At 41.4% G+C, this 144,179-nt stretch overlaps 1 protein-coding gene across 1 annotated transcript; it reads left to right on the plus strand.

Annotated features, from left to right (window-relative positions):
• The first annotated feature begins 528 nt into the window (after positions 1-528).
• Positions 529-100,527, plus strand: PRDM6 (PR/SET domain 6). Its single transcript, XM_065874390.1, has 8 exons — positions 529-821; positions 1,314-1,917; positions 10,914-11,221; positions 68,769-68,896; positions 72,438-72,562; positions 83,860-84,202; positions 92,704-92,880; positions 99,562-100,527. Exons 2-8 carry the CDS (start codon positions 1,329-1,331, stop codon positions 99,674-99,676), a joined length of 1,785 nt encoding a protein of 594 aa, XP_065730462.1. The 5' UTR covers positions 529-821; positions 1,314-1,328; the 3' UTR covers positions 99,677-100,527.
• The last annotated feature ends 43,652 nt before the right edge of the window (positions 100,528-144,179 follow it).

Consider the following 144,179-nt stretch of genomic DNA (forward strand, 5'->3'; position numbering starts at 1 on the left):
GCCCGCCCGGATGCGGACACCAGAGCGCGTGCCGAGATGCGTTCCGGTTTCCGCGTTTCCACTGCTTTCAGGACCAGGGCGGTGAGCCGGCACCTAGAAAAGACATATCATGGGCAGAAAGAGACAACAGGCGAACGGGAGACGTCACGCCAAAAAAAAAAGTGGGGGGGTGGGAGGGAGGAGGAGGTTTTTGTGCAGGAGAGGCGCACGAGCTGTGTGTGGATACAGCCGAGTTAGAACTTCCTTCTCCCCTCTCCCCTCCCCTCCGTTCTTCTGGCCTGCCTCCCGCCTCCCCCCAACCCCCACCCCCATCGCGCTCTCTCTCTCTCTCTCTCTCTCTCTCTCTCCCTCCCTTCCTCCCTCTCCCTCTCTCTCTCTCTCTCTCCCCCCCCTTTCTCTCTCCCTCTCCCTCTCTCTCTCTCTCTCTCTCTCTCTCTCTCTCTCTCTCACACACACACACACACACACACACACACACACACTTGTATTTTGTGCTGTCGTAAAACCCACGTGTCCAGCGGGGAGGCTGCCAGAGCGTGGAGCGGAGGAGCCGGGACGCGGCAGCGGCCGAGCGCAGCAGCCCGCCGCGGCTTCGGCGCCCGGGTCCGCCCGCACTCCCGCGTTCAGCGTAACTGTTCTCACGCCCTCCGCAGGCCTCTACATCCCTGGCTTGCGGTCCCGGAGGGTCCCGGGCGGGCGGATCTCTAGGGCTCTGCTCCCGCGCTGCCCAGGGGCATGTAACGTAGCCGGGGCGCACACTCTGCCGCACACTCACCAAGACGCACGCACGCACGCACCCGCCGGCGGCTCCGAGTTTTCAGGTAAGCGTGGCTTGTCTAGGGCTGAGGGTCTTGGACCCGGGCAATAGGAGGCTGGAGGTCCTGCGCTGGGGGCGGGGGGCGAGACTGTCCCGCCTCCTGGCGCCGGAGGCCAGCGCGGCTCAGGCGCTGCGCCACTCCAGTTCGGGTCGGCTCCGGGCGGCGGCAGAGGGTGGGGGCTGCGTCCTGCCGCCGAGTTCTGCTGGGAAGCGCCCTCTCTCCGGGCTTCAACAGTGCCGGGTGGGCGCTGGGCGCCTCGGGCTGGGAGGCAAGGCACGGTGCATACAGCTCCCCCCGCGCGGCGCTGCGGCTTCAGAGTAAACTTTGCGCCTCAGCCGAATTGGGAGGAGGGAGCCTCCGAACTGGGTTGCCGCTGGCGGAGCCAGGGACTCAAAACTCTCGTTCCAGTGTTTTGGCGGCGGTCTTCCCCGCCCCTCTCGCACCAGGCCCTGAGTCCGGCTCACGCGCACCCTCTTCTTTGCCCTCTGCCCCCAGTTTGAAGCGTCGGACATGCTGAAGCCCGGAGACCCCGGCGGCTCGGCATTCCTCAAAGTGGACCCAGCTTATCTGCAGCACTGGCAGCAACTCTTCCCGCACAGCGGCGGCGGCCCGCTCAAGGGCGGCGGTGCCGCGGGTCCCCTGGGCGCACCGCAGCCTCTCCAGCCGCCGCCCCCCCCGGAGCGCACTGAGCCCCAGCCGGACAGCCTGCGCCCGCGGCCCGCCTCGCTCTCCTCCGCCTCCTCCACTCCGGCTTCCTCCTCCACCTCGGCCTCCTCTGCCTCCTCCTGCGCCGCGGCGGCCGCCGCCGCCGCCGCCGCCGCGCTGGCCGGTCTCTCGGCCCTGCCCGTGGCGCAGCTGCCAGTGTTCGCGCCTCTGGCCGCCGCCGCCGTCGCCGCGGAGCCGCTGCCCTCCAAGGACCTGTGCCTCGGCACCGTCTCGGGCCCGGGGCCCTCCAAGTGCGGAGGCGGAGGCGGCGTCGGGGATGTCCGGGGCGCCCCGCGCTTCCGCTGCAGCGCAGAGGAGCTGGACTATTACCTGTACGGCCAGCAGCGCATGGAGATCATCCCGCTCAACCAGCACACCAGCGACCCCAACAACCGTACGTAGCAGCAGCCCGCGCGCTCTCTTTCGGGGCGCTGGCTCCGTCGAGCGCGGGCGCCGGTTCGGGAGGCAGGTCGAATGAGGGGGACACCGGCTTGTGGGCTTTCCAGGCCGCGGGCCCGCACCTCTCAGACCACTGTAACCAAAGTTTTATGGGTTAGAGAAGGAAGGAGAACGGTTGGGACGGCCGGGTGACACCTCTGGGTTACCTTTTCCCCCTCCTCCCATTCCCTGCTTCCCAGCTCCGAATCTTTAAGACCCGAGTTGCTCGCGGACCGGAGAGTACAGATCACAGCCCTCCCGCGGCGTACTTCGCCTCGTGCGGGGCGGGTACTAGCGGCGCGCGATGGGAGTGTCCGGGGACCGGCCCGGCCTGGCCTTAGAGGGGACAGGGCAGGGACTGTCAGCGGTCCTGGGGAGCGTGGATTCCAGAGCTAATTTCTCCTTCTCGCTATCTTACCTCTGGGGTTAACTGCGTCAGCTCATTTTCAGACCGCGGGGTTGTCGGGGGACCGGCCGGGAACTGCTTGCTGGCCCGGCCTCGCTGGAGTAGGAGTTTTGGATGACACTGGGTCAGTCTCTCCCTGCAGGCAGGCATTATTCTTAGGTTTACTATTTATTTTAGAGAAGAAGGAAGAGAAAAAGAATGCCAGTTGCTTAGTGAGAAAACATTTCCGACTTCAGGGCAGGGTCGTTCCCTGCGGATCCCGCATTCTCCGTGCACCCTGCACCCTGCAAACGTTTACAGTCCGTAGCCACCACGCTTGTTGACTTAACGTATTTTTTTAAATGAGGGTAACAGTAATTTAGTATAAGAAGCTTGCTCTTCTTTTCCCGAAATAAATGACAAAATGCCTAAATTAACATCAATTTTCTTCTAGCTTCCGTTCCTGTATTCACAGTTTCAAACTCTTGATCCCAAGTGTAGTTCCATTTTCAGGTTTTGAACCAAAACTCTAAATGAAGGTCAAGGATGTGTCATTTATTTTTTATATCCAATTCTGTTCGGTAATTTCAGAAGTTATGTTTACACTTAATGTGTTGAGATAAATGCTAAGTATACTTCCAGAGACCCCAGGAGAGAACATTAAAGCAGGTCAAGAGTTAGGTTGAAAGCAATACGGGATTTGAAACAGCGCTCAGCTTCTTTCTTCGTCTCATTCCTTCATCTAGCTTCTGTATGAGGAAAGTTAATTGTAAATGTATATGATCATTCTATTTTGAACAAGTTCCTTCTTGCAGAATGTCTACTAATCCGTGAGCTTCTTAATTCGTTGTAAAAGCAAAATAACTACAGGTTGTAGTTATTTAAAGGACTCCCAAATGTATTTCTTTGATTAAAAACACTGAGCATGACCCTAGTGATTGAGGTGTATTAATCTTTTCATAATGGTTGGAGATAATCGTTCTAATGGAGATAATTATTATTAGTAAAAAGAGTAGTTGTATTTACTTTTTTCCTTTCTAGAGTCTGAGGGTAAAGTATTTGGTTTAAAATGAGGGTTTCAACTCAGATTTGCTCTGCAGTTAAGAAAATTCCTATATTTCAGAGTTCCAGAAAATTTTATAAAACTATGTTGTCTTAATGGATTTCAAAAAATACTTATCTCCTACTGAATTTCTTGATTGTTTTTTTCAAAGCAGTTCTTTAAAAATGTAAAATAAAAAAGATAAGAAATGCTTTCATAAAAGGTATTTCTTACCCCTAAGTGAAATGTAGTCACTGTGGACTGAGAGTGCTTCATCAAACTTGCAGTCTTTCTTCTGAATTAAATGAGCGCTGGAAAAGACACCAGCAGTGCACCCCAAAGCCCCGGCTGTGCACTGAGCTCCATGTGCTATTTACAGTGCAATCTTGAGGTTCAATACATTTTCACCAGAGAAAAACCTAGACTAATCAGAGAAAGAATTGGGACAGATTCCTAATTAATATGTGCCTATTGAACCAGTTTATTGTCTAGCTACCCTTTTTCGTGGCTGGAGGAAATGAATTATGATTTATTCAAATTATTCCTGTTGTGTTAATCTTCTGCTATCTCCTTTTGAGTCGACTGGACTGCTTCAGTGTGCAAAGTGCAGGGGCAAGGACAGGAGAGAAAGGAAGTCAGATTGTCTCATTCTCTAATGAGACAATTGTCTCATTCTCTAATGAGACATTTCACACTTCACATTGCTGTCTAATTAAAGGGCAACTGAGAAAGAAAATAGAAAGCTGAGGTAGCTCTCCATGTAATGCTGGGAGACTAGGTCTGCCATGCTTCCAGGAACTTCTCTGGGCAAGAGTAGGCATTCATTTGAAACCATGAGATGTGTTTTACAAAGATGAAGTGAGAAGCGATTGAGTTTAATCTAACTAGGGGATCAGAACAACTCAGAAATGCAAGCAGTGCGAAACTGTTTTTTCCCTTGGCAGGGAAAGTTGATATATCGCTTGAAAGATGGTGAATAACAGCTTCTCCCCGCTCCCAGGTTGTATGTGGGTCGGGGGTGGGGTGAGAGGCGGGCAGAAGGGAGGCACCTATTATCAGGCACAGATCATCCTAGTTTTCCTTTTAGTCTGTCGCCCTTTCCCTCTAAAAGAATTCTGTGAAGTGACCACTCAGCATTGCTTCGTTTTATTACTTTGTATTTAAAAACGTATTGAGTCGTATTCTCTTTTTCTTACAAGGCGAAGAAAGGGGCCTCCGTACTTCTCCTTTTAGAAGAGTAACTTTTTGCCTGGGATCAGCAACCCAGTAACACCTGTGACTCAGTATCACCTTCACCTTGAAACTTTATTGCCACCTATGGCAAATGCCATAGTGAAGGGTGTTGTAGCTCTCTGTCACACATAAAAAGATTTAAAACCAGCAGAAACTATACCAGCTGGCCCGGGTGAGCTCTTCCGTGTATGAAGTTATATTCTATGATTGAAGTACCCTTTCCACTGAGGCTCTCAATGCTTGCTTAGTTGCCTCTTTTTTCATCTCTAAAGTCAGGTGGAGCTTGTGTAATGCAAATGGGGGATGGGGACCTTTCTTCCTCCTGTATTACTGCCCTCATTTGCTGCCGGTATGCCTGAAGCCATTGATTCCGTCAGGCTCCGTTGCGGTGGCCTCTTCTCGGGTTCCGGGGGCTGTGCGTTGTTTGAGACCCTGTCACTACGCTTGGAAGGTATTGAGCAGCGGCCAAGGGGAGCGCCGGACGTTTGTGTTTGTTCGGAGACAGCCGGCCGAGCCAGTTAGCTTTTCATCCCCCACCCCCCCCCCTTTTTTTTTTTTTTTTGGTTAAGACATTCCTCCCTCGTATCTGGGAGAGAGCAGGGGACTAATTCCGCCTGGGGTCTCTCTGCGGAGAATTGAGTCGGGGCAGTCCGCAACTTCCCCAGCTGGAGGTCTCTATCTCCTCCGTATTTCGGGGAGCCCTGCTGCGCGGGGAACAGCACCGGCGTGTGCGCAGGTGTTGGAGTTGGGCCCGAGGCCCCCCCTGTTGGTGGTGTCATCCTTTCCAAGGGTTTGAGGAGAGATATTGGGGAGAGAAGGAAATCTGGGGTTTGTTTGGTTGAGAGGTCAGGGGAAGAGAGGAAAGGAGGGCGAGTGTTTACTGACCCTCCCTAATCTCTTCCCACCCAGTTGGAAAACGCAGGTCCTGTTTGGGAAGCTCCCGAGCCCAGTAACCCACCAGTGGGATTCTCCTGACGCCAAGGCACAGTCGCTGCGCTACTCCCCGCTGTCAATGGCCAGCAAGCGACTTAGATTTCAGACCTGGTCTCCGGTGGGAGGGAGGCTCGGCGTCACTGTGTGGGCTTTTGTGTTGTTCTCTTTTTCTTTTTCTCTTTGCTCTCTTTTTGTGCGCACGCCCAGCCCCATCCCGTAACACACATAATTTAGCTATTTTACATCATTCGTTATCTAGCGCCCTGAAACTGAACATAGAGCCATATATTAGATTGAGGTTAGAAGAGGTGGTGACTGTTTATTTAAGGTGATAAAACGGTTCATCAGCAGTAATCTCCATCGATATGTGCCACCAGAAGATGAAGGATGAGGGGACAAGCCACAATTAATTGCCCTATAGTTTTGTAGGAGAGAGTGGAGCCAGCCCAGACCCGCTTCGATCTCCTCTCGCGCCTCCTATTCATCATCTCCGCAATGTATATGGCGGCCTCGCAGGGGCAGGGGCCGGCGAGGTTTATCTCGGCGCAATATTCTCTCACCCTCACACACTGGCGCTGCCATTTAATTTATTAATACAGTCATCAGGAGACAAATAAAACCCACATTTCCTCCCTCTTTCTTTCTCTCCCCCTTTTGTCTCTCCCTCTTGGTCCCAGGGCCAAGCCGGCAGCCAGGCCGAGCAGGGAAAGCCCAGCGCGTAGGGAAGCCTTAAACTCTTCTAGAGAGAGGCTCCCAGAAGGTTCCTGGGAGCTGGGCCGCCCCGCGGGGGCAAGACCACAATCGGTTCCCCTAGCGGGCCTGCCTCGCCTCTAGACCTGCTCCTAGACCCGCTCCTGGGAGCCTAGAAGACCCCTTCCCGCTGGCAGGAAATGGGCAAGGCCTTCAACATACAGCTTAAGTGCTGGGGGGCCTGGCGCCCACCCCGTGCACGGTCCACCGCCATCCCAGCCAGCCAGTGGCTTGGCGCGGGGAGGGCTAAGCAGGGAGTGCGGGCTGGAGGGGGACGTGGAACTCTGGTGCGAGAGACTCCCAGCCACAGCGCTCCGCCTGCCCTCGGCCCCGTCGGCCAGCGCCCTCGGCGACCCCAAGGCCCAGTGCCCCCGCCACGAAGCACGCGGAGCTGCCAGCAGGCGGCACTCCCGGGGCCGCGTCGCCGTCACCGGGCGGCGATCGATGGGCGCCGGCCCCCACCCGGCTCGGCCTGTGGGACAGAGGGCCGCGACCTCGGCGGCGGTCGCAGAGAATTTATAGCCGGGCGGTTACCGCCGCCCAGGCGGGGAGACAGGCTTTTCAGCTGCTCCTCGGTTGCCTTCCCGGAGGATACGTGAGGGCAGGCGAAAGCGGCGGAGAGGCTTTGGGGAGCGAAGGCCCAGCGCGTCAGGCGCGTCCCGAGGGTCCCCGCTCCGCCTGCGCCCACGCGCTCCTGCCCACCTCTCCAGAAGGCAAAAGAGCCCTGAGACGTTTTATATTTCGCCTTTCCTAGAACGAGAAATGAGATACCTGAGAACTCTGGCTTGCTTTGCCCCCTTTACCTTAAAATAGATCCATTTTCAATTACACAAGTCTCACGTGCCCTTGTAAAAACATTCGAACAATACAGAAGGATAAGGCGGGAAGAGTGAGAGTCTGGTCTTCACTCCACTTGGCCTGGCCTTCTGAAGCCAGTGGGTGAACTAGTCAATAACTTAATGATACCTCCTTCTCTTACTCAGAGACCCATAAACAAGAGTATTAGCAGATCTATTCAAGAGAGAGAAGAGACCATGATCTCTTACATTCCCTAATGCTAAAATGGCATTTCGAAGTATCTTGCTTGGGGAATATAATATCTCTCACAGATGTAGACAACATTTTATGAATAATAATTACGAAGTTGTGAAAAAACTTACCCTGATTTTAAGAGAAAATAGGAACATTTATTTGCCTCTTCTTTATGAATACAAATAGATGTACTATGTATTGTTTGGCCTGGAATGCTGTATCATGTATATAATACATACGTATTTTTTATGTGTAGTTTAAGCATCTAGCCCACTTTTTTCCTCAGATCTTTTCATGTAGGTGTTAGTGGCTTGCTGTCTAGAAAACACTCTGCTAGAATGTTTGTCCACTTGGGCCACATTTGTCAACCCCAGCTAATCAGTTACTTGTTTTAGTCGTCCTCAGGCTCCTTTGGGACTCCGAGACATAAGTCAGAAGCCACATGTTTTCAGTGGCAGAAGTTTTGTATTAAGAAACAGTAACGTTAGGATATAACATGTATTTTGACATAGCCTTTCAGGTAGAGTATTTTGAAATAGCATGAAATGGTTTATAAATGAAGAAAACCTATACTGGATGGACTAATGATGGTGGGTTGGCCTTGCCTACCCTGCAGGTGTTCTACATATTGGGAGAGCCTCAGCTTGTCACTCTGCGGAATGCTGCTATTAAATATTTCAATACTTCATGGAGACAAATGAAATTTAATAAGTTGAAGAAGTACTTTAGAGGACTTCTTAGAGAAAGGACTAGCCATACTCTATCGTGTATAACAAATAACAGGAGTGTGCTTGTTGTCTGTGTGGGTGGTGGCCGGAGTTGGCACCTTTCCTCATTTTATTGCTGATGTAGTGGGTGTGACGTTACAGGTTGTGGAGATCTTGTAAGTTGACAGAATCTCTGGTATGGACTGTTAGGGAGGAAATACCAAATGCTCTTTTTTCTCACCCTTTGTTTCACTGAGCCAACCAGAAAGGGAAAGTCTGTTAACTCCCTGGGGTGATTTATTTTTATTTTTATGGGCATATTGCCTTTGCTTATTGTCATTTGTTTTAAGCTAGTTTTGCTAAGGCGCTGAAAGCTCATTTCTGAAGTTAGGCACTGAAATTCAAAATTGTGGACATTATCTACTTACTTTTCAAATCATCCTCTTACATTAACCTCCCCAAACCCAAGAGTGTGGGAAAAAGAGAGAAATCTCTTTAGTTCAATCATGCTACAACAGTTTTGCAGCCCCCAAATCGTGACTTCAGTGAAATATTTCAATTATATTAATTGAGTTATGAGTTTGGATATAAAATTCTCCTAGTTTTCATTAATCTTAGATCTCTAGGTTTGGAGGCTTTGGAGTCAGGCAGACCTGATTGTGAATCCTTCTCAGCCACTTTCTAGTTTCTGATCCTTGGTCAAGTTCCATTGCTCACGAAGCCTCAGTTGCCTCATCTACAAAATGGAAATGGTGATATTTAGATAATACGGTGGTCGTTTGGTTGAAGGTAGGTGTCTGGCACATAGTAGGCACTTGGTAATTGTGAGTTTTTATTGTCTTTCCTTCTATCCCCCCTTTATCTTAAGGTTTTTGTTTTCACAATCAGAAGCTTGAGAGGGTGTGTGAAGTGTCTGCATTCTGGAGGAGTGGACTTACGGTGAGACTGCCTCCTTCCATCTAGCCCTAGGGTCAAAAGCAGAGCCTGGCACAGTTTTGACATTAGTTTGTCTTGCTGAAAGAGGGGTCCTTTGTGTGATGGAGGTCCAGGAGGCATGGCCACTTCACTACCTGCAGAAACAGGTTGCTACTTTTCACTTGAGAGGCCTGGGGACACCCTCAAGAGTGAGGTCAAAGGTCCTCTCATTCCCTGGGCTCTTTTGGGGGAAGTGGAGGAGTAGCTGCCGGAGGGGAAGGCGCCGTGGGCTGGAGCCCTTCTTCACTGCAATAGGATACTCACCTAGTCAACCTTCAGTTTGCGGTGAAGCGAATGGCAAAATGGTATCGTACACCATGCTGGGTTGCGATTAGGTGTTCCTCGAAGGTTCCTCAGTGACTCACTTTTCACAAGTTCTTTGGGCATTTCAATTGTTCAAGCACGGATAGGGCACACCCAGGGCGACCCACCAGGACTAGCTGTGACCAAGGCTGGGCGCAGGAGCCCAGAGGGGGACCCGCCGCCTAGCGCTGGCGCATCCGCTGGTGCCCAGCTCTTGCCATCTCCGCCAGTCGGGGCTCGCCCGATATCAGGCCCAGTGCCACAGGACTCTGTTGCGCAGGGGCGCCGTGGCTCCCCAGGGAAGCTGGGCCAGGGAGGCCGGTTTCGCCGGCGGGCGCCGAGGCCGCCTCCCAGAGGCCGGTCCGACAGACAGGCCAGGGCGCAGACACGGCGGCTCCGCCAGGCCCATTAATAACCCGGAGGGCGCTGCGATCAGACAGCATGGTCGCCGCGGGCCTGCTTCCCGCGGCTGCTTGACCTGTTCCTGACCAGTTTGAGTCGAGGGACACTGGGGGTCCACGGCCGGCCGCCCCAGAGGGTGGGGGTCCCCGGCCGGCCGCCCCAGAGGGTGGGGGTCCCCTCGCGCGCCGGCTGCTCTGAGGAACATAGGAGAGAGTAGGCTTTACTACAGCTCTCAATTTATAACGCAAAATAATTGCATTTAGCCTCGGGCTCAACCGTCTGGTCAGGTTTTGGGGCCCTCTCCATTGAACCTTTATCCTCATCATTAAAGACCCATTATCTTGATCGTTAAATTTGCTGTTGGTTTTTTTGGGGGCGGGCTTCCGGGAAGAGCTTGCACGCAAGCACAGGGCACCCCAAACCCGACAGAACAGCACCCCCTTTCCCTACCCATCCCCACCTGGCCGGAGTGCCCGGAGCGGGCGCTTCCGGGGCGTTCGAGAGACCCTAGCGCCAGTGCGCCCTCTGTGGCCGGGGTCTAGAACTGAGGCTCCGCGGGGCCAAGGCTGGCTCCGCCCACTTGCGTGGACGTTCTCGCGGGAGGGGAGCGTGGGTCGAGGAGTGGGGATGGCGTGCAGCGCCGGACCGGTCGCCCATCTGCTGTGGTGATTTTGAAAGTCTCTTCTATAACTGTAAAGAAAGGAAAACCAGACATACCCTGGCGACCAAGGTAGAATCTCTCCGAGATATCAGGTTGGTCGAGAGACCGCCTTTTCTCTTGGTACAACGATAAATACACTTTGAAACACCACTGAGAGAGAGAACCCGAGGGAACAGGGGAGAGGGTCAGAGGGAGCTAGAGGCAGAAGGGAAGAGGGAGAGAAAGGGGCAGAGGCCGGGGAGAAAAGCCGAGAGCCATCGGTTCCTTGGAGACGACAACGCCGTCCGCACCCAACTCGGGAGGCTTTTGGAGGCGCCCGGGGCCTCGACCCTGTGCCAGATGGATTTGGGTGCGACGAATTCCAAGGGAGCGCGTCGGGTCACCTCTCCCCCTGCTCCCAGTGGCCTCGGCGCCCTCCGGCGTCATTTCCCTCGCAGGTGGCTCACCCGGGCGGGGATGCTGTTGGCACGGGGTTTACCCGGGGTTAACCCTCTCCCTTTCCTCCCTCCCTCTCGCGTGTCTCCGGCAGGTTGCGACATGTGCGCAGACAACCGCAACGGCGAGTGCCCCATGCACGGGCCGCTGCACTCGCTGCGCCGGCTCGTGGGTACCAGCAGCGCCGCGGCCGCCGCGCCCCCTCCGGAGCTGCCCGAGTGGCTTCGGGACTTGCCACGGGAGGTGTGTCTGTGCACCAGCACCGTGCCCGGCCTGGCCTACGGCATCTGCGCGGCGCAGAGGATCCAGCAGGGCACCTGGATTGGGCCCTTCCAGGGCGTGCTCCTGCCGCCGGAGAAGGTGCAGGCCGGCGCCGTGAGGAACACGCAGCATCTCTGGGAGGTAAGTGGGCCGCCACCGAGAACCTTGCCACTCAGCTGGAGCTTTGGCCGGCAAAGAGCCGCCCTTGTTCCCCAGAGGGTAGTGGAGGCTCGATTTCTCTGGTCACGCAGATGCCTGGTATTTGCAGCACCTGCAGTGAAGAGGTGCAGAGCCAGGCCCAGCACTACAGCAACCCAGCCAGGAAGACAGGGCTTACAGGTTTCTGAAGATGGAATCACCATAACAAGCTTCCATTCTAGCTGTGATAGATTTGACTGTTGTCTCCCTTGATCTTGAGAAAAAGAGAAACACCTGAGGAGATAGAACAGAGGAGGCTGGGCATTGGGATGTGAGCTAGGTGAATTTTGTGTCCTATTTTAAGCTCTTCCAACATGTTGTTTTTGTTTTTGCCCACTGGGCAAGAAGGAACATAAGCATAAACAGGAGGAAGGAGAGTCAGGTTCATTTTCTCAGATAAAAACAATTTGGTAAACGCTGAATGTGAGAGACTGTAACATGTTTCACAACTTTCAAAGTGCCCAAAGTAAAGCAAAATCATACTGTGAATCAGATACCACAAATTCTACTTCTCTGACAAAGTACAGTTATTCAGTCTTCAACAAGGTACTGTAGGAAAACTCTGGGCAGTTTGGTATAACCCAATTGATAGTACTTCAATGGTACAATTTTACCTGATGCTATTACTTAAAAGTCAACAACGTATCTGAAAACTATTAACCTGAGATTTGCCTCACATCTTCATGGTTGATTATTGAGGTCCATTCCGGAAGAGACAGACCCTTAATGTAGGTTTCCCCCACAACAATTTTAGATACTCCCACCATGGAGAGTTATTTATGAAAATAAAGTGCCAGAAGTCTTACTCTTAAGCAGTATGTACATCTGACAGGCCAGGCAATATAATGGAGTGGGATTTGCCAAAAGACAAACTTTTTTAAATGCCAGGGGCCAAGTTGGCATGGACCTTAAGGCTCCATTAATGGCTCATTTCTGCAATAGCTTGCCCCCCACTCTTGGCTCAGTAGCCTGCAAGATGATCATTTTTCACTGCAAGTTGCCTTATAGTCACTAACTCATGCGATTCAATAATCCACTCAGGTTTTGCTGAGTACCCACTCTGGCCAGCACTATAACTTGGTCTCCAGAATGCTTGTATGACTGTTGGCAGTGGGTACTAAGGCCTGTGTCTGCAGAGCTGCCTTTGATTAAAGGGGAGGAACTAAATCTATGAGCTCATAGCCAAGCAGCCCACGATGACCACATGGTGGCCACTGGACTGTGTACCCTACAGTTATCCACTGGTGCACTGCACTGTGCCCAGGCTCCCAGGTTCCATTTCACGCCTAAACTATTGTGAAATTATTACTGGAAAACAATTATACATTTTTAATCTTTCAGAATAGAATTCTTGAATGAGGAAAAATGAGGCATATTTATGTTGCCAAATTGTTCCTTTTTTTTTTTTTAAACAAATTTTATATAGGGAAATGGGGCAGGAGAAAATGGTCAATACATTGAGTCAAGTTAGACTTTAGAGCTTTTAGATAGGAAAAACTGACATGTGGGAAATAAAGCATCTGGTTTTGACATATTTTCTAGTTGGTTTTTGTTTTTGACTAATTAGTTGTTACCTCCACTGTGGTTTCAAGTTTATAAAACAATTCCAGTCACTTTTCTTGTTCCAGTGGTATTATTAGGAACTCTATACCATACAGTTAAAGATCTGCCAGTACTTTTCTGAGGAAATCGTAAAGCAATTGCTTAGTGGTACAGATTTGTTCTATCTGAAAATGTTAAAACTGAGCACTATTACATTGCCCTCTGATGCCTTGGGTTTAGTGCCTGTCTATTTTTAGAGTGCCAGGGGACAAAGCCACAAATATGAAAAAAATCCCATAGCTTATTGTGGTTGTTGGGTTTTGTTTTCCTAAAAGGCTTTGAATGATTGGGATGTTGGCAGGAGACCACTACAGATAGAATATGATGATGTATAGCAATACTGAAAACTGTGGAGCCTTTTTTCTGCACCTTTACCTGTACTTGATGAAGTTAAAATTCTGTTGTAGCAAAGAGACTGGGGAATTTAATTAGTTTGTTGTTGTTGATGATACTTCGGTGGATATAAAGTGAGTTTTACCTGCTGTTTAGGGTATGTGAGTTGAGTGTGTTGGGGGGTGGTACATAGACTTGGTTCTGTGTTACAAAAAAAGACTTGCTGAGTTTATGGTTGAATGATCTACTTCTAAAAAGGACATAATCTGTTTATTTTTATCATCTGTAAGAATAGTTACAAATAACGTGCATTTAGGGGATTGAAGGGATATTAAAACTGAGGCCATGTAATATGTATCAGACTCCTGGGAGATCATATAAATGTGACCGACCAGGGTCAGGTAACTTAGTGCCAATGTCCATGTGTAAGATAAAATACTTATTTAATAGGTTTCAGAGTTTTACTGAATATAATTATTTTATATTCATATTATATATAATATTTATAATTATTTTACTGAGTATAATTATTTTTAAGATATGAAGTGTAAGTTTATTTTTAAGCATTATAATTTATTATTTTTATAGTGACCATTTGAATTGTTATATTTATAACAGAAAATTCTAAATGTGGGATTGTTCCTCAGATTTTAGTCTTTCAAATCTAAATTTTATTGTGAAAAATTTTAATTATTATATTTTTTATATTAGAAAGAATCAGTAATTGGAATACACTGTAGGTCTATAGGAAACTTTTGGCAATAATTGTTTAATGACTCATGTAATAATTACCCATTTTGAAAACATACTTTTAAAGATATCTTCCAGACTATCAGATCGACATAAAGCAGATCTTGAAAAAATTAAAAGCAATCGATCATTACTATTTCATTTTAAAAGTCAACTGGAATCGTTTCTCTTTCTCACATGTTTTTTCAAGTCACTTGCAGGTGAAGAAATGTCTTTATATTTAGAGTTCAATACTCAGGTCCTGATGGATCTTACCAAGGTTACTTATCTTTATTTCAGTACAATAAATGGATTGCTAGTCACTGTTTCCAAGTAGATGATGGATTTTTGTTTCAGTTTACAGTTCATTGTTTTTAGTAAGGTTGTACTTTATTATACACATGAAGGCTTATTACAGAAACAATCAGATTCACTTTAGTTACTCCTTTTGTTGAAGCATTAAAGGCTCTTTTTGTTTTTTGTAGAAAAATGACTTTTTAAATATTTAACATATATCATTTACGAAGAGCTTGTTTGATTGGTTTGTAAGTGTGCTATCATCTTTTAGTTATTTTCTTTATGTATAATCCTGGTTCATAAAAATACAATTTAAAGAAAGTTTAATATCATGCTACTACCTTCATTATGTTTTGACTCTTTTGGGTATTTGTAGTTTAAGGAGGTTAACAAGCTAAAAGCCAAATTATTAGTCCTCTTTTGGGCCAATTTCTTTTAGAATCAGAATTTTAATGTGTTTTACAAAAAAATAATAAGTTCAGATACTTTAAAACAGAAATGTTACGGGATGGATTAAACAATCACTTGCCTTGCTTATATACCTGTATTCCAGCAAGACTTGGATGCATGATATATTTCTAGCTATTTGGCCATGACGGGAAAGATCTTTCTGAATGTTTTGCAAAGAAAGCATAGTCTTTCTCAGCAATTAGGTCTTATTGATGAGAGTGAGATAATTTTGTCCTAATGTGTTTTCTAATAAAGAAGTGAAAAGGCACATTTGATTCCAACATTTATGAAAACATTATCTCAATTATTAATGTGCCCCTTTTCCCTTGAGATAAATTAATCTAGTCGTACATGGTTTCCCCTTTCTGCTTAACATCAGAATTTAATACGACTGGACCTGAGGAATGTACATGGTGTATACTTTAAATTCTACTGGAAGAAAATACGGAAATTTAAAATTAGGTTACAGTTTAAGATAGCCTAGAATTACTCAAGCCTTTCAACTCAAAGTCTGATTTGACAAGAAATTTTACCAACATTGACAAAATAAATTGCACTTATTTTCACCCTAGAAAAGTTTTTCTGTTAATTGAAATAATGCAGTAACTTGTTAGGATTACAGTCAAGGTACTAATTTTACAGAATTTCTCTTTGTCTGAGTAAAATTTGAGTGTCTCATTTTCAATTGCACTACGTAGAAAGCTTCATTATTTTTCTTCAGAAAATCAAGGGGTATAACATAATGTGGTCCTTTTTGTGGTTTGATTTTGTGCCATAATATTTTAGATTTAATAAGAGTTTTACTTTGAAGCAAATGGCCTATTTTTCGTCATTACTATTTAGCTTAGGTCAAAAGACATTAATGAAAACCAATTTTAAAAATACATTACATGCTGCTAAATGTTTATATTTCAAAGCCATCACAGGTAATTGGTACTAGAAGGAAATGAATTGATTTCATATTTTAACTGTATTATGTATGTTTCCATAAGCGACCCAAATCCATCTATAGTACTGTACCCATTTGTATATATTTAGATGTTGAAAAAAATCACTTGAAAATAATAATTTTAAATTCAATAAAAATCATTTTTAAATTCAATTAAAATCACTTAAAAATTGTTCCAGTGATCGTGCTGTAACTGTATACTCCATATTTTGCTTTATAGACCTGGGCTCATTTTGGCCTTATTCACCAAAACACCAGGGTACAGAATTATGTGGCTGTCACAGCTATATTGAAGTAAAAATTGTGTTTCTTAGCAATTTATCGTTTAATATAGCAGAGTGCTTGTCATTTTAGTTTTGAATATATCAACTCCATGAAATCAAAGTAATGTCTCCTTCAAAATAAACCACAGTCCAGTTACTATTATGTTTTTAATTATGCAGAGTAACAGCTGGTGCATCTCTTTGGCTTTGCCTCATTTGATTTGAAGATATCTTTTATAGTGGTGCCCATTTGATCGAGTGTGAGCATTTTGTAGTTTTACATAAACTGTAAAACCATCTGCCGCCTCTTGAAATGGTTTCCAGAATTGTGTTAAAAATCAAAACTTAGTACTTAAAGTTGGCTTTGAAAAGGTCCATTTAAAGTCCTGGTCCTCTTGGTTTATGTACCAAATGCCACCCTTGGTTTTCGAAGTCCAAAAATGACTCTGCTTTAAAAAAAATTATAACAGCCATTTGGAAATTCTCATGTTAGTGAAGTTTAATCCAAATATGCATGTGACACTACCGTGTTTTAGTTGCAAGTACTTTATAAAGACTGATGTGTTCTGTATCTGCAGGACTATTTTTCTCATTGGTCAGTGCAGTTTATCTATTGTTTACAGATTGCTTCTTTTGATAGCATTTTTGTCCATGTGAAGAAAGTAATTCACAAGTATTTCCTGGTCCATAACTGCCTATTTTCTTACATTGTATAATTTTTTTCCTTTTTCCACACTGCCTTAAAAATAGGGTATGGAAATTAAAATCAGAATTGCAGAGGTTACTGGACAGATGAAATCTGCTGTCCCCAATCACTGCGTGGCAGCAAGTGATCTGATGAAAATGTGATTTTGGTAACACTGGGTCAGAGAAACCTGCAGGGGAGCCTTTTAATTTCACTGTCAATTAAGGCAGTTTTAATTATTCAAGGAAATCTACTGTTACCCAGAAACCACGTGTAGTTGTTGTATAATATTATGAGTTTTAAACGTTTTTGGTTGAATACGGAAAACTGCCTATTACTCAGCTGAGGAATCACGTCCACAGTATCAAAATCCTCTTTTCTCAGAGGGTGGATGTGATACATTGGTGTGTTTGGCTTTTCTAAAAAGTGCTGTGCATGGGACCACTATGAAACTGCCTTGCTCTCCTTTTTTCTTTTTCTTTTTTAGAATCATATATACTCCACAATTTCATGAGTTCAGACATTCCTTGTGTATTTACACAAGAAATACAGACTCCGGTATAACTACTTAGCATAAAAGCCAGAGCAGCCAGAACAGCGTATACTTTTCCTTGTAAGCATTTGCCACCTCGCTCAGATAAGTTACAGAATTCCATTATCCAAATTGTTACACATGTGTGACAGAGGTTGACCTTTTGTCATGTCAATCCTTTTTGTGTAGGCCCCAGGCTCCAGCCTAATGGCTCAAACCCTGATTTACTCACTGTAATAAGGGCAGGAGGTCGAGCAATTGTCAGGCTGCCTGTTCGTACTCTTCTTGGAGCCTGGTTGAAGGCTGTTAACACAAAGCTTTTCAAAGTGAATTTACAACCAGCACCACTGACAGAGGCCAATCAGTGCACCATAAATGTCAGGTTAGTGAGATTGAGCAGTAAGTAAAGTACTGACAGCACACTATTGGCTGGAATCAATTGGCCAAGTTTTAACTGAGAAGAGCAATCTCTGTGTGGTGGACTTAGGGAAGAGCAAAGTGTGCAGTCTGGGTTTCCAGGTGGAGTCTGTAGATTTACCTGTAAGGGTTGGGATGTCACCCATTTGCTGCGGTGCATCCAGCATCATCGTGTCGATATGCTTCACGATTTGGGAGTTCAGAGCGGCAGAGCCTGCTGATTCTGAGTTGGGTGGTAAAAAATGCCCCTAGCATTAGACAGGAGAGAGAGAAAAAAAAAAACTATTAAAATATGGGGCTGTCCGAACTGGGAGACACATCCAGTGCGTTACAGTTCAGTGAAAGGTAATTTGTTTAAGTTGCAGAACTGTAACAGGGCTTTCTACCAAGGCAGAGAGACAGATAAGCCCGTTCTTTTGCTCTTCCTGGGGCTCAGCAGGGTGAAACTTTCATGGAAGTCACTAATGACTGATTATGGGTTGAGGGTCTGAAGGTTTCCCCACCAGACAAATGTTTTTATCATTTTGTGTAATGACAGCCTGGACAACAATTCATTTAACTCTGAAGGCATCAGCATTAAAATGGAGGAATCCATTAAAATGCTGTATGCAAGGATTTATAAATTAGGCAATTTCCTTGATTATTGCAGTCATTTACAAAATTGATTGTTCCAGTGTGGTATAGACAGATTTCAGCAACGATCATTGACAACAAGCACATTCTGATATCTATAGCTACTGGTCACTAAACCAGGTCAGTATTCCTCACCCCCCTTCTGTTCTTGGTCTCAAGGTCAGGCAGACTGATTTCAAATAAGCTTATAATTATGAAGTTTCATTTGTCTTCAGAGGAGACTAACCTAGACTGTGAGGGTAGGTGTGGGTTGCTCTTAAAGGTTGTAGCATTCTATTTACAATAGCCAGGACATGGAAGCAACCTAAGTGTCCATTGACAGATGAATGGATAAAGAAGATGTGGCACATATATACGAAGGAATATTACTCAGCCATAAAAAGAAACGAAATTGAGTTATTTGTAGTGAGGTGGATGGACCTAGAGTCTGTCATACAGTGTGAAGTAAGTCAGAAAAAGAAAAACAAATACTGTATGCTAACATATATATATGGAATCTAAAAAAAAAAAAAAGATCATGAAGAACCTGGGGGCAAGACGGGAATAAAGACGCAGACCTACTAGAAAACGGACTTGAGGACATGGGGAGGGGGAGGGGGAGGCGGGGACAAAGTGAGAGAGTGGCATGGACATATATACACTACCAAATGTAAAAGAGATAGATAGTGGGAAGCAGCTGCATAGCACAGGGAGATCAGCTTGCTGCTTTGTGACCACCTAGACGGGTGGGATAAGGAGAGTGGGAGGGAGGGAGATGCAAGAGGGAAGAGATACGGGGATATATGTGTATGTATAACTGATTCACTTTATTATAAAGCAGAAACTAACACACCATTGTAAAGCAATTATACTCCAATAAAAATGTTAAGAAAAAAAAGGTTGGCGCATTGTTTTTATATTTTAATCATACTTTGTGGGGAGGGTATTGATGATCCCCATATGCTTCAGATCAGTAGCACAGATTTTGAGATGTTTCCAACTTAAAAGGAAATAATTTTTGCAAATTGCATCTGTAAATATTTGTTTGATTGAAGATCTAAAAGTCAATAATGTGTTTTATTTGTTGGTCCTTAGAGTTCTAATTACCCAATAGATACATCAGAGAGTCACTGGATTTAAGTCAATTAATTCTGGAAAGCCTAATAAAGACATTGTTACAAGTGTGAAATGCTCAAAATGCTGCAGATTTTCCTATATAAGAATGCACACAAGTTCACTTGGTGTTTAATCATTAACCACAAACCACAAGTTGTCTTTATTTCCTGAAATATCAGAGATGGGCATGCCAGATGTGTTTGCAGAGCTCTATCCAATGAAAGCTGGCCGTGCAGTTTATGCTTAGTACAGAATAACTAACTTTAGACATTTGTTTTCAATCATCATTTTGTTTTTAATCATAATTTTCCCCTTTTGGAAATCTAACACAAACTGTGGCTTGTAAAACAATAACACTTTAGAAAATTGTTTAACACTGTTGGGAAGGCAAAAAATGTTCAGTTTGTCCTGATTTGAATATATAATAATTTGATCTCAAGGTAGTTCTTTGTTTTAAATTGAAGATGTATGTTTTGGGAAGTCCTGTGGCTTGGGGGCACTTTGCACTTATCTGGCTGCTGTTACTTAATACTGTAAGTCAGAAGTTCATTTTCATTTTTAATTAGTTGTAAAATTCACTGCTTAAAAATTGAGTAAAAAAGGCAGTGTTTCAATTCAGTGTCTTGATATGATCTCTTCAGTTTTATTTAAATTTTTTTTTACACAGTATTCTGGTTTCTGTTAAGACTTAAAAAGCCGTGTGACTACATCTGTCTCGGGGGAACTCTGAACGAAGCACTCAGTTTTATAGGTGTTTTTGCCGGTCCCCTTGTAAATTTATTTAATAAACCAGCACCTACAGCATGCAATTGTGAAATAATGATATGGGATTAAGCCCATTTTAGTAAAATGAACAGTGTTTTTCACTCTCTGTGATCATTTTAAATTAAGCCTGCCTCAGATAATGAAGTGTCTGTAGAACATTCGGTGTAATCTAATTCAGGAGAAAGTTCTTAAGTGCTTTTTATAATTGGAATTAAATTAAATGTAATCAAGTCATGTTTTCAGTGTCTTGTACAGCTCCAGGGCCTCAAGTGTTGTTCGCACACGTGGGAATATTAATGTTTATCGCAAAAGTAACAGTACTAAATTCCTAGATATCCTTGCAAACTCCCAAATGGTAGATAACCCGTAAATAAATTCTAGGTTAGAATATAATGTTTTTAGAACCTGTTGTGTTTGTCCCACACTAATATTAAAATCTATTTTTGATATACAAAATGCACAAATAGTTCCTGGGAGAGAGAGTCCTGAAAAATATTGGTCTACTGAGGAAAACACTTAATTTCAATTTATTGCAATTAATTGCAATTTAAAATTTGACCTGGATAATCTACAAAGTAGAAAATCTAAGTGCTAAACTTTAAAATGGTAGAAATGAACTTTTCTATTAAAAATAATTCTTGTCATAAGAAATTTAAACTGTATGAAAGTATAAACCAGTGGTAACCATTATTGACAATTTTTCTAATGGTCTTTTGAGAGATGACTATTTAATGTAATATACATCGGTTTGTATTTGCATTGTATATACATTGAATCACAGTTTTGCTGAAAGATACTTGTGCTATCTCCTTGATACTGCAAAACACATTTTAAAAGCAGCAACTAATGACACTGTTTTCATAGGATCTCCTGCAGATGTTTAAATTTGGCTCACCCATGAATAGATTTTGATTTTGTGTCTAGTCCCATCCTCCGCTCTCTGTATCTTCCCTGGTGGGAAATTTCATTTACAGTCTGCAGACTCTACTGATACTATAGCAGCATTTCTACTGATATTTTCATGTTTTATAGCACATCTTTAATAAGACCAGAGCCTTTCTGAGATCTATAGGGAGATTTTAATAGTCCTCAGGGAGAAAGGAAAAAATTTTTGTGTTTCTTTTTATATATCAAGGTATTAACAAAAAAGAATCAAATCTCTTTGAAATGCTTTTCTAAGTAAGAAGACTCCTTGATTTATGTAGCTGTGTGTGAGACTTGAGGGAAACTACTTAATTTCTTTGTACCTCTCATTTCTCCATATGTAAAAGAGAGCCATATTGTACTATTACACAAATTTGAGTGACAATATTTATGATGCTTGTTTAACAAAAGAGATTTTCCCTTTTTCAATTGGGGTTTTAATAATAATTTTTAAGTCTGTAGTGGACTTGCATATAGTAATAAAGAATCTCATTATTTGTCTGTGGAAACAAAAGATTGTACATGGTAGCCCATGATACACAGTTTGGATTTAATTACTTACTATAAAATCAGGCTTAATATTTAAATGCAAATTTATTTAGCACTGCTTACAAGTAAGAAAGGATTATGTATTAAGGGGATACCATACAACATAGATGTACAAAAAATCATTGCTGGCTTTAATTATTATTTTTTTTTTTGCTGGCTTTAATTTTTAAAAGAACATTTCTAATGGAGGGCAACAGGGTAACTACAAATATTAGACACATAAAGAACATTTCCTAGAGGTACATGATTTCAGTAAGTGAAATGGTCACTCATAATCCTCACAACAGAGAACTGACTTGCAATATGAACATGCAAGAGGAAGCACTTAGTAAAATCACCAGGCAGCCCTAAACCTGAAGGTCTTTTGACCATGGGCCTTGAATCAGGAGCAATTCATTAGGTAGGTTTGACCCTGGATATTGAATTCTGAATAGAAAAACATCTCAATGCCCAGCATGTCGTGACTTGTCAATAAATATTAAATGACAACAAATCACCGTAGTGGCACTTTTGCCACTGTCCATAAAAATGTGTGTGCAGCTATGTGTGTACCAGTGAATACCTACATAATAGTACATTATACAACTTATGAATATGTGTCAGTGTTGATTCCAAGTGACAGAAAATTTTAAATGAAAAAATAAACCAATACCAAAACTTGTCATAGAGAACAAAAATTAAACTGAAACTAATATTTTTCTAATATATATTTATTGAATATTAACCATATCTCTTATGTTATCTGGAGTTTTTACTTTGATGATAACCTAATCAGGGGTGATAGTCAAAATATTTGACAACCAATCCAGCTTAGACCCTGCCTCATAAACCTGGATGCCTACAGTTGTATCTGTGCTCCATGGGCTACATATCAGCTCCAAAGCTAGGATAGTTAGCAGAGCTTTAGCAAAGCCATTAAACAAATAGTCTGTAATGGGTATAAGTTTCAGTTTTGCAAGATGAAAATGTTCTGGAGATTGTACAATATTGTGGATATTCTTAACACTACTAAACTATATGGTAACTTTTATGTGTATTTTACCACAATAAGAAAAGAATAATAACTATATTTTCAGTGATTTTTCTTCTAGCTCAGTGATTCTTAAACTCTCACATCCTGGAGACAAGAATCTCCAGGTGCAGGGAGCCCAGCAAAATTCAATCTGAGGACCTGCCCCCAAAAGATTCTGATTCAGTGGTCCTGCATTGGGACCCAGGAATCAATTTTCTGAACCAATGTCCCACGTGGTGCTGGAACTACAGTTTGGGGAACGAAATGCTAAGCTCCCCCTTTGTCGGCCTTACTCCTGAGGTTGTCAGCTTCCCTTCGTGCTTCTTCCCTTGTCTTGGCTGCTCTTGAGCAAACCTGGCATCTCTTCGGTTTCCCTTCTATATCTGGTCTCGTCTGTTCCTATGTTAATTCTAGTCTCACCCCTTGCTTTCATTCCTGCTACACCTTGCTAATCTCTGGGCATTTCCAATCTCCTCCTTTACCACCCACACCCCAAGATAGGTAAATAGACAGATAAAAATAGATATAAATATTAAAGAACTACTAACAGCAAAATGGACTTGCCTGACTTTCATATTTTCTGTCTTTCTGAAGTCCTTCTGGCCAGGTATAAGGAAGCAGCCAAAAAGGCAGAAAGCTTTCCACTGCGTGTCAGCTGCAGTGTGTAATTAGCCCCTTAGCAATCAAGGTGTGCTTCAGGAGGAGGTGGCCCTCTGGAAGGCATTTGGTGGCGTTCACAGGGCCTGAGTTCCAGCCCTCATTGGGTGTGAGCTGTGTGACTGCAAGCAGAAACCTTCACTCCCTCGGCTCTTACCAGCACTACATCTGACGGCACTGTTCTTTCCATGTCTCCTGCCAGCCCCTTCTGTACAGCCCTATATCGTAGAGAGGCCATATACTCCTTGCATGATATTTGTGATTTGCGGTCTGTAAATTTTCCATATGCTAACTTTATCTGCAGATGTGCTGGTTGTTTTCTGTCTTCCTCTTCGGGTTCCCATTTCTGCCCATTGAGGGAGCATGCAGCCTGTATTCTGATCACAGCGTACTGTACCTGCTCTTACTGTTTCTGTTGCTCCCTGTGAGAGGTGGCTGTCAGACTCCGTTTCCCACACTGGGTCTGAGATCCTCTGTCCTCGCTTGTCTGTGGGACATCTCCATTTAGGTATCCTGACATTGTTTCAAATTGAGTTCACTAACAGCGACCACCTCACACCTCCTCAAATAGGAATCCACTTATCCTTAACTTACCGTTCTCTCATTCTGCTTTTTGGCCTATGAGCCTAGCATTTTTGGAGTTACTGTAATGGCTTTTTAAAATATTTGTATTTCTGGCAACTAACAGAGTAGCACACAAAAAGCACTTAATAAACACTGTGGATCTTTTTTTTTTAGAGTTGGAGTTGTTATATGAACAAATTTGAAAAACAATAAATTTGAGGATCACTCAAGTAAAAGTTAATAGTGCATATAAATTATTTTGTAAAAAAAATAAAGTCCAGATATGAATCCTAAATTGCATCCTTGCTTCTGTCCAGAAGTATCCATTACTGAAAGGCAAATATCCTCTGTTGCTAATAAAAAATAAAAGATTTCTTTTTATTCTTGAAATTTGAGAACACATTTGACATTACTAAAGATGTCTAAAGAAATCTTATCTGTGACACTTTTATAAACAAGGTATTAAAAATTGCAGTGGGACATCTTAGACACAAGCCTCAATTGGTGCTAAGATCCACTTTCAGAGCCTACTTCTGTAAAAAGTAAGGAGGTAATAATCTGACACTGGAAACGCTGTTGATCTGACAGCAGTATTAACAACTAATACATTTAAGCTGAGACTTTGTGCCAGGCATTCTGCTGAGAGCTTTATAGGAGTTATCCTAATTCACCCACAGAATAACCCAATAAGGTAAAGACTACCACAGTATTTTTCAGACGAAGCAAGTTTTCGGATGAAGGCAGAGAGAAGTTAAGTAACTTGCCCAAGGTTGTAGGTAGTAAAGGTAGGATTTCCACTGAGTTGTGTGAGCTGCAGAGTTTTTGCTCTGAACCCATCTGTTGCTGTGCTGCCTGCCCTTTGCACTCTCAGACCTGAACTCCCATCATATTACAGGGCTCCAGTCTCTGCCACAGACTTCTCTGTGCATCCAACCTGGTCTCTGGATCTGGCTGGGAACACTCCCTCCTTGGTGGGCACTGCTTTGGTTTCTCAGACACAGCCCAGCCAGCTTCACAAGAGACCCCATAGCTCAGGCCCTTGAGATAGTCCACCTTGTGTTCCAGGATCATGGGCTCCACATTTATCATCCCAGAAAATGTAAACTCCCCAGCATTCAGGGAAGCACATTTATGGAGAAACTACTGTGCATGAGGTGTTGTGCATGTCACAGAGATGGGCAAGACCAGCTCTGCCCTCAAGTACTGTAGAGTAGTAGGATTGCAAGTAATTCCAGTTGAAAACTGTGTCCGGAAAGTGCTTTTTGAGGTACACAGAGGGGAGAAGTTCCTGCTGAGATCAGGGAAGGAGGAGAAATTTGACCTCGGGACATAGTTAATACTCAGAGAGTCAGGGATTGGGAGGAAAGATGCTCCTAGGGGAAGCTCAGCCATCCCCTCCTGGTCCTTAGAAGCCCGTTTTCTCCCTCTGCTCCTTCATTCTAAGTGAACTGCTTCCTGTTCTTTGTCAATGTCTTGCTAATTTCCACTGCTGTGCTTTCTGCCTAAGCTATTACTTCACCTAGAAGGTTTTTGCTTCTTATTCTGGTCAACCTATATTTCTTTTACTTTTTTAGAGTCATATCTTCCAAGAATTCATTGGGGGTTAACCCCAGGTCTCCACCACCCTTTCCACATTCTCTTTCCTTCAACCCTGTCCTTGACAGTTGTTAAAGTTTTACTCTTTCGCCTGATATTGCTTGCAGCCTCGGTTTGGTAAGCTCATTTTGGGGACATACTTTGACTAAAAAATTGCTTGTTGTTTGTCAGTGATTCAGCTTTGACTGAGTGTCCTGTATTTTTATGTGTGAAATGTGCAGTCCTATTAAGGTGACAGTTGAGGAGAGACCTGATGAAAAAAGGAATGAACTGTCAGGGAGGCCAGTGTGCTGGTAGCCCAGTGAGTTCAGAGGAGCTTTGTGGGAGAGAAGGTCTGAGGTATCTAGGATCAGGTAAATTAGACCATGGGAAAGACTGCATTTTATCCTGAGCAAAGTAGATCTTGAGAGAGGAGTAGCACAGGCCAACTTATGTCGTTGTTGTTTTTTAAAAATAAATTTATTTATTTTTGGCTGCGTTGGGTCTTCATTGCTGTGTGCAGGCTTTCTCTAGTTACAGTGAGCGGGGGCTACTGTGTTGTGTGCAGGCTTCTCATTGTGGCGGCTTCTCTTGTTGCAGAGCGTGGCATCTAGGTGTGCGGGCTTCAGTAGTTGCAGCATGTGGGCTCAATAGTTGTGGCTCATGGCTCTAGAGCACAGGCTCAGTAGTTGCAGTGCATGGCCTCAGCTGCTCCGCGGCATGTGGGATCTTCCCGGACCAGGGCTCGAACCCTGGTATTGGCAGGTGGATTCTTAACCACTGCGCCACCAGGGAAGTCCCAACCTCTGTTTTAAAGGGATCACTCTGGGGTACTGTGTGGAGAACAAGTCTGTGGCGGGACAAGGGTGGATGCTGGTAGGAGGAACTCAGAGGACAGGATGTGACTGGAGAAATAAATAGGAGTTGTGAGCATTTGGCTGTTATTTAAATCCATAGGACTACTTGAGGTCAGCTGGGCAGTGTGGGTAGGCAGAGCTTTGACTAGAGGAGAGCTACGATGTCTCTAGTTCTAGAAACCTCTGTGAATTGGATCTGCAGGTTGAATGTGGATGAAGGACCATGTAGTTAGGTATATCTGTGGATGCCTCACCTCATTTCCCTCCTGCGCCAGTAATGGGAACTGTCCTTACTTTTGCCTCGGTGGTTGAACGGCAGTGAGGCAGTAATACAGCGACTTGGAATGATGCTGCCGCTCTGAAATGTGTTGGCATCTGTGAACCATGAAGCCATTATATGTCCTAGATGCGGTCTGTACCAGGATCCTTCCCCAAGGAGAGGATGCTTAATCTGACTCACCTACATGTTCTGTGGAAAATCTCATGTATGTTCTCTATTCGTAGTGAGTCATCCCCGTGTTCTCTTGCATTTTTCATCATGCTTTTTGAGAGGTCTTTATTTTATTTTTTTTTACGATTATAAGTGCTAAACATATTATGAAAGGGAATTTGGAATGCAGAAAAATATTTTTAAAAGAAAAGAAAAATGAGCTGTAATTAATTTGGTGTCATTCTTTCTTATTGCAGTTAGTTTTTTCATTTACAGACGAAAGTATGCTGTTTGCCTTTTATCATAAAATCAGTAAGCATTTTCCCCATTTTGAAAATTCTTTGAGTATATAGCCAGTGATGTTGATTGGCTATATTCTCTTAATATGGTTGAATCCAATTGTTGAGTACTTGTGTTGGCCCTCCCTCACTCTCTCCCTCCTTTCCTCCCTTCCTTCCTTCCACCCTCTCTCCTTACTTTGAAAGTATTACTAATCATTTGATATTCTGAGTGTATTGGATCATGCTTGCCAAAATACCTGCAGGAAAAAACACACACAGAAAAACTCTGTTTATACTAACAAAAATAACATTAAGAACAACAGGAGACATTTGTCCTGCACTTTCTAATTTATTCGAGATTTCACAACCGGCTGACTGATTTTGTTACTGCTGCAGCCTCTCAAATGCAGGGAGTGCTCTGTGCTGCCTGGTATGAGTGAGATGGGGAAGCTGGGTCCTGGGGGCTGCCTGTTCTGCTCTTTGGAAGGCCTGGCGGGTGGAGCTGGCTCTTTTGACCCGACTGCTCCAGGGGAGCTTTCCATCTGTCCAAATGTTAGCCTGGAACTAAACACCTCCATACAGTGATGAAATCCCTAACAAATGTAGTGACAACACTGAACATAAGGGCTTCATTTTTTTCAAATCGCTTGCATTTACCGTTAATTCAATTTGAATTATAAGTCACCTCCACGTGAATGACTCACGCACTCATTATTGTGAGCTTTGTTTTTGAAAATGTACGAAACAGGAGAAATTGGTTTGCAAACTCTGTATTGCCGAGGTAGTACTGAACTGGTTTCCAACTGAGAAAATTGTTTTACGTCTTTGCACATCTTGTGTTCCAGGCCTGGAGTTCTACAAGAAAACAGAAATATCTTTTATTTTTTAATTTAATTTAATTTTTTTTAACATCTTTATTGGAGTATAGTTGCTTTACAATGTTGTGTTAGTTTCTGCTGTATAACAAAGTGAATCAGCTATATGCATACGTATATCCCCATATCCCCTCCAGAAATATCTTTTAAAAGCACACTTGGGGCTTCCCTGGTGGCGCAGTGGTTGAGAATCTGCCTGCTAATGCAGGGGACACGGGTTCGAGCCCTGGTTTGGGAAGATCCCACATGCCGCGGAGCAACTAGGCCCGTGAGCCACAACTACTGAGCCTGCGCGTCTGGAGCCTGTGCTCCGCAACAAGAGAGGCCGAGATAGTGAGAGGCCCGCGCACCGCCGTGAAGAGTGGCCCCCGCTTGCCACAACTAGAGAAAGCCCTCGCACGGAAATGAAGACCCAACACAGCCAAAAATAAATAAATAAGTTAATTACAAAAAAAAAAAAAAAAAGCACACTTGAATCACTGTCCACAGTGGCTCTTGGAGGGGATAAATATGCAAATCAAACTTAACTGTGTAGCAAAATGAAAATTTTTTTTTTCTATTTCAGGACATTTCATTTCAGGCCAGTTGAAACCCTTTTCCAAGTCCGGACCTTCTGGGATCTAGAGGGGTGGATAGATTAGGCCTTATAGGTTGTGACGAAAGTGGGGAAATGGTTTCAAAAGCAAATCACTTTCACACTGTATAAAAGACTGGAGAGAAGCAGTAAGAATATATTCAGAAAACAGCCATATAAATAGGTAATTGCTGAAATATTTGGATAATTTTGAGAATAAATGCAGGCTAACATTTTTGGACAGTGAAATCAGCTTTTCATAATAACTCTGTCTCCCAGCCAGTAATTTCCTTGTTCTCCCTAATTTACTTCACTTTTCTGTAGCTGACAAATTCCTGTACCTCAAGTTCTGTACCTCAAATAAACCGACTTTCCAGCTACCAAGTTCTGTTGTGAGACTCTTGTGTTACCTCCTGCTTTTATGCACAAACTGGTTCCCGCCACCCTGCCAGGGAGCTCTGGAGCCCTGAAAGCTCTGGGCTTTCTGATGACTTTCCCCATGGGGCTTCCAAGGATGCCTGATATCCCAACAGTTCATTTAATTTTGGACCCAGGTCCAGAGTAATTCTAGAGTTATGCAACTTTTAACAATCTTAGGGCTCCTAATGAGGGGTGTGGGTACTGGGAGAGGGCAGTGAACACACCCAGCAGTCTCTGCTTTTATGCACAAACTGGTTCCCGCCACCCTGCCAGGGAGCTCTGGAGCCCTGAAAGCTCTGGGCTTTCTGATGACTTTCCCCATGGGGCTTCCAAGGATGCCTGATATCCCAACAGTTCATTTAATTTTGGACCCAGGTCCAGAGTAATTCTAGAGTTATGCAACTTTTAACAATCTTAGGGCTCCTAATGAGGGGTGTGGGTACTGGGAGAGGGCAGTGAACACACCCAGCAGTCTCTGCTAGGGGGCTTATGGCTAAGTGGTCACAGCCAAAATTGGACTGCCCTAGAAGGCAGTGGGTCATTTGAGGTACCTTGGGTTTTTAGCTTTTTTTTCCTGGCCAAGGAAGAGGAACGGTAGTGACTTCTGAAAACTGTTTAGTAGCCTGGCATGATGGAAATTTTCACACTCTTAACTTTGGATCGCAGCAAGTTTGTGTCTGGAAAGTTTAAAATGCCTGTTTTAGGAACACATTCTAAAGGACTAGGTAACCAGTAGGAAATAAGGTGGGTTTCATTTTGGTGTCTTATCACCTCTCCTGTTTGGCTAGAGTCACCGATGGGTTTTGCTCAGATTTACCCCACTGGCATAAGATGTCTAACGATGGAAGTTCTATTTAAATCTTGCTGAAGTTACCAGAGCAGAGAGCATCACTCGAAGCAACCGTGGAGAGTGTCACATAGGAATGAATGTAAAATCCAAGTAACATTTGCTTTGCGTGCATGATGACTAGCATGCTGAAAACTGGAGCAGAAGCTGTGGAGATGTGTAAAGTGTTAACAGAGGCAGTCCCAGATCTGGAAGAGTTCACACTGTGACCGAGGAGAGCCGCTCAACCGGTCAGTCTATATACTGGGGCTGCCCAAAAATGTTCGTTTTCTTCCGTAAGATGGCTCTAGTAGTGCTTAGTTGTCTTTAACTTCATTTGAAACAATTTTGTTAGGTTGTGTTGTGACAGCTGTCATATCAGCATAGAAGTAAAAAAAAAAAACTTATCAAAATTGGTGCATTTTTGTGTAGCCACTTTAATATTGAAGATGGAAGGAAAAAAGCAGCATTTTCGGCATATTATGCTTTACTATTTCAAGAAAGGTAAAAATGCAACTGAAACGCAAAAAACGATTTGTGCAGTATATGGAGAAAGTGTGACTGATTGAACGTGTCAAAAGTGGTTTGCGAAGTTTTGTGCTGGAGACTTCTTGTTGGGCAATGCTCCGCGGTTGGGTGGACCAGTTGAAGTTGATAGCGACCAAATCGAGACATTAATTGAGAACAATCAGCATTATACCACGCGGGAGATAGCTGACATACTCCAAATATCCAAATCAAGAGTTGAAAATCATTTGCACCAGCTTGGTTATGTTCATCACTCTGATGTTTGGGTTCTACACAAGTTAAGCGGAAAAGAAACCTTCTTGATCATGTTTCTGCATGTGATTCTCTACTTAAACGTAATGAAAATGTTCTGTTTTTAAAACAAATTGTGACGGGTGATGAAAAGCGGATACTGTACAATAATGTGGAACGGAAGAGATTGTGGGGCAAGTGAAATGAACCACCACCAACCACACCAAAGGCTGGTCTTCATCCAGAGAAGGTGATGTTGTGTATATGGTGCAATTGGAAGGGAGTCCTCTATTATGAGCTCCTTCTGGAAAGCCGAATGATTAATTCCAACAAGTACTGTTCCCAGTTAGACCAACTGAAAGCAGCACTCGACGAAAAGCGTCCGGAATTAGTCAACAGAAAACACATAATCTTCCATTAGGATAACGCAAGAGCACATGTTTCTTTGATGACCAGGCAGAAACTGTTATAGCTTGGCTATAACTGTTCCTCTCCACTCCTGCTACAGTGACCAGCAGCTTCTGCCCGTGATGCCTAGCCCTGCCCCCTCTTGGAATTAGAGGAATGCATCTGTTTGTGGGCTGGAGATTAGAGTTTCGGGTGGGGGACTACAAGGAAAGCTGTCTTTTTGGGTGGCCTCACAAGACATGCTTCAGACGCGAAGCTGATACTTCTAAACTTCCTTCTCTGATAATCTATAATTTTCTGTTTTTAGAACTACATTGTCAGCGATGTCAGAGAGACCCTTCTCAGATGATTCATCCATTTAAGACTAGCAGTAATATCTCTTGTTTGGAAATTAAGCAACAGAAAGGACTTCAAGGGGGCAAGCTAAATAAAGACATTTTAAATTAAAATATGTCTCTGCTTATACTACGAAGTTAAGTCAGGTCAGTTTTATTCCAGAGCTTTAAACAAGGTTGAAAAATTATATTTTAATTTATATTTTTAAATTTCTTTAATCTGAACATTTTAAGTTAAAAATTATTTTTACAGGTTTTTCCTTCATCATGTCTTCTACAGTGCCCAGTATACATTAGCTATTTTGTAAAGAGTTATTGCTTAGTTTTTAACATCTTTCATTTTTTCAAGGTGTTTATTTATTCTCATTTTACCTTGTTCCAAAAAGATTTAAAATGGCTCTTAGAGAGTCTGCATTTAGAGACTGATAAATATTTTAGGGATATGAAAATGGAAAATAGCAACAAATGTGCATAGCTTAAAAATATTCTAGGTAGGCTTCCCTGGTGGCGCAGTGGTTGAGAGTCCGCCTGCCGATTCAGGGGACGTGGGTTCGTGCCCCGGTCTGGGAGGATCCCACATGCCGCGGAGCAGCTGGGCCTGTGAGCCATGGCCGCTGGACCTGTGCGTCCGGAGCCTGTGCAAAAAAAAAAAAAAAAAAAAAATTCTAGGTATTGTTTTGGTGCTAGAACATGTTATATCCAAATAGTGTTGTCTTGACATGGTTACCTGATTTACTCCCCCTCCAGGTGTTCTGTTGTTTATTTGCTTGTAGAATGGGTATGATGCTACCATCATCTGGAGACAACAGAGCGACACATGCAGAGTTGGGCAGGCTGAAATCTGTCTGTGGGGTGTAGCTGACTGTAGCTGTGCAATGCTGTGTTTCTTTATTGTTTGTTTTTTTTTTGCTTATGAAACAAGTAATTGATGTTTATTGTAAAAAATTTTAAAAAAACAAAAAAAATTAAATTCTCATAGCCCCACCACCTGGCAACAAACTCTAAATTTTATTTTATTTTATTTTACAAACTCTAAATTTTAAATGTATTTTTAAAGAAAGATATATATATGTGTGTGTGTATTATGTTGAAAAAAATTTTACTTAAAATTATTGCCTAAGCATGTTGGAGTATAATTAATATTCTTGTAATCACTTTATTTAATATATTGTCCAGCAAATGGATGAGTCAGGATTAGCTTAACTGTTTTCTTATTGTTAGATATTTAGCATCTGTGTTGTTTACAGGTTTTCATTATTTTTATGAACATATTTAGACATGCTACTTACCATGCTTTTGACCTCTGTATATTGGGAATTATTTCTCTCTTACAGGGTTATTGATAATAATGAATAAGGTAATATATGACAAATAGTAGGTTCTTATTAAATATGGGCCTCCATTTTCTTTACCTTTGGCCTGAATAGGGCTGTCTTAAGATCTTTGAGTTGATGTTTATAAACATTAACTTACTGATATTTTGAAAATGATAATTACAAAAATGTAAAATTCCTAACTTTATACAAGAGAGCGTTCTGAAAAGTTGCCTTAGGTTCAGTTTTGCAAACTGAATATTTTTAAATCACTAGGGCAGTGGTTCCCAAGCCACTGGGAAGCTTTTTCCCTAACTTTCTGTAGAAATTTAAAATCTACCCAAAGGAAGGGAGAACTAGTACAAGTCCTCCTGTACCCAGCATCTGTTTTGAATAATTTTTCTTTCCATTCTCTTCCTTCTGTTCTATCCTGCCATTTTTTTTGCTTTGTTTTAATTTTGTTTTGTATTTTTTGTTATTGTTCAAATATTTTAAAGTAAATCCCAGGCACCATAGCATCTTACCTACAGATACTTTCTCTAAAAGATACAGATTTTAAAAACCCACAAAACCATAATACCATTATCACACTCAGCTGTATTAACAATAATTTCTTAATATTATCTAATTTCCATATTCCCTCATTTCCTCCCAAGTATCATTTTTACAGTTGGTTTGTTTGAATAATGATCAAAACAAGATCGTCACATTGCACTTTGTTGAAATTTCTCTTAGGTCTCTTTTAATCTATAACTGTTGAATAGTTGTGGAGCTTTTTTTTTTTTTTTCTTTTATGCAACTTCTTGAGTCTTCCCCTCTAACCTACTGAATCAGGATCATCAGGGAGGTAGTCTGACGGTCTGCGTTTTGTAGAAGCTCTAGCAGTGATTCTGATGGAGAAACAGAGAATCTCTGTATCAAGGAGCATACTTAAGACACCTTTGGAGTGAATTTTTTAGTAGAGGAGTAAACTTTTTGAAATACTAAAATAATCACCCCCTAATTCCCTGCTTTATTTATTTTATAAATGTGAACCCTTTATTTATTGGATTTTCCCAAAATGAGAATTACTTCTTGTATGGGTGATGATTGAGGTGATTTATGGTTTCTTTTCACAATAACTTCTTTTTCTCTTGATGATTGTTCCTCCTGATAGGTGTTTTTACTGTTTCCTGTTAAGAAATCAGTACTAAAATTTCTCAGTCTATTTGTATCATATATATAGTTATCTATCTTTGTAAAAAAATTTTAAAATGAGGATATGTAGGGAAATAAGGAGAAAATAAAAATTATCTATACTCTGTTTAGAGGTAATCACTGATAGTATTTTCACTATTTCATTCTAGTCTTTTCCTATGGCAGTCAACTTTTAAAAAAAAAGCAAAGTTTTAAGTTCTATTATGAGTATTTTGGTAACTTTCTAACATGATATATTGTAAATGTTTTTTTCAGCGACTAAACATTCTTTACTATAAATTTAATGGCTGCCTAGTATCCCAGCATATGGGTATGGTCTAATGTTGGGTATTTGTCTTGTTAATTTTTTTCCCTGGTATGGATAATACTCTAATAGAATCAGTATAGATTTTTTTTACGTATGTTTGATTGTTTTCCTGGTTTAACTTTTTATATTTCTAAGCTAAAATGTTTTTACACTTTAAAGGCTTTTAATCTTGCCTAATTTGCCTTCTGAAGGGTTCTATCAGTTTACATTCTTCTGAGTGGATGAGAAACTATTTATTTCCCTGACCCCATATCTACATTGTGCTCTTTTTCTATTATAAACCAGTTATTTGTCATTCCCTCTTTCATATTAGTGTCTTTTTTTTTTTTGTGGTATGCGGGCCTCTCACTGTCATGGCCTGTCCCGTTGCGGAGCACAGGCTCTGGACGCGCAGGCTCAGCGGCCATGGCTCACGGGCCCAGCTGCTCCGCGGCATGTGGGATCCTCCCGGACCGGGGCATGAACCCGTGTCCCCTGCATCGGCAGGCGGACTCTCAACCACTGCGCCACCAGGGAAGCCCCTATATTAGTGGTTTTTAATATAGGACCTCACTTACACTCAGTTACGCTTTCTGAAGCACGTGGTACCTGATGATTCAGTATTTGATCCTTTTGACTCTTGGCGTATTAGGAAACACACTTCGGAGGTCAGGGATTCCACCTGTGGTCAGTTCAAAGCCCTCAGCTCTCATTACAGGGATAAAGGATGGTAGAATCATGTAGCTGCTATTGAGTTTTTTTGTGTAGTTTGATCATTTTAAATATTGCATTGTGGCATAGATAATGAAATGTCCTAGTTCTAGAGGTAGCTGTATTTTGTGGATAAGCAAAATGAATCCAAAATAAATGAACTTTGTCAATTATCTTTAGTAACGTCAGAGACCACATTTGCAGTCAAAATATTTTACAGTTGGTTGTATAGTTTCCATTTTTATTGCCCTTCATTCTTTTCGACATTTATACTGATGCCATAATAGGCATATGTTCTCTCTCTCCTCCCATGCAAACTCTGATACCACTTTGATACAGTTTGAAACTTTAGCCCTGGGTGACATAGACCCTTAATGTACCTGATTTATTATCTAGCTTTTCTGGCTCCCCTTCAGTCCAGTCTCTTGTGTCAGATGGGAGGTCTAGGGGCTGTCATTACAGGGTGACTGAAAAAGGAATACCATGGAAAGACAGCTAAGGTTTGGATGGAGAAAGGGAGACCTGGGGTCTTTGAATATTTTTTAAAAACTGTTGAAAACCATGGTTTGGAGTAGATGACAGTCCTTAAACAAAGCTCATCAGAGTGGAATGAGCAAAGTCAGGGAAGACAGGATCCCTTGTAAGTTTCAGCTTGGCCCAGGGTGGGCCAACCTTGGAGCCTGACCAGACAGGCTGAGCTGCTGTTACTTTTGTGTTGAAGGCAAATTGGTTGTGCATCTCTGTTGTGTGCGGCAACTGTCCCGAGCAACCACACCAAAATACTTTGCATTTGTGACTTTTTATGCAGCACAACAGGAAGAGTCAATCTGGTGATTTTCTGAATAATTATTTCAGTCTAGGTGGCTAGCAGGATAACTTAGACTCCAATGGAAATGATTTTATCTTAAATTGTCCAGTGTGGCTACTCACGTTGGTACAATGAATGTTGCCAAATTTTAGCTTCCTTTTGTGCTGTTTATACACACTTCATATGGTGCTTTGTTTTAAAAGACCTCAAAGTATTTTTATGGAAGTGTTTACAGGAAGTTTGGTTCTCAAGGGCTAAGGCAAAAATATTGTTACTTCATTGGTAAATGTATTTATCCAAATCTGCTTTTTAAGACAATAGCCTAACATAGAGCTGGCATTCAGTGGAATGATTCTGGTCTTTCACAGATACACTGTCTAATTCAGAAACTCTGCTGTTTTTGGCAGTCACACTGCCTTGATTTAGGTGGGACAGGGATCAGGGAATAAAATGACTCCACCCAGGAGCTAAGTGGACAAGTTTGACAGCAGTGAAAACTAAGACATGGCCACATCCGGAATATTTATGGTTACGACCAGGGAAGTCTGGAAAGTTAGACAACTCTGTCATTTATTAATTTATTAGCTTTTGCATCATGCTTTACTTTAGAAGACTGATCTATGGCCTCTGAAAGGATATGTCTTCTACCTCTGTATTTTTTCTCTTCATATAAAATAAAGATACTCTACTTACAGTTTTCTAAAAAAATAAAATAAAGGGAAAAGCCATCCATGCTTTTGCATCCAGATCTGTGAAAAAACTGTTTTCTCTCTAGTCACATATTGTGTACCCCAAAGATTTGATGCTAGAAACTCATCATTACAGATATTTCCCTGGAGACGTAGTGTGGGCAACTTATAAAACATTTTTTTTTTGAAACCTTCTGTTGCGTTTTCCTGAAAACTCTCCCAGTACCCTGCTCAGTGCACATAAACACACATACACACGCACACACCCAGGGACTCTTCAGCTGTGGGTGCCTTTCGTGCTGCTAACCCAGCTAGGCTTGTAGTCCATTTTAAGTCTGGTGACTCACAGTCTATTTGGTTTTATTTTTGCCTCATTTAAATTGCGGTATCATAAATAACTCCATTTTTTAAAAATCATTTGAGTAGCAGACACCCCAAAGCATTAAAATTAAACAATGTTAATGGGGATTTACTTTGGCTGCTATTGTTTTAATATGACAAATGGCCATGCATCAAGCTGCGTAGCACAGTTTATTTATGCAGACATAATTGGGCCTTTGAAATGAAATATGCAGTGAGCCATTTGCCAGAAATTCAAAGTCGACTTGACATGGTCCCTCCTCCAATCTCACTCCTTCTGTGTGCTTGATAAGTTTAAAGCAAAATGTAAGCTAGATGAATACTCTTGGGTGGGGGACATTGTAATTAGGCTTAGGAAAGAAGCTACCTGATACTCAAAATGGAACACTTCCTCCTGCATTTCTTTGGTGTTTTTTGGTGACTTCTAGTGGGAGAGACTTGAAAGTTAGAAAAAAAAATATTTTTGGTTTCAGATGTCTGAAAAAGAGGCTGTTTCCCAAAGTGTTCTCATTGAAGAGTTTCGTGGTCTGAAGGACACTGAGCCCTAACATGCAGGCTTTTGGAGAGAAACCATAGAATGTCCTTTCTCAGAGATCATGGAGAACAGTGTACGCGCTCTCATTTCCAAGTCCTTGTCAAGCCCATATAGGGTCCTGTCCTTCTCTCTCTATGTTCATTCTGTTGTGCTTATGTGAATGGAGGGAGGAATAGAGATATAGTCGTTCATTTATGGCTGGACAGATGTTACTTTAAGGTTGTAATTACTTACTTTTTAACAGTTAGGAAATAGGGACTAAGTTGGCACAGCAGATAAGTTCTGGAAATGAGGAACCAACCTGCCAGGAATTCTCCCCAGTTCATTTCAGTTTCTCACTCTTGTTCATGCCTAACTAGGCCCAATCCCTCATTAATCTGAGAGGGTATTGGGTCGTATCAATAAAGGCAAAGAGAAGGGAACAGGAGTTCATGAGTTATGTCACATTTGTGACAATCACTATATCTCATGCTTGGAATGAAATGTCAAAGAACACCTCCTTTATCCTTAGGTAACTGCTTTGAAGTCTGAAAGAAGGGATTGTTTGTTTTGTTTTTTTAAACATCTTTATTGGAATATAGTTGCTTTACAATTTTGTGTTAGTTTCTGCTGTACAACAACGTGAATCAGTTATACATACACATATATCCCCATATCTCCTCCCTCTTGCGTCTCCCTCCCACCCTCCCTATCCTACCCCTCTAGGTGTTCACAAAGCACCGAGCTGATCTCCCTGTGCTATGCGGCTGCTTCCCACTAGCTATCTATTTTACATTTGGTAGTGTATATATGTCAGTGTTACTCTCTCACTTCGTCCCAGCTTACCTTTCCCCCTCCCTGTGTCCTCAGGTCCATTCTCTACCTCTGCGTCTTTATTCCTGTCCTGCCCCTAGGTTCTTCAGAACCTTTTTTTTTTTTTTTTAGATTCCATATATATGTGTTAGCATACGATATTTGTTTTCTGTTTCTGACTTACTTCACTCTGTATGACAGACTCTAGGTCCAGCAGGGATTGTTGACTGTAATTGATGATGATTTTCGTAGTGAAGTTTTGAATGTAGCTTCTCTGTAGTGGATCTTTGTAGATCTGAGACCCCTAGCAGTGACCAGTGAACTAGTTCTGTTTGGGAAGAGCATTTTCTCTGGGCTTAGCTAATTATTTATGGAAATGGTGTCATACCAGCCACCACTATACCCGGGTTCTGAAACATTCTCAGAACCGGTCCAGTTCTTTTTAAGACATTACCAATTTCTTAGATTCTGTTTTAACCAAGTTTTGTTTGTTTAAGCAAGATATATTTCCTAGACAACAGGTCATATATATTCCTACATTTTCTTAGAATGTAGGAAATAAGATTAACTTTAAGGAGAATATTCCTTGCCAATGACAGGAATATCCGAAGGTTTTACACAAAAGAAATCTTCCAGATACTCACCTGATCCTAGTCTCCAAAGATTTTTTTTTTAACATAATCATAATTATTAATAAGATTTTTTGTCTTATAATGTGATACAACGTGGTTTCTTCTGTTGATGTAAGGAAAGTTGATAAATGTTTATTGTTTTTGTTGTTTTGGTACAAACGACTGAGCAGTAAGTTTAACTGAAAAGCCAGGCTCCCAAAACTTAGACAAAGGCCGCACCCCACTCCCAACACTTACTTCCTTTTACTCCTATTAATCAGAAGCACTGGGAAAATCTGACAGTTGAGGTGGAAGGGAAACAAAATCAAGAGGTTGGAAAAAAGTTCTTATTTCTAATCCTTAGAATTGTAAGTTTGAAGGTAAAATATGTGGTCTCTGTATGCAGCACCATTGAGAGAAGTAAATGGAGAAGTGACTACATATTTGGGGTTGAAAAAAATGAAAACACTGTTAGTAATGAGTCTTAACCCTTTTCAAGGTTTGTTAACTTTTAAATCCATGCCTTGGAAAGATCTGTGGATGAAAATAAAGCAAAGGATTTTGATCCTAAAACAGAACTTTTAGAGGAATTATATTCTAAGGGATTTCTTGATAATATGTTAGTATTTTGAAGTCATTTAAGATTATATGGAATTCAGGACTTAGTATGTGGATTATTATTAACAAACAACATCTCCAAAATCTAAGCATAGTAAGAAACTCCTGAGGGGTTCATTAAGCTTTAGTTCTACCCTGAATATACTAATTCAAAGTGTCTGAAAAACACTTTGCATTGTAAACAAGCACAACACCATTTGAGGACATTAAGTAGAGGTTGTTGTGTGATCTTCCCAAGCATCTTCCTTCCTTCCAGTGCTGTGTGAAGAATGAGCCTTTATGTGAAAGGAGCTACGTGGGGTGATGTAATGAATAAGGCCTTGGTAATCATGCAGGTTGTTCAAACCCTGACTCCACTTCATGTGATTTGGGACAAGTCACTTTTAACTTTTCTTAGCCTCAGGTTTCTCATTTGTCAAATGAGGAATACCAGTCTTATCTAACTTTGATAAGAATTAAATACAACTAAGTTATATAAATGAAGCATGCTGCTTGTTACGTAGTCAGTTCTCAGTAAATGTTTCCTTCCCTTCACTGCTTTTTCAAAAAAATTCTAGAGTATGAAGTTCTGCTCCATTTAACATCTAAGCCAGAGAGAATCAGCAAAGCTACTATGTCAGACCTAAGCAATTCCTGTTTATAAAAATAGCGTCTGAAAGGGCTGGCACCCTTTCTTCCTCCCTCCCTCCCTCCTTCCCTCCCTCCTTCCCTCTTTCCTTTCTCCCTCCCTTTTTCCCTCCCTCCTTCCTTTCTTCCTTTCCTTCCTTCCCTTCTCATCCTTCTCATCCCTTCTCTGTCTTTTTCTCCACAGCAGTTAGCCCTGAAACACATCTTGAAGAATCAGGAAATCTTCAACCATGGGGAACAACTCATTTCTTAATGCATGCAACAATGCACGTATATCTTTGGATTAGAATCAGGCACAGAGGTTCTCTTTTGTAATGACTTTATTTAAATACTCTCATTTATTTAGGGATTTTTTTTTTACATGATAAAGTCCATGTGTTCCATTAAAGTGTTTCCAGTATTAAGAGATTAAAAATTGCATTTGAGCCAAATGATAGTCAATAAGCAGTTATGAATTCTCTCAAGAGATGGTCTGAGAACTTAATACAGCTGCAATTCCACTTGTATTCTTGACAGCACACAGTATTCCAGGCTACTACATTCTGTTCATTATGTTAAAAGTTATCGTTATTAATATTAACAGCATTTACCATGTGCCAGGCATTGTTCTGTGCACTTTGCACACGTTATCCATCTTAATCCCTGAGTCATCCCTCTGAGGGTGGTTTCATTATGCCCATTTTATACATCAAGAACTGAGGTCTTGGGAAGCTATATCTATCATAACATCATGGTGCATTGTGGTCATAAAGTTTAATATCTGTATTTCTCAGTAGACTGAATAAAAAACAACTTGAAGTCAAAGGTCATGTCTGACTCAAGTGTCCAGCTGACTCTTGAACATCGCGGGGTGTTAGGGGTGGCAACCCTCTGTCCAGTTGAAAATCCACATATAACTTCCATAGGCTCCTCTGTATCTGTGGTTCCTCCCCATCGTGGTTCTGCACAGAGATTTCAACCAACCTCAGATCTGTGATACTATAGTATTTACTATCGAACAAGTTTGTGTATAATGGAGACTTGCTCAATTCAAACCGATGTTGTTCAAGGGTCAACTGTATATTTTCAGTTTTGATAAATATTTGGTGGATGAACAATGATGATAAGAGTTATCATTTTGAGTACTTACTCTGTGCCGAGATGTTTTGCATCTAGAATGATCTAGGTTTGTGTCTCAACTTCGTCCTCTAATAGGAGTGTGTCCTTGGGTAGGTTGCTTAGCCTTTCTGTGCCTCAGGTGCATCAAAGGCAAACTGGGCATAATAATAGTATCTTTTCTATAATGCATCTTGAGGAGTGAATGAGTTAACATACAAAGCTTTTAGTGCCTGGGACAGAGCAAGCAGCCTGTAAATATTAACTATCATTATTATTTCTAACCCAGGCATGTCTCATTCCAAAGTATGTGCTCTTTTTATAAAAACACCTATATTTCTTTTTAAAAAAACTATTTGCATATCTTTAAATAAAAATCGTGTACATATAAGGTGACAGCTTGAGGATTTTTATATACGTGTATATATATATATATATAGTGAAATGATTATATAGTCAAGCTAATTGACAAATCATCTCCTCACATAGTTATTGCTTTTTGGTATGTGATCATGCACTTGAAATCTATATTTTAGCATATTTCTACTGTTCAGTATGGTGTTATTAAGTATAGTTATCATGACTGTACATTAGCTTTCTTGCTGTTACGCTTAAAAATGTTCATGTAGAGAGATCCAGACTTCCTTTGTCTATTCCTCAAGCTAAATTCCTACATTATGGTCTTTTCAGCACTGAGAAGCCCATCCATTAACACACAGGATACATAAATGTGGAGAAACACCTCAGGCCTTTCAAAATTAGAATTATTGCTGGCTCAACCTTCACATAAGCGGGATAAACATATTCCTCTGTCCAAGTAACAACGAGTTATGCAGGGTTTTTTGTTTCCTCTTCCTAACTTACCAAAGAGAAGTTTCCAAATCCTGGATGTTCTGTAAGTACTTTCTAATGGGTTTCCTTGTTTAGTTTTCCACAAGGGCAGGTATAACATCCCCATATCTCTGGTGGAGCACACTTAAAGTGTGTTGACATTTCAGGAAGCTTTGAATGTTTCTAAATGCATCGGTGTTTTGGGCTGAGTGGTTGACCCAGACCCAGAGAAATGTGCCTACACAAGATAGCTTCCAAGATGATTTCTAACATGGTAGAATTTTGGTTGTACACACATATGTATTATACAGGTTGATATCTCTTCCAGAGCACTGCCTTTCTCTTATTGTCATTATTTTAGAGGTTTTAATTATTTATTAAACATTTACTCTCTCAGATGTGTTAGGTTTTGTCAATTTTATTCTATTTTTCCAGCATGTAGATATTATATCTTTACAGTTGAACTTTGATAAACTCTTACATATTATCTTTGGCAAATATTATCTAGAAGGCTATTTTCTGACGAACAGGACATATTGTCCATCCAATTCTCCAAGCCCTGGAAACGTACAGTATCTCCTAGTGAAGGGCCTTGTAAGGAGAAAGGACACGTTGATATTGATAACACATTTCAAGTTTTGGAAAGAAGATACAAAGTCAGCGACATCTAGTGTGAGATGGCTATAAATATGGAAGTAAAAGGAAAAGAATGACTTGATTGCAGAAATAGTGTTAATTACCTTTGTTATAATCTCCTTTTCCATTTGAAGCAAAGTATTCTTATTATCATAGGTTATGCATTTTGCCAAACTGAGGAGAGAGTAGGAATCTCATATAAATTCTTCCTGTTCAAACATGTATGTTCCTCCTATAACTGAGAGAAATAACCATCTTTGATAGTACTGGTAGTTCTCTCCTTTTGAAGTGGAATCAGAGTCAAAGCTTCTATCATAGAAAAGGACAGAAAAAAAAGTTCTGGTAGCTTATTATACCTTCTTAAAAAGGAAAAAAAAAAAGACAAAAGAACAAAACACAACCAAAATGTCTTTTTTCATTAAAAGTCATAATTAGCATTGCAGATACAAGCCAGAACTTCAGCACTGTCACATAGGGTGAACCTTTTGATAAATTGAATCTTGATATTTACAGAATCTATTAAAACACAACCAATAGTATGTTTGTTTATATGTTGACAAGATGATATACACCCTGAAGGTCAAGGGTGATGTGAACTGTTATGGTGTTCTTGTCAAAGTAGCTAAGAAAGGGGGGCTATTTAAAGAGTTTTGATGGAATAATGGCTTCACCAGAAGTGTGAAAGCAAATACAAGGATCATCCTGAAGAAGTTCAATTGATTTGAAACAAAAATCTGTGATGTTTATCAATCAAAAAAATAAAAGGGAAAGTTTCTCTTCCTTCTGTAGCATGTTAAAAAATTGGCAGCTCAAATGGAAAAACAAATAGTGAAATTAAACAGAAAAGCATTGATTTAACTTCTTGGGTGGTTTATCAAATGCCACACCGAACTTTTCATTCTGTCTTGTCATTTGTTAATTACCCTCTTATAATCAAACCAGTTAAGGATCACTTTATAAACTTTAGGGTTACTTCTGTATAAATAGTTCCAGCAACTCAGAGTCACTTTGTCTTTTTACAAAGAGCTTTCTCTAATTGTCAGCCAAGTTGTAGTTCTTTTCCCCTTGTAAAAAACTCAGAATGTATCTGAAAAATAAATGTGAGGTTTACATAATATTTTCCTAGCATGATTTTACCACTGCATTTGGGTTCCTTGTTTTCTTTTTCTTAACAGTTGTAATGGCTTTAATTATCGGAAACTAAAATGTAACACCAAAAAGAATGCGGATGCATTCAAAATCAGTACGTTTTTAAAGAGATCTTATTTTGGTACTTCAAATGAGCATCTAGGAGAAATGTGGTAAAAATTGTACATGTTAATTTCAAAATAATAGATTAAGCTTACTTTAATGAAGAGGGTTGGTACAGTCTGTTAAATTATGAATCGGTATAAGGAAATAGATTTAGATGTTCGATCCCCTCCATCTATTTAGAAAGCTTTTTAATTTGTATGTATTTTAAATTATTGTAGCACACAGAAAGCTAATTTACAGGCATATTTTAATTTATTTTTGGAAGGACCTGAACTTGTTCATGTGTTTGTCATAAAATGGAGTCATTAAATGAAATTAAGACAGAATAACTGTAAACAGCCATATAAAAATTATTAACCTCACATCTCCACCAGTCATTTTCAGTTAAGATTTCTGCTAAACAGTCTATGTGGTTTAGCTTGCAGGAATTAGTTCTTTGAGTACATTTCAATAGACTGGTTCATCTCTAGTTACTGCTCAGCATGCAGAGATATGTAATAGAACGTTAGAGATGTCAGTGTTTTAAGAAACTGATCACATTGCAGTGCAGGAACATTTAACCTGCAATGGTTGACACATTCAGCCTCTGCAGGATATGAGGACACCCAGATTGTACCAAATAAATGCATAAAAAGAGGCAAAATATTCTTTAAGAAAAGCTCATGGATCCCTGTTCTCCTTAAGTAATTAGAAACTTTTGCTGAAAATCAATCTCCATGGCTGTCTTGATTTAAAAGATCATGGTCATCCCAGAATTAGCAATTATTGGATGGTTTACACAGGCTAGAAACTATAGTGAGGTAAAATATATGAGAGTGTTTTGAGAACAATAAAGTTCTACACAAATGCACCATGATGTCAGATAAACTTGGATGAAACTATAAGCATTGAAAACGTTTTACTCATCCTAACGGAGGGAGGGTTAGAAGTCAGCAGTTCAGATAAAAGTGTTCGTGGAACATCTTTAAGGCAGTGTAGGATTGTGAAACTCACCACACTGAAAAAGGTAAGGCCATTCCCCCAAACAATACACAACAAACCAGAAAGCCATCCCTGGCTCCAAGAGTGAATGCAGGAGTTTCTCCACTGATGTGACTCCACTCTGTGTTCATGTCTGAAGGCTGTCTTTCAGCTTCGTATTAAAGACTGGATTTAATAAAACTTGAGGGTGTGTCCTTGAAGGGTCGCTATAGATAAGATGTTGGTAATGCAACATTACCCCAAATCACCCTCATCTTCTTAGCCCAGAGCCCCAGGAACTATATCTAAGCCACTAAACTATTATTAAAGCTGATTAATCACCCCTGACTGCTTTGAAATAAGACAAATGATTTAAGAATTAAAGTTTCTGTAGCCTATTATCAAACTCATTAAGTCATCTCAAACTGCTGGATTTTGGGTGAATTTCTGAATTCCTTAGAATCTGTTCATGCACCATCACCCCCCAACAAACACACACACACACACACACACGCATATTTATCCATGTTACACAAATATTAAAATAACCAGACCAATCTATTTGGACAGCAGAGTACAACTTAATTATTTGAGAATTTCATTAGTTTGTTTTGTTAACTGTCACATTGCCCTGGGATATTTTTTTCAATTTTTTATTACTTTTTCACTCTCACCAAGTGAAGGAACGTATTAAAATTACATTTGCAGATGGTCTAAGATCTTACAATAAAAATGAAACTTTCTTGTTAGGCCAAGTCTCGCTGTTCTGCTGACATTCATGAGTTTTCGGAGGTCTCTGTGACTTGACAGCGACCAGGTTTCTTATGGGAACTTTAGGGGAAGAGTTACATTTTAAGGCTATATTTTAAGCCTCACCATACTATGAAGTCAGACCTTTTTTTTTTTGTTTTGTTTTTTTTTGTGGTACATGGGCCTCTCACTGTTGTGGCCTCTCCTGTTGCGGAGCACAGGCTCCGGACACGCAGGCTTAGTGGCCATGGCTCACGGGCCCAGCCGCTCCGCAGCATGCGGGATCCTCCTGGACCGGGGCACGAATCCGTGTCCCCTGCATCGGCAGGTGAACTCTCAACCACTGCGCCACCAGGGAAGCCCTGAAGTCAGACCTTTTATCTCCTTTCGGAAATTGTTCCATTTAAGTTTTAGGGCTGTGATCATATGACTGCAACTCTGAATGTATTCTGTGGCATGTTGCATGGTGTAATGTGAACTATGTAGGCCTAAGACGACCCACACCACTTCTATTTTATTTCTGCTCTAATTGTTTTAATGTGTTTATAGGGTTCGTGTTGGCCAAGAATGGCAGTGAGATATATGACGTTATTCACCCAATACAGTAGACTGTTTCACAAACTAAATACCCAAGAGGCCGAAGTGTTTCCAATCGTTATTATTTTCTGCTCTTTTTGTAGAAAGAATGAACATGTAAAAAGAAAAAAAATAACCTAATTGCAAATTATTTAATTAGCCACTAAATCTAAGAGACTGCAAGTACATTTTAGGCCACAATTTTTCTTTTTAATATGAATCCTTTTGTGGGGGCGGGACAGGGAGCTGCTGGGTATGAATTATTTGGGTTTTTTATTTTTCAGTTGATTGTAGTGCTATTAAAAGGTTTAATGTTACTGATGGCATTTAAGCTAAATTTAGTCTAAAGAATATATGTTGCAGTGTATTTCGTTTCAGTTTCCTTTTCATTTTCCAGCCGTCATTCACTTTCCATATTACTTTTTGGTTCTCTCTGCCTCTCCTACTGCTCTCCTCACGTCCTCAGAGTTCTGTCAGTACAGTGTGCATGGGAACCTAAAAGTCCACACTGCAGGCAGGCTTCTGGGGCTCCAGTTTCCAGCTACATCACCTCCTACCTAACCCTATAATCTTGTGCAAGTTCCTTCTCTTCATGCCTCAGTTTCCTATCTGTGAAATAGGCTAAAGAATGGTTGTGAGGATTAAAGTGAGATAATATATGGTGCATCCATGGCACCATCCCTGAGACAAGGTAAGCACTAGGTAGATGTTTGCTGTCATTTCCCAATATGCTTATTTCCAAGCCACTTGCAAATTTGTGTGCAAGGTAGGATGAGGATGAAGGAGCACTAAATTGGGAGTCAGGAAACCCGAGGTCTGGATCTGGTTCTGCTCTGGCTTTCTGTGTGCGATGACGGTGCAGATCATTCTAGGAGTCCTGAGATCATCACATTTTAGAATTTAGAAGAGACTTAAGGTTACCCTGACATTACTTATGGCCAGGAGATCCACAGATTCTGTAATTACTCCCTGCGTGCCACATATAACTAGGGCAGAGCTGGCCTTGGAAGCCAATGCAGTGTTCTTATTTCTTAAGTCAGTGTTTGCCAAAGTGTGTATGTTGTTGTAGTTAAAATAATTTTAGGTAGTGTACAGAAAAATGTTTTCAGTACTACCATATTAGTGGTATTAAAGTAGTAGTAAACTTACTACGGGGTTAGTAGTATTAAAGCAGTAGCATTAGTAGTATACAGCAAACCCACAATTTTATAAATAGTGTTGATTATGTCAAGCCTAAGTTATGTGAACAAATTGAATTAAAGTCATTAAAAAAAAGACATCAAGTAGGTAATGGTATAGGTAGTGTAAAGATAAAGCAAAAATCATTCATGCCGACCCTGAGGTATGGGAAATCCTGCTATTCCAGGTTCACCCCTGTCCCTTCAGATACTGACAGAGGCCAGAACTATGTGACAGCCCGCACGGTTTTCTATGATTTAAGATCTTTTTTAAATTCATGATTATATGCCCAAAGAGACTTCTTCGGCCCGAGGAGATTTTCCTGTTCTAGTAACTTAAAAAACGGATATTGGTTAACCGTATGACATCCTGTTCTAGAATTCTAAGTACAAAGGGAAGCAGTAGTTGTTGGCACTGGCACCGAGCTGAGGGAAGTGTGAGATGCACTTTAGAGGGAAAAGGCAGATATGAAAACCCACATGTCAGGAATGGTTCTGATAGTGGGTTATCTTATCACACGCAGATGCATATTTACCCATTCACGTTCCACAAAGATTGTGAAGCGCCCATATCATCCCTTCTCTGTAGCTGTATGTGCACACACAGGTAAACCCTCTTTCAAACAGTAGCTATATTTTTGAAATGTTATAAATACTTTGAATTTGTTTTATTTGGGTTATCCCTTAGGGTTCTGCAGAAGTTGAATATTCTAAGGAAAACTAGTAAAGCTTTTTGTCAAACAAAATCACCCTTTTATCTCGTATAAATTTGGATATTTATATATCACTTTTTTTAAAGCAAAGCAGACATAATTAGAATGTTCAAGATTTGAGCATATTAGGTAACAAATACTTGGTTTTGTTTCAGTTATTTGTGCTGTTTGTTGATTGTTTTTGAAGACATGGAGGGAAGCCCTTGGAAATGTCAGCCGGATTCATGGAGAGGAGTGACAGGGCTCTCACCCACCCTTGTTTTTTGTGTTTTTTTTAACTTTCTATTTGATATTGGAGTACAGTTGATTAACAATGTTGTGATAGTTCAGGTGATGTTATACATATACATGTGTCTATTCTTTTTCAAATTCTTTTCCCATTTAGGTTGTTACAATATTGAGCAGAGTTCCCTGTGCTATACAGTAGGTCCTTGTTGGTTATCTATTTGAAATATAGCAGTGTGTCTACGTCAATCCCAAACTCCCTAACTATCCCTCTCCCCCTGGTAACCATAAGTTTGTTCTCTAAGTCTGTGAGTCTGTTCATGTTTTATAAATAAGTTCATTTATATAATTTTTTTAAGATTCTGCATATAAGCCATATCATACGATATTTCTTTCTCTGTCTGACTTACTTTACTTGGTATGACAATCTCTAGCTCCATCCGTGTTGTTTCACCCACCCTTGTTAAGCACCATTTCTCTATCTCTCCCTCCAGGAAAGTGCACTAGGTCATTTTTTAAATGAATGAAATTCTAATATTAAATTGGCTGTTCTTTGACAAATAAGAAAAAGGAGAAGTTGCTTATTATCCCTCCAACTAGGGAGCTAGCCTGGCTCAAATCAGCTTTAAAGTATAACTTGGAATCTTGGTAGATTCTGAAAGCCAGTTCTTTTTTAGGTGGTTTGTGAACTAATCTCCTCATGTGGATGATTCAGAAGCACAGCTGGTCATTTACAGATAATATTTAGTGAAAGTTAGGTCTTGCTGTTGTGTTAAAATTAGCACCCATTTTTTGGGTAATTTCTTTTGTATGTAGTTTGGGATAGTGCGCTTGAGAGAGAGGAGGATACAGGACAGTGTGGGCCACAGGGTCTTTGCCGTTCTTGAAGGGATCTTTGGAGAGTCATTTCCGTACTGGTGTATGCTGAGCGCATCCTTGAGGTCACAGTCTTCCCTTGGTGTGTGCAGGCTGTGCTGGACCCTGGTGCCTTATTTCTATAAAGTCACTGCACCTACTGTTTTGATTCCATTGACTGATCCAGCCAATGCTTAAAATGTGGGAATTTGGGGACTTTGGGTTTATTACAGAGGCAGAGTTGAACTGAAAGAGGGCAGAACTTCTTGCTCATTGAGTTGAACTAAATAGGGGAGAGAGGAGTACGAAGGTTGGGCTGAGTGATGGGGGAGGATGATCAGGAACAGGGACAGATGGGTGGCAAAAAGGAGGCTGCAGGAATGGCCTCTATTTGATGCAAATGTTTTTGTAATTTGTTTGTTAAAAGATGTTGACATAATTGTATAATTTATTTCAAACCGTAGTAAGCCTGGCATTTGATATTTAAAAAAAAAAGAGCTGTGTATTTGATAGTCACAGTTTGTATCAAACCATTCAAAAAATACTCTAAGCGCAACTGCAAGGTCATAGATTTCCTAAGTGACATCATAATTTCAGATCATAATTATATCATAATTACCATGCTTATGAGTTACCATGCTGAGTTCTAAGATATAAGAACATCTTTAATCTGAAATTATCTGTGCTTGGCCAAATCAGCTTGCCTGTATTTTCTTTCACAAAACATTTGGTCTCAATTGCAGATTTCTTTCTTTAAAAAAAAAAGGTCAGAAAAAGTTCAAAATGACATGATGAAATATGTATTTGTTTGGAAAAATGATCTGGTTATTGCCATGGCAGCTATATTAAATTTTTAGGGTTATGTGATATAGTTCTTATATTAATACCATCTTTGAAATTTATTTATATGATGTAACAGCTCCAGTGGTCACATTACATCCTTGAAAGCAAAAATGTACAAACTAGTCAAGATTTATGCAGCCTCTTAGCAGGACAAAATTATTCAACTTAAAGGAAAATGTATATTTGTTGGATTTTAATTATGCCATTTAGAATTTGACATGTATTTAATTTATGACAAAAAAAATGTAAAGACGGTTATAGGAAAAAAAGTCAATTAAATAATGACTTGGTAAGACTATATAATTTAACATATCTTGGTAAGACTATATTATTTTGCTTTCTAATGAAAACAGAGGTCTGAGAAATGGGTGTTATGAATGAGAGAATCTTTGTATTCAGTCTTCCCTCTGGTGCGTGAAATGTTTATACATATTTACTCTTGCTGCTGGTTTGTAGATGGTTTACTGATCAAGAGAAGGTAAGTTGTTAATTCTTAAATAAATTATAGGTATTATTGTTTTTAACTATTTTTATTGACCTATATTTCATCAGTCATGTCCTCCCATTTAAATTGAACCTCAGGTTCTAAGGTAAAAAATTCTTTTAAATGAAGTCAGTTATTTTTTAGGGTTAATTATGGTAGTTGTTGCAAGGGTGATTATAGAAACTAAATATTTCTATTGAGATAGAGAAAAATACAATTTTTTTAAAAATTAATTTTTATTGGAGTATAGTTGTTTTACAATGTTGTGTTAGTTTCTACCATACAACAAAGTGAATCAGCTATACGTACAAATACATCCCTTCTTTTTTGGATTTCCTTCCCATTTAGTTCACCACAGAAAAATATAAATTCTGTGAAGCTTCTTGTGATTATACTTCCTTGGTTTTATAACCCAGTTTTGAGTAATTATATCCCAAGCTCAGAATTGTTCTGTAAAATAAATATATCAAATTCTGATTCTTTTGAGGACATAGAAGTAGTATTTATTTTCCCCCTCTAAACTATTATTTTAACCTAAAAAGAAATACGATGTGTTACAATGAAATGAGATAAAACTGAAATGACGTGGAAATTTATTTTCAAGTTGGAATGTGCCTCAGTTAATATTTTAAACATTGAGTACCGTGGCATTTATGTTTTTAATTAAAAATAATTGTATAGAGTTTTTTTCAGAATTTGTTATTATTTGGCTCTCTTAGTATTTAAGATAATGGGGCCACTGAACTACAGAAAAATTTTTAATTTTTCTAGTAATTCTTTTTTGTAGCTGTGTGTCTGCCACTATTCTCAGCCTTTGTTGTGTGCCTTATTTTTCTCAATCCTAGCACAGCCTATTATTCTCTTTTTACACATGAAAAAATGAACTTGGAAATATTAAGCAATTTGCTCAAAGTCACCCACAACTCAAAGTCACACAGCTGAGATTCGATTCCTATTCTGCCCAATTCCATTGAACACACAACACCCAAGGAATGAAAATTCTGTCATTTTCTTCTGTACTTAGTTTTTCAGAAATACTGAAGTAAAGGGAAATTTGTTTTGGAAAGGAAAACTCAAACCCACCAGTAAAAAGCAATGACAATTGGTGCTATTTATTGAGCACTTACTATGTGTCAGGCACTTATATGGATCATCTCATTTCAGCCTAACAAAACCCTTTGGAAGTTGCACTAACATCTTCCTCATCTTACAAATGAGATAAGTGTTTTGCCCAAGATGACACAGCTCCTAATTGCTGAATCTATGATTCAGACTCAGGCTGTCTGATTCTATTCCATGATTGTGTCTACTTTTCACTGAAATCTGAATGTATCCATTACATATTTGCATAATTGAATTCACTTTCAATTACATGGAATTTAAAAATATATAACTGTTGAAGAGTTTATTTTTGACTTAGGTATACTCTACAGCTTGGAAGGTATGAATTATAATTAAATTGGCACAGATATAATGAAAAGGTATGGGACTTAAGGTTGTTATTCTACCCCCCCACCTTACTGGACATCAAAATATTTTTATATGTACTCGAAATGGTTGTTATAGCTTTTATCCTTCCGAGTTCCAGAAACCAAGTACTTATATTTAAGACATATTTACACAGTCATCAATTCATAGGATCATGGAAGTTGAGCTGGAGGATCCTGAAAGTCATCTAATTTAACATCCATACTTCACATTGGAGGACTTGAAAAGTCAGGTTAAGTGACTTATCTACATCACAAAGTTACTACTGGCCAAGTCAGAATTAGAAGCCAGGATTCCTATTTTGTAGCTCATCTACCAATGAATTAATTAGGAAATATAAAGGCATAAGGCCGAAGAAGGTAAATAATGCCTTAATTTAGAAAAACTTTACAATTTATAAAGCAAGCGGTTCTATTGGGTGGGCTGATTTAGTGTGACTATATACTTTCTTTTTAGTAGGAAAAAATGGTGGCATCAAAGGGTTTGATCAAAGCTGAAAGGGAATGCTTTGGAGTATTAATAACCATTGACTCACTAAATCCAGAATGCTTAATGTCCACCGAGCTGAAACACTGAGCCATCCAGTGTAATCTGGCCCACTCACATGATCTCTAAGCTAAAAATATGTCTTATGAAATAAACCAACCAAAGGTTTACTATTCCAGTTTACTTTTCTAATGGTCATGAAAATGTGGTCAGAGTTTTAGGCAAAACCAGTACAACAAAACACAATTGTAATCAAACACAAAATGATCCAGTAAAGGGATCACAGAAAGCTTAGGGTCCCTAGCTTCAGAGAAGAGGAAATGAGAATGAGATCAGACAGTTCAGAGGCCCAAAGAAGCTTATCAGTCCTTAAAGAGAACCTCACCAAAAGTACATAAAACACTTCAAGGATTCTAACTCATCCACAGATAGTTTCATTTCCATTTCTTCATTCAGTACTTTCTCCTGTCTGAATGTGTAGAACCTGGCAGTAGTTTCATGTGTGTGTGTAAACACACCCCCTTTGAGAATCCACTAACTCTACAGAACTTCTTCCCAGAAGATTACCCATATGCACGTATGTCATTTTCTTGAGATTCAAGGTATTTGTAGTCTTACCTGAAACCTCACTATGGATCCCGGTGTGAGAGATCTCTTTCCATTCTTTACTTTCATCCCACAGATGCTTCCTGTGGAAAGAAAGGAATCCTAAGTCTTGTCTAAAAGTTAGGAAGCATGCATGTTCTAACAATGTGATAACTAGGTGTTAGTTTTCTTTGGGTGTTGACATTAGTCACACCTCCGCTACCCAGAGAGTTGCAAACCTTGTGCCTCAGACGTTCAGGTTTACTACTTTTCTTGGTTGGATTTCTGGGGAATCATGCCTTGAGGACTTGACTGCGGATCCAGGAACACAGGACTGTCTCTCTGTGGGAGAATATCATGTCGGCTACACACTGGCCAGCCCTCTGGCCTGACTGTGTAAAAGGAGCTTTATTAACAAGCCCTAACCAGGGCTGTTTAGAGACCTGGGCAACTTCCATTTTTTGAGGTCCTTGATATATAGAAAAATGAAAAAATGCCGAAACAGGGTTACAAAAACAGTGGTATACTTTAAATGTTTATCTTTAACAGCTTAATGCTTTTAATACCAGAAACGTATAATTGTGCTATTCATAAGTTAATTACAGGATTTATAAAAATGTTAATTTATGGTTTACTTCAGGCAGTGTGGTCTGGTCAAAGGACCCAAGTTCAGAGTTTGCAAAGGCTGCCTTCTTTTAATCCTGTCAGTCTGTCTCCTGATTGTATGTATAACCTCATTTGGAAATGACTTCAAAGGTCTAAATTTGAGGCTCTTTATGTAAGTGAGGCTGAGTGGCACTGCCGGCACACCCTGGAGAGGATCTGCAGAAAACGCTTCTGCAGGAGGAGCTGGGGTTGCCCAGAGTCCCTGACCCTCTCCTCCAGGCCCCCCACACTTCTGAAGCTACCTGTGCCCTTGACCTGGAGCTGTAGCAGCACAGTCAACGGCCTAACCCTGTATCTCTACTGAGGACCAAAATGGACCATCTATCTGTGCAATAGAAGGGTCCCAGGGATGGTCATTTGTCCTCCCTAGGATGACTTCAGCCCCTATTATGGTACTTCAAATTCCTTTCAAAAGGCAGACCCCCTTTCAAGCCTCACTTGAAGATAAAGCTCTAAATGAAATATTCTTTCCAGGAGCAGCATGTTGACCTACACTCAAAACTGGATGTAAGTCTCAGTTACTGGGAGCCTAATGAGGGCAAGCACTGGGCCCAGAAGAGAGGCTGGAAGGATGATGGAAGGTAGAAAATGAGCCACCTAAAGAGAAGACTAGGGATAGTAACAGGGACCCACAGCAGGGGGCAGATTTGGGGGGTGGGGTGAGCGGCACGAGAGGGGACAACTGCAGAGAGGCAGGTATGTGCCAGGCTCTGGCCTTGCCGTTGACTGAAGTCTCCATCCAGCTGCTTTGCAGTGACCTCTGCTCTGCAGAGGCAACTGAACATTTTTAAAGGAACTTAAATGTTCTTACCAAAAAGAAATAAAAGATAAGGCTGTGAAGTGATGGATGTGTTAAGTAACTAGAAGGGGAGGAAATCCTTTTACAGTGTATATCAAATTACCACCATGTACACTTTAAATGTCTTACAATTTTATTTGTCAGTTATACTTCAGTAAAACTGAGATTTAAAAAAGAAAGAACTAGGGGAAAAATAATAAAAGTACTGTTAATTTTAATTAGTAAGGAAAAGTACACTTTTTCGGCAATGTTGCATTCCTTAAAATTTTCCCAGTTGGATATTCATTTCTGCCTTAGATGTGTTGGCCTGCCCAAAGGGCAGAGAGACATGGTCCAGCCTTTAGTGCTTGGGTACCTAGAAGGCACCTTATCCTATCACCTGTATCCTTCTGACTCTCTATTCATTCATCTATGTACCCAGCCACCCATCCACCCACCCATCAATCCACCCACCTACCCATCCGCCCTCCCATCCACCCACCCACCTTCCCATCCACTCACCCATCCACCCTCCCATCCACCCACCCACCCTCCCATCCACCCATCCACCCACCCACCCACCCATCCACCCATCCACCCATCCACCCTCCCATCCACCCACCCATCCACCTTCTCATCCACCCATCCACCTTCTCATCCACCCATCCACCCATCCACCCACCCATCCACCCATCCACCCATCCACTCTCCCATCCACCCATCCACCCTCCCATCCACCCATCTACTCATCCACCCATCCACCCATCCACCCATCCACCCATCCACCCACTAAACCAACTAACCAACAGACATTTATTGAACACCAAGCACTACAGTATGCTGAGCTCTCTGTTAACCGTTAGGGAAACTATAGCAAACAAGACATTTTATCTTTGTCCTCATTGAGGTTATAGTCTGGCAGATTTTAATTAAATGTTTGTTTAATGCTGCCTTCACAGTCTACAATTTGTTTAAATAGCTAGCTTTAACTCTAAGTCCTGATGTCCTTTTTACAGAATTGTAATGGATTACCCTTCCTACACCTAGGAACCCCATTCTAGACAAATGTTCAAAGACTGGATGGGAAAATCTACAGATCGTCATGCCAGAATAAATGTCTTCTGATTTGTTTAAGTGTGTATCTCTCCTATTGAACTGTTAATTGCTTGAGGGTAGGGACTGGGTCTTAAGTTTTTAATGCCCTGCACTAAGCACGGTGGCTGGCATGTAGTAGCTGCTTTCTAAATGTTTGTTGAAAGAATGCTGTCTGGGAAGTCAGAAGTCTCCATTCAAGGCTCACCATTAATGCCATGACCTTCTGTCCTTGCTGCCTCATCTCCTGGATCTTGATGGGGAGGAGATCTATGGCAAGCCAATGTGTTCATTCAGTCCTCTGCACAACTGTGCAAACCTTCCTTCAAGAAGAATGGTTCTGAGAAGCCAAATTTCATCCCTCTCCCATGTTTCTTGCTCCAGGACAAACTTAGAATTTCACTCGGTTTTGCCTGTAAGCAGTTATCTTGGGAGGACAGCAAGCTCAGGGGGCTCTCCCTTGAGCCACCTGGTTTAGGCCTGCTTTAGCCTCCACACTCTCACTTTCTTGAGCACCCTGAGTCTAGGATTTATTTTGTTCCTTCCATTCTCCTGTGATCCAGGGCATGATGGTGTAAATTGGGAATTGAGGGCACGCTTGGTACTGTCCCAACTTGACGTAAGGAATGTCTCCTAAATTATTTAAGATCTGAAAATACGTTTTCTACGCTTGACAGATGGTCACCTTCCCCTTAATAAAGCGTGTCTGACAATCACACTTTATTGGTGTGGTTAGGAAAAGAATGTCGTAGACTTGAGAAAACATAATAATTTAGAGAGTGACACATTGCAGTGAAGAAATAAAGCTGTAGGCTACTTTGAAAAGAAGTAAAACCATAGGAAACCATGATTTCATTGGAACAAACGTTCTGTGTCTTCAGAAAGTTCTTACTAAAAAAAGGAGGGTGACCTCTAGGGCATGGTGTGTGTGTGTCTACACATACATGGAAGTAGCCTCGCTCTGATTTTTTAGGGACCTTGTCTTTGCAAACATTCCCCACTTAGTACCTTGTAAGTTTTTTAATGTTATCACTAACATAGCAGTTTGCACCTAGGCTTTGGTCCAGGCTGCTTCTTGGAAATAATAGCTACCATGCTGAAGTATAAAATCACTTATCATTTTCATCAAGGTCTAAAGGTCTGTATAGTATCATACCCCGTGGAATTTATAAACCAGTAATTTCCACTACAGTAAGGGTTAAATAATACCCCATAAGATACAGTGCATGAACCATATGGAGAATTCAAGGGCTTACCACAATGCACTCACTTTACTGTGTTCTTTTGTGGCTTTCAAGTGTAGAACTATTTGGTACACTATCATAGATAATGTGGAAATCCCAGCAGTTCACACTGGTAATATTTCTAGGATTATTTTAACAAAATAATGGTCCCCTTTCCTATTTGGTAGAAAACTAAGGCTTTGTTTTTCCAATTGTAGGAGTATGTTCATTCAAATTTCCCTGTGGTTTAATTTTCCAAAATTGATGCTTTCTCACAAGGAGCACGTTGTTTATTTTTTTCAAAACCCACCTCTTACTGATTTGAGAAAGGATGGAGAGTAGCTGTGCGTGTTCACTAGTCAGAGTCTGAGATTAGTCATAAGGCAGGATTCTCTGATGCTCAGTGCTGAGATCTGGTTCCACGGATCCCTTTGCACCTCAGCAAAAGTGAAAATGAGAGAGAAGATCAAGAAGGGCCAGAATGGGAGGGTAGCTGGAAGCTGTGGTGTTTCGCTCGTTCATCTCAGTAGATACAGAAAAACGTGGTAATACTGTGAGCTGCCCTTTGCTTATAATACATACAGTTCATGGCAGCAGTCTTTATAAGCCCCAGTGGCATTTAACAAATATGAGAAGATACAGGCTTTCTTGATTGCTTAGAATTGAATGTTTATTCAAGCTTTCATGAGAATTTTTCTTCATTTACACAGAGCTCTCTCCACTGAGCAAATGTCCATTTTTAAGTGTGGACCCAGTACATAGGAAACAAGTTTTCACAGGATTCAAATTCATTTCATTTGGTCAGGACTTCTTGCTGCTTACTTTAATTAAAACTGGATTTTTTTAAAAAAGAGTAAAAGCAGCCTTTAAATGGGTGGCTTACATCAAAGATTTTACAGTTTGTGAAAAACATTAGTGCTGATACAAACAAAAAGAAAAAAAGGAAAGAAATGAAAGATAAATTGCTGCATGAAAATATTTCCAAGGCTGTTCTTAGCAATATAGGATTAGCGGTATTTTCCTTTTCAGTGTAAGTGTCGTATGGATACTGGAGACAGTTGTGCACTGTGGGTATTACTGCTGTGACAGAGGAGAGGGGAAAAGATAGGTTTGCAGCCGAGCCTGCGGATGGCACCAAGCCAGTGCCCTGAAAAATGGCAAACGTGTCACAGCTAACAGCTGGATGCAGAAATATTTCTCTTTAATTTGGATGGATAAAACTTTTTTCACAGCAGGGCACTCTCAAAAGAGGACAACATCAAAGAGGGTGGGTCTCCCCAGTCAGACATCAGCGGGCTCCAGGATGGAGCAAAATGAATGAACTGTCAGGACTTTTCCAGCATATATGCTTCTGCCAAGTGAAAAGTTAAAGGTTCAGTGGCTTGTTCGGATCACAGACAAAGTCCTGATAACGCAAGCCTGATCCCCAAAGTCTCCCCTCTGATCAACAGACAGAGGATGTCTGAAGAAGAATCTGGATTGATGGATGGCAGGCTTTGTATGGGTGACCACCGCCATCCTCGGAGATAAAGGGATTCACCAAATGCTCAGAGGCTCTCGGGAGCTCCCGATCTCCATGCTGGAATCCTCAGTCCCCCACTCTCCTCTGCCAGCCTGCAGCCGAACAGCTGCTACCCCACAGTGTGACCAAGACACCCACCTCATCTCTTCCCACGCCTGGCTCTCTGAGGCAGGCTTCACGGGTACCCCCACCGGTGTTTTACGGTTTATTGACACTTTTCAACTGTTTTTCTGATTACCATATTTCAGTCTTGACTTATGTGTTAGTATTATCTGCAAAGTCAACATAATCCTCTAATGATTTTCTAATATTTCTGGAACTTGATGAATGTGAATTGACAAAGTACAGTATACAGCTTTATATCAGCATTACTGAAAATACGGCAACGGTGTATATAACCATTACTCATTTCTTGACCTTTGAAACCTCAACTCAAAACCTTGGCATTCCAGATATTCCAAAATACTCCAAACCAAAATGAGAGGGAAGAGTTTTCTTATGAAAAATAACAACAAAATAAGTTAATTCTAATAGAGGGAGAAATTTTTGAAATGAAAAAACATGTATAGTATTATATATTTGAGAAAAAAGTGGAAAAACTGAACACAAATAAATCTGGCCACAGTAACGAGTATTTGCTTTAATGAAGAAACTTTCATTTTAGAATATGCATCTTCATCCACAGACTTATGCTTTGGCCATTTTTTTGGTGGTCCTGGTCATTATGACACATTGCCAGTGGAAGGAGAGTGGGTTTTACAGAGTGGGGGAGTGGTGGCTTTGTCCATTGCGTGGTTGCTTTGTGTAAATTTGACTAACAGGTTAAGTAATTCTCACTAAATTGACTTTTGCTCTGAAAATAGGAATTTGATAATGACATTATTAATCATTATGGACATTTTCATGGCCCTCATTCCTTCCTTTGAAGAGTTTCAGGTGCTTTTAATGAAAAAGCTCGGCTAGTTCTCCCTGATAAGACAAATGGGATGTGATAAAAACAACAGTCACATGGTGGCCCATGATTCAGGAGGGTTTTATCCATGTCATACTCACAGACCCACTATATGACTGTGGGCGAGTCATTTCACCTTTCTCAGCCCAAAGTTTCTGATCTGTAAAATGGAATAAATGTTCCAGCCTACCTTCTAGGTCAGTTGTAAGGATCAATTAAGCTTGGGAAAGTATTTTATAAACTAAAATCCTGCTCAAATGTGTATGACCTGGTTATTAGCTGCTGTTCTTTCTTTGTGTTAAAGTGGAGGCAGATGCTTCACTCATTTTTTCTGGTGGAGCCACACAGCTTGCAGGATCTTAGTTCCTTGACCAGGGATCAGACCCGTACCCTGGGCAGTGAAAACACAGAGTCCTAACCACTGGACTGCCAGAGAATTCCTGCTTAACTCATTTCTAAAGTATTGTTTTGTGGTCTCTCTTCTCAAGGTTTGACTTAGCTTGAGTTGAAAGTTTACAAGTAGAGCTTTTAGGAGGCCACAGTGGTGTGGTTCTTGCTGTCTTCCTCTCTAGATTGGGAAGCAGTGCCCGGAAGCCATGGCTGACAGTGCTCCCTGTTGATCTGATGCTCAAGGCTGCCATCCACAAATGTCCCCTGCTCCTCCTCCAGGTACATTTGACTGCACAGACAGCTCACCTACCTTGACCATGCTCAGTGCTCATGTAGACATGAGACACTGTGAGTTGGAGCCTCCTCTGGCCAGAAATGTCAGTGTCTTCAGAGGTCAAGCAGTCCTGCATGGTAGGGGATGTTCAGTAAGAGGGCTGGAACAACAATTAATTAAAATGCTTGTAACAACCTGTTAGTTACAGAGATACTCCAGGAATGCTCTTAAAGGTGTGGTGGGTGTCTGTGTCTTTTGGATTACATGTTTGTAACACTGTGTTAACTTTAAGAAATGGAAAATGTAGAACTGATGAAATGCTTCCTTACTGTTTTCTAGATAGTATTCACATTCATCCAGCATTTTTTATATTTTGTTTTACTTTTGGATAGACTCATTGGCGGGGCAAAACCATAAACTAGAACGACTGGTTTATTCCTACACCCCCTTTATGTTATTCCCAATTTTTCCTTCTCTCTCTTTGAACAAAAGTTGATTTCCTGTTATGTACAAAGCTTTGTGTAAGGTGCTGATGGTTAAAATCTTAAAATATTTAAAATGCATTCCTGCCCTCAATGAGCTTGTAATGTTCCGGTCTTGTAATCTTAGCAATAATGAGTTGGCAAATGCCACATGTATTATCTTGTGGTCAGTGTCCACGAGCAGGTTAGTAGATGAAGTCCAGGCTGACATTTCCCATCTAATTATAGTGATGGCCTAAGGATAGCTAATGCTTTCTGGACTCTTACCATGTGCCCAGCGCTGATTTAAGTCCTTTACATATACTAGCTCATTTGATTTTCATATCAGCCCTTTGACTGGGACTGTCATTAACATCCATTTTTTCCAAGAAGGTTTCAGCTTCCTCAAGAGGTTAAGTAACTGCCCAAAGTCACTTGGCCATCCGAGGTGAAGCTATGATTGTAACTCACACACAATGGAGCTGACACCCACACGCGTGCTCTTAACCTCTGCCCTCTACCCTCTCCAGTTCCTCCTGACTGAGGTGGCTCCTATTGCATGTTTTCATTGGTAATACTTTAGAAAGTCTCCTCTAACAACCATACTATTAAAAGTAAAATCTTTTATTGAGCAACAAAGGTATTGTGTTTTTTTAACTTTTCAGTCCAAACAGTCAAGAATTATTCTTTTGTGTAAATAGCTGTATAACAAAATATTGCACCTCTATCTTCTGATACAAAGGAATCTCACAGTAAAACATTTTTATCCATCTTGCCAAACAGTATAGTTTTCAATTCAGTTTCTCAAATTACTAATACACTTGATTATTGAAGCCCTTGTTTTCTGAATTTTACAGAAAGATGGGGTCGTCTAAAGGTAGTGTGTAGAGAATAGGTGGAGGAGATCTGAGAAACCCTCTTTGTATCTGTTCTTCCCTGGATCTTCCACGTGCTGTGAAGGGACTTAAAACAGTGCTGGGCTCTTAGGTTTAAACTGGAAAACTCCCCAAGAACTCTTCTTGACCCTTTTCTATGGTAATTGTTTATTACATTTTAATCATCATATGAAAACCACCTTCGCATGTCATAGAATTGAAAGAAGTTAGGTTCAAAAACGATGTAATATTTTCTTTAAAAAGCCCTGGTTGCTAGTGCTTAGAATGAAGTTTTAATTGCATTTAGTGGCAATTTCTTCTCAAGCTTTGAATAAAATCTGAGATCTTTAAGAAGCTATAGAATTATTGTGAGAATTCAATTCAGTTCACTTCAGCATGTTTTGAGTTCCGCCAACGTGTTAGGCCTTGTGGTAGATGTTTGGACATAAAATATGCACCCTCACCTCAAATTTTGGGGGAAAACTGAAGGGGACTGGTGTTTCAGCACATGACCAAATGCTGCTGCTTGGGCCTAGGCACGGGGACATGCCGCGGTGTGGAATCGTAGGAGAGGGAGCCTGAGATGTCTCCCTACTCTCTGAAAATTGGCTAATACTTTCAAATCAAACCTTTGGACATTTTCTTTTTCCTTTTTTCCATGCCAAAATTCAGAGATCCCAGTTCTGGGAGGAGCAGATTAATGTTTAAGTTATGATTCAAGTTCCTTTTGTTTAAGGTCCATGGCTCTCTTTAGAATATCTGTAGAATTGAATGAGGTGTGAGGAGGCCTCATTCTGCCATTGACTAGAGTCTCAGTTTGTCTAAGTCACTAACTTTTGGAGACCCCTTTTCCTTATGTATATAGTCGTCCCTTGGTATCTGTAGGGGATCAGTTCCAGGACCCACCACGGATACCCCATTCTGTGGATGCTCAAGTCCCCTATATCAGGGGTCCCCAACCCCTGGGCCACGGACCGGCACTGGTCTGTGGCCTGTTAGGAACCGGGCCTCACAGCAAGAGGCGAGTGGTGGGTGAGCGAGCGAAGCTTCATCTGTATTTACAGCTGCTCCCCATCACTCGCATTACCGCCTGAGCTCCGCCTCCTGTCAGATCAGCGGCAGCATTAGATTCTCATAGGAGCGCGAACCCTACTGTGAACTGAGCGTGTGAAGGTTCTAGGTTGCGCGCTCCTTGTGAGAATCTAATGCCTGATGATCTGAGGTGGAGCTGAGGCTGAGGCTGGGCGCTGGGGAGCAGCTGCAAATACAGATATCATTAGCAGAGAGGTTTGACTGCACGAGACCATAATAAATCAATTGCTTGCAGACTCACATCAAAACTCTATCAGTGAGTGGCAAGTGAAAACAAGCTCAGGGCTCCCACTGATTCTGCGTGTGACTGAGTAGTTATGGTGAGTTGTACAATTATTTCATTATATATTACAGTGTAATAATAATAGAAATAAAGTGCACGATAAACGTAATGCTCTTGAATCATCCCAAAACCATCCCCACCCCTTACCCCGGTCCGTGGAAAAATTGTCTTCTAAGAAACTGGTCCCGGTGCCAGAAAGGTTGGGGACCACTGCCCTGTATAAGCCAGCATGGTGCATTCGGCCCTCTGCCCTCGTGTCTGTGCGCCCTCCGCGATTGGCTGAATACGCGGATGCAGAACTCGCACGAGAACCAAGGGCTGACTGCAAACTGATCAGGTTAGAACAGCCCATCTCTGAGATTTCTTCCAAATTTCATTTCCCTGGCCTCTAAACTTAGCCAAGGTACTCAACTGTCTAGCAGAGTTGTTGACTGAAGCCTATCTAGTGCAGGAAGTGCTCTGCCTGTGATTTTTCAAACAGGGTCCCCGCTTCACTGTGGGCCCTTGGTGATGTCCCAGTGACTGTGGCAGACAGCAAAGGTGGGGTTCACTGAGCTGGTGGGGTGCTTCCTGGTGGGCTTGCTTTTTATCTGTTCTTATAGTAGACCACAGCAACTTTTATCTGTTTTTGTAGTGTAATTACATTTATGACTTCTTTGAATTAAAACGGACCCCTTGCTTAAAAAGATTATTGAAACCCTCTTCTGGTAAAAAGAAATGAACTCTCTTCTCTGCACTCCCACTCCCTGGAAAACTACAGCACAGATACTTGGATCTCGGTCAGATGATGGCTTTTGGGCAGCACCCAAGTGATCAATGTTTGCAGTGTTTCCAGGCTATCAGTTCAAACAGGTTTTCTTGAAAGTGCCCCCAGCAGTAGCAGACTGATTTTCACGGGGTAGCAATAATTCCTTTACAGCTGGAATTACCAACTTAAATGCTTTATGAGGCCAAGCAGCTAAGTAAATGAGTGAAGTAAGGAACACTTAAGGGTAGGGAGTAGTAGGGAGTATGAGGAAGGAGAAAAGCCCATGGCTAATCTAAAGAGGCCACTTTGAAGGGGCCTTGGATGTTTCCGTGGATTAGTGCCAGAGATTGGGGACCCATCTTCTGATTTTTTTTTTCTCAAGAAAAATTAGAAATTAGATAAAATTTCCAAAATTTTAAAACACCGGAGAGAAAACAAAATTGGTCAATTACGTGAATTCAGCCGGAGGGCCACCCGTTTGCAAATCTTGCTTTAGAGAAACAGATTGCTCAGAGCCACCAATATACACAAATTCTTATCATTCAGAAGATGGTTTTCTTGCTATTATGTTAAAATGGGCCCAAGTCAGTCACTGGCTTACATTGTTTCTGTGATTATTATTATTGTTAATGTTAATTGGCAGCATTCATAAATGACAAAGTTGTGGACAAGCCACTGACACCAGGGTTTTTAGGACACAACACTGGTGCAGTTTTTACTCATGTTGTTCTTATTTAAAATAGATTCTTGTTCTAGGAAAATAAGATCATAGGAGAGAATGCAGTTTCCTGATCTTCAGGAATGCATGAAATACCTTTCACATGGTGGTTTTCAGTTAATCTATGCATGGTTTATAATGAGCGACAATTTATGTGATCATTATCTCAACCACATGTGTGGCATTTCAGTAAATATTGGGTTGAAAACTATAAAAATTTCCTTAAAAAGGTAAGAATGAGCTCTCCCCCTTACTTATCTTTCTACTCCCACTGATACAGGATAAAAGAAAAAGTACAGACCAAAACCAGTGGTTTTAAAATAGCAACAAAACAATCAGGAAGGAAATCAGTGGCTGATAATGTAGTGATACATATTACCAAGAGTTTCCCAGGAAGATAACACAGATACAGTTTTTAACCTTGGGTAAGATAGTAGGCTTCTCTATTTTAACAGCACATGCAAAAATTGAAGTACAGAGAAGTAAATGGCTAGGCTTTCTTTTCATTTATTTTTCTCTCTTTGATTTAAAAAAGAATCAGAAAAGTCCAAAGTATAATATATAAATGCCATATACAAGCCACCAAAAAAGTGAGTGTTAACACTTTGCCATATTTGCTTCAGAATCTTTTTTTTTTTTAAGAAAAATGAAGCATTTCAGATACATGTGAGTTCCCTTTGTTTTCCTTCCATCCCCGTCTTTCCAAAGCCATGACTCTGATGAAGTTATCATGAATCCTTCCTGTGTGTCTGTTCAGAGTTGTACTATATGTATAGATACATATAGATAGGCATATTGCTATATGCATATTACAATATACACTCTTATAAAAGATACTATTGGGTGTTATTTTGTATATTTTGAAATGTTGACAAATGATATCATATACTTTAATCTGCAACCTGATTTTCTCAATCAACATTATGTTTTTGATGTTTATATCAACTAGATCTTAACGCAAACAGATCTAGTTCATTCATTTTAAGTGTTTTGTACTTTTTTGTTGAATAAATGAACCACAATGAATTTATTCTTCTGATGATGGATATTTCTCTTATTTATAATTATTTACTGTTATAAGCTGTGCTACAGTGAATGCCCTTGAACTCTTCTCCTTAGGCACATGTATCAGAGTTTCACTGGAATAATTTCCTAGAAGTGAAATTGCTGAGTCACAGGAAATATGCATTGTCGACTTTATTTTGTTGCCAAAATGTTCTCTAGTGTGACTGTGCCATTTTATATTCCCTTTCAGCAATGCTAGGACTAGCTTTGTAAAATGAATATACTTTCTACAGCTTTGAGGGGTTTCCATTACAAAATTTAACCCTTTTCCTACCAAGTGTCCTGTGTGTTTCTTGACATGTGTTTCCCCTACCTCCAGAGGGGCATTTGTTCAGCTTCTTTAGAAAAAACAGAGCAAATATTAAAACTTTGGTGATTCATATTCTTTCAGAATAAAGTGCACAGTTTCCAGCAAAGCTATGCTTGATTCAAGGGTTCTTTCAAGGAATTATTTTCCTCATCTAAATTTAACTCTTACCTTTATTCTCACCATTTGAATGAATACAATTTCTGACCTTTTTGACATTTTCATCAGTCCTGAGGAGATTGTCTAAACACTTTATGCATGATTTTTGATATTTTTCTGCTTATTTAAAATCTTTTGAAAGGTAATGGAAACAAAATAACTCTTGGTCTTGGCATTAATACATCTCCTTAGATTCCTTAATTTTTTTAGACCTATTAGGTATCTAGCTTAAAATTACATTTTAGCATCACACAAATGTAGATGTTAATGTGGCTTCCAAGAACAACTTCCCAAACTTGAAATTGTTGCAGCTGCTCTAGACCGAAATCTGCTGAAACATTTCCCCACTCGTGGTTCCTTCTCTCCTAGAAGGAATAATGTCAGCCCGTCTGGATACAGGGAGAGTGTCCTTGTATAGTTCAGATACACGCAGAATTTTATCGCCCTCTTTAAAAAAAATTTTTTTTAACTAAGCTCTTAGATGGAAGCAAACTTGAGCTAATGATGGAGAGTAATAATAATACTCAAATTAGGACCCAGAGCTTTTCTGAGAAGTCGTCTTTAGTTCCTCTTTAGCGTGCACATGTGGGTATCTTGGTTTTCCCAATTTTATTCTATTAGGAAAATGAACAGAAATAGGCATCACTGCCTTCTGGCCCATTGTTTCACTTTCAAGAAACACAGTTTACATGTTAACTTCTAACAGCAGAAGCCAGAAAGTGCTCCAGGATGGTCTTGAGCCAACTGCAAAGGCACGTGTTTTTGACCCACCTCCCTAAATAACGTAGGTTGGAGGTGCTGCCCGTATTAGCGTGATGGGCCCCCATGACGAAATTTCACATGCTGTGAATATATGTTGTTATGACTTGACATTTTATGACATTTATGAAGTTTTTATTTTGGGGGGGGCTGAAAAGCATATCATCAGATTCGTGTTTTGAAAGATCACTCTGGCTGTACTTTAGAGACTAGGTTGGAAGGGCCTGAAGAAGGTGCAGGAAGATCAGTTAAGGGACTTTTGTCTTCCTTCAGGCAAGAGAGGAAACTGGTTTGGGCAGGATGGTGATGGTGGAGAGGGAGAGATGTTTAGGAGGCAGATTCAGCTGGATCTGATGATAGCTGGGCTCTGGGGGGTTGAGGGAAAGAACAGTGTCAAGGTTGAATGAGTTCCTCAACTCTGACTGGATGCACACTTGTGCGATCCAACTAGGTACATGGGATTTTCATCAGTTTCATGTGAAATCGTGTGATCTCGGTATCAGGCTGAAGCCAGGGAGGCTCAACCTCGTGCTATGCGCTCATTGTGTGATATTTGGGGAAAGCCTGACACATAGCCATCTACTTTCCTCAAGGCGAGAGGAGTTTCACCAGGTAGGCAAAAATTGTAGGATTCCTGTAATCACAATATACTTAGTTTAAGGAGACTATTGTTGAAACAGTGTGGGAGGAAACACTTTTTTTTTTAACATCTTTATTGGAGTATAATTGTTTATAATGGTGTGTCAGTTTCTGCTTCATAACAAAGTGAATCAGTTATACATATACATGAATGGATAAAGAAGGAAACACTTTTTTATACTCATTTTCAAGACTGACTGGCTAGTGTCTGGTGTTCAAATGAGCTAATGCTCAAGGCAACACCGACAACTACACATAAACGTTAGAGAGTTTTACTTGCTGTTGAGGACATTAGCTACAAGCACAAAGGAGAACTGCGCTTCTCCAAATGTGTCGTTATTTTCACTAGCAGCTGTCATGGGTGGTTTGTTCATGGGGGAAGGACAGGGCAGGAGGCTGGATCATCAACATTTTGGGCTCCATTATAGATAAACCGTGGCATTCAGAGAACTGATGGCTGTGTTCTGTGTTGCACGGGTTGTCAACAGCAGACTCAGGGTTGAGACTTTGAGCCTTTGAACCAGTTTCCTAAAACGAAAACAAAGACAACAACAACAAAATAAGTACAGTGTAATAACCTAACCTAAATATGAAATCTGTCATTAGGTTGCTCGAAGAGCAGATGTATCCACTGCATGAAATGTTTCCATTCTCTGCCATCATCCCCGAGCTAGGAATTTAAAATCGTTAATCTTAAATATAATATAATCCAGGAATCTCTTCATTCTTCTCAGGCTACATTGATTATCAGCTGTAATCACTCTGGCCTGCTACCCAGTTATAACTTCTCCAACAATTGTATTGGTTAGATTGGTGTCTCTCTTCTGTTTCTGGGGGTTAGTGGAAAGATTGGGGTTGAAGACAAATGAGTTCAAGTAAAGCCAAAAAAAGAAAAAAATCAGCTATTTTTAAATGACTGGTGATGATAAAAAGAACTGTCATCACTAAGCCCTTTGGCCTCCAGAATAGAAATACTGAGCTAAATTAATATGAATGACCCTACTAATTTTAGGGCCGAAATGTAACCAGTGAGGCTCTCTGTGAGACTTATCTCTGTGTCTATTTGGAAAGGAAAAGTGGAAAGTCTGATTAGCAAAGGTAAAAAATATTTTCTCAGGATGCTCTGGGGAACAGAATCTTACTGCTGATTTTATTTGAAAAGGTCCAGTTTTGCCATGGTCCTTCTGAGAACTGTACCCCTTGCTTCCTGGCTGCCCCTAGGGCTGAGGATGACCTTTGAGAATTGCTGTACATATATAACCCCAGATCTCCCACTCCTCTAGATAACACAGCCTTCAAGGTACCCAGGGCTGACCTGGTTTCTGGAAGTGAGAGCCGATTGTCTCTGCTGTCAGCACTGACTCCGCATGTCCTAGGCTGGCCAGTTGTTTCGCAGAAGACTTTTTGTCCCACACTTATTGCCTGGTTTGAAGCAGATTTCATTTCCTTGAATGTGCTTGAAAGAAAATCTGCTTGAGGTGGCCTAAGGCAATAATTATTAGACCAACCTTAGTTAAGACATTAAAAATCCATAGGAAACAGTTATTATTATTTTTTCTTTCCCTTTGTGAGGGTCTCTCTTTTTTCATGACTCCTCTCCTAATAGTTTCAGGTCCTGACAGCTGAAGCCCTACATCTTCTGTGAGGTGAGAGTCTGTTTATTTCATCTGAATCAGAGTCTGCTTTATCAGTGTGATACAGCTCCATAACGCTCCAGCCTCTGCTAGGTGTCACCCAGCTTGTTAAGCAGATGGTCCCTGCCTCCCGAATGCCTTCGAGCAGTTATGTGTTTGAGAGGAGGGCCTCTCATGTGGATGTTCCAGCCATGTCAGCGTGGCCTCGCCTCTCAGCTTGCTTTGTTTACCCAGCAGCTCATTACTTAAGAGTAGCCTGTCAAAAGAGGTTAAATATTCTTTGGGAAACATGGTCACTCACATCCTTGAGATGTCACAAATATATTTAATAAAGGGAAGATTGGCTTGATAAGAAAAACGTGATTAACTTGCATCACCAGAAAATGTTTTTCTTCTGTTATTCCAGTTGAGTTTCCACAAGCATTCATAAGCACTAGCAAACCTACGGGCAATAAATTGCTGCAGCCGACACATAAAGACACCAAGGGAAGCAGGGAAAATGATTGCTGATGATTCGTTCTAACTACTTGACCTTCTGACCTCTTCTCTAGATATATGACCAAGATGGGACACTACAGCACTTTATTGATGGTGGGGAACCTAGTAAGTCGAGCTGGATGAGGTATATCCGATGTGCAAGGCACTGCGGAGAACAGAATCTAACAGTAGTTCAGTACAGGTAAAGTATACCTTGATTTACCGCTTACAAAGCCGAAGCCCTTTGCCTTGCATATATAAATTCAGGCTTGCTGCTAGTTTTGAAAAAAATCCTGCAGAGTCCTGAAGAACTCTGCAAGGACTGGCAGGAATTTTTTTTGCTAGGTTTGTGATATCTCCTTAGTTCTTTTAACAGTAATTTCTTGAGAATTCGGGAAGAAAGATGCTAGGAGAAGGCCTTTTTTCACTCACTGCATGTGAGAAAGTTACTTCCACATCATCACCTGAACTTTCATAATGGCCTGAGTGAGCCCAGAGAACTCACTGACTCGGAGTGATTTCCCCCGCAGCAGACGTGTCCACACGTAAACAGGGGTTTAGAGATTCAGCCCCAGGTCGCTTGCCTTCAGTCCCCTTCGGTCTGGCTGTCTCCTAGGGAGAACAGTTTGATTTGTACAAAGGCATGGGAAATCAAGAACTCTCAACACTACCAAAGCTGCTTTTCTAAAACCATTATGCTCGGCAGCCGTGGCTGAGTCACAGCAACCTCTTCTGATCCCTTGAAAGGTGCCAAAGCGTTTGGCTTTGGTCCTGCGACAATTCAGAGTACGTTTCAGGGGATGAGGTAGTTCCGGAGCATAGAGAAGGCCCTGGTCTCCTGAGATGTTTGGGCAAAGCCCAAAGGGTAACAAAGATGAGGTGAGCCATCCCCATTGCCCAGAGTCTCATAGGGAGGCCTGGGGTGGGGTAGGGGCATAGAAGCAGGGTGGATTCCCAGAGCCTAAGCCACACCTGCCCAGTGCACCTGTTGGTCAGGCATTTCCATTTAATGCTAAAAGCTGGAGTGGAGACAAAAAGGCAAAGACAGATCCCATAGGAAAAAAGCCCTGCCACTAAGCCTTCTTTTCTCAGAATCCCTCGAAAACATGTGCCCTGTAAATATATGACCTCAGTTATAAACAGCCGTGTTCCCTTTCGGATCAGAAGCAACTGTTTAGCTTTACCAGGCACCACAGACACATCAAAGCAGAAGAGCCCTTGCTCGGCAACTTGGAGTCCTGCCTATGACGATTTATTTTCGTTCTCTTTTTTTTTTTTTTTTAAATGAAGACTTAAAAAAAAAAAAAAAAGCTTTATTCCCCTTATAGGTTAAAGGCTGCACAAATCTGGCTTGCTCTCCAAAGACCTCCAAATTCAAAAGGAACATATTTGGGCAGCATGTGACTCACTGCCTTGGTTTCCTAGGCAGTTATCTTTCATTACATAAGGGTTTAAACGAACTTGTGTACGACGGGATCTGGTTACAGTCTGTATATGGGCTTCACCCACCTTCCCTGCAGCTGCATCTCTGTCATGAAGTTTTTATAAAACTCGGAGCTAGAAAATTAGTAAAGGTTGTGCTTCTCCATTTGGCAAGAGATAGATTGGCTGGTTCTGTCATGGGCACCCAGGGAGCTCTTGAAGCAAATTCTGACTTTGGGAAAATAAGAAACCCCTACGAGGAAGGTGGGTATGAGCAAATCATTACCTTTCTGTCGATATTAAGTGGGTTTTATTGCTCCCTTTCCTGATGGCACTTACACATCAAGTTCTCTCTGCCGATCTGTTTTCGATTACTTCAGATCTTTATAAAATGAACTACAAAAACACAATTTAAAAACTGGCATCCGTCACCAGTGACCACGTCCAAGAGTAAGAAAATAGAAAAGTTGGACCCTGAAGAGCTAGCCTAATTTTTATTGTACATGAATGTCCTCTTCACAAAAAGTCAGCTGGTTTAGATTCATTCTGTTATGATTTGTAATATCTAAATGGAATTTTCTTCAAAGAACCCTTGATTGATTGACCCTTAGCTGAACGTTTTGTTTTTATTTTGAGGCTGACAATAATGTTTGTTGGCGTGTGTTCTGCTTCAGCTGCGTTGGGACGCCATGAAGCTATCTTTATGAGTCATCCAACCACAATACTAAATACATGTCAGCAAAGGAAATATTATCTGAAAAGGGAAAAATCCCTTTGATGTGCTTCAACATGCAGAGATTTCTGCGAGTTTTGGAAGCTCTGCCCGCTTGTAAAGAACGGTGTACGCTTACACATTTTTTTCCCCCTTTCGGCCTACTCTGTGCCTCAAAAGACCACCCATTGCTCGAAAACAGTTCTGCTCTTTCAGCGGCAAAGTGTGTCATTTGGTTTTAGCACATTCATTTGCCGGGCGCTGTGTTTATATTAAGGGAAGCCAAACCGAGAGATGAAATGTTACAAGGGTGAAGTACAAAGTCGACTCAATTTTTCTCAAGTTAGGAGATGCCAGTGATTTATAGCCCGGCTCCAATTTTGATTTTTTTATGTAGCAGTGGAAAGAATTAATAAAATGCACAACTCTTGGAGGTGCGGAGGGAGGAAGGGGAGTGAGGTCCGGACAGCTGGCTGGAGTTTTTGTCAGATATTCATAGAATGTTGGGAAAAAACACTCTGCTTAGCTAGCAGTGCCCTCGTGAGACAGAATGGCAGCAAGTAAGGAAAATAACAAGATAAATGAAATTTTTGCAGCTGCAAGTAAAATATTGAGAATCTGCACTTTTTTTTATTGATCTTTATGATCCTATTGCCAAGAGCCACTTTGTGGTGACAAAATATGTTGACAAGTGCATATCTCACTGCCATGAAAAATGTGGTGAAGGCTTCGCATTATGTCTGCAGTGTTATACAAGGAACAAATTGCCCTGCTACGGCCAATTCCTTACAGAAAGGCTAAACTTAAGGTCCGCCGACCCTAAACACTTTTATCTTGAACTTGAGGCTAATATTTGTAGCAGTTCTTCATTGAGAAAACCCGTCGCAGGCTCCTCTTTCTTTTAATCTGTAGATTTTTCTTTACAGTGCCACAGCTGTTATAAAAAAAATGGTTATTTCTTGGTACCTTCACTCCATCATTTCAGAGTGTAATCTTTCAGCCAGAGTAAAGTGCTCCTCTTGTATTTACTGAATTTCCATCCATTTCACGTAAGAGGGTTTTTCTCTTCTCCTGTATCAAACTTTAGAAAAAAGGCAATGGGGAAGACTTTTATTTCTTTCAGTCCTTATATCACAAAGCTGCTTAATTTTATTACAAATTAGAGAACTCCCAATGCCAAGTTGTAAGAATATACGCAACACTTTCCCTTCAAATAAGAAATCAATAGTATTAATTTATATGTGAGGTTGAGGCACCAGAGTCTGCAATTTGCCGATAGAGAGAATCTTCTCATTAGTATGAGATGGAACTTTTTTTTTTTTTTTTTAATGAACTCTTCCTTTCTGCTGTCTCTCGGGCCAAATATCTTGTCTCTTCAGCCAAGAGGTTCTGTGGAGGGACACTGTGGAAATAAACTGTGAGCTATTTATCATACCAGGTTACAGGCTCTAATTGGTTGTTGGGAATGATAAGGTGGGTGCAGATTTTATTACAAACAGAAACTGTTTAGGTGGAAAGCTGGGCAGAACTTTTTCGGGGCAATAAAAGTGTGGATGGGGCACATGAGTCCTACCGATTACTAAGCTGGGTTTTCTTTTGTTTTGAATAGGTCGAATATATTCTACCGAGCCTGTATAGATATTCCCAGGGGTACCGAGCTTCTGGTGTGGTACAATGACAGCTATACGTCTTTCTTTGGGATCCCTTTACAATGCATTGCCCAGGATGAAAACTGTAAGAATTTATTTTAGCTCTGAATTCACATTTCCAAATACCTATTTCAAAGCTAACTTTTTAAGAGTGTTGTTTGAAACTCCTGAAATGCGGTTCACTCTGCTGTGTAACACAAATGTGCACGTCTGTTCCATCATTTTCTTTTCCTTGTATGTCCTTTGCTTTTTCACAGGGAGTCTTGACTTGTACAGGCCAATTTTTCTTCGCCTGCTTATGATTTTAAAACCTTTGTCCTTTGTCCTGGTTTTAAATCATTGCCAGCAGAAATGTTAAGGCAGTTGGTATTTACTGAGCACCTACTATGTGTCTGTTTACAAGAGCAGCATAAGATACAACTTCTCCTCTGAAGGGGTGCACAGTCTTGCTGGAGTTGCATTATTTGCAAAAATGAAATAATGAGAAAACACTGCTGTTTAATCAGGAGTAACACCCCTCCAGTCGATTGGTTTTGCTTCCTCTTAAGTAGTCATTGCAATGAGAAATGGTAGGAAAAATCACAGACGTATGGTTGAGGACTTTGTCTCTCTCTAAGCAACTTAGTCTAAAGTGAACCATGTAATTTTCTTCTATCTTTCTTACCATGGCAATCATTATGTTTAAAAAATAATCTAATGTCTAGGCAGATGCAAACTTTTGCAGCAATTTTCACCTAAACTTTATATATTTGTTTTTATCAATTCTTTGGGAAAATGTTATGAAGTGATTTCCAGTATTTGGAACAGAATTAAGTGATTCTGATGTGCTTCAGTGAGAAACACTGGTTTTAATGACACTGTTTTTTCTTGTCATCAAATTGACTAATCTGTGAACTGATAATTTGGAATTATACAGTAGAAAAAGACGCAGAGAGAACAGATCTATCTAAGAAACTTCATTTTGGGAAAAAAATGTGTTATTTTAATTTTTCCTTCTCTACTTACTTTCTCTCACACACATATAAACTCCAAAAAAGTGTTTGTAATACTACTGATTGAAATGCTGATCAGGTATTTCTTTTCCATGTTATCTTTATTTTCTTTGTAAAAAATAGAATCCTCAAAAAAGCATATTACTCTCAACTTTCCTTTTCCACTTTACCCTAACCCCAAACCAATCTCAAATCAAAAAATGAATCTCTGGACATGTAAGTACATTCTTCTTACTTCCCAAGTTTCCATTGGAAAGTTTCTTTTCTGCAGTCCTACTCCTGTTTGAGGGAGTGTCTGTTTCATAGGAGAAAATCTCAGTGTTGGACATGAGTGTGTGGTTGGTATTACAGGCAGAAATGGCCATGGCGGCCAGCGTGCTTTGTCTTCCCACAATGGCTCCATGCCCAGCTCCCCTAAAACTAGATGTAGATCCACACACGGAAAAGCACCAGTATCAACTCCCCTGATCTGCTGACATGGGCCTGTCTATACATTAGAACCTTGGTGTCACTTCGCCTTCTAAAGGATGGAATCTGATCCAAAAAGATTCCAGAAATCTTATAAGACCTTCTGTTTCCTCCTTTAGTACAGCCTGCTCCAGACTCTGAAAATATTGTGGTATGTGTGTCAAGGGATGTCTGGGAGTAAACATATCAAAGTCTAGAGTTGTAAAGTACATGGCACACAGTCCAAAAATAAATTCATTCATTCATTGATATTTGTTGAATACTTACTAAGGACCAGCAACATTGCTGGGTGCTACAAACATAGCAGTGAACAAAACAGACAAGAATTCCTGCCCTCCTAGAGCATAGAGTCTAGTAGAGGGAGACAGATTATCAACCTGTATATGAGTAAATAAATAATTTGTCAGGTGATGTTAAGTGTCATAGAGTTAACAAAGCAGAGAAGGGGTGAGGAGTGCCAGGAGTTGGGAGTTGCAATTTTAGAGATGATCGGGGTGGGCCCTGCTAGGAAGGTGGCCTTTGGGCAAAGACTTAAGGAGATGAAGGAACAAGCCATGTGTTCTTTGGGAGCAGAGTATTGCAGGCAGCTGGACTCAAAGTGTAAAGACCCAAGATGGAAATGCTACTGGCCTGTCAGAAGAGCATCACAAAGATTGACATCGGTGTGTCAGTTGGAGTGTATTGGTTGAAGTGGGGAGGGGTTACCTTAGATTTGGGGGAAGGGATCTCGTAGGGCCCAGGAGGTCACTGTCAGGACCCTGGCTTTTACTCTGTGTGCCTTGGACAAAGGGGGTATTGCAGAGTTTTGAGCAGAAGAGTGATATGATCTGACTGAAGTTGTAACAGGATTACTCTGGCCACTGAGTGGGGACCTGACAGTGAGGGTGAGGATGGAGCAGGACCCAGTTAGAGGCTCTTGCTGGAATCCAGTGGGGGGAGGTAACGGTGGTTTGGACCAGTGTAAAAGTGGTGGAGGTGGTGAGAAGTGGTTGGATTCTTGATATATTTTGAAAGTAAAGTCAACAGCATTTGCTGACACATTGGATGCTGAGTGAGAGAAAGGAGTCAAAGATAACTCCAGGGCTTGGGTCTGAGGAGCTGGATGGATGGAATGGCCATTTACTGAGTTATGAGTCAGACATGGGAACTGTGGAATGACTGCTCAGGGAATGTGTTTCTTCCCCTTGACGTGGATCTCTCGGGTGGAAGTCTCACATCTACGACATTGCTTCCACCTCATGATGGAAGCAATGTCCTGTTACATGGACGAGAGGGATTTAGGGGCTGAGCTGGAGGATTGGGGGTTGTATGTGCCATTCACAGCCACCTGACGATGGTGTCTAAGAGTGTACCAGCTGGTCTCCAGTTTCAGTGTGATAGTGCCATCAAAAATGTACTTTCTGGCAACACCAAGTGCTTTGCTTCTGAGGCCTTCTTTCTCCCATTGTCCAACCTGTGTGAAGCATTCTTGAGGTTGCTGATTAGAGTATTGAATAAACTCTCCCGGGGCACATGTTATGTATCATTTAGCACCTGAAATCCTTGGAAGAAAATTCACAAAGCTAACGCACCTCGAAGTATTGTGGGTTCAGTAGGTAAACTATGCAGCTCTTATAGGTTGAGTTCAGAGCTCTAAGCAAGGGTGGAGGGAAGTTTAAAGGGAATTAAGTCATTGACTAAAATGCTCAGCAGTGACCATCTCCCTCCCCCCTAAGGGTATTACAGGAATTTTATTTCCGTTCTTGTCTCAAAGTCATATATCTGTCATGTGATTGGCCACCCAGGAAACCAGCAGAAAGCTTTATCAGAGGGCGTGGGGGGAGAGATATGACTGACTCTAACCCGAAGATGGATTGTCATTCCATATGATTCACGGAGAGACCTAGGGATGCTTTATAATGAGGGATCCTTATTCTGTACTGAGAAAATACTGTGTGATTTAAAAGCACAAATGTGTGAAAGGGCATGGACAGATAATTTAACAGATAGCCTTCTGCAACCCTGAGTAATTGAAATCATCTCAATGGGATTAGCAGTTTGAAGACATATCCTACCGAGTTAGCCACAAAATAAATTAGGTACCCTAAAAAGAAGCTTCTTGAGATCAAAGACTTATTTGACAAAATGCTTCCACAGAGCCTCCTTATAGTGCTATGCACACAGTAAACAATTAATACATGCTCACTGGATACATATTGAGAATTTTGTTGCCATTACTAGAAGGGGTACATAGTTCAGCTAGATTTTTTTCTTGGTTAATGAAATTGATACATGGTCCAAGACATTCAAGGAAAATATGATTTTACTTAGTGAATAATACTTATTAAGCGCTTTCATTTATAAAAATATCATTTTCTTCTCATGGTTCTTTCAACAGCGAAAGTACACATTTCCTATTGAGCATGTGGGCGGGTTCAGGCTTCAGTCACTGGCCCCTCTGGCAGCAGCCACGAAGCAGTGGGACACGCTCACTGCCTGGAGGAGCCATTGAAAGCAGCCTTGCCTCAAAGAGAAGGCAGCGTTTCACACAGGCACTTGGGTTCTGGAAGCAATTCCTATGTTATTTTCTTAAAGAAAAAAACAACCCATCGTTATAAGTGTAATAGAGCTCCAAAGAGAGCGCAGCTCTGTCCACTATGGGCCTTTCAGAAGAGCCTGAAGGAACGCCTGTGTCGACAGATTGTATCCGCAAGAAGGAATGAGGTTCCCCAAAGCTTCCAGTGGGGGATTAGCTCCTGCAGAGTGTAAAGACCATAGTGTATTCATATTCATTTCAGAGGAAATTGAAAAAAGAAACCTGGGAATAAATGTTAAACACGTCTTCCTGCTGCTTTTTCTGTCTTGGCATGTGAAGCTGAGGTAGCAGAATGTGACACTTGATGGCAGCGCAGAGGTTCGCTGCACTGGAGTAAACTCTGCCCGCAAGAGGCCTGCCTTTTTCCTTTGATTTTAATGAGCAGAAAATAAAAATTGGCACCTCTGCACGGCGCACTGACCCCACCATCCCACCAACAATAAGGAACTAGGCCCCGGATAGAAAGGCCCCGCTCAAGCCTTCTACCTATGAACATTGAGGCGATTACAGTATAGTTCAGTCCAATGAGAACATCTGTGTGCAAGGCCCTGTGGGAAGCATTGTGATGGGGTACAAAACCTCAGACCCCGTCCTCAAGGAACTCCGTGTAGGAGAAGGCACGTAGCAAAAACTACAACAGCAAACCTAACGCAGGTGCCATGTGAGATGGCCGTAGCAGCGAGCCTGGGCTAGGCGGGTGTTAGGCTCAGTCTTACTGCTGTTGGGAGGGGCCCGGTTCTAGGCTCCTTGTGCACAGTGAGCAGCTGGGACTGGATCCTCACATAAATCCAAGAACCAGAAGTCACTGTTTTGTCCCTTAACGGGACTAGAAAAGTGCTACCCTCAAGCCAATAGGCCATTGGTGAAAAAAACAGTATGTCATGCTCCAAAAAACCAGCCCCAGCTATGGGAGGATACAGGGTTGGATTTTGCCTTACCTGCCAGTTGTGGAAACCCTGGGCCAAAAAGTAGTATAAAACTTGGCTCAGAATGGAGGAACCTGTAGGGTCCTAGAACAAACAGAGGAGAAGTCACCCCAGAGGGATGTCTTGGTATCTGCACAGGACTCTAACAGAAAGCAACAGCCACTGAAAACACCTTCACAGAAGGAAGTGGCAAAAGACACAAGGAAACCCGTTGTCATGAGAGATTTGACCTCTTGGGCTCCTTGATCCCAGCCATGCTTTAGGATTGAGGCCCTCATTCCCCCATTTCTGGGGGTGTAGAGGGCTGAAAGGTGCTCCCAGATTTATACTGCCAACCCAGACCTCTCACCGGAGCCCCAGGATCTTGTCTACCTGTCGAATTCCCACCTGCACTTGCCTGTCTCAGAGGCGTCTCAAACTAAACATGGTAAAGTGAAACCATCCTACTCTGTCCTGCAAGCTGCCTCTCCCCCAGTTCAGTACCTCTCACTCCCATTCATCCAATTGTTCTTTCTAGAAACCTTGACCGCTTGTTCTTTCTCACCCCTTCTATCCAATCATTCATAAATCCCTGCTGATTGTGTATTCTTAAATGAGTTTCTTTTCATTTCTGCTGCCACCTCCCGATCAGCCTCACCATCAGCTTTGGCCTGTACCCCTGCGGTAGCCACCTGCATGTCACATTTTCCCTTTTAGTATCACAGCAGCCAAAGTGAAAATTCACTGATTTGTTGATTTTATTGTTTCAGCTTATTCACTTGTTTTGTTTTTGTTTTTGTTTTTGCGGTACACGGGCCTGTCACTGTTGTGGCCTCTCCCGTTGCAGAGCACAGGCTCCGGACGCGCAGGCTCAGCGGCCATGGCTCACGGGCCCAGCCGCTCCGCGGCATGTGGGATCCTCCCGGACCGGGACACGAACCCGTGTCCCCTGCATCGGCAGGCGGACTCCCAACCACTGCGCCACCAGGGAAGCCCTCACTTGTTTTGTTAATAGGTAGTTCGGTTCCATAGATCAAAATACAGAAAGTAATATGGGCATATTAATTCTTCTTCCAAAAGGCAATCAGTTGAAACACTGTTAGGTGTCCTTCCAGATGTATTTTTTGCCCATTCTCTCATTTGAGCATATTCTCCCTCTCTTTCTCTGGCGCTCTCACTCTACCCCTCCCCTTGTATGCAAATAGCAGCATACTATATATTCTTTGTTCTGCACCTCGCTTTTTCATTTAATGATACATATGCATTTAAAGCATAAATCTAATAACCTTATACCCTAGCTTAAAACCCTTCTTTGGCTAGCCATTACTCTTATAATCAATCCCTAGTTCTTTAATATGATAGCCCCTGGGCTACATATAGTTTCCAGACATGTTTTGTATGGCTCACATAGTGTTTTGCAAAAGATCGAATTCAAACATCTTTATGCTGGCCATGCCCTATTTAGTTTGCTGAAGACCACACCGTCCTCTGTTGTATTAACCTCCTTCCCAGCACTTATTTCTGCTATGTGCCCTGCCGCTACGGGCATTGGGAATTGTGCTGCCACCTTCTCCAGCCTCAGCTACAGCCCATCTCTGCCTTGTTCTCTGGCCACATGAGTCTGCTTTCCATTCCTTCCATGCCCTGAGCTCCTCATCTCAGCATGCCATTCAGACTTAGTGACACAGCTGCCAATGTGTCATCTCCTCTCATCCCCTTTTTCCTCCCTTTGCACCTGTCTGATGCTGTGTACCCTTCAGGACTCACGTTCAAGGTCACTGCCTCAGGGAAGCCATCATTCCCACCCGAAGTTTAGCCATCCCTGTTAGACATTTTCTTGGCCTCCTTTCTTCTCTGTCATACCACTTATTACACTTGTAGCAACTGTATATCGTCAATTCTAAAATTCATATATTTTTCACATTTTAATCTTTCTGAACTTGCTAAGTGTGTTATAATGATCAGTGACTTAAAATTAACGGTGTGGCTTGCAATTAATGGAAGTTTAGATTTGATGAAACTGAGTAAATATTTACCTGTAAGGACATTTGTGTAATATCTGTCTCTGTCACTACAGTTTACGTGGCCTGAAAGCCAGGGCTGTGGCTCTCTTGTTCCCCTGTATCCTCAGTGCCAGCAATGTCAGGCTTGTCACTGATGCTCTGTACGCATTTGTGGACTGAATGAATGGATGAGGGTGTAAAGTAGGACTTTGTTGTATAGATCCTGCATTGCATTCTCTCAGGGGTTTAATTTTGTAGGATTTGATGAGTTTATGTTCTTTCCTGACTAAATCCTTTAGGGCTTTGAAAGTTTGCCCTCTTTCCCTTAACCTTTGTCTTAATAGACTGAAGAGATTGTACTTGCTCATTATGTCTTCATGTAGAAACGCCTTCATCCTTTTGGAGAATTGCCTTAGTCGTTTCTGGGCCTTTTGTAGTGGTCTGGACTGTCATGGCTTGGGATAACATAGTGTTTTCCGATTCATTTCTTGTCCTCTTATAATTCCCTGTGTTTTGTTAATACTTTTGTTTGTTGGGCCAGTCAGACTGGTATTAGGAAGAATGATCCTCTGTGTCCTTTTAAGTCCTGCTTAAAAAATTGTGCTTTGTATCTAGACCTCTAGGGTCCTGTGGAAGTATGCAGGCGCTCTGCAGGACAGCTTCAAGAGCAAATATGGTTGCTTTCATGAAACGTATCCATTCCTAGCCTTACTTTTTTTTTCTCTCTCTAAATTATATGCTCATTTCATTCAGCAGGATTGAATTTATTCACAAGTACAAGAAAAGATCATGCCAAAAGCAGAATATAAGTGCAGGTGTCGCTGCTATATCTTGAAAACATAGTATGTTTGTCTTGAAGTGTCCCATAGGAGGAAAGAAGACAGAGAATAACCATCCCAACTCTTATTACCTAAATGCTATTATTTTCATTAACTCAGATCCCGTTTTTCCCACATCATTATACAAACCGGTATAAGCTTTTCTTTATCACTATTTTGACATTGATTATTAAACTTAGAAAAATCCATTGACCCACACATTCTTTTGTTTAATAGAAAGGTGGTGTGACCTTAACAATTTTTGAAAATGAATTTATTGGGTTACTTTCCAGGAGCTTAAGTGAGAAGTCAGCATTTATAATCTATACTTAGAGTATTATTTGTATGATTTCCCCTAGAGGCATCATATTCCTCTTTCCAGCAGTGAGCTTCTGGCTGGTTTTCCTGCTCTCTTGCATGTTGATGACATCTTCATTCCACAGTCTCCCCACCCCGCTTTCCTTCCTGCTAGTCTGGCCTTCCCAACCCGCAAGAGCTTAGTGTTGCCTGAAGACTTGCGGGTTTCCCTGTGCTTTGTCTCTTCCGGATTAGTTATAAACAGGCTAAATAAGATGAATTTTACCCTAATCTCTGACAATGCTGCTGTTTTGTTTTTTTTTTAATTAAGAAAGAGCCAAAACATAAAACATTTCTCCTTTTCTTTCAATATGTATTTTAAAAGTCACAGTCTGTGTACAAAGATTTTTTGAGAGTCTGAAATGTGTGCACACATTTCATATTGGTTATACACTTTGCCCCAGAAGTTGAAATTATACATAAATTTTATATGCGAAATATATACATAAATATGTCTGTACATGTGTATATAGGTGCATATATAACATATGTTTATGCATGGGTATATGTATACACACACACAGAGCTCTGTACTAGCTATAAAATGTCCTTTTTATTTTTGCAACACAGCTACTGAGCAGACACAGAATGGGAGTGTGGTCAGAAAAAAGTGCCTTGGAAATCAGAAAGCTAAAGCTTCCAGCTTAGCTGTATCCTTGACCGAATGTATGACCATGGGCAAATTATTAGACCTGCTTGGTCTTTAGCATTTTCTTTTCCTTCTTTCTTTTTTTGGTAATAAGAGAGGGTAGGATTAGATCAGTGGTTCTCATCTCTGATTGTATATTAGAAGTACGTGGGGAATTTCAAAAAATGCAGATGCCTAGGCCCTACCAAGAGATTCTGGTATTTAAAAAAAAAAAATCTCCCCTGTGAGTCTAATATGCATTCAGGGTAAAGAACTGCCAACTAGACAAACTAGGCTCTCCCCTGGTCTGTGAGTCTCTTGTTTTATTTCTCCTTCCTAAGACAGGACGGACCAGGCCAACAGAACCCTGTAGGATGAGCTATTCCTTTTGTTGGATTCATCAAATACATGTGATTGTGTAGAACACTCAGAGTTGAAGAGTCCTTAGTGGCACCCCATTAACCTCCACACGTGGTGTCTACCTGTCCACTCAAGCGTGGAGCCTCCTGGCGGTCACGGTCCCCTACCACTCTCTTTTTATAGTTGAGGACGCCTGAGTCTTCGTGCTTCGTAGGACTCTCAGAGATGGTCCATGTCAGGAAAGAATGAGAGCTCCCAGTTCATGTATTTCCTCCACGTGGCCTTGAACTAGTGACCAACAGCCATAGTTTACTTCCCATCACTAACCTTTTTGCCAGTCATCCTTTTTAAACTTTTTGGTCTCTAATTTCCCTCTGTTGACCACCCTGTAACCTTTAATCTCTATGATCTCTGAAATACCAAGAAATACATTTTATTGACAGAGTGGTTACTTAAAAAAAGAATAACGGTTTTTAAGCATATTAGGTTCTAATTACCTCTGAACCTGTGGGTTGACCAGTAAATACATGATATATATTATTAACACAATGGCAACTTAAAAAAAAGAAAGAAAGAAAAATTTCACGTATATTAGGGTCCCCTCCTCAAAAATGTTTCTTTTAATTCTTTCCCCACTCCCACTGCCACCACCCGTACTTGAATCCATCTTCCTTCATTCCAGGCTCTTCTTCTAGAATAAGAATGGTGGCTGTTGTTGATGGTAGGCCCTGTGATGAGCACTTTCAGTATCTCATTTAAACCGCATAAAAGGGGGGTTAAAGATAAGGAAGCCAGGGCTCCTAGAGCTCAACATCTACCGAGTGGCAGCCATAGCATTTACTAGCTGCTGTCTATGCATTATCACACCCAATCCTTCCAGTAGCCACTTTACATTTTACCAAGGACTAAATTGTGGATTCAGATGTTCTATATTTTCCCACAGTCACAAAGGTATTACAGTCAGCCTTCTATATCCAAGGGTCTGCATCCGCAAATTCAACCAACCACAGATGGAAAATATTTGGGAAAAAATTTCCAGAAAGTGCCACAAAGCAAAACTTGAATTTGTTGCATGCTGGCAACTATTTACGTAGCGTTTACGTGGTATTAGATATTATAACTAATCTAGAGGTGATTTAAAGTATCCGGCAGGATATGAGTAGATTATATGCAAATACCGTGCCATTTTATATACGGGACCCGAGCATCTACAGATTTTGGTATTTGCGAGGGCTCTGGAACCAACCCCCATTGGATACCAAGGGATAGCTGTGAATAGTGGAGTTTAAGTTTAGGCTGTCTCGACCTCTAAGCCATAATGCTATTACTGTTAGGATGGTTACTTCCATTGTCCTCATTTTACAGATGAGAAAACAGAGGCACAGGGAGATTGCGTAACTTGCCTAAGGTCACCAAGCTGATAAAAGGCAGAGTCAGGATTTGAACATAGATCTTTCTGATTCCAAAGCCCGGGTGTCAAGCACCGAGCTCCAAGATTGAGTACTCTGTCGCCTCCCACTCTTACCTTACACACTGCACCCTGTCTGTGCATCGTGCCTCACTTGGGCCCTTCGTGAACACTAATTCTTTTCTTGCTGTTCCTCTGGTCAGAAACAGTCAGTGTCTATTTCCTAGGCCTGAAGTCTTCTGTTTATTTATTTGGACATTAAAGGCCCTCTGAGATCTGCCCCCCGAAAGCCCACGCTGTGCTCGGTCAGCTCGATTCCCGTGCCATCCCACCAGCGTGCCAGACTTCTGTCTCCAGGCGTCTTTCATAGGGTCGCCTTCATCTCTTCAGCCAGTTTTTCTTGAAAACCTGTTTTGTGCTGGCAGGGTTGGATGGAAGGCCTGAAATCCTGAAGGCTTGAATCTACCTTCTCTGCTCAAGGCCACCCTCTCTGGGGAGCCCCACCTTTCTCTCCCTGTCTCTTGCTGTACCTACCATCTGAGAACCCCCAAAACTAGGCTGCAGTGTGGAGCCTCATTATGGAGTCTTTTTATCTCAAGTCGTAAGTGAGCTCTGTGAGGGCAAAGACCATGTATGAAAAATCTCGAGCAGAAAATAGGTGCTTAATAAATATAGGCATTGAATGAGTTCATTTGTGTAAATTGTGCTTATCCCCTTAAATCAAATTGTCTGCTCTATGTCCATTCTGAGTCCAGAAAAACCAATTTTTAAACTGTTGACTTATAGGAATTTTTTAGAAGTGTGTGTTATCATGCTTATTTGAAGGGCTAATAAAACTGATCTTCTCAACCCCTTGCTGTTCTCCCAGTAAATGTCCCCTCGACGGTCATGGAAGCCATGTGCAGACAGGACCCCCTGCAGCCCTTCAACAAGAGCAGCAAACTCTCCCCCGCCGCCCAGCAGCGCTCCGTCGTCTTCCCGCAGACTCCGTGCGGCAGGAACTTCTCCCTCCTGGATAAGTCTGGGCCCATGGAATCAGGATTTAATCAAATCAACGTGAAAAACCAGCGAGTCCTTGCAAGCCCGACCTCCACCAGCCAGCTCCACTCGGAGTTCAGTGACTGGCATCTTTGGAAGTGCGGGCAGTGCTTTAAGACTTTCACACAGAGGATCCTGTTACAGATGCACGTGTGCACGCAGAACCCCGACAGGTAACCCCACCTCTCATTGCTCGCCGGCTGTGTTTGCTTCTGAGACTCACTGCTTGCCTTCCTGTCGCCTCCTCCAGTCACACCTCGGGGAGAACTCTGTGATCAGAGGTCTGCATTCTGGAAGGTCAGAGAGTAATGTTGGGCCCCTCTTTGGCTTTATTGTGTAGAAGGGCTGCATGAACAGTGGCTGCAGAAAGGAATCTGCTGTCGCTTTCCAAACAGCTCTGCCCAGGTCTAACGGGAGGCAAAATAGAAGGCACATTGATGAATATCATAGATGGAAAAATGAGGTCAGGATAATTAGAATCCTCTCTGTCTTCCAAAGATAATATAGCTGGCCACTCTGCTGCTGTTCAGTCGTCTCAGGGTTCACCTCCAGTGTGCCGTGGGTATGAACTTAATTAAGTCCTAAGAGGTAATGAATTGGAATTTTTTGCTTAGTACTATTTTTCTTCAGAGCATGCAAACCCATAAATCCTGCAAAGCTGTCAAAAGGAAATACCTACTCTGCTAGTGATGTGGAGGAAAACAGATGCCACTTATTCAATAAACTAATATCCACACAGAAGAAAAATGTTGACTAGATACCTCAGAGTCAAAGTTGCTTTGAAAGTTTGTCAATAAAGAATTTTATGGCCATGAACTGAGGATGAAATTTAGCTGAACAAGTGAATTAAAATTTCAGGTACTCTGACGAGTGGCACAGTAGATATAATGGAACTATTATTTATGAGTCAAAACTGGTTTATTCGACAGTCTTGATAGCTGGGAGTGCAAAAGACAAAAATCAAATTAATTCAATAAGAAAGGACAGTGTTTTATCTCCCCTTCACATCCTATGAAAATTTGATTAAACCCCAAATATCTAAGAATATTTTGAATATAAAAGCAGAAAGTAAATTTTGGAAGTAGGATAGGAGACTCGAAAGCAGGACTCCGGAATTATTTTCTTAATTTGGCCACTGATTAACCTTAAGCCACTCAGCTCTCCTTGCCTTATGATATACACCCAACTCTCCCCTCCCAGCTCTGCAGGATACGACAGTGTACTCAAACCCAAGCAGGCAGGGAGGATAGACGTGTGGTGGAGAGGGGGTGAATCTTTTCAGAAATAATAATGATCCATTTTAGGGTACATGTGCACATTTACATGTGTATATATTTTTATTTGTGCCATTCTAGAAACTACTTGCTTGGCATCAAGCATTGCTGTGACTGATTGATGTTGAAGCATTTGTATTACAGCTGTTAAGGCGGTTGTGTCTTTATAATCTTTTACCTTCAATAGGAGAGTTGCCTGGTGAAAATATCCACAGACTTCTGCATATCTTAGTACTACTGGCTTTAGAAGGGACACAAAAGTTTTGAAAATGTTTTCCTTACTCCAACAGGGTTTTTTTTTTTTAAAGTCTGCTTTCCTTGCAAGTATACAGATAGCCTCAAGATATATCTATTCAGAGTTTGCAAAGCATTTTATTTTTTTAAATATAAAAATGCATTAAAATCTTGTTATTATAAACTTGCTTTTTGAATTGAATGAGTTTAGGTGTATGGATCTGTTACTTGCACAGGTTCATTGTGGTCATAGTAACTGAACATACAAGGTAAGATGAAATGATAGTTGAAAGTTTCTGGATACAGTAACAGAAAGCTTAGCTTTAGGTATGATACAGTTTCATGCTGAATGTCATATAAAACAATGAAAATATGTCTTGGCAAACAGAAAGTTAGCAAAACAGACTATTTTGTCTGACCCCAGTTACACTTCGAAAACTGTATGTGGATTATGGTTTAAGTCCCTATGAAGTCTGTCCTGTCAAATAATAATGTCAGAATTTATAAAGCATCTATGTAATCTGTCAGAAAAGTACCCTACAAATTAGAAACCTTAACATGTACAAAATAGACTTCCACGAGAGACTGTTAGGTCATCGCTGATTCCAAGCTAATCTAGAGTTACTGGCAAAAATCCAAGTGGCTTGAGACTCCCATCCAGTGCGAGACCCTGGTGGGCTTATTTGATGCAGATACCCAGGTGTTGTTTGGCCAGGTTCCCAGATGAGGTGAAGTAATGTGCTTGATATTCAGGTAGATCACCAGGGTGGAATCACATTATTAAAGCAGTGGGTTCCTACTTCTCTCTTCCCTGTGCTTTGTTGGTGAAGACTTAAGAGGTGGTATGATTCACCGTCATTCATGAATAAGTTAAAACTAAGAATTATGAGTTCAAAGAATTAGTCCCTTTATAGGCAAAGTAAGAAAGTACAATGTTTCTTACTAGTAATGGGGAGATGCTTGAATTACTCCATCACATCTGAGTTGATTGCTGGAGATAAGGGAAATAGAGATGCCCAGTCTCTTTGACCCACTAGTTTCATTGAGATACATAACTTCATTGAGTTACATAATTTGCTTTTAGCATATAGGTTCTGTATGGTGTTCTAGAACCTAGCATGCTCTCCTGGTACCGGCAAGTTTTGAAGTACGAGATACTTTCCCTAATTCTTGACCACACAGGTGAATTGCTAAAGAGGAGAAACATGCAGCACTAAAATGGAACATCAGTTTGTGCACGGTTGTGAAATTTGGAGTCATTCCTCTTATTATCCATGTGGAGACTTACAACTGCTGAATATACATATTTACTTTAGTGATTGACTCCATAAATTCGGAGGCTTTTAGTCTTTGGCGGCTTGTGCCTATTCAGCCATATACAGTGAAAAAGCTTGGAACCTGCCAGTCAGAAACCATTTCCCTTCTATTTGAAAAACTCAAACGTTTTATTTTGCTAGGAAAATCTTGCTAGAACTAGAGGCAAGAAAGGGAGACACAGAAGACAAAGTCAGAAAGTAAACAGGTTAGAGTTTCAAACACGTCCAAATTTGAAACAGGCCCCCGAATCTTAGGTCCAAAAGATTTTTCACTCAGCACACTGAGTATTTGGCCATGAAACCCAAGACATTTGAACCTTCATGAAAGAGACTGTGTGTGTCTTTATTTGTGAGCTTTTTCATGTGAGGGACCATCAGTAAGTCTATGCCTTGATATAAAGGAAGGAGATCCGAGGATACCCTGGGTTGTCAGCATTACCATTTTTCACTACCATGTTATTTACATTGAACGCAGAAAAAAATTCCATTTGACCTTTCAAAGTAGGAATTAGCATTAAAGATAAAAATATACCCGTATGAGAGCCCAGGAGGCACAGAATCGTTATTTCTTGATTTTATTCTGTTAATATTAAACATACAAAACCAAAAGTCTCTTCTTCTTTTTTCTCAAGCTACTGACTTTATCTTTCCTGAGTGAATTCAAAGGGAAGAAGCTGTCGGAATCTAGATTAACCTAGATCTAGACTAAGGACTAGGGACTTAGGGACCTCATAAACATTTGAGGTTTGGCATAAGCTTATTACTTGGGCCAGGGCAGCTTGACTGACTTGTGCCTGAAACAGGAATTAGAAATCCCTTTTCTCTTCTGTTTTTCTGCTACAGAAACTCTCAACAGTCCCATTTGGGGGCGGGGGCAGTCCAGAAAGGGGTAAGCAATGCCTTCAATCATAGTGGATTATTTTCTGATGAATATGTTCTCTTTTATTTTCTGCAGAATGTCTTTTTAGTGCTTATCTTTATTTTGCATCCTTTTCCTTTCCTTTCTGATTGTGCTACCTGGGGAAGGTTTGCCTTTAGCCTCCTGGGCATACTGTCAGCCGTTCACATTTATGTTTTGAGTATCCTTGTTTATAATTGGGTGTGGTGGTACCAGAGGGGAAGATAACTCTAGAAGGAGCTGTTTGGTGGGAGGAGCCTGGAGATAATCCATCACCATAATAGTTTCTTTGGAATGTGTCAGTGTTCTCGTGTTCCATTGTTTCCCCCTCCCCCAAGTGTGAAGGTTACCTTCTTTCCATGTTCTCCCAGTGTTTCGGCTGCATACTTGAGCCACTTTCCTGAAATCTTTTTCTCCTTACATAGAGCTTAGTTCTTTTCTCACTCCACACAGCTAGCAGTGGACCTAAGTAACGCCCTGTGTGAAGTCTCGGGAGATGTGCACTTGGGCTTGACTGATGGGGAGCAAGGAGACATTCCTTGCTTGTTGTTCAGTTGTGGGCCCAACTGAACAACTTTTGTCCTGGAGGCTTTCATGCCATGAAAGAAAAATCAAAGAAGGATTAATAATATTTTAAACCAAACCACACTTAATTTTGTTAAATGTTTCATCCTTTTCCTATGTGTACAACAAACCAATTACAGACTCAGAGTAAATGAATTGCACATTTTACTGGAGTCATCTTTAGCAGAGGAGCCACCAGTTACAGAGAATGCCAGGGGACATACAAAATTGTCTTGCTGCTTTCTTTTTGCTTAAAAATCTACTGGCATTGATATACGCTAACTAAATCGACACAGGCTTTGTCTGTTTTTTAGATATTTCGTTGTTGAGGACAGAGCACGTTTTAGTTTTTTGTGAAGCTTGATATTTCTGTGTTGGAACAAGCCACACAAGGCTATTTAAATTTAAATTAGTCAAAGTTAAGTAAAATAATACTTCAGTTTCTCAGTCACCCTAGCCGCATGTCCAGTGCTCAGTAGCTGCTTGTGGCTAGTGGTTCCCATATTGGATAGTGTAGTTATAGAACACTTCCGTCATTGACAGCACTGCTAGATGTCTCAAGTAGCGTTAAAAACAAAACAAACAAAAAAAAAACCCCGCCAAAAGTTTTTACTGGTTATGAAATGTTATCTCTTTGTGAAGAATGCTCATTGCATTTGTTTTGAGAATAATATAATGCTGTATGTGTATGATGACTTGGAAAGAATCAAAGTGCTTTAGAAAGGAGAGTCCCATTCAGCTGCTGAATGACATGAGATCCTACAAAGAGTGAAGCTGAACATAGCACTTGACTATGCCAGTCCTCCTGGGCTGCTTCTGGTATGACACATCAAAGGGAGCAGAACTTGGGATTTGAAATTGATTGTATCCAAAAGTTTAAGAAATTAAGGCTTACTTTTTAATTTTTTTTTGGTTGATGATGATATTTTATTTTTTCACTTTTTTATCCCTTTAGTATTTGTAGAACTTTTCAAACCCCACCCTTTATTCTATGAGTCTTTTCTTTTAATATCCAATTTTTAAAGGTTACACTCCATTTACAGTTATTACAAAATATTGGCTCTATTCCCCATGTTGTACAATGCATCCTGGAGCCTATCTCACATCCAGTAGTTTGTACCTGCCACTCCCCCACCACAGTATTGACCCTTTGACCAGACCTTGAAAAGTTAATGGGAATGTTAGTCATCACAATAAAAAGCTGAGTAATGGCAACTGATTCTGTGCCCCCAAAGCCCTTTAGCTGTAACCTAAGAGGTGAGGAGTCAGGGTGTGCTACTAAAAACATCCATACAGAGTCTTAAATCCTGTGGTCAGTTGTCCCAAAAGAAGTTATGATGTCTGAGATTCTATGGTGATGATGATGTTTTCTAAGTAAGCCCCGCTCTTGGGTTTGAAGATTTCATTCTGTCTTGAATGTATTCCTATGCCCTTAGATGAACTCTAGGATACAATTAATGTTAAAATTACTTTTTGAGCATTTCCTTTTATTCATTTTTAGGAAATGTTGAAAATCTAGGGAAAGAAGTATCTTGTCTATATTTTCTGAGGCCTAACTTCCCATATATTTCTAGGCTGAGAGAGGGAATCTGTTAACACAGTGGCAAATAGAGTACACATTTTAGTTCTAAATTCTGCATGAGATCAGTTTCTGCGACAGTGAATATGACCATATGCTCTAAAATCTTACTCTTTAAGGTACCAGGATTAAAGGGATATCACTTTGTTTTATGAGATCAACTAAAGTTGGGTCCTGTATTTTGGTACTAGATTTTCTTCTTGCTCTGAGTTCTCAACTGTTTACCAAGTAAGTTTAAATGGTCTGTATTCTAGTTAGCATGACTAGACACACAAAACCGTGGAAAGCTCTCCCTGCAGGGCACTGGTTGGTACGTACGATGGAGGATGGAGGTCACATTGTCGATGCTGTCTACTGTGAGGCCATGTCTTGGACAGATCCTTAGGTGGCACGTGCTTGTTGATTATCTGAAAGCAGGAGCAGAACATGATGGGATGCGAGAGGGCATCTGCTTCAGTCCATCCTGCTTACCAGAGAGATGAGGAGATGGAGAGTCAAGGATGTTGGGCGACTTGTCAAGTCCCACAGCTAATTGGGGTCAGAGGCTAAAGCAGGACTCACCTCTCCCATCTCGCCCATTAGAGGTTGTTCCATTCAGTCAGCTGAATTCTGCAAAGTTTTAAAAGCTGTCACGGGATACCTAGCAAATACCGCTCAGGCTGGTACTGGCCAAGGTGATGTTTTATAATCTGATTTGCCTTTGATTGGTGTTACCTTGATATAAGAATTCAGCAAAAGCCTCTCTATGGTCATCTCTTCTGTGTGTAAATCTTTGCCACCTTAACTATTAGCATAAAAAGGATGGAATGACTTCGGACTATAGGAAATAAATCACCCCAACTTTTGACAGCAGAGTCAGAAAAAAAAGATTAATTGGTTTTATTTAGTGGCTAATTGTTTATTGTGATAGCTATTAAAAATAGATAACCAGAGGCTACTAAATGTTAATGGTCCTTCACTATTAGAAAAATCAATTGTCAGTGGATATAGCATATATTCATGTATTATTTTGTTTATAATCTTCAATACGTTTAAAAAATTCACCCCTGAGAGAATGATTTCTTGAGGACTCCTTTAAGGTTAATGGTTACTACAAAGAATAAATTTGACAAAAGGATATTTTCATCTACATATGATTTTAATGGCTTCAAAGCTTTATTTCATGATTGTAATTAAATGCATGTGCAATTTGTCAAGTTTGATAAACTCCTTACCAAGGACTCTTATATACATTTCTTTGAAACTTGTTTGAGAGCAGTTAGATAGATTTCTAAATGTAAGTAATTAAAATTGTATAGTATTGAGTTATTGACCAATCCCAGACTATTAATCAAGCTAAAAAATTCTACAATCAGTGCTCAGTGCGCTGAAGCCTGGTAAAATAATCGTATTTGTGTTCAGTGAGGCAAGTAGCCACAATTAAGCACTTCACTTGACAAATGAGAGGGTACACTTTATTTTGCATGTAATTGAATTGTTGTACATGCTCGGTCACCATTGTTTCCTAGCCCTTCATTTTGGTTTCTGGTCATTGGAGCTTATGCATTTGCTAAAGGTAGAGCAATTAAGTCTGCTTTTGCCATTGGCTTTCTAAACGCAGCCAGAAATTTCTGAGCCACAAACCAAGGCTTCCTGAGCTCTGTTGATATCGCTCATGACAGATTATTAATTTTCTCAAGAAAACTTTTGATAAACAAATTAGAGCCCTGTCAAGGAATGATATGAAATAGCCTCGAATAGGGAAAACTCCCCAGGTTTTATATCACTCACCAGATTCTGCTTAAGTAAGCAGAAGAACTTCTGTAGAGAAGACAGAATTTTAATTTATTTTATGAAAACCAAAAATTGATTTCTTTCTCATGAGCTGAAAAGAATGCGCTCTGATAATCTTGCTAATTATCAGGTATTTGTCACAACTTCCTTCCATTTGCTTTTGCATCCCAGTCCTCCTGCAAGCATAGTGACATCCTGTCATTTCTGTGCTGCTATAAATCATTGCTTGCTACCAGATTAAACTGGGGAGCCGAAGTTCACGAAAAAAGACCCAGTGGATAAATATCAGTTTAGGTCGGGGCGGGGAGAGAGTAAGTAGAAGTCAGGATTTCTTTTACAAAGAAACAAATCTGGGTGCACGCCTGTGTTGGCCTGTGCACTATCACACAACCCCAAGTTGGGGGTGTGCTATAGACAGACCCCAGGACAGTCTAGTATCTATTAAAACACACATGCAGCTTGCTGACTTGCCTGCATCTTTACCTGGGACTTAGAATAAGGTCCAGAGTCACCCTAGTGTGACCTTGGTATCAAGAGCTTATTTCCTTTGAGGACAGTTTATCCTCACTTTTCTGAACTGACAGAGATCATAACATCCGCTTTCCCTGAGAGGATTATTGTAAAGATTAAACTAGATCATTGATGTTAAAGCACTTTGAAAAGTTAAAGTGCCCCAGAATTACGAGAGACAATTCCATATCTTCTCTTGTACTATAGTGCCTCATCAAGTCTGTACTCTCAACGCTCCAATATTTGCCTGGGGGTGGGGCTCCAAACAAGAAATAGGAGTTCTTGAAATGGTATGGCTAATACCGGAAAGGAATATTCTTTGGGGAGTGAACGGCTCTCATCAGCTCTGTTAATTTTGTTCGTGTGGCAACAAGTATAGCCATGAGAACCTAGCAGCCCCAGTGCTATGCTTTGTTACAGAAACTGAGAGAACGTCACCAGAACGTTTTGGCCCTTGCCTCGTGTTGCTAACGTCTGCTGACTGACATAGAACGTAATGACCAGGCAGTGTCTTCATTTGTTTCAGACCATACCAGTGCGGCCACTGCTCCCAGTCCTTTTCCCAGCCTTCAGAACTGAGGAACCACGTGGTCACTCACTCCAGTGACCGGCCTTTCAAATGTGGCTACTGTGGTCGTGCCTTTGCTGGGGCCACCACGCTCAACAACCACATCCGAACCCACACTGGAGAAAAGCCCTTCAAGTAAGTAGCGGCTCGCACCGTATCCCTTCTTTCTCTGAGCCTTTCCTGAGAGCCGGCAGACAAGGTGGCCCAGCACTGCCTGGCTCAGCCAACTGGTGGAGAAAGCTGTTTTAGAAAGTCAGTGTCCAGTCTGCAAAAGGCCCTGCTTGTTTAGTGGTCGATACTGGGGAAATGAAGTCAGGAAATTTATACACTGATCCTGGGTTGAGCTGTGCAACATTGGACATGAGACGTTCTTCGTGGTCTGTTCTCTCACCAGTAAAATCAGGAAGTAGGAGTAAGTAACTTTAAGATTCTTTCTGGTTTCTGAGGGTCTGTGCTTCTAGAATTTGAGCTAGGAGACATGCAGAATACCATCTCTGGCCATCAGCAAGCAAGTCCCCTGACCATCAGCGAGGTGGCCACAATCGAGGACAGCTGAATGAATCGTCTCTTGGGAAATCTGAACCCTTTAGGATTCTGATGAAGGATTTCCTCCTCTTTTATATTTGTTAAGGGGGTTTGAATCTATTATAGCAGCCAATTGGTAGCTTTTCAGCGTGCCCTTTGGATCTCAGACTTATCATGTTAATGCAAAAAAAGAAAAACAAACCAAACATAGGGCATGTCTGAGTCCTTGAGGATTCAGGGAATGTGGAAAGAGAACGGAATTCCAAGGGCTTTGGCAAGGTAAGGGCACCTGAGCGAGAGACTATGTTTCTAGATATAGCACAGTCATGAAAACGGTGGACATCTGAATCCTGCAAGATGGTCTCTTCATTCACTCGCTCATTCATTCATTCATTCATGTATATATGTGTTCATTCATTCAGCAAATATTTATTGAACACCTTCTTTTGTACTAGGCACCCTGCTAGGCACAAGAGATATAAAGCTGAATGAAACTCAGCCCCCTAGTCTTTGAAGACCTCATAGTTTATGGGGAAGCCCAATTAATAAGCAAGTATTACCACCTAGGGTGAAGGGTGCAAAAGTGAAAAACAATAAGGCATGTATATACAGTGTTTTGGGGTAGCACGAAAGTGGAGTAATCAGTGCTATCTGGAGAAGATGATGTTTAAGATGTGTTTTGAATGATGAGTAGGAGTTTTGCAGACATACAAAGGAAAGGAGGCTTTCTGGTAGCCCATGTGGGACATGGAAAGGCTTGGGAGGGTGAGCCAGGTTGGGTGAGTGGTTGGTCATCTCAGAGCAGATTTTACTGTCTGTGTGATAGACTCTTTTTTGTTCAACTCTCTTATATCTCTCTTTCCTCATTTGCCATAATGACTTTCCTTGATTAAGGAGGAACATGAAAAGGGCATGGATGAACAGCCTATTTACCTTCTGTAGGACAAGATCAAGCAAGAAAGGAAATGATTCAGGCAGTAGGAGGTGAATCCCCTTTCTTGGTCTCAGCCAAGGAGTCTTCCCAGAGTCTCATTACCCATGCTTTTCCCTCTGGACCTGCTGGCGTAGCATGCAGTTGCCATGGTGCTTGGCCTGAGACTGGGCTCAGCTTGGGGTGGCAGAGTCCTGCTGGTCTGGGTCCTGCCTGCCTTGGTGTCTGCCAGGAGAGGGAGAGGCTCATAAAAGGCTGTCATCTTTACCCACCTCCCCATGAATTAGTTACCTTTATTCATTACTCTTAACTGTTTTCCATTGAGGTTTAATTTATGATATTAATTAATAGTGAAAAGTTTTAATTTTTGTCTGTGTACACAGGTGGGGCTTATTTACTGCATAAAGGCATCTGGCTGAGGGCACTGGATGGGGTCTAAAAATCCAACCTGCACTACGCCAGCCAAGCTGTGCCCTCTGGGGCTGCCATAGCCCCAAGGGGCCCTTTTTTAAAATCTACCCTTAAGGGCCAGGTAGGTTAGCACAGTCCTCGAGTTCCCTGTGGCAGGTGTCTGTGTCTGCACAGTGGGCTTTGTCATTTCCCCTAGGCCCTCGGGGGTTCACAGATTCTGGTTTCACCACTGTTCTAGATGTAGAAGATGACAATGGCACATTCCCTGTGCCTTTGAGCAAGAGAGCTCTTCAAAAGCAGAGACGCAGGAGGACTGACAATCCTCCTGGCCCCTTATATTAGAGAGGGTGGCCAGATGGAGACAGTGCCAGGGATCAGATTGATTTCTATCTTGTTGCTGTGTAAATAGATTTTAGTAATTAATTGAAGAGGTTTCAGGGTCAGCATGGGAAATAGATTTCTATTAGTGTTAAGGTGTTACTTAAGTATAACCTTGTTGACTCCAGTCAGTTTTTTTCCCTTAATATCCTGTTTTTGTCCTGTTTCCAATAGAGGTGCCATTTTAACTTAATTTTAATTCATCAGATTAATATTTGAAGGGCTTTAGTCCTTGTATGTTTTTCCTTTCTCACAGTATTTTTGGGGACCATAACCTGATTTCATCTGGAAAAACAAAAAAGGAAACACCAGAGTTGGTTGGATTAGATTCACTGTGCCTGTTTTAGTTCCTCCTGCTTCTTTTCATATTAAGATAGCCATATGCTGTAGAGTTTGTTTTTTTAAATTTATAAAATGTTAAACATATTGCCAGGGGAGAACTGAGTGTACGTGTATTTTATAAGTGCAAAATTTAAACGTCTTCTAGGAAATGGAAAGCTAAATCCTTCAGTGTATACAACCAGATCATTCAGGATTGAACTACCCCAAGGGAATTTTGGGAATCTTCCAACCATAGCTCATGGATATCCATCCCATGGACATTTGTAAATATTATGAGGATATCCCTTTACAAGCCTATAAAGCAAACATTCAAAAAAAGTTTATTGCAGATTAGTCAATAAAATGGATTTTGCCACAATGGTTAATTTTACTACTTCAACTAATGGGTATTGGCTGAAACAATGTTGCAAAGAAAGAAAAGAATCTTGTAAAGATACACAACCCATGCCCCAAATGGCTCAGTCCCCAAATTGTCCTACCCACCCAGGGCCTGGGAGGCCTTTGCAAGATTGTTAGGGGCCAGGCCACAACAGGGGAGAGCCTTTTCTAGCTTCTAAAATCTTCTGCTGAAAAGTCATTTTTCAAGGCAGATCAAGATTATTGCCATACAAGAAGCCTGGAGAAGATTTGGCAGTAAGAGATGAGAGTTTCACTCCAGGCTTTGTCTCACAATCTGATTGGCTGAAATGCCACTGAAAGACTCCATCCCCCATGCTCTAGGTAGATCATGGGCTTATCAGCAGCTAACCTAGGCTGTGGATGCAGCATTTATAAGGTGAAGGAGATCATAGGAAAAGCACATATCAAAGGATCATATTGAAGTTTGTACTTTCCGTTTGTACTGTGAGGCTGGAAGTCGTGGAGAACAAGGAACAAATTCAAGACATCATTTCATCTCACAGCAATTGCCAAGCACTTTATCGAAAAGAGGAAAGAAGGAAGGAGGGCAGGAAGGAAGTTGTCAGTCTCAAACTTACTCTTTACAGTGAGAACCCCTTCTCCTTCTCTGTTACTAAACATAATCTCTCAACATCTCAGAGAGGCCGCTCTGCCCAGGATCCATGTGAGCTGCTTGATGCCTGGCTTTTGTGCCTGGGAAGACCAGGACTTTCCATAGGAGAGTTTCTTTTCTTCCTCTTCATTAGAAGCAGGGGAAATACCACTAAGTTTGTGCCTTAAGTGAAGACAGTTTGGCTCAGTATAAAAAATAATCAAAGGATTTTCCAAAGAGCATCTGATATTTTAGCAAGATCTAGGCAAAATCAAAGCAAACCAAAAAAAACACATCAGTAAAATGCATTAAGCACATCATACGTACGAAGCAATTTGGTTTCATTCGGGAGATATTTGATGACAGGCCATAGAGGACCAGAAATAAAGCTTCCTGTAGGTTTTCTGTGAACAGAACTTGACATCGTTTTGCACATCTGTCAGTTTCAGATGACGATTGTTAAGCTCCCTCTGTACCTGTGAGCCAGTCAACTATCACATTAAGTAAAGGATGATCTCAAATCTAAAAGGAACTCAAGTCTCATTAAGATGCCCACACTGGCAGAAAGTTGGGGAATTTCTCTTCGCTGAAATATTTGGATGGCTTTCCACTTCACTGTTCCTGCAATGTTTCCTTAAAGGCTGTGACGTCAGCACTGAGAGGAAGACCCTGTGTGCCAGAGCAGTTTTAGTCTCCTGGATCATTACCCGCATCTTTCTTTCTTTCTTATTCTGCTAAACCACATGAAATCCAGGCTCGGAGGTGCCCATGACCAGTCACTTGGCTGGGATTGTAGTTCAGGGTTAATTCCGTGCCAACACAGCTGAAGTCCAACTCTGACCCGCCAGAACCTAAGCATTTGCGTTGAGTCTGTCCTTCTGATGTGTTCCATTAAGCCGTGAAAATAATTTGTGAAGGGATTTTTGTTCTGAAATTAAAGATGATGAACATAAAACTGAGGCTCTCCCCTTATTTAAAAATATTTTTACGTCAAGTTCTCTTTACATCCTTCATTATACAAATTACATTCTTATAATTACCAACACACATGGGTATTATTTCTAGTAGCCCACTTTCCTCAGGAAGGGGAAATTCCTAGGGAAAGGATCTAAGTTAAGGTAATTTTCTACACATCTGCACGTGTTTTTACTCACACTTGGTGAGCAGATGGCCCTAGAGATGATTTTTCAGTGATGATCTCAGGAGAGCCCTATAGACTTAGTAAATTTCCTGACTATGACAACAAATGGTTCCATGAGTGTAAATATCTCTGAGGCAGTTAGGCAAACACAGGAGAAAAATGTTAACTCCCCTCTTACGGTCTCTGCCCAATCTGGGTGTTTAATATTACATATAGACATACACATTTGCCTTGTGTGAAGCACTACACCTCCCACTTCTGAATTCTTTATATTCTGATACACAAGATCAGAGGTGCAAAAACATAACCTCGGTAACTAGTCATAACTTACAATTTTTGAAACTATTCTGCTCTCCTTGAAATTGATTCTAGAGCTTCAAAATTTAAAAAAAGGAATATAATAATTTGAAAGTTTGTCAAGCAGTGAAAGGTAGTATATTTTGACACACTAATTTAGTAACTAATCAGTTTTCTAATAAACAATCAGCAATTCACTAGCATGTCATCAGCACTTCAGGAGCTCTGGAGAGGGGATGAGCTGCCCATGGATGTTAATGAATACACCAAAAATCATTAGCTGATCAATACTTCTGAGTTATTTTCATTGAGCTGATAGGGCTGATACATTAAAGCTGACATTATACATTTGTCAAGATCACAGTGCAGTTTTTAACAGTGGAACAGGCTGCTAAAAATATCCCCCGAAAGACAATTGAAGAAACACAACTTCCTCATGCTGACACATTCAGCTGGTGCAGGAGCCCTGAAAAATCCAAGCGTGATAGTCAAGCTCCAGCCTCCCAACGATAAAACATATGCAAGACTCCCTAGTAGGGATAGATGTGTTTTATTTTTATAGGTAATTATTTCCCTGGCAAGGCACTTTGTGTAATTTACTCAAAAGGAAAAAGACAGGGCTGCCTACCGGGTAGTGGGGCACGTGGCAAGTGATTGGGCGTGTGTGGATTTTCTTCTGATGGCTTTACCACAGCCCTACTAGTGCAGGGACCTGAGACCGAAGGTTGCATTATTTAAAAGAAGAACGACTGTCTGCAGCTCTCCTGAGTATCTTTTCCTTTTAAGGTTTCAGGAGAGGACATTAGGGGGAGCGCTGAGGGGGCTGCTGTGCCCCAGTGGGTGCTCGGCCAGTGCTCCAGGCAGCCCAGACAAGTGGAATAGTGACAGGGAAGCCACTGTCCGTGCCCAGCTTGCTGCAGCAGTGTGCGCGCGTGTGTGTGTGTGTGTGTGTGTGTTTTGAAGGTTGTGTAGCCATCAAGCTAGTCGGTGTGTGTTGCAGGGAAGATGGCTTAGGCCCAGGGTCTCTAGGTTAGCATTTTTTTTAAGTTAAGGAGGGGAGGAGATATTCCTGAAGTGCGATGCCAGTGTTCTCCTTATCAGACACACCAACCCTTAATTACGGCCCACGTGTACATTCTTCCTGCTGTACCTTGTAGAGGTGAATTTGAAGCACACAAACATTGGTTGATTTCGGGTTTTTCTGAGTCCCCTATCCCAATGCAAACATTTTTTAACCCTAACTTGGGTGGAGCTGTGATACTCTAGCTTTTGCCCAAAAGCGGTCACCCACACCCACCCGCCACAGTCACTGAAAACTAATGCACTGCTTCTTCCAGTTTCCAAATTCAAAGATGATGGCTCTCTGGCTGCTGTGCTGAGGGGAGTAGAAGTCCCGATTTTAAATTAGCAGCAGGTGAAATTCTATTTGTCATCAATTTCTCTTTGGGGATACGGAGCAGAAAACTGCAGACAAGCTGCTGCTTTGATGGCTCACTCCTAAAAATCTCTTTTTGTTCTTTATCTATTTGAACTGACAGTGATCAGAGCTGCAGCAGGACAGGGCTCTCTGGAGAAATCACCTTCCCTCTGCCTATTGACAGATCCCTCTGTTCTGCATCAGCCGGGCTTTGTCCCATCTCAGGCATCCAGGCCTTGGAAGGAGCCACCAATTAAACCTCTTGAGCCGGTAAAATCTGAAGCCACTTTGGAGTGTCTGTTCTGATTAGGCAGGATGAGAGGAAGTCCATCAACCTGCAGGCCCTGCTCCCTGGTCTCAATTTTCTCTCTTGCCTCCACCAGGTGCGAGAGGTGTGAGAGGAGCTTCACGCAGGCCACCCAGCTGAGCCGACACCAGCGGATGCCCAATGAGTGCAAGCCAATAACCGAGAGCCCAGAATCAATCGAAGTGGATTAACTGATTGACTGGTTGGAATTAAACTTCAAGGAAAGTCATGATTAAATGTCACGGACACTTAAGCAAAACCAAAGATTTCCTCTGAGCAACTTTCAATCAGTCCCGGAAAACCAAAAGCAGTAATAAAATAAGTAAGATGTTAAGAGATATTGATCCTGGCGTGGAAGTCAGACCAGGAGAGAGATTATTTATTTATGACTAGGGATGAGACTCATTTCAGTGGACAACTAACCTGGGATGGCTCACATTTCCAGTCCCACCGTGTATTTGCTTTGTTTCTAAAAAGCTTTTTTAAACTGTTATTTAATACCAAAGGGAGGAATCGGATGGGTTCTTCTGCCCACGGTTGTGACTAAGAATGCACAGGGACTTGTTTCTCGTTGCACCTTTTTTAGTAGCATGATTCAAGGGGACCCATTGTACAGCCCTCTTCCTGCTGTTTCAGATTGGCCTGGCCTGCCTCAGGCTGCCCAGCAGGGACCACAGATTCGGGAGCCAGAGCCTTCGCTGAGTCCAGGCCATCTTCAGCCCCATGGGTGCTCCATTTCTGTGTTTTCCACACTTATTATTTCTCGTGCACTTTTCTCACAGCTCCTTCCATCCAGCAGCCTGGTCTTGATGCAGAAGAACCTGGAAGTGGAAGAAGATGGTTTAAAATTCAAAATTCAAGGGGAAATAAAAAGCGGGGACTTAACAGTGTCCTGTCAAGATTTCAAAAACATTTAAAATGTACGGAGCTTCATAATACAGTATATTGTTCTGAAGCAGCTAGTGAGAAAATTTTGTTTTCAATAACATTTTAGCTTAAAAAAAAACACGAAAATAAAGTTCTTCAGTATGAGGCTGAATATGAGGTATTAGGCTTCCAGTAATTTTTTGTTGTGTCTATGCAAGTGTTGAATATGTGAGCAAAAACAGTGCCAAGCCCCACTGTCAAGACCATTCTAGGCACTTTCATCTTCCTTCCTCGTACCTCCAGGGGAAGCCTGGGAGGCCCTCCTGAGTGTGGGGCATTTCTGCAAAACATAGGTGAAAATAGGCCAGACAAGGAAACCTTGAGAGGAGGAGCCACGGAGAGGGTTGTGGTTAGAAAAGACCGCTCTGAACAGCTAATTTTTTCAAGAGGAGTTCCCTTCTCATCCCCTCTGGCCCTTGATAATATTCTTCTTTCAACACTGATCCACTGAAAGAGAAAGGAGTATGTACACAGTTTCACTGATCTTTGATTGAGTGCCAGGAAAATGGGTGTCACTTCAGCTACCCTTTGGACAATCTAGCAATGGTGCTCAATCAAATTGTGTCGCATTCCACACAATAATCCCACATCAGGAAGAACTGACGGCTCTGGCATATTAGCCATTAACTCCCAGCAGCATCACGAAGACCGAGTGTACCTTGATGGCCGGTGTAAATCTGAACAGTTTAGAGTACTTACCAGCAGCCATCTCTTGTTTGTAGATTTCTTGGTCACCTGATAGCAGGACACAGCCCGTTAAGGAACTCCTTGTCTTTTTAGCCTTGCCATTGTCTTCTCTTAGCAAAAACGTGAGACACATAACAGAATGGCCACTGAAAGGCAAGGATAGCTGTGGTTTGGTTTAATCTACCATCATGTATTTTGTCCTCAGAAATCTTCCTCTTCTTTCCATTTCACTCCCTCATCCCTTAGCACCCATCTGCCACATTTAAAATGGAGTGAAACGGGGCCTCACTAATTGTGTTTGTAACTTATTGATATATGTCTCAAAATAATGTCTCGCAGAGGAATTTGGCTAATTCTGACTTCCGTTGCCCAATCTGAAGTCGTTCCGATTTACCCCCATTTCTTGCTGTCTCCTTGTCACGGAAGTAGTAAGCAATCTGTGCTGCTGTGTAACTGTTTCTGATGGAAAATATTTTCTTCGGTAGATTGGAATGTGTTGTGCTTTTATAGTTTCTTGCCCTAAGTGATAGAGACGTTTGACAAAAGTGTGAGCCATTGGGAAGGGTGGAGAGAATATGGAGCCATATTAACCCAAAATCTGCAAGAAAGTGACAGACTGGCTATCCAGATGAGCAAGCTGCTCCATTTATTCAAGTTGAAACATTTGGTTGTACTTTTTCAAAATGATAAGGGACTCATCTGTATGTTTCTAATACTGTTTTCAGTGAGAAAAAACAGTTCTGCCTTTTGCCTCATTTCACAGTTTTACACAGCGCATCCCACCCTGTGCTCATGAGCTCCCACCCGAGTATGAGAAGCCTTCACTCCAACCTTGATACCCCGCCTGGGCAGAGTCTCCATAACAATGGTCTCTACCACTCTAGTGGCTTTGCCAGCTGATCCCAAAGTCCCACTTAATATGGCGGTAACCTCTATACTGAAAGATTCTTCTAGCCTTCTGCTCATTTAAGTCTCTTTTTCTCCTTTATTAGTAAGGGCAACTTTTAGCATGTCTTTTCTACCAAATTTGGTCTGAAAATATTTGCTACTGAACAAATAGAAAATTGGGGACATTCAAAATTTTCACATTGCTGAGCCATTGCTGACTTCTAGCAGACTGGCCTTGGCCATCAGTCTACAGGTAAGATAGGCCTATACCTGCCAATTGACTTGGAGCCCTGAAGCGGGTACCGCCATCGCTTGGGTCCCAAATGCTCTTAATTGAAGCTGGGGGTGGGGGGCAGTTCTCCTTAAAACCTCCCAACAATTGCTTTAGCCTTTTCTATTTAAAATTGACAGATATTTCCTAGGGACACTGCAAATGGGTGGTAAACACTGCTGTCATCAAGATCTGTCAGTTTTCTTTATTAGCAACTTCCTAATTAATCATGGTATAAAAAGAAAAAAAGAAAAACTCTGAGTCATTGAGGAGAGGGGAGGATATCTAAGATGAGAAAGGGAGACTGTAAGAGCTGAATCCGTGTTTGGCTTTTGGAGCAATCATTTTTTGCCCCTTTCTATCAGTGGGGACTGAATTTTTTTTTTTTTTCCCCACAATAAGACATACCATCCTAGCACGTGCCAGTTTGTCTAGCTAAGAGCCTAAGCTAATGGGGGTGATTCCAGGTGGGTGTGCAGACATCACATTTCTAGAAAAATCTCAGTAACTTTAGGTAAAGCTGAATATTTTCCCCAGGAAATGTGCGTAAATTATTTTAAGATAAGCTTTGAGTTTTGGTTGTCTTTGTCTTTAAAAATGACTTATTTTTGGAAGAGATATGCTTTTGTAGAGTTGTGTGGATAGTTAAAACTATAAAACTCAATCTTGTGTAATTTATATAATTTCATTCAATTAGTAAATATTTATTGAACGTCCATTCAAGTATAGCCTTATGGGGGAAAACTGTGTATAATAGAGAAGGTTTATGGTACACTAGTGTCCTCACAGGGCTTACAATTTATTGGATCGTACTTTGGGAAAAGTTCATTCTAGTCGAGATAAACAAAGATTTACTAACATTTACCAACTCATCAAATTTTTTTTGCCAGTTGATTGGTTCATTGTTTCATTTATTCATCAAGTATTTATTGAACTCTTATTTTGTATAAAGACCCCATTTTAGGTGTTCACCGTAAGGAGTTTTACTTAATTGAATATTGGCGAGAAAATAATATTCTCCCCCTAAGCGTCTGGCTAATAGCATGGGCCTTTTAGGCCTATAGACCATTGTCTCAGTGAAGTTACAGAGATTGCTACAACTGGGAGAATCAGAGAGATGTAAACTCAGCTGGGGACCAGAAGGTAGCAAATTTCAAAACAAATTAAGATACACAACTTGGACTTCTTTGGCTGATCAGCCCCACTGTTGGTTCTTGGCAACAATCTCAAGATACCAGGATTAGGGTCTGGGTCTTAAGATTTTTATGACCCTATTCCAGTGATAAGGTAACAAATGGGGACAGGGCCGGAGTTCCTCAGGGTAGGAGCTCTGCAGACCCTGTGTGGGTCTGAGTGGCCTTGTGAGTGTCAAGCCTTGGCAATGCAGCCCTTGTCCCCAGTGTGTGGGCTGTGGTGCTCTGAGAGGTTTCAGAGAGCACCATCAGGGTGGATATTCACTGCTGGTTGAAAGGTAGCAGTTGTTTGGTTAAGTTTGTTTTTGAACCTCACTGTCAAGCTCTTTATGCGCTAAAGCTGGAGGATCTTCCTCTTCGGTGGCACCGCCTCCAAGGCCCCAGGTGCCTGGCACATCATTGCAGAACTAATTGCTAATAATTGGCTCTGAGTTGTGCATTTAAGAAACTGATGTTTCATTGCTTTTCATAGTAGAAGTAGCATCATTACTGTTATTTGTTTTGCACCAATTTAAAAAATCAAATGCAAGTGGCTGTTGAGTCGTTTAAAATGGGAAACGTGTCACATCTCACAAAGCAGGGCATTTCCAGAGCAGCATAGGGTCATGGGTCCTCCGAGCAGGCCCAGGAGCCTGTGTTGAGAAGCAAATCCATCATCCTCCTATTAAGGCTATATATGTCTACAGAAACCAGGCCAGGAACAACAAATAAACTAAATAAACACATTTTCAAAAGAGTTGGTTTCAATTTTCCTTCCTTGACGTGAATTTAATTTTATTCCCCACAGCCTTTACCAATTCCTGACACCAAATCCTGAAAGATACTAAGAGATATGCTTCTTTAAGTGATAACAGTAGGTTTCAGAAATGTCACTCATCTGTCAAGTTCCTTTCAAGGTGAAGAGGTTTGGGGACATTTTATGAAGTGACAAGACGTTTAGGTCCTTATCCACCCAAGAGTTTGAGGCTTTCCCCATCACTAGCACTTATCTGAACTACCACAGAATAACAACAGAGTCCCAGGAAAAGCCACATATTTCAAGCCTTCTCAAGATTAAATTCTACAAACCCAACAATCACCTGTCACATACAACTGGCCAAAGAGAGCCAAACTGAAAAGAATATTGCTTTATCTATGGAAGCCTTGCCACAGATGTTTAGCCTGTAATCCACAGTTGTGTTTAACATTTAAAATATTTATTTGATTTATTCTTTTAAGTAATGTATGTCAGATGTTTCATCAAATCAATATGAAAAATGATAAAAAAACAAAAATATGCCATAAAACAGGGCAAAGACATAAAACCATTGAATTGTCTGCCCTGTATACTGAGATGCTACCATTGTACTTAGGATTACAAAAGAATCTGCTGAGTATATTTTAATGGAAAAATAAAATCTGAGCTTATTCCCTCAGATGTCGGGAATAATAACAATGATAGTAATTTATATTGTGCAATCACTGTCAGGCACTGTTCTAACTGCTCAACATGGATTATCTAATTTAATCCTTGTAACATAGATACTATCATTATCCTTTTCTCCTATATACTTAATCTTATCTTAGCAGCTTTACATTTTCACCCTCCAAAACCACACGACAGTAATTTTTTAAAAGGGAAAATATCTCTTTATTCAAACTCTTTTTAAGCATATGAGCTTTTTAAAATAAACAAACACAAGTATAGTTCATTTATCAAATGAATTTGTGGAAACAATACTAAAATGTTCTCAAAATATGCATTATTATAGTTGCTGATTTTGTATCTCTAAATCTGTGCTTCTGGACAGCAGAATTTCAAATATCCCACTGCTGGCAGGTATTGTTTTATTTTTCTAAACATGCAACTAAAATTCCACAGTAAGAGAAAAAAATCCTCTCAAGTGTGTGATACACATTAGGACAAATGGCAACAGGCAGGAAGGCAGGTTATGTTGGACACTGGCCAAAAAAGAACTAGGCTTGAATGCTATTGACAAGTGAAAACACATCCTGAACGGGGCTAAGTGAAATCTAGTTTTCTTTCTTTGCTCCGACTGAATGCTAAGTGAGTTACTTTTCAGGCATCAATGGAGTAATTATGCAGTTGTGTCCATTAAGAATATGAGCTTCTGTGGTTAGGCTGTTGATGTAAAGCACTGAGGTAGAAAGAGTGGAGTCATTACAGGTTTGGTTTGTCAAAGGCACAGATAATGTAGTTCTGTGCATGGGGTACTCAAGGAACCAGTTCAAGTTCTTAGAAACAGTCTAGATGAGACTATTTGTGAGAGGTATTCAAGAAGAAAGTTTACAAAACTTCTTCAGGAACTGACTTAATTACAGGGCAGTTCTTTACCATGGTCCTGAAATTACAATCTGTGTTACTTTTTTCCAAATATGGATTCTAACAGGCACAATGGTTGTCAAAACGATGAACGTGTTTTCCCCGTCAGTCAAACACGGTGGGCTCCAGTTGGTATTTCCTGTTTCCTGCCTTGCAAAACATCCCTGTTGCTGCTTTTCTCCCCAAAGCTTGGCACATCACTCCTGACTGAAAACAATCTTGATATAGACTTCAACAACTTGGAGATATTTTTATATAGCATGACTCATTCATGTTTTTAAAAGCTCCTATCACCACAGACGATAGGTGATCACCACACGTTGGGGAGAGTGGCCATTTTAGACCAAGTGTCCACCAGCTTACTGTCCCTGTTGATCCCCATTCAAGCGTTGTCTAACGCTAAAAATCAACCCTGGTAGACTCACTTTCTCTGAACAATTTAGTACACATACTCAAGCTTCTCCCAACTTGGAGAGAATAAAATAGTAAAAAACAGGCAAAATTTCTCTCCTGGGAAGTTCTGAGTACTCTGTGAAAGAGGTTTCCCCTGGTACGAATGCAAATGCCAAGTTGGTGACTCAGATATCGAGGAAAACTTTGGCTTAGATCAGCAAAATTAGTTTGGAAACCTGATGTCCCCTTAATTAATTTTGTTATATCAAGGGGAGGGCATCCAGCTTTGTAATATGCTAATAGAAATGTGATATTTAGATGCTATCAAGGCACTGTATAAATTTCCCTCATATGCTAATTTAAAATTTACTGTAAATGTTCCCCATTGAAATAGAAATATGTCTCTCTTCAACTTCCCCGCAAAGAAAATGGCTAGAGTTAGGGCTCAGTTTCTGTTCTTGATTTTTGCGGTTTGGAAAGTTTAAATAAGTCAGTCAAGAGGATGAGGAGAAGCTCACCGTGGGTAGTGAGGATCCCCTGCTGTAAAGACCACTGATGTGACAAGAACAAGTATTCTGCAGTTAGAATGGTAAACAACTGGCTTATGTTTTTTTAACTTATTAAACTCACATCTTAAAAAAAACCACAAAGAACCAATGTGATGATGCGTGCAGCTAGCTGTACTCTTATGATAGAATCTACCAGGATTCGATTGTGTTTAAATGAAAAACAGGCACACATTTAGAGATAATTGGCCAAGAAGTGTAAATATATTTGATTAATAAAACATCCCTATGATGACTTGATCTGCCCTTGGTCTCTTTCTAGTCCCACATTGGTCCTTTTCCCAAGTGCAAACTGTTCAATTCTAGCATGCAGCTTAGGGACCTAGTAGGCAGTCAACAAACTCTTTGGGGGAAAGTATTAGCTAGAAAATGGAATGAGAAAGCTTGTAGAACTTGCTAGCATAAAGGTTGTTAAAATTCATGCCTGTGGTTTATTAGATATATTCAAGATTGCTCTTTTCCTCACTCCTGTGCTCTCATGCCCATTTGCTAAACCAAGTTGGGTCCCCTCTCAACGAAACTCATACACAGAGGCCCAGCCACAATTCTGTGGCAGGATGGATTTGATATTTGATCTCTGGCCTTCATAAAACTTCAAGAAGTTTACTTGCTCTGTGAGTAACCTGGATCTGTGACTCTTCTTAATGTCCAAGGCCATGGGGCTCTCAGTCAGAAAGCTAAAGTCAGCTGTTTTTCTCTTATTCTGTTAGGAAATAAAATTCCACTTGTATCTGAGAAAGAAATATATGAGCTTCAAGGATTAGCAAGGACACTGAGGCTGGAGTGGATGGAAAGAGGCAGAGATTGTAGGAGGTGAGGTTGGAGAGGTAAAGTGGGGTGGACCATTTACAGCCTGGGTGGCCATTGTGAGAACTTGGCTGTTTCCTCTGAGTGAGGTAGGGAAAAACTGGCTCTGATGGGGCAGAGCTGGGGCATGGGCTGATTGAAAAGGATCATTCTGGCTGATTTGTTGAGAATAGACTGTAGGAGAATGTGGGCTGAAGATGGGAGATGGTTAGGAGGGTATCTCAATACAGATGGAGATGATAATGTCTTCTGCTAGGGTGGAAGTGGTCAAGGTGGCCCGAAGTGGTTAACTTCTGGGCATAGTTTGAAGATGGTCAGGATTTGCTAATGGGTCGGATGCGGGCTGTTAGATAAAGGGAGGAGTCGAGGATGACTCCAGGGTATTTTAGTCTAAGCAACTGGAAGATGCACTGTTTCTGTTTGGGAGTCTACACTCCGTTTTTCAGTTGCTTGTCCTTTCCATAAGCGCCAGAATGATTCCAGTATAATAAATGTGAAAACGATCCTGTCAACAGGCAGCTACCTGACAAGGTTGTTGACTCTCCTGAGTGGCCAAGCTCAGCAGCGAACCCCAACCTGGAAACAAGGAGTTTTCAGGTTGCTTCTTCTGTCATACCAAATGGATGTCCCATTGTCCAGGAACAACATGCAAAAAGTTCTCAAGTAAAAGATTACATCAGAAGTGAGGATCTACTTTCAAAATAGTAGTACTCAGCAGCCACCGGGCACCTGCGTTTCATTCTGGAGATTCTTTAAGGAAAGGGTGCTCTGGGAATACACGTGAGACTGTTTTCCTGTGTAGTTTGTTTCTCTGGTCAGGCTCCATGCTTGGTGGAGGGAAGGCAGGGCCAGCCAGAAGGGTGTTTGTGGTTTTCAGCCTCCTGGTTGGTACGCTTCTAAGCAGGTTTAATGAGACTTCTAGTCCTCAGACAACTCGTGTTTGTCATTCATCCATTAATTCATACATGCACTTAACAAATATTTTTTTAAATTTATGTGCTAAGATTCCATTTTTCTTAATACCAAAATCACTAGGACATGGTGGGTGATGAAATTTGGAAGAGAGAGAAAGACATGTAATCAAGTAAAATATAGAGGTTGTAGGAGACTGTACAAGAAGCAGTGGGGACAGATTTGAGAGAATAGTCAGTTCTCCCTGCAGGCAGAGTTCAGGCAAGTCCACAGAGTTGCCTTCTGAGATGTGAGTTGAAATGAACAGAGACAAGTGTTTGTATTCCCTACTAAATAGCTACCACAATGAACTGTCCATGTGGGCTCTTTTGGAAGAATTTGCCACCTATGTTGAAGGCCACCCAGTGTGCCCTTCCTTAGGACATCTGTATTATATTTGAATCAAAGTTTTTTTGTTTTATTGAAATTGTATCATTGCTGTCATCCCCATGTGGATAATAAGTTTGCACATGGAAACTAAAGAACTTTCCAAAGGTCCATAACCAACTGATGGTTCATAGCATTGAGTCAGCCTGTGGATATTCTTACCTTTTGGGGGTGATGGACTTCTTTGAGAATGTGGCTGCTCCACAGAAAAATTTACAAACACACCCAACTTTACATTGAACTTCAGGGAGCGATCCTGGATCTCAACTTAAGAACCCCTGATTCAAGAGTCATGTACCACAATGTTCATTGCAGCTCTATTTACAATAGCCAGGACATGGAAGCAACCTAAGCGTCCATCGACAGATGAATGGATAAAGAAGATGTGGCACATATATACAATGGAATATTACTCAGCCATAAAAAGAAACGAAATTGAGTTATTTGTAGTGAGGTGGATGGACCTAGAGCCTGTCATACAGAGTGAAGTAGGTCAGAAAGAGAAAAAATACCGTATGCTAACACATATATATGGAATCTAAGAAAAAAAAACAAACAAACACGGTTCTGAAGAACCTAGAGGCAGGACAGGAATAAAGACACAGACACAGAGAATGGACTTGACACAGGGAGGGGGAAGGATAAGCTGGACGAAGTGAGAGAGTAGCATTGACATATATACACTACCAAATGTAAAATAGCTAGTGGGAAGCAGCTGCATAGCACAGGGAGATCAGCTCAGTGCTTTGCGAACACCTAGAGGGGTAGGATGGGGAGGGTGGGAGCGAGATGCAAGAGGGAGGGGATATGAGGATATATGTATACGTATAGCTGATTCACTTTGTTATACAGCAGAAACTAACACACCATTGTAAAGCAATTGTACTCCAATAAAGATGTTTAAAAAAAAAAAAAAAAAAAAAGGAACCCTGACTCTAAGGTCTTGCATTTCGAATGGCGTCCTTCAGTTGTCAGTTAGAACTTCAAAAGTTTGAATGGACATAATAGGTAATAGTAGATATAGTAGTTAACCAAGAGATGTGCATTTCTTCATTCTCTACATGAAGATTCTAAGTAATGAGGAAGAACAAGCAAGGTGGATTGGCTCCCTCTTCTAGTAAGAGTGACAAGAGGCCTGGGTGCCTGCTTCTGAGACCAAGAACTTCTCTCCCTGTTTATGATGCAGTATGAGGCCCACAGAGACACAGAAAGGAAGCCAGGCCAGATCAACAAGTCAGAGAGGTCATTTTCTTATTCATTAAAAGGGGAACTCACAGCCAGGCAGAGATTTTTCCCACCTGTTGTCCCAGATTATTCCCCTTTCTGATCCCCAAATTGAAAGCAAATCTGAGTGTACAGAAATTATGCATGACATGCATACAATTGTGAGGAAATACTAATTATTTAGAATCCTAGTCACAACCAAAATCAATTCTTTAGTACCTATCAGAGCAGGTAAAATTGAACTTTTAGCCCCAAACTCACCATATAATAAAATGGGGAGTGATCTTACAGGGCGTTTTCTGTCGATTTTCCTTGCTTTCAGGTAACTAGTATGCAAACACACATACACACACATTTTATAAGAGATAACAATCCATTTTATCTTTAACATCCTTAATAAGGCTTTCAAGCTTCCATTTGTATTCTCTTCTGAGTTTTACCATCCTCTTTCCTATTTGTAGCAGGTTGAATGGTACCCCCCCACCACACACACACAAAGCTATGTCTACCCAGAACATATCTTTCTGGGTAGACATATCCACCCAGATATGCAAGAATATTTTGCATATCTGGGTAGATATGTCTTATTTTGCGAAACGGTCATTGCAGATATAATTAAGCTAAGGATCTTGAGATGATCCTGGATTATCCAGATGGGTCCTAAATCCAGTGATGCATCTTTATAAGAGACAAAAGAAGAGAAGACACACAGAGGAGAAGGCCATGTGAAGATGGAGACAGAGATTGGAGTGCTACAGCCACAAGCCAAGGAATGCCTGGAGCCACCAGAAATGGAAAGAGGAAAAGACTTTCCCCTAGAGCCATTGGAAGGAACATGGCCCTGCTGACACTGTGATTTCAGACCGCTAGAGACTCCAGATTTACGAGAGAACAAACTTCTGTTGTTTTAAACCTCCAAATTTGTCGTAATTTGTTATAGCAGCTATAGGAAACTAATGCACCGTTGTAGTTCATAACCCAACATCTTGCAACTAGTGAGTGGCAGTCAAATTCACTTTTGGGAAATTTTCTCCATAAGGTAATTTCATTTGTGCTTTTCCTCATTGGTCAGTGAGACTTACCATGTGACTTTTGCAATGCAGAATGACAACATTCTCTAATGATAAGTATTCTTGAATCTAACTCCAAGTGCCTGGATCTATACAGAATCTATTCTGCTGATTCTCACGGTTGGCAAGCTCTTTTTTATAATTTGCTGACCATTGTTTGTTTTTCAAACTTTTATCGTCTACAGAACATATAATGGCAAAGAGCATATGTGTAGTCCACCAATTTTAGGTATAAAGAGTTGTCATAAGTTTTTAAATAATAAAACATTTAAAAATAAATCATGATTTTTTTCATGTAAACAGTAGGAATGATAGCGTCTGTTATCTTTCCCCAATTTGTCTTCCTGAAAGGTAATCTGGTCTGGTTCCATGATGGACAGCTTGAGCCATAGGTCTGTTTCCATGGCTTGGCAGTTTCTTTTCTTTTTCTTTATTTCTTTTAATTTAGAAACACTTAATTCCCAATTATATCATTGGCAACGGCAGCAGGTATTTGATGGTTCATTCAGAGTCATCAACATTCAGGTTAGCCACAAGCCCAGGAATTAAGGAGAATTTTATCACTGAAAATTACTTTCAGCTGTGTGTCAGAGTCTACCCTGAACATGCACTGTTTCAAAACTGGAAATTTGAAATTTCACCCTGAGAGTTAAAGGCAAGTGGTTTCCTAATCCACTGTGGTTGTATATGGCTGTGGAAAGTGTTTCTTCCAGTTCTGTTGTAGTATTTGTTTATGGTTTTAAAAAGTGTCCAAAATCACTGATTTCTTTCCAACAAATAATAAAAATAATCAAGTATCAAAAAGCCCTTAGCAGTTAGACATTTGTATTCCAGTTTGGTCTTATAAGAAAGTACAATTTTAACTTAAAATCATGGTATCTTAGGGCTGATTGTTGAATCAGCGTGCTCTCAAACTGTAGAGCACGTTGTGAGCAGTTCATAGACACAGCCCACCGAGTTTAGGTGAAATTTAAAAATACATCCACTGAAAAATAAATCTTGAGGAGACAACATTTTGAATCATTGAAATGGTCTTTCCCTTTGCTTCTGTGGATTCATTCCCTTTGCCAAGTTGAGCTTGTAGTTTTGGTTACCAAAGAGGTGGAGTCTATTTCCCCACACCTCAAATAGGGGCTGGCTTTTAGCTTGTTGGTCAGTAGTGTGAGTAGAAGTGACTGTGGCTAAGCTCTGAGCCTATCCCTCAAGAGGTTTTGTGTGTTTCTGCTTGCGCTCTTGTATTTCTTCGTTACCAAGAGAACATGTCTGGGGTCATCTGCTGGAGGATGCCAGGCCCTTGGAACTGAGCCTCGTTGCCCCAGTAGCCCCAAGCTGAGAGCCAGCCAACCCCTGGATGTGCGTGAGCCCCACCAAATTCAACAGCACTGCCAAGCGAATTCCCAAATGATTCTGACTACATGAGCAATACCGTTGCATGCCACAAAGATCTGGTGATTCTTAGTTATATGGAATAACTGTGGCAATAGATAATCAATACAGTAACCAACACAGCTCAGTGTAAAGAATCTGAGAGCTTGTGTTCCCGCTGCTTTTTCATACAGCACATCAAAAAGACGATCAGTGGCTGTGAGTCCATTATATTTACAATTTTCACTATTTCCTTCAACATCTAATTAAGATTTGGAGGCAGATTTTTGGCCACCCCACTGTTCTTTGTGAATAAAGCTGGCTATGGATTGACACTTATTTAATAATTGACAATTACTTTACTCTTTTATTCTTAGTACATACATATTAAGTACCCCATCAATACTCAAACTGACTCACCTTTTGTATTATAGCTCACAAAATGATTATTAAGGTAACCCCAAAGCTCTCTTCTGTAGTATTAGCTTTCAGTGTTAATTAGAACAAGAGTCATCGCACGTTTCTCCTTCATATTCACGTATGCTGAATGTGCACACTGCACATCAGTGGCTTTGTCCAACTCCAGGGTGGAATGTCTGTTAGCACATGTTTTATTTACTTGTTTGACAAACATTTATATAGCAGGTACTCTGTGCCAGGCACTGTCCTAAGTGCTTTACATTATTGATTTACTTCAACCTCCTAGCAGCTCTGAGGCGGTACTATTGTGGTCCTATTTTATACACAAGGACATTGAGGCTCGGTGCAGGGGGTAAGGAACTTGTCCAAGGTCACACTGTTAACAAGTGGCAGAGTAGCTATGTGGATTGAGGTATTCTGGCTCTGGAGTCCATGTTCTTAATCACTACACACGATGGAAATTGCTCCTCTTTATGTCATTGTCATGAAGTGGCACCCACAGTGCCATCTGAAAAGGGAGCTTCTCCAATAGCTTGTTCTGCTTTCTTGCCAACCATGATATCAATCAGTAAATATTTAGCTGGCTTTTCAAGCTTACGGGCAATAGTGTGGCTTGTTTCGCTGTAGAGAATGTCACTTTAAATGATGCTTCTGTACTTTTGGTTTCTTGTATGCATTAGCAGCATAATTTGTAAATTTCTCGCTGAAAAGTATTATTTTGAGCTTGTTCTAGAAAAACTGTTGGTTTATCAGGAAGGCTGTTGTGCTGTGTTTAAAAATAAGGGGAAGACTCGAGTTGCTTTATGGCACTACAGGACAAAGTTTTTGAACAGAAAACATACTAGAGACCAGGGGTAAATGGAGAGGGGATCTTATAAAATCTATTTCTCAGATATCATATACTAGGAGTCACTCATCCCAGCCTATATAGATACATATTTTATATATTTGCATTTGAGTTCTGGTGATCATTTACATTTATGACATCATCCTGAGCTGTATATTTTAGTACTATTTTTATTACTTCTTTTGCATTTCAATGTATCACTTTGGAATTCGTGTGTGTGTGTGTGTGTGTGTGTGTGTGAGAACTGGGAATAAAATGATCGATAATTGAGAGGCAGCAGAGGGTCAAAGCTTATTAACTCAAGCTAGATTGCCTGGGGTCATGTTTCAAATCCAACACTTAAAAATTATGTGACCATGAGCTAGGTACTTAATGTCTCTGTGACTCAGTTCTCTCATCTATAAAATGGGGATAGTAATAATAATAACTACCACATGGGATCATTCTGAAGATTAAATGTGTTCACTTGAAACAGTCTCTGGCACAGATAAGTGGTTTGTATATATCTTCCATCTAGCAAATACAAATGTATGGATAACGAGAATGAAAAATACAAATTTAACTGTTGTTGATAATAACATGCAAATATAATGAAGAACTGTAGCCTGTTAATTGAAACTTAGCCATGAAAAACTGACTCCATGTAATCCTAATAGTGCATGTATAACTTAAGAATATAATGGTTACTGAGAACAGAATGGGATTTTTGTAAAGACCCTACTCAGCCATACATTACAAATGTGTTACATGTGTGTAAATAAACCTGCCTCCTCACCGTTCCCACTGAAACCACTAAAACTACCAAGGGACACATTCAGACTACCATTGCTGCATAACTAGTTACCCCAAAATTTAGTGACTGAAAACAGCCTTTTTATTTTGCTCACAATTTTGTGGTTAAGGAATTCAGGAAGGGCTCAGCTGGGTGATTCTTGTTTAGAAACTCTCCAGCCAGCAGTTGGATGGGGCTGGACCATCTGTGAAAAGCTCTACTGGGCTGCAATCCAAGATGGCACTCTGGTTGGCAGTTGATGCTGGCTGTCAGCTGGGAGCTCAGCTGGGGTGGTTGACAGGAGTGCCTGGACATGGCCTCCCTAGCATGGCAGTCTTAGGGGAGTTTAATGTGTTACATGGTGGCTGGCTTCCCCTAGAGTGAACATCCCAAGAGGACCAGCCTTGGAAGTCCCATAGCATCACTTCTATCATGTTCCATTGGGTGAAGCCGTTACAAACCTGCCCAGACTCAAAAGAGGAGACATTGACCCCCACTTCTCTACTCAAGGAAGGCCAAAGAACTTGAGGGCCATGATTTTTTCTTTTTTCTAAATAAATAGATTAATTAATTAATTAATCTTTGGCTGTGTTGGGTCTTCGTTGCTGCGTGTGGGCTTTCTCTAGTTGTGTCGAGCGTGGGCTACTCTTTGTTGCAGTGTGCGGGCTTTTCATTGCAGTGGCTTCTCTTGTTGCAGAGCATGGGGTCTAGACACTCAGGCTTCAGTAGTTGTGGCACAGAGGCTCGGTAGTTGTGGCTCGTGGGCTCTAGAGCGCAGGCTCAGTAGTTGCGGCACAGGGGCTTAGTTGCTCTGCGGCATGTGAGATCTTCCCGGACCAGGCCTCGAACCCATGTCCCCTGCACTGGCAGGCAGATTCTTAACCACTGCGCCACCAGGGAAGTTCCAGGCCATGATTTTAAACTGCTAAAGACCACCTAACAGAATTCTAGTAGCTATCAAAGATCTGCAGAACCATTCGTCTGCAGTGTGTATATCTAGATTATTCAACACCAGTTTATTTTTTCTTAAGGGTCTAATGTTTTAACCTTTGAGCCATTCACAGAGATTTATTCTGGAACTTTCATAACAGAAATATCCCAGGACCAGGACAAAGAGAACTTGGAAATCAGCTAAAACTTTGAAAGAGTGAGGAGAATCCTGTGAAGTTCCTTGAAAGTCATCCATAGCAGTGCTCATCTCTCTCAGAGCTTGGAGATCTCACTATTCTGCAACCAACAGGCATTTAAATTGCTCTCTTTATGGGCCAAGTCACACTGACTCAGCAGTGTCTAAAAATCACTTTTCCTGAGGCTTGGGAAGTGAATCCCTATTTCCTGGCCCTGCTGCTTCTCCAAGCAAATTTTAGACATGACTCTGGAAAAAAAAAAAATCCCTTCTTCACACTACGTTCCATTTGTCCCCCTTCACGCACTGCCCACTCCTCCATGGGTATCTCCTATGTGAAGAGTTTCCCTGGCTCTGAGTCTTAAAAAAGCCTCTTGACTAGGCCCTCCTCTTCAGGAGCAGGAAGGGACCTGATCCACTGAGTCCCAAATATGAGGGCAGCACCCACGTAAAACAGACCCAAAAGTAACTGCTCTAGGAGAAATTATTCTTAGGTGAATCCTTATGGAAATAGGCCAAAAGCCACAGCTGGATGAATTCTGTTTTCAGGTTTAGAAATAGTTTGCTTTCTAAAAGTTGACATTGTCCACGGGACAAATATATTTAGTATCTCCCATTGCTACTCACTGGGGGCAACTTTGATACATTTACTTTAGGCCAAATAACAAAAGGCCACAGTCCCTCTGATGAGGCAAATACACTGGATTCAGTGTGGAGGTTCCTTGAGTCTCACAAGGTGAGGTTTGAAGAATCACTGATAGGTTTGCCTCGTTTTCTTTTAAAAGACCATTTCCCACAGTTAAGAGCTTCCTGCCAGCACCCTGGTCTTTCCTCTCCTTTCCAGCCTTTTTTCAGTTTAAGGTGGCTTTCCTAGACTGAGTTGTTTTCATGTGCTTCCTGAGCGTTAGCCTGGTGGCTTACCCTTCTGTCAGCTGTGCCTACATGAGCCAGGCAAACCAAGAGAGAAGACCTGGGTCCTGGCCTCCTGCCCTCCCCGTGCTTAAGGAGTTAGGGTCCATCCCCAGCTCATTCTTCAGGTACCCAGCCTACTGCAACTTTCATTCTGCAGGATTTCCTTCCAACCCTTTCCCTTTGAGCCAAGTTTTGGAAGTGCTCAAACTCCACAGGCCACAGCTCTGGATATGAATTTGAGTCTTACTGGTTTTATGATCTTCTGGCCAATCACAGAGCCTCTTTCATTAAAAACAAAGGAGATAAGAGGCTAAGGTTTTCTTGCACATCAACAAGCTCTTCAAAGCAACATTTCAAGAAGTGCTAATGACTCAGACCAAATGGAGTCCATTTCCCTGCAAAAGACAAGAATACCTAAAGAAGCAGGACGTGAAGCTTGGGACGATCAGTGTTTTTTGGATTTTCCAAACTCCAGCCTCTTTCCAAATACCATCGAGCTGCATCCTGCCTTCTCTCCTCACCTGTCTACTTGAATTGACACTGCCCTTCAGCCTTTCAAAGGAAACTGACTTAACCCATAAGGAGAAATACCTCAGACTTCAAACCTTGGGTAGGATTCTCAGATTCCTTTCATTACCAAAATGCTTTTAGTTCAAAGTAAATGTTTTATTTTTTAAATTGTGGTAAAAAATACATAACATAGTATTCTACCATTTTAACCATTTTTAACTGTACAGTTCAGGGGCATTAGGTACATTCACAGTGTTGTGTGTCCATCACTACCATCCATCTTGAGAACATTTTTCATCTTCCCAAACTGGAACTCTATACCCCTTAAACAATAGCTCCCCGTATTCCTCTCCCCCTGGACCCTGGCAAAGACTGTTCCACTTTCTATCTCTATGATTTTGACTGTTCTCGGTACCCACATGAATAGAATCATACAGTATTTGTCCTTTTATGACTGGCTTATTTCACTTAGCTTAGTGTCTTCAAGTTTCATTCATGTTGTATCATGTCAGAATTTCCTTCCTTTTTAAGACTAATAATATTCACTGTATGTACATACTATGTTCTCTTTATCCATTCATCCACCAGTGGACATTTGGGTTGCTTCCACCTTTTGGCTATTGTGAACAATGCTGATATGAACATGGGTGTACAAACATCTCTTCAAGATCCTGCTTTGAACTCTTTGGGGCATATACCTAGAGTTGGAATTGCTGGATGATATGGCAGTTCTAGTTTGAAGTTTTTGAGAAACTGTCATACTGTTTTCTATAGTGGCCATACCCTTTTACACTCCTACCAACAATACACAAGCTTTCCGATTTTTCACATCCTCATCAGCAGTTGTTATATTCTGTTTTTTGTTTGTTTGTTTGTTTAATAATGGCCATCTTAGTGGTGTGAAGTAGTACCTCATGGTTCTGATTTGCATTTATTTCCCTAATGATTAGTAATGTTGAGTACCTTTTCATGTGCTTATTGGCCATTTGTTATATCTTTGAAGAAATGTCTGTTCAAGTCTTTGCCCATTTTAAAATCAGGTTAGTTTTTGTTGTTGTTACTGAGTTGTAAGGTTTAATATATTCTGGATATTAACCCTTTAGCCAGGGATTATATGATTTGCAAATATTTTTTCCCATTCCTTGAGTTGCCTTTTCACTCTGTTGATAGTGTGTTTTGATGCACAAAGTTTTAAAATTTTCACTGAAGTCCAATTTATCTATTTTTTCCCTTTGTTGCCTGTGCCTTTGGTGTCATATCCAAGAAATGATTGCCAAATCTAATGGCATGAAGCTTTCCCTGTATTTTCTCCTAAGAGTTTTATAGTTTTAGCTCTTACATTTTTGGTCTTTGATCCATTTTGAGTTAATTTTGATATAGGGTATAAGGTGAGGGTCCAACTTCACACTTTCACGTGGGGATATTCAGTCTTCTCAACACCATCTGTTGAAGAGACAGTCCTTTCCCCACTGTATGGTCTTGGTACCCTTGCTGAAAATTATTTAACCATCTATGGGAGGGTTTATTTCCGGATTCTCAAAGTAATTCTTGACTCATTGGATTCTGTTAACGATCACAGAATTGCTTCCAGGTCCTTCAGACCAGATGCTAGACACTGAGGCCCCCAGGATGTCCTAGAAAGTTGATTCACCTTATAATTAGTTCATTCATCCATGAGCCACTTCAGGGGGGCATATCAGTTCTTTGTGTGTAAAAGATTTATAGTGCATTTTCCAAGTGAATGAGTTTAACACAGCCCTGAAAATGCTAGTAGGCTGAGGTAGTAGGGAGTGCAATGAACAAGCCATTATATATGTGATGAGTGTAGAAAGTGGGAAACATGGGGTGCCTTTGTACTGTGTAGCAAAGCTTCCTTGACCAAGTGAAGTTCAGTCTTAAAAGTGAAGGACAGTGGGAGATTGGGATTGACATATATATATATATATATATATATATATATATATATATATATATATACTAATATGTATGAAATAGATAACTAATAAGAACCTGCTGTATAAAAAATAAATAAATAAAATTTTTTAAAAAGTGAAGGACAATAGGAGTTACTTCGGTGAAGAGTTGGAGAAAGATGTCTCAGGCAAGGGAACAGTACGTTATCGAGTCTTTTCTGGTTTTCTGAATATGCTTTGACAAGACCAAGAGCCACAGATAATTAAAAAGATGTTTCCTTATGTGTCTCCTTCCCTAGACTTGAAGTTCCTTGAGGGAGGACTGTGTGATATTCACCTTTGTGTCTTCAGTATGTATTATTGAAGCACCTGCCCACAGTGGGGGTTCAGTACGTGCTTATTTCATCAGACCCATGAACACTGAGCGTGTATCTGTGGCTTCTGACAGCTTCTAAGGCAGATATCACCATCAAATGAAACATTTTCCTGTGTGGGGCCTCTGATTTTGTCCTCATAGCTACCTTGTGAGACAGGCATTGTTATCTGGTTTAGAGAAGAAAACCAAGGCTCATAGAAAGTAATTTGTCCAAGGTCACATAGCTAGTGAGTAAAGAAATCAAGATGTGAACCCAGATATGACTTGTAATTACTTCATGCTGCTTCATTTTGCCCCAGTAATTAAGAATTGTGGGTAGGGAAACCAGCTTTCATTGAGGGCCTAGATATCATGTGAGGAGCTTGACTGTCTTCTGATAATAGCTAACTTTCACTGAGCACTTACTATATACCAGCCTATTACTAAACACATTGCCTGTCTTTTCTTACTGAATTCTCACAACAGCCCTATAAGGTAGACACTATAATTTATCACCATTTTACAGATGAGAAAAATCTAGGGACAAAGAGCCAGAATCTGACCTGGGCACACTGACTAGGAGACTGAGCATCACCCTTGAATCCTCTCTGTGTCACTGGGAAGCAGTTACTATTATCTTTATTATCAAGAGGAGGGAACTCAGTCAGAGGGATTGATATTTATTGTCTTTGCTCTTGGTTTTAAATCATTTTTATTATTTGGAATGATCTCTTCTTTCTCCCTTGTCCATCCCTCATCTGCCTCCAAATAATCAGAAAACACACTTACGATGGGGTCGAATCGCTAAGAAATTCTTTCTCTCAGCAGAGGCTGTCACTTAAACCGCCAATCCTTCTCCAAGGTCTTAGTTGTTTGATGTTCTTTCTGCCTTTGGAGGGTTGATTAAAAGCCCAGCAAAAAGAGGAGCTTTAGAGCTTCTAAGTTCTGAAAGGGTCCAGTGACCCCAGGCACCCCAGCAGCTGGGTCAGACATGGTGACCATGATTTATAGACCAATAAACAAAGCCTTTCCAAACCATGTTTCTCCTCCTTTAAGGGAGCAAGCAATGAACGTTTTGAGTATAAAGCCTAGTTTTCGTAAAATATTTTTGTTTGTTATTGAGAAAAGACTTAGTATTGAGGGTCGGGGTAAGAGGATTAGTGGGAGCGAGAGTGAGGGATACGTGAAGAAATTAGACAAAACAGAGACTCCAAATCCTCACAGGCACAACCACCACACATTCTGACTTAGGTGGTTATATCCAAATGCTCTTCATTTTGTTCCCCTACAAACCATGTTTGCAGACAGTGACTGTGGTTCATGTGTTCCCCTGAGTAGAAAATTACACATGTGGGAAATGAGCTTCTCCTCCCCTCTGCCTTCCTGCCTGCCCCCCACTCAATGGTATTCCCTTCCCACCCTCCCCGCCTCAACCAAGAAAAGAAAAAAACACAACCCACCACACTTTTTTGAGCTACATGATGCAATGTCACTTTTTTTTTTTCCTGAACAGTGAAGCAGCAGTTGTTTCTCTCTCAACTGATTTTTATTCCAAGACCTCACAAGGCGTGAGGAGAATAACTTCCTGAGTGAAGAAAGCATTCGAGTGCCTGCATCTAAAGATACACAAATCCGAGAACTTAATGGGAGGAGGGTGGAGACTAGAGGGAATGAAAACAGAAGTAAGTCATTCCTGCTGCAGGGAAATTAGAAACCAAGACCTTTGTTTTGCTTTGCTTTCTTTTCTTTCTTCCTTTCTTTCTCTTTCTTTCTTTCACTATCCCCTCCATCTATAAATAACCCTATGGACTTAAGTTCAGCTTTCTTCAGCTGGAAAAAGAAAATTCTAAGGCATGCTTTTCTTTTCTCTATCTTTTAAAGATCTAGGTCACTGATTGTGGAAGTTGGGATATGGAAGATTCTTAGGAGATGTTGTTCCAATAAATTCTAGTCTGACTTATTGGGTTGTTAAATTATAAATTCTATTAAGGCATATTTTCTTCCACTTTCAACTCCAGAAAGTTTTCCAAGTATAAAATCCTCAGATTACACACAAGTGAGCACTAAAGCGGAGACTGCGGGAGGAGGGTAGATAAGGGTTAGGCGTCACGTCCAGAAAATTCCTATAGCCATGAATTTTAGGGGCGCACAATTAGCAGGCTTCCCGGGAAGGTTATACATCATGTCCAGGACTTTACATTAAAATGACTTTTTACTTGAGTCATTTGTTAGTCCATTACCAGTTCTCATATCAGATTGCATTTCATCTTGTATTAAACCAAGGTAATCTGGCATGTAAAAATAGCCTCCTTCATGTCACTTCCAATGCTGGACAAGACTTGGAGATTCCATGGCATTTTGCCTCACCCTTCTCCATGAGACATGCAGAAAGAAGCACAGCCTTTTGCCGAAAGCATTCATTGTTGATTGAATTCCAGATTCTCCCACAAAGACGTGCAACGTGCAAATGAAGGTTGAACCATGTGTGCTAAGTGCTGATTTTTCTCTTTAGGGTTCAACTCACTCTCCTCCACCTACAGTCCTAAAAGGACCTGAAACTGAGTGACTCCTGTTGCTAATCCTGCAATCATTACAGACCCAAAAGACAGAGGAGAGACCCAGAACTAATTACAAAGGAGCAGAGGAAACCTGCATGAAAAAGCCACGTCCTTATATTTTGAGGCCAACTGGATCTTCCTTGTATGATGACTAGCTCCATTTCCAAGCAGCGTGTCCTTTTATGGGGACGCAGGGGAGGGCTGGTTAATTACCAAGACATCAGTGGTAGGAAAACCAAGAGTCCACATAATTCACTCTATTTATTGCATGAAGGTACTGTTAGGTTTTTGTGCCACCCGGGACAGGAATGGCTACAGTGTTGGAGTGAAATCCTGCCCTCCGCAGGCCAGGACCACATGTGTCCCATCAATTACATTCCTAATGCTCTTTCCCGGTACCCCTGTGTTTCCAAATGCTTAATGCACCTATGAGTAAATGATTTCTTTCCACTACTTCTTAAAGTGCCAGAGGCAAGAGAAATTTAAACAGACCTAAGATCAACATTGTGCGTTTACTTGGCCTCCCCATCTAGCAACACTGCCATAAATTTCCTCGGCTTCTTAGTTGGGAATTTAAAGGGCCTAGAGTCTTGGCAAGGTTTACATGACAATGTTTCTTCTGTATGGATTATAAACTTGCAAAATCCAAAGCAGTGGTAGGGTATCATAATTGGTCAGTGGGTCAACCTGAGAAACCAACAGAAAAACTCAATACCATGTCCAGTCAAACCCTTTCTTCTGGATTTGGCCTGGTGGGTAGAAACAGCTTGGTTGGCTCCATCACTGACAGGGTCAGAAGCTGGGTCTTGGGGACCTTTTTTGTTGTTGTTTGAGGCTTTGCTATTCTAGAGGCCTGTCTTCTGTGGCCCTTGCAGAGCCAGGGGCCCTAAGCAATGCTCTAGCTGGCAGAGCCCCAGAAGAATGTTCCAGAGGGAAGTTATAAGCTCCAGCTTCGTGAAGCTCTCTCAGACAGCCATTCCTCAGAGCGCAGGAATGCACAGGGAGTGGGAATCAGTGCTGGTCTGTGCTGAGGGTTACCCTGGGAGGCCTGGGGTTCATCAGCCAGTTAAGTGTGCTTGATTCTATCAAAGGAGGCTTTGTGATAAGGAGATGCTCCTCCTTCTCTGCCCGACTACATTTTCCTCTTCAGAAAATGGGTCTTCAGAATGACCTGCTGTGGAGTTATATATGCCTCTTTGCCCAGGTGCGTGGTGGTTGGCATGCAACCTTCTCACACAGGGCTGGTGAGTGATCTTGTAAATGACTTGGCTCCAAGGGGACTGCACATGTCCCTCACTAAAGCTGAAGAGCATTTCCTTGATGAGAACTGGTCTCCTGCAGATGAAGCTCTTCCCTCAAAACAAGCATGAAGTTTTTGCCTCTTATGGGGTCACTCAGTAGAACAATAAGTCTCTTTGCATTGAACGTGAGTCCTCGTATGCAAAGAGCTATGTGTTAGGAGCTGAAGGCCAAAAGTGGTGTAAAAATTGGCCAGCAATTGATGAGCTCCAGTAACCACGTGTCAGTGATGTATGCATGCATGGAAAACCTTTATCTTTTCCTGCTGCCAGGGAAAGTACAAAACTGTGGGACTTTACTCTGACTTTGGAAGGACATTTTGGTTTCACTCTTAGTTAGAAAAACTGTGAAGATTGTTCTCATATCTCGAAATGAGCTGACAAAGAAGTTTGCAACCAGCAAGACTCACTCGTGAGAAGAGGAGGGAAGGCTAAGAAATTCTTGGGTTGGAGAGCAGTAGGAGGCTAACTTTGCATTATTAGAAGGAAACTAATTAGAAGGAAACTTATTAGAAGGAAACTTCCTTCTATTAGAAGGAAACTAAAATATGAAGTTATGGAAATGATGCAGAAAACCAATTGGAAGTCACTGGTATATAGTATTTAGACAGAATGAGGCATATCGGGAAAAATGACAGACATTGAAATAATGCATGGTCACACAGGTGTTTCTGGTTTGTTCTCTCATAATTCAAGGCCCACACAGTATTCAATTAAAATTAAGTCAAAAGGTTTCCACTGAAAATTGATTCAAGGATATACTCTTTACATCTATGCATCATCAACCTATGAAAGTCATCACCTGGGGGTATCATTTCCGTCCAAGTGAAGTAGAAAAAATTACTAGTTGGAGGCACAGTTTAGATCAGTAATTTTTAAGCTTTTTTTTTTTTTAACAGTGGAACTTTAAAAAAATGAAATCTTAAACAAAATCCCAATATATAAAACAGTGGAGATGTTTTGGGTGGAGGAGGACCCACTGGCCTCTTCTTTGTCCCTTGAAACACTCATGGCTCCATAGAAAAGAGTGTGAAATTTTGCGTTTTAGGTAATTATTTTTGAAACCTAACCAGTGGGCAAGCATTGACCCAGGTATCCTCGACAAACCTGTTCCCCAGAGGCAATGGCTGGCAAAGCTTATAGCCCCAGTATTTCTGGAGCTGAAGCTTCTAGGCTTAGTTTTGCCATGAATGATGCTGTTAGGGACAGAATTAATGCTGCTTGCTGCCATTATTTTCCACTTGCCTCCCTTGGATATGAAAAACGTAGGGTATCCATCCTCTTTACTGGGCTGGCAATACCTGTTACAGTCACTATCTACTTCTGGAATTTGCTGGTGTTTAGAAGTAACCAGTCTGAAAGGCATCAGAAAAACAGATTTTATCACAACTTTGCCTATTGAAAAGGTCAGTAATAATTTCCTATCATTGTACTTGCAGAAATATTCTGACCAAAAATTCATGTAGATCTCCAGAGACTGTTAACAAAAGCAAAAGAGGACATTGAAGATTATTTTCTGACTTCCTGCCTGTACTCTCCCTTCCTGAGGATTGCATGTCCATCTTCTTAATTTGGAATGTGATTAAAATGGATTGGTTTTCAAATCAGATATCTCTGCCCTACCTCAAGCCTTGGTTGTGCATGTGATGCCTTACTCACCCTACCTTCTGTTCCACTTGTGAAGCCAGTGCTTCTGGAAGCCAAATTCCTGAGGATTTTGAAAATACATTGTCAGCCTTGGAATTGGGTTAGCTGGGAGTGAAATAAACAGGTTAGCAGAGGAGGTGCAAATCTTATCTAGAGGTCTGTAAATCTAGTAAGGATATTCACTTCCAAATAAATTTGGGATCAGTTTGTTTCTCCAAAGGTAGGTAAATATGGATAAGATGACTCTGCCTTAGAGAGCTGCATGATTCTTTTGTGTTTAAAATTTTGTCAACTTAGCAAGAATTGACTACTAAGCTATGTAAAGAAGTTCCATTTTATATGGAGATTTGACTCCAAAGTCAGTATTATTTAAGACAAGAAATGTGTGTAGTCCAGTCATCCTTGAAAACCCCTTATAATGCATGTAAAGTACAGAAAAGTATATGTATAAAAGTTTCATTATATAGTAAAGCAATATATAATAAATATTACTTGTGCAAGAAATAATTTTATAATATTTTTAATTGCACAAAAAGACAGACCCGCCTGAGTATGTGTGGGCGCGCTGTTATAAGTTAACCTGGTGTGTGTATGGCCTTTCGCAGGCATCCGTGTGTGGGGGCCACACAGGCACTGGGGCCATCGCTGAATAATTCCTCTGAATTCACCGACCACCACTCCCTGACCTTGTTTATCCATCACCCAGTCCTGTTTTTTATGGTCCCATTTCTTTGCAGTATCTCGTAGCTTCTTGGCATCTGATTTACTTTCCTTGAGATGAAGCATGAGAGGATTGACGTTTCTTATTTAGATCAGTTGTTCACTTGATAATACATTCTTCTGATATGAAGAACTAGTCTGATAGGGGGAGTCAGAAATCAGCCTTGTAAAAGAAAGAGGAATACATATTTGGACCAAATCAATTTCAAGGGCTTTTCCCCTGCATGTTGGATGAAGGTCAGATAGGGAGATGAAATGCTTTCCACACTTGCCTGATTTAGATGTGATTAAAATCATAGTGTTGAAAAATAGACTACCAACCGTTCTCCTAATATACCAGTTAAGAAGAATTATTTAACATCTCAAGTAAGCTTTTGCTTCTTAGATCTTGAGGGCAGACCCTTTGAATGACCTACATACATGCAGCCGAATGCTTCTGTTGCCTCTTGGAACTGATCTCCCCGTGTTTCTGTTCCTCAGAAAGAAATCGTTGAGATACCTTACATTTATGCAGTGTTTTGTAGCCTAAGAGGCACATTCACATACTTTCTTATCTGACCTTCACCATGACCCTGTGCAAGTCATTGTGAGATACAGCAGTGTTATCCCTACTTTACAGATGAGAAAACAGAGTCTGGGAAAGACCAGATGACTCACTGAAGCTTACACGGCTAGTGAGTGGCAGGGCTGAGACTGGAACTCCAGTCTTCTGGTGACTTTCCACTCACCAGGGAATCTTTCATTTATGATTTACTAAGTCAAAGTTTACTTGGCCTCTCTGTTTTCTGCGCAGTACGTTGTTGCTGTTTGTGTAGGCGATAAGGAGGATATTTGTTTCACACCACACTTGTGGAAGATAGAGTTCTCAGGCCACAAACGTATAAGAATTGTGGCTCCATTCCTTACATTTCATTTCTGCCTTCATCTGACAGCCAGAACACAGTCTAGTCAATTCTAACATTTGGTCTGTAATTTTAAGGGCAGATTCAGTCACTTAGGGTTTCCTTTTTCTTTCCTTCTCCTGTGAGGGATTATGGGTTCAGAAGGTCTTCCTTAGCAACGAATCATCTCAGTTGACTTGAGAGAGTCTTCCTCAGCGATAGGGTGTCTGGCGTGAGTTTGGGGGGGTGCGTCAGATTGTGAGGGTGAAAAGTGCTTGAGCTTCTTCATATCTATACAGAAGATCTGGCTTCTGCTAAGCGATGCCATGCATTTTGGGTCTTAGCTGGCTGGTCTTCACCTCTCCATGCTGGCATCTGCTACAGTGAATGATGCTTCATCAGAGCCCTGGCTGGAAGCCCCAGGCCGTATCTCCCTTTGCAGGGGCTGCTTACCCTGGCCTCAGGACCTCCTGAGCACTGCCATTCTCTTCCCTGTCTCCCCACTGCTGCATGCCATTAGCTTGCTTTCCAGGGGCACGCTGACAAAATAATTCTAAGGGGCTTGGCCACCTCTCAGTACCCACAATGGAAAACACGCCCAATTCTCTATATCTAATTACTCACCCCCCAACCTGGGCAAAGTGTCCACCCCATCGTATAGCCAATCACAAATCCTCTCAGCTCTGTTTTGCTCACCAGGTCTCAGGATCGCTATTTTGGGTGAGGGTGAGGGGTAGAACCCCACAGAGATTAATTAGGTCTCATCGCTTCCTCTGTCAGACTCAAGGATAAGCAACTTTTGAATTTAAAAACTCATGATTTGCCCCTTTGTTCACCTATCCCCTCTGAAATTGCCCTCCAGTGGAGGCCATATGGCTAATGGCCCTAATGGGAGACGCTCACGGGGTCACAGCGCTAAAAAAATGCAAACAAAAAAAGCCTCACATGGTTAATATATCAAATTATTATCCCACCACACTAAAATATAGGGATTTGATACATGGCTATTAAATAGAAAACATATATGAACACATAACTTTAGTTCTCCTCTCCAAAAGTCAAAGACAAATGGTCCATCAAAAGGTCTCTAAAGTTACAGCTGAAACAGTCTTGCAAATCACATGTGCCCAAGGAACCATTAAAACATGCGTCATTTTAAAGGGCAATGTAAAAGCGGAACCCTCAGAAGTGAATTTCACATTTGGTGAAACCTCAGTATTGTAAGTTGAAAAGTGGGTAACTGCAGATGTTCAAGCTTCACTGGTAATCGTTTTTTGCAGTAGCAGTGTTTAACAATTGTTAGGAGCTTGTCAAACATTACAGTGGATTTTTAACATTCTCTTGCCCCACACTTAGAGGTAAAATTTATAATATAATATACATATCATTAAATAAAAATGCAGAATGTCATCTTTGAGGCATACTGATTGATGCAAAATTGAATCAAATAAATGTAGTTTATGGCTATCTTCCAGCAAGTGCTTTCCATGCTAAAGAGTTCCATATAATAGATTTCCATTTTAAAAATCACATCAATTTTTACTTAAAACATTTCTGAAAACAAGTACAGCCGCTTCCAATCAGCTGCCTGGTGATAATTTAAGATTCTCTTTCCATTAAGTTGTAAAAGTTTGACCAACACACAGCAGAATCTCACTCCTTTGGTGTCTTGATCTGCAAATCACTGTTTCCAGGGCTGCCAAGGATTGTGCCGTCAGTTGCTGTGGGACAAAAACAAACAAACAAACAAAAAACACCCAGAACTTTTCCTGGAGTTGGGAGCCACATCATTTGGAAAAGAGAGATAGGTCTTCGGCCAAGCTCCCTTCCATGACTGCATGTTTGGAACAGAAAGCTTCTCTGTGCTGGAGAATTGATTGATTGCTTGATATTTATTGAGGGCCCGTGGTGGGTTTAGTTCTCAATATATATGAACGCATCAATAGTTTTCTTTCTCAACCAGAAACATGATGCCTCAAGACGCTGCGTCCAGTACTTTCCAAAACAACGCTACCTGGAGTCATTCCTATATCCTTTCAGGATGGATATAAACAAAAAAGTAAGTAAACATAGTTTTATCAGAAGTTTCTTGTCCTTCTTATACAGACCCCCAGTACTACCCAGTAATGAGTCCAAACTCCGAGTAGAATTAGAATGGCCTTTCATCATCAGTAAAGTCTGTGGGAGCCAGTCCCTCTTGGATCTCCATGGTAACCAATGGTGTATTTCAGAGCAAAGATCATCTGGAATTAAGAGGAATCCTATCATTTCTATCACCGGCAGGAATAAAAGCCCCAGGCTTGGCAAACCAAGTGGATGGTCTATGCTTCCAAAATGACTGCCCAGGAGGATTGCTCTCCTCTGGCCTAGACGATTTCATTAATTGGTGTCTAACTCATAAGTCTGAGTTATTTATTGTAAAACCCTATAGGGACCATGTGACTTTGAAGATCTGATCAGACCCAGGCTGTGTGGGCCAGACACTGAGCAGATCAAGTCTCCCAGCATTAATCTGTCACAGTCCATTTTTCACTTGCTAAATCAGCTTTATGCAAATATTCATTCCCTTAGCAGAGCTCACCTATTCAGAAACTCTTCTTCCTCATCTCCAGCATCTGTGGATGTTTTGGTGCTATGGGCACATAACCTTAAGTCTTTAGACCTGCACTTTGAATTTTAGAATGGGAAGAAATATTAGCCACCATCTTATTTAAGCCCCAATTTAACATATGGTGAAGTTGAGGTGAAATGACTTGTCCAAGATCACAGAGCCAAAGTGACACCAATAGGAGAAAATTGTTATTACATAGGTTCTGCATCAGCAGTGCTAGAAAGAATCCAATGTTTTATCTAGCCTTTGGAAGACATCCTTCTATTCCCAGAAGCTTGCCACACACACCCCCAACCCACATTATTTAATAGGTTATGAAAGCAAAAGATAATGTAAACAAACAAACCAGCAAGCAAAAAGTAATATATATTTTGGAAAATTCCCTCTCCTCTACTCAGAAATAACTATGGTTAGCATTTTGATGAATATACATCCACTCTCTGTTTTTAACCCGGGCATAGAAGGCATATGACTTTTTACAAAACTTTGATCCCATTAAAATTGGTGAAAGTGATAGAATTAGTCTAGTCTTTTGAGACTTCTGTACTTCATTCAACAAACAGATTAAGACTTTGCTCTGGTTATTTAGGGAACCACAGGGCTGTTTAGGCACAGCCCTGCCTCTTGCGTGCATTAACATAGAGATCTTATTTGGGTCCTAATTCTTGCATGGGAAACTCAGGTCTCTAGATTTAGGAATAGTATCTTTCTGTCACAAATCTTGTTTTGTGGATATTTACTCCCTTGCTGCAAAGACTTCTGACGCCAACTCCCCAGAGTTAGATTTCACAGGTTGAGGGCACAGTTAGTTCTCCACAAGACTACCTTCACTTCAAACACCAGCCACAAACGCAGGGCCCCCAGGCCACCTGCACTTCTTTTTTTTTTTTCACCTGCACTTCTGACTAACTGGTTACAAACTTGAGGGTTCCCGCTACCCCTCAGGTTTGATAATTTGCTAGGATGACTCACAGAACTGAGAAAGCTGCTTTACTTATGATTACAGTTTCATAGGGTGAAAGGATACAAATCAGAATCAGAAAGAAAAGACACACAGGAGGAGGTCTGGAAGGTTCCCAAACACAAAGCTTCTGAGCTCTCAGTGAGCATCACCCTCCTGGCACATCGATGTAGGACAACCAGGGAAGTTCACCCCAGCTTCAGTGTTCAGAGTTTTTAGTGGGGTTTGGTTATGCAGGTATGAATGAGTGAATCATTGTCCCACACAGCTCAATTTACAGTCCCCGTCCTCACAGATGGTGCTGACATCATGTGGCTCAAAGCCCCAACCCTTGAATCACATGGTTGGTCTTTCTGACATCACCAGCCCCATCCTGAGTCATCCCATTGGCATAAACAGGGTTGTGATGGGGAAGGGAAGCACCATGAATAACAAAGATACCACTGTCACTCCAGAAAGTCTAAGGGATTAGAGGCTTCCTCCCTTTTGTTCCTAACCAGGAACAAAAGTTAGCCAAATTCCTTATTATATTGGACCTGCAATGAGTACCATTTTTTTCCTATCACCATGCCTATACCTCCAAAGTAAACTTTTAACACTGGGTAAAGAAATGCGTTTAACTGACACCAAGTCTTTGGATTTCATGAGAAGCTGGAGATCTCATACTTTGTGTCCATCAGCCTTATTCCCCATATCTGGGCAGGGGGAGGGGGGAGGGGGAGGGGGAGTGTTCCCATCCACGGTTCTCGTCCAAGACCACCTCCAGTGTATGACTGTGGCTAGTGGTTGGGTAGCTGAGTCCCCAGTTTTCTAGGTTGCCTGGAATGCTTAAAGATTCAGTGTTGGTCTCATCTAATATCTGTACTTCTCTCCCTCACTGGTGACCTTGATCATTTAATTTTCTAAACTGGGTACTAGGCAAGCCCTCACGTTGAACGTATGGTAGGGGGAAAACTCTCTTGTAGTTTCATTCCTGAGCTGCTGCTATTTTTTTCCTTTGCAGTTCAGGCAATTTGTTTCTCCCACCTTCCAAAACACTAAGAAGGAAAAAATGTATGTTCTACAAAAGAGAGGTACAGAGTAGATGCTGGAGTGGAGTGGGGTGTTGGGAGCACCAAGAAACACAAACTCCTAACTCTGGAATCAGAGTCACCAGTAGGTCCTGGAGTTGTCCATTCTTTTTGTCTAGCACTCCCTCTAGTGACACCAGAATTCTCTGAGGTTACAACTGGACATAGAAAATGACAAGCATCTTTAAAGAGGCATAAGGTGCTACAAGGTTACAGAGAGGAGTGATTGCTTCCATTTGGAACTAACATTTGACCTGGGACTTGAAGGATGACTATGGTTTGGAAATGTTGAAAGTGCAAAGAGAAAGGATCACATTAGCTAAGACCTGGAAGGAAAGAGAATCAGGCAAAGAAAGAGTTACCCAATGTGACTGAAATTTTGAGTTCCTAGAGAAGAATTATGGAAGGTAAGTCCAAAAACTTTCCAAATGTCAAGGTCCATGGAAGGCTAGGCCAAGGACAATGGGGAGTCCATAATCTGTGTTCTATTCTGAGAAGTGTTTTCACTTCTGAGGATCATGGGCAAGACCCTGTTTATTCCCCATCCATTGACCAGGAACAAATGCAAACTGTCCTGGGCAAATGGGTGTTTATCCAGTTATCTCAAGACTCTTTCAGATAGAAACTACTATTTGATCATGGGCTGCTTTTGAACCCATGCTTTGAGTCTGGGCCTAGGCCTCCTTCATCTGTGTATGGGAAAAAGTTGTATAAAGAAAGGGCACTGATAACATTTGGCCATGCTGACTTGAACATGAAAAACAAGGTTTCACAGACTTAACTCAAAATACCTCTCATGTCTGTGCAAAGAAAAAGTGGCCAACTTAATTCTGTTTTGATTTTCTCTGATGTGTGACTTGATCTGTGGGCTGGATTTGCAGAGCCATGGTCGTGCCAAACTCCATTTGTGTTTAAGGCATACTCCTGACCAAATATGGATCGCTCATGTTTTGTGTGGACCATGTGTCTCGGTCCAACTACCCAATCCAGGACAGAGCCCTGGCCAGGGCTTGAACAGACACAACATAGACCAGCATTATGCGATGCATAAACAATTTTGCCTGAAATAACAGCATGTGAATAGCTCAGCTGGTAGATTTGTCAGCAGGAAGTATGATGTAGCCTGTGAATGGCTGCTGCTAAAATCGCATTCTGATTGTTCCCTGCCAGCTTTAATCTCAGCCTCCAAAGCAAGGACAAGGAGGTTCTTAACTCCTTTTTGGAGCTTCTAAATTCCAGTGTCTTCTAGAGAGAGAGACTGGTAAAGAATAGTGTGATAGAAAAGAGAAGAGACTAAAAAAGAAGGTATAGAAGAGAAATAAGGAAGGAGGGAAGGAAGGGGGGAAGAGAGGGAGGGAGGGAAGGGGGAAGGAAGAAAAGAGAAAAAGAGACTCAGAAAGAAGGAAATAGTATGGTAGCGGGGGTGGGGGTGGGCAGGAGGAGACTGGAGCAGAACAAGAAAGGGCACAGGTAGGAGCAGGATGGAGGAAAACCCCTACAGACAAGGGCTGACACTTAGGAGAGTCAAACAAGGCCTGGTGTATGTGGAACCCATCCCCTAGTGTCTGTTTCAGGGGAACTTTGGAGAGCTCACACATTCCATGGCATTGAGAAAGCCTGGCTAGCTGGATTGTCTTCTGACCCACTCCCTAGTATGGTTATGCTTAAATTATTCCAATCCAACGGAACATCTGCCAATGTTGATTTAAGAGGATCAACACCCAACACCATGCTAAGTCTGGGTGTTTGTATTGGGTTTAAAGGCAGGGCTTCTTGAACAGTAATCTGCATATCTACTTCACGACGCTGCTGGCCTGGGTATGGCTCAGCTCCACAACCTCCAAGGAAATTAGTCAGGGATAATCAATATCTATGTAGTGTCAGGGTGAGTTTGTGTGTGTGTGTGTATTTGGATTATTTCTTTTTTCCCTAAGCCATCCCCCGCCCCGCAAACTGTCTCATATATAGTAGTTGCCTGATAAATAATCGTTGTATGAGTGAAGCTTTTGTCTCAGGGAGAATTTTGTATGTGCCCACTAAGGTCCACATTCATGTATTCATTTTAACAAACATTATTGGGCACTTACTTTGTGCCAGGCAGTGTTCAAGAGAAAAAAAATCTCTGCTTTCACAGAATTCCACTCTAGCTAGCTTGGACCCAAGGTATCTACTTGGTGACTTCTTTCTGCTGCCACTTTTACTACATAGGGAACCTCCCCAAATAATTCTATTTTGTGTTTAAAATCTCTTAAAATTATTCCAAGTTCCACCATGCCGTGGATCATTGTGAGGATTAAGTGTGGTAGGGTGAGTAAAGCACCTTACACAAAGTTTGTGCTTAGTTAATATTAGCTCTCTTCCCCTTTCAGGGGAAAAAGTCATTATAGTATATTAATTACCAGTTCAGATCACTCAGTGATTAGGGCTGATGATGGGCTCCACTTACTAACTGTGAAATCTTAACCTCTCTAAAACTTGCTTTTCTCATCTCTAAAATGGGCAGGAGGAAAAGATTAAAGGAAGTAAGCACGTAAAGTCCTTAGTACAATGACTCATCATAGTATGAATCCTGATACTGTTCCTCCCACGGGGCTGATTCCATCCCAGTATGGGATAGTCATCTGGATGATTGAAGAAAAATGTGGACAGGCTAGAACACTGGTTTGAAATTATCAAGAAGAAATTCAACAGGATGGATTCTAAAATCTGCCCTTAGATTAAAAGTAATTATTTAATTTCCACCTGGGGCAGGGGCTTAGCTGTGGTGAGAGAGTCTAGGAGTGTTGGTTGATTAAAGTCAGTGGTCCTAGGATGAGGCTTGGCCACTAACATAACTAGAGGGCTCCTGGGCTTCATTCATAGATGATGATTCCACAAGAGAGAAGTAATTTAAGTCACATCCCCCTAAATTATTACGTAAATTATTGTGCTCGGTTCTGAAAAAATGTGGACAAACTCAGAACATCCAGGGATTGTGAGCCAGGGGGTACAGGATCTAGAAGCCTGCTCTCCTGGGAAACAGTATAGCACACTGATTAAACGTATGGGCTTTGGGACCAGACAGACTGACATTCTAGCGTTGGATATCCTTCTTACTAAATGAGTTATCCGGAACACGTCATTTAACTTCTCTAATTTCTTCATCTATAAAATGGATATTAAGTGAGATAATGCATTGTATTTATTAAGGTAAGACCTACTGCTGCAACAGAAAAAACTCTGACTTCTCAGTGACCCAATGTAATTACAGTTTATTTCTTGCCCATATCACAGTCCAATGTGGTTATTCTCATCAGATGGCCTTCCATGAGGTCACTCAGGGACCCAAGATCCTTCTATCTCATGGTTGTACCTGCAGATGAGGTGAGAGACTACTTTCTTCTTAACTTCATCAGCAGGGAAGTGACAAATCATTTCCACTCACATTCCGTTGTCAAGAATTCAATCCTGTGGCCATACCTAAGTGCAAGGGTTTCTGGGAAGTATACTAAATGCAAGTGCCCAAGAAGAAAGGAAATGAGTTTTGGTGAACACATAGCAGTCTCTGCCGTAGTCCAGCATTCTGGTCACCAGTTAAATATTCTCAGAAACTTAGAAGGCTTCTGATCTATTTGCTTATGTGAATTCCTTGTGCTAGTAACCATACACAAAGTTCTTTCTCAGATATTATTCTCCAACATTCATATTTCTTTGCTTTCTTGTCTCCATCTCTCTCAATTAAATGACAGCTTCTTTGAGGTCATTATATGTAGGGTAATATACCTTTAATCTGTTTTTTGCTCCAGGACTGAGTCACTTTGTTCAACTGAGAAGTCTTACTGGGCCATTATCCCCAAAGCATTCTTCAATTTCATCTCTTAACCTTTGGGGTCCAGAAGTGAATGATCTTTCCAACCTTGTAAGATCCTTGATTCCTAGACTTTCTCTGTACATTCCAATCTTGCTTGAAAATTGGCCAGTTCTTTCCCAAGCTCATCTCTTTCTTGTAATAACTTGCTAAAGCCAGCTAGTAGCCAACATGTACCAGCACTCTGACCCTTTCTGCGATTTCTAGAACTTCTGGAACTAGCCGCTAAGCCATTGCCACACATTTTAGGTTTTTGTTATGGCATCTGACTTCCACTACAAATCTCTGTATTAGTTAAGGTTACACTGGTTGCTGTAACAGACAAACTTCATATTCTCAATGGCTTAACACAGGAAAAAAAAATTTTTTTTTCCCTGGAAGAACCGCTTCTTTTATTTTATTTATTTATTTATTTATTTTACATCTTTATTGGAGTACAATTGGTTTACGATGGTGTGTTAGTTTCTGCTTTATAACAAAGTGAATCAGTTATACATATACATATGCTCCCATATCTCTTCCCTCTTGCGTCTCCCTCCCTCCCACCCTCCCTGTCCCACCGCTCTAGGTGGTCACAAAGCACAGAGCTGACCTCCCTGTGCTATGCGGCTGCTTCCCACTAGCTATCTGTTTTACGTTTGGTAGTGTGTATATGTCCATGACACTCTCTCGCTTTGTCACAGTTTACCCTTCCCCTTCCCCATGTCCTCAAGTCCATTCTCTTATTCACATCACAGTCTAATGCAAGCATCATGGTGGAGTGGCTGTCCACGAACAGGCACCCAGGCTCCTATGGTCTTTTTTGCCTCCACCCACCTCTTGGTCTTCAGAATCCTCTCCATTCAGCAGGCAGAAGGCAAAGACATACTGCTACAGCAGGGAAGACATTCCTACCCCTTACCACATTCTCAACACACAATAAATATTAGTTGCTCTTTCTGTTACTACACGTCCGTTGAAAATAACAGATGAAGGAAATGATGTATAGTTTTAGCCTGGAGTAAAGAAAACTTAGAGGAAACATGATAACAGCTTTCAAATGTCATGTAAAAGAAGAATGGGACTTAAGCGTAGCTCCAGAGGGCAAAACTGGGAGCAGCAGGCGAATGAGGCAGTTTTCCATGTAAGGTAAGGAGAACTTTCTTATAATTAGGCATGAATCCCAAATGTGGTCTTGCTTGAAAGATAGCAAGTGCTGGGGCACTGGGCGTGCAGAAGCAGAGACTGCTGTCAGAATCCTTCGAGAGAAGATTCCTGCTTTAGGGAACATTTCCAGCCAGAGGACTCCTGAGTCCTCTTTCAGCATTAATATTTCATTTTCTGTATTTGAGACAGTGGACAGAAAGGATTTTTTTTTTTGCCGTACGTAGGTATCTCACTGTTGTGGCCTCTCCCGTTACGGAGCACAGGCTCCGGACGCGCAGGCTCAGCGGCCATGGCTCACGGGCGCAGCTGCTCCGCGGCTCGTGGGATCTTCCCGGACCGGGGCACGAACCCGTGTCCCCTGCATCGGCGGGCGGACTCTCAACCACTGCGCCACCAGGGAAGCCCCAACAGAAAGGATTTTGATTGGTGATATCTCCAGCAATGTGTTGACCTCTGAGATTATTTCTCCTTAGCTAATAACTGCATTTTCTGCCTTTGGGAGCATTTACTATGTCTTTGTTCATACGCTATTGGCAAAATGTTATGTCCTCCCTATCTCATTGCTGCATCTGACCCAATAAAATCTCCAAGAGACCTTCTTCAGCCCCACTGCACAGTTAGTCACTGAAGGAAATGGACTCATATATTATTCTACCACCCACCTAATTGTTCAGGCCTGAAACCTGGGAGTTATCCTTGACTCCCTCATCTCACTCACTGCCACCTCTGACCCATCACCAAGTACTTGCCCTTCCATTTCCTAAATATTTTGCAAACCTATCCACTTCTTTTCATTCCCATATGTTTCTCTCCAGTACAGGCCGCTATTATCTTTCACCTGCCTCCTTCCTATCCATTTTTCACACAGGAGCCAGACTGAGCCTTTTGCCTTTCGATATGCATAAATGGTATGAATTGTGGCCCACAACGTCAGCTGTGTAAAAAATACCACGGGACTTTATTTTTCATGAATCACTCTTCTCTTAATTTTGAAGGCCCGTCCTTCCAGGCTGATAGAAATGTTATCCCCAGGCATTCTTGAGATTTCTCTGGCTCCCTGGAATTGTGTCAGTCTTCCAGGTTCTTGTATGATCAAGGTTTAGGGGCCGCCAGCAGATGTCCTCTGGGATGACCATCGCCCACATCTCTGTTTCTTTTTTAGGAGCTTCCTGGTGTCTCACTGCTGCTGACAGGTTGTCCCCATACACCCACCATTCCAGAACCTACTAATCACTCTCTTCTTCCCCAAGTCCAAAGGAATCGATTTTTCTAACCTGCAAGGAAGCCCCTATCTCCATCCTCCTTCACCCTACAATGCCTTCCTACTTCCTTTGCAGATCTCCAAGTTCCCTAAGTGCTTAGGCTTTAAAAATTAAAGCAGAAATTCTTGCATGGTGTATCTTCTTTTTTTTTTTTTTTTTTTGCCATTTTTCAGTAAATTTTTTTTTTTTTTTAACATCTTTATTGGGGTATAATTGCTTTACAATAGTGTGTTAGTTTCTGCTTTATAACAAAGTGAATCAGCTATACATATACATATGCTGGTGTATCTTCTTATTACCCTGCAAGTAGCACACCTCCCCCAAATACTGGAAAGCACAGTCAGATATTTGTTTAAAAATGAAAAAGATAAAGAAGAAAATGGTGGACAGAAAAAAAAAAAGCCTAAACTACTCTTTCAGAATACTCTCAGGCCCCATGGACAAATCTGCTTGTGTTGCATCCCCACTTAATTGTTCCCTACCGCCCTTGGGATCAAGTTCAAATGTATCTCACGGTCTTGGGGGCTTTTGCATGATAGCATCCCTGCCCCCACCCCCTGCAACTTCTCTAATCCCCTTCTTCCTTTTTCTCAGACACCCTGGACAGTCCTCTCTGCCTGCAGTAAACCAGGTGTGGAGTCTCCAAATACATGGGTCCTGGGCTTGGAATGTTCTTTGCTTGCCCCTCTCCCCACCTGGCTCTCTGCTTAGCAAGCTCTAGGTCTGGGCTAAAATACATGTTCCTCGGGAAGGCTGCCCTGCCCTGACAAGGTTTGATCCACTGTTCTGGGATCTCACAGCAGCACCTGTACGGCTCCTTCCCTGCCTGGGCTGTGTGCCTGTTCAGTGTCTAGAAGGCCCACGAGGGTGCTGATGGTGTCTGCCATATTGACTGCTCTATTCCCAGTGCTGAGCAAGGGGCCTGGCTACTTGAGAAGCACTTTCTCAGTGCTTCAGAGAAGGCCCTAGAATGCCATCTTACTACTAGGTAACTTGATGCACTGCAGAACTGGAGCGAGTATGTTTGTGATTTTCTGTTCTGGCTTATCTGTGCCCTCCTTTTCCCCCTATGGAGCTATGAGTAAGGATTTGAATTTAAACCAAGCTCATCTATGAAACATTTTACAGACACTTATATTCATCCTTACTAGAGATTTGCTTTTCATTCAGAATATTCTCATACTTTTTCTTGGACTTCCTTCTACAAATGTCTGCACAGCCTAGTTTCTGTGGGAGCAAAGGGGAGGAGGGGAAGGATAAGAGATGGAGGGGAGGGAGACTGCATTTTTGTTCACAGAAGCAATGGACCCTAGAATAGCAGGGCTCTGGGAGCGAGGACATTGAAGCTCAATTATTTTTAGGGAATGTATGTTTGTTTTTAACACATTGGGAGCTTGTTTCAGAGATCTCCACGCTATGCAAAAAAGAAAAAAAAAAAAAAGAGAAACAGGAAATGAAAAAGTCAGCAGAAAGAAGGTCAGACAAAGTTCCCAAAGCCTCCAACATCAATAATTTTTTTAAAAGGGGGAAAAAAAGCCAATTTTTTTTTAATGAAAAGAAAACCCTGTTTTATTAACTGATGATAGCTTTATGACAGTTGTGTGATCTGGTCTATAATTTCTAAGTCATTCTTGAACTTGGCCCTCTGGAATCTCTCTTCCAGTTGCTCAGGAACTAAATCTCGACAGCATGATTTCTATGCTGCAAACTGACATCCCGGCCTCCTGGCACAGTGATATTCACATGGCTAAGCAGATGTGAACTGTGTGCGTGGGGACATTCCCATACCCTGGTGTCACACCCTTCCAGGGACTATATAACATAATTGTGCAAAAACAAAAGAAAATTAGTCTGGTCCCGCCACATAAATAATACTTTAATATTGCCAAAAGAAGTTGTCTCTCTTTTTTTCCTTCCAGTCTTTAATGAGTTCCCTTCTCTCTACTAAGCACTGAATCAGGCCCTAGATAGTTCCAAAACGGAGCTTTGAAATCCTGACTTTGAAAAAGAACAGTGCGATCATATCAAGATATGATTTTCCTAAAAACAGGGACATCTTGAAAAGGGAATCCTCTGAAATTATGAAGTTATTTATTGCAAACTTGAGATCACTTGTCTTATGGCAGACAAGTGAGTGCTCCCTAGGGCAGGGGAAAAAGTTCTACTTAACTAAAATAATTGTAGACCTCAAACAGTCTTATAAATAAAGATGAAAAACATACTGGTATTGTACTTTCACTTCTGAAAATTTATCCAGTGAAAATTAATCCTAACGATGGAGAAAGCTTCATGCACAAAGATGTCCAATGTAATTTTATTTAAAAGAGGAAAACAATCTAATGCCTTTAAATTAATTATTTGCTTAATGCAATATTATGCAGCCTTTTAAAATAAGGTGTACAAAGAATCAATAAATGCTTGGAAAGTTGTTGTGTTGTCATGTTAACTTATAATGTAAAATTTTGAATACAGTGTGACCACAAACATTCAACTCAATAGCCATGAATAGAGAAAAGAACGGACATAATTTACCAGCACTTGTGATTTGTTGCTCTTTGGGTGTTTGGATTATGGGTAGTTTTTCCTTTTACTTTCCTATATAAGTATGTAAAGTATGTAATGTTTACAGCGAAGGAAGAAAAACCTTTATTTTTCCAACAAAGAATTATCTTAGCCTAAGCTTTTCTTCCACTCAAACAATGTATGTACTTGACTCTTTTTTTCTTTTAATTAATTTATTTTTTTTAATTTTTTAATCTTTTTAAAAATTGTTTTATTTTGGGCTGCGTTGGGTCTTCGTTGCTGCACGCGGGCTTTCTCTAGCTGTGGTGAGCGGGGGCTACTCTTCGTTGCGGTGCACGGGCTTATTGCGGTGCCTTCTCTTGTTGCAGAGCACGGGCTCTAGGCGCGTGGGCTTCAGTAGTTGTGGTGCGCGGGCTCAGTAGTCGTGCCCCGTGGGCTCTAGAGCACAGGCTCAGTCGTTGTGGCACATGGGCTTAGTTGCTCCGCGGCATGTGGGATCTTCCCGGACCAGGGCTTGAACCGCTGTCCCCTGCATTGGCAGGCGGATTCTTAACCACTGCGCCACCAGGGAAGCCCCATACTTAACTCTTAAAGCAAATTGGATGAATGATTTTGACTACTCATCTGCCATATACTGTTATTTAGTTATCGTTAGAGAGTACCACATTAATTATATAAAAATGATGAAAGACCAACTTCTCTTCCTGCTGCCCTGGATGAAATAGTACATACCCATTTATTTTTCAGAAGAAGAAAAATCTTGGTAGTTTAAACCTAGGGTAATGGATCTGAATTGCACGTTCACTGGTGGAGAATTTCCTGTCTGGGTTGCTTTATCTAGTGTCTAGTTTATAAATTGAAGAAACAAATTCAGCCAAAATAATTATAATAAAATCATAACACAAAAAAGAAACAAATCCCCAAATGCTAGTTGCTATTAACCAGATGATCCCCAAGCAATTTCTGTACAACTACGCACTTAATGTCACAGATCTTTAGTACTGGTCCCATTTGTAGGTGGAAAGATGAAATCACAGTGTACAAGTTATCAGCTTCCAGAGGAATTTCATTTGTAATGACGCTATTCAGTTTTTTCTAAATAACACGCATGAATGTAATCCAAACACACACTGTTACTACATGATAGAAGCAGAACATATTTGGTTTTAATAAGTGACCACATTAAAAAAGAATTATGAGTCAGATTGATGAAGATATAGGATACATGGGAAAACTGCAAGCTTCCAGCAAAATCAGAGAGAATCTCGAGCAATTCATCCACAATGAAGGATGAATCCTTTCTCATGTCAGGAGAAGTTTGTGTAGGAGTCTCAGTTTGTGTAGCTGAAACGTTTTTTCAAACTTGGCTGGTTTTCTATATGAGGATGTGAAACGACTAAGGCATCATTTTCCTTCTTCTTTTGCAAAAAAGGGTAATAACAGCTTTCTTTTGGTATCTATGATTGTATGCTTTCATTTACGATATCTAAAGGCAGAGGAAATTGTAGGGTATAACTAAACAGGAATTGATGCAAAGCGGATACCTCCTCTCCTGAGAAGATGACCCTTGGTTAAGGCTCATCTTTTTCCCTGCGAACTCTGGCATTGTGGAGTGGAAGGACAGGCAGGTGCCTCTTGAATGTGTGACCCCAAATCAATGAGAAGATCAGAGTGGGTAGCCTGGGTAGGAGGACGCTCAAGAGAGGGAAGCATCCAGTATCAGGCTGGACACATCAATTTCTAAACCTCCTCTCCTCAAGAAACTCTCTGAGTTAGAAACAACCATTTCATTTTCAACTCTGCCTTATGACTTGCGTGTTCCCCAGACTAAAGGCAGCGGGCTAAACTATGTACTGTGGAGCTCCCTTTGCCTCCAAGGCTGTAAGGCTGGCACTGGCTTCTCTCCCGGTCAGAGCCACTGCCAAACACCTGGCAGACGAAATGCATTTGTTGACTCCCGGGATGGGAGAAAACGATCACATGTGTCCAGCAGTGTATGAGAGTGCCTTGTCTTCAGTCCTCTGGCTCTGACCTAGAATGGCAGGGATGGCTGGGTGAGTTTGTATTTCTGAATGATCCCCAAAGTCTTCCTTCATCTGGCATTACTGCAGTTTGGGTTGTGGTTGTTCTCCCACTTGTCATTCTTGTGCTCCTGGAGTGGAGTGTCTCTAGCTGAAACAGGGCGATGGGTGGTAGCAGCAGGAAGAAGGGGAACAGGGGTGACTCCTAGCCCCATACGTCCCAATCCTGCTTCCAACCTGTAGACCCAAGGATTTTTTAAAGTAAGTGAAATACGCCTTATGTGGGAGAGAATTATTTGACAGCCAGACCATAAATCCATCATTTCCCCCAACTCTTCCAGGACTCATCCAAAGTTTGCAATGCCTGCCCCCCTGGTCTTTGCCCGTCAGAATCTCACCTGATTTCAAGATGTAATTCAAATTACCTCTTCTCCAGAATCCTTCTCTGATGCCCACAGGTCAGAAGGGTCAGTTTTCTCTTCCGTGTGATTATCTGCATTTTCTGTATTGTGTATTAGGACATGTGTAGTGGGAGCTGTATCATACCTGCTGGCCTCTGCCATAATCTAGGGTTACTGGGGGTGCCTCACACGTCTGCATCAGCAGCAGGCTGGACAGAGGGGAGAGCATGGCATTCACCTTGTAACCCACGTGGGGCTTGGTGGGTCTTGTGGAAGGGAAGTGACCAGGCTTGTGGAGGTTCTGGTACAAGGGCTGATTTAGTACAGGCATTTGCAGTGAATTCTCCTAATAATGAAACTTTTAAGTGAGCTGAGGCTTAGCTACCTCTAAATGATAGCCTAGAGCCTGAGGAGCCAGATGGAGTGAACCGCTGGCTGGGAGAAAACCGGGCCCCGTGACGTGAATGAATGCTTTAGTGCTGCGCCTCCCCAGTGTGCCTCCAGGCTCTGAGAAATTTCCTGTTGGATACTGTAAGCTCCCAAAGCGTGTGGACTGTGATGGCCCTACTTACTTGTGTAGCCCGGTGCCCCATGCATAGGACTATTTAATAAATACTGTTTAATGCTGACCACTCTCATAGCACGAGGTGAGGGTGCTCTCCCTGTGCCCCAGGGAGCAGAGGGCTGGCGGTGGCCCACCAGATACAGTACATGGACTGCCTGTAGTTAATGATGTTTGCTGAATGCTGGGGGAGTAGTGCGATCCTGCCCAGCTTTTGTGGGAAGTAACAGGAAAATAGAACTTGTGTTCCTCTCCCTGAAACCTGCTTATGGTCTGATATAAAGCTTAGTCCCAGAAAATAAGGCCAGAGCTGAAGAAATACGTCGAGGCAGGAAGGATTTTAATGAAGATTGCAAAACTCCACCTGATTATTCACTATGAGTCTTCAAGCCTTCTGTGATTGCTGCCTCATTATGAGGTAGGAAAAGTGACTTTTTCTGTGAACTCAATTCTTTCGCCAAAAAAAAAAAAAAAAGAGCAGTTACAGGTGTTTTCATGTTTCTGCTTAAGGTAGCTCCATAAAAATCTTGTAAGTTACGTTTTAAAAATAAAACTCACAGGAATAAGAAGGTGGTTTGCTTCCTGTGCTGAAAAAGGCCATAGCGTCGTATCCGCCTGGGAACAGAGGGAAACAGGCTTTCTCTCTGTTGGCTCATCACGGATGAGTCCCATTCAAAACGAAGCCAAACACAGGATTTTCTGTCTTCTTCCTTAATCTTCCATTTGTTCAGTGTTGTTCAAGGTCCTTCATATTTTATGTATGAATTTAGAATTCAGAATCTCTGGAAACATTTGTTAACTTGGCTGATAGGAACATGAGAACTTTCTAACACATCTACCCCATTTCCTGGTCAGAATATGCTCTGTTTTTCTTCCACAGATGCTCTTGTGACCCCTGTTTTCTGCCATTAAACCTCCCCGCTGAGCTCTGAAATTCTGTTACATGCTATGCTGAGCGTTTCATATTCATGAGCTCATTTTATCCTCACAGTAATCTTTCAGACAGGTGTAGTGGACATTCTTCACGGCCAACCAGCATCAGAACTCCCTTTCTCTTGGAGGATTTCCCAGCCTGAGGTCTAAGTAGAGTCAGAGACTCCCTTCCTCCCTTTATGGAAGCTAAAAACTTACTTTCTCAGCCTCCCGTGTAGCTGGGTTGGGGACAAGTCACTGAGGCTCCATCAGTCAGATGGACCTGTTCTGGACCTCACCAGAGAGCCAATGACACAAAGGGGCAGGGACCGCCTGGGGCATGTCCTGGTCAGGAGAGCCATAGCCA

The sequence above is a fragment of the Phocoena phocoena genome, chromosome 3 (genome assembly GCF_963924675.1).
Source record: "Phocoena phocoena chromosome 3, mPhoPho1.1, whole genome shotgun sequence".
Taxonomy (NCBI): domain Eukaryota; kingdom Metazoa; phylum Chordata; class Mammalia; order Artiodactyla; family Phocoenidae; genus Phocoena; species Phocoena phocoena.

Coding starts and splice junctions, on each gene's coding strand:
- PRDM6 (XM_065874390.1), top strand. CDS start 1,329: ATGCTGAAGCCCGGAGACCCCGGCGGCTCGGCATTCCTCAAAGTGGAC. Junction 84,203..92,703: donor TGCACGCAGAACCCCGACAG/GTAACCCCACCT, acceptor CATTTGTTTCAG/ACCATACCAGTGCGGCCACT. Junction 92,881..99,561: donor ACTGGAGAAAAGCCCTTCAA/GTAAGTAGCGGC, acceptor TGCCTCCACCAG/GTGCGAGAGGTGTGAGAGGA.